At 37.8% G+C, this 140,618-nt stretch overlaps 2 protein-coding genes, 2 long non-coding RNA genes and 1 pseudogene across 6 annotated transcripts in view; 3 read left to right on the top strand and 2 right to left on the bottom strand.

Annotated features, from left to right (window-relative positions):
• The first annotated feature begins 45,707 nt into the window (after positions 1–45,707).
• LOC104428828 lies at positions 45,708–129,335 on the top strand (annotated as a pseudogene).
• On the top strand, positions 68,774–83,469 carry LOC104425612 (RRP12-like protein). Of its 3 annotated transcripts, none has more exons than XR_005547745.1 (16): positions 68,774–69,423; positions 69,665–70,208; positions 71,721–71,969; positions 73,158–73,249; positions 74,309–74,519; positions 75,452–75,633; positions 75,743–75,967; positions 78,106–78,290; positions 78,814–78,907; positions 79,009–79,065; positions 80,495–80,596; positions 80,673–80,786; positions 81,956–82,117; positions 82,194–82,400; positions 82,437–82,543; positions 82,659–82,801. XR_005547745.1 is itself a non-coding variant. In XM_039304871.1 (16 exons), exons 1-16 carry the CDS (start codon positions 68,833–68,835, stop codon positions 82,950–82,952), a joined length of 3,333 nt encoding a protein of 1,110 aa, XP_039160805.1. In that variant the 5' UTR covers positions 68,781–68,832; the 3' UTR covers positions 82,953–83,469. The 3 variants fall into 3 exon arrangements, 2 of the variants coding, with proteins under 2 accessions (XP_039160806.1, XP_039160805.1); XM_039304871.1 differs by having other exon boundaries at positions 68,781–69,423; positions 82,194–82,322; positions 82,442–82,543; positions 82,659–83,469; XM_039304872.1 differs by lacking the exons at positions 78,106–78,290; positions 78,814–78,907 and having other exon boundaries at positions 68,780–69,423; positions 82,194–82,322; positions 82,442–82,543; positions 82,659–83,469.
• Positions 110,702–113,098, bottom strand: LOC120289641. Its single transcript, XR_005547747.1, has 2 exons — positions 112,334–113,098; positions 110,702–111,011 (listed from the first exon to the last, which is right to left on the bottom strand). It is a non-coding gene; the product is annotated as an uncharacterized LOC120289641 (long non-coding RNA).
• LOC120289640 lies at positions 120,174–122,631 on the top strand. The gene is made up of 3 exons (XR_005547746.1): positions 120,174–120,582; positions 121,237–121,299; positions 122,284–122,631. It is a non-coding gene; the product is annotated as an uncharacterized LOC120289640 (long non-coding RNA).
• Positions 129,336–137,650: 8,315 nt separating the features above from the next.
• The window catches only part of LOC120289837, a 5,418-nt gene continuing 2,450 nt past the window's right edge, over positions 137,651–140,618 (bottom strand). The window contains 9 exon segments of the mRNA XM_039305193.1: positions 137,651–137,857; positions 138,519–138,530; positions 138,532–138,559; positions 138,839–139,044; positions 139,912–139,949; positions 140,060–140,141; positions 140,143–140,249; positions 140,388–140,461; positions 140,463–140,618. The exon segment at positions 140,463–140,618 is cut by the window's right edge and continues 57 nt beyond it. Coding sequence (XP_039161127.1) covers positions 137,672–137,857; positions 138,519–138,530; positions 138,532–138,559; positions 138,839–139,044; positions 139,912–139,949; positions 140,060–140,141; positions 140,143–140,249; positions 140,388–140,461; positions 140,463–140,618 — 889 coding nt within the window. The 3' untranslated portion in view covers positions 137,651–137,671.

The raw sequence follows: 140,618 nt of genomic DNA, 5'->3' as shown, positions 1-140,618 counted from the left end.
TCTCTCTCTCTCTCTCTCTCTCTCTCTCTCTCTCTCTCTCTTCACGTGACGTTTTAGCATCCGTCTCTTTCGTCTCAAGAAAGTTGAGTAAAATGTGTGTATCTAATCTAATAATAAATGGGGGTGGGGGCAAATAGCGACGCATTTGACCACAAAATTCCGTCACTATTCTTCATTAATCACAACAAAGCAAAAGATTACTTACCCTACTGACCTTGGCATAAATCAAACTAACATAATATAATTTATGTGTTTTATTAATTTAGTTCCCGTTAAGATGTATCGACACATATATTTTCATTATTGTTGACACCAAAAGATGACCGAATTTTTATTATTATCGACAAGATAGACTAGTCAATGATGTTGGAATAAAAAAGGAAAAAATTAATGGCAACTTTGAAAATTTCAGAACAGGGCACAAGTGAAGACCAAGGGAGAAATTATTCTTAGAATGCTTTGTGGTGGCTATTCTTTTACATCACATCCCTTACACGTCTTACATAATAGCATAACACTAAATTACAATAGAGATGAAGATAAACATGGCACACGAGATCTTCAACACTCCTTTTGTTAACATTAAAGTGAAACTACAAAAGTCAACAAAGCTAAAAGGAAAACACACAAACATTAAATAATAGAAACGGTGCGTGCAAGACAAATCTCTGCAATAGCAACGGCCCACTCCATTTTTCATGGCACGCATAAATGTGCATGCATTAATGGGCCTTCATGGACCCTTCTTTCCTCTTTATTTGATCCATGCAATGAATGAAAGAGGACAAACCAAGCCCACAATTTTTACTGGTCAATTTTTCTTGCGACTCCTCCTCTTCATTTATGTTGTCTCTTTTCTTTTGACTTTCTTATTCGGCTGACAATCTTACATGAAACCCGTGCGCAATCTTCTTCTTCTCACACCAACCAAATCTAGAGTTCAATAACCAACTTACTCAAATCTTCAACAATCATTTTTTATTATTATTCTAACAAATAAGAGTGGGGTTTGTTGAAAATAGAAATCATTGATAAAATAAAACAGTCCACGATTTGAAGGGATCAATAAATTGCCAATGAAGTCATTGACAACACAACTTGAAAATTATCAGCAAAAGAAGATTTGAGAAGTTGATTGACAAAATTATCAACAAGAAGCGATCAACACTAAAACATATCTACTTAGGTATTTTTAGACAAAGAAATGCTTAGAGAATGGTATTGTCGGTTCCTACAAAGTAATGGAGCTCTCCTGACCATACATTTCAAACGTGATATTTTGAGAATTGAAATATCAAATTGACAAAATCAATTGCCAAAAATGACCTTGTTGTAAAGCCACATATATCCCACGTGCTATTGTCTCCTCCATGCTATGTATTCCTCCATACATTTTCTCAGATTATTGCTCCGATCAAAGAAAAGTTTCTCTTCCACTAAACCCTAGCAAGAACAAAGGCACTTAATGAATTTCTAGAATGCAGTCTGTACCAGAGAAGGAGATTGGACGACGGATAGGGAGCGACTGCAAGCTTCGATAGCAAGGGTGAGGGATAACTTTGACACAAAGGCGTTGGCTTCGGCGAGAGTCAGTTGTAGCATCATCTCCGCTGTTGCCACCTCTCCTTCCTCATCGCAACATCCATCGCCACCCAACAGCCTCGCCCTCCCTCCATTTGGACCCAACCCCACCACCATTTCGCCGTCCTCCATATGCACAACGCCTACAGCTGCCATTGCTACCACCACTATTTATCTATGTCAAGTTCCTCTCTTCTGCTTTGCCTCTGTTTTTCATTTGTCCTTAATTCGTTATCATTTAATACTAAGTTTGGAATTGAGTGATCAGAGGGGATTTCATCAATTTGATGAATTGAAAATTTCACAAAATATTTGTTGACATCGTACAAGCTCAAAATTTGTATGGTTAATTTCACAGTAGGGTGATTCTACAACAATGACATTTTTGACAATAAATTTGTCAATTTGATATTCCGATCCCAAAATCTTACACTTTAGGATGTGTGGTGAGGAGGGCTCCGTCGCTTCATGGAAGGGACGAACCGTTCTCTAAGCATAGCCCTATTAGATAATATGACATTTCTTATAATTGCAGATTGGGTCAAGAAGTTATTTGTTTATTAAGGACAACTAACGTCCTTTTCGACCTTTCAATTTTGTTCCGTAACTCCTCTTGTACATTAGGAAGTTTTTTGTTTATTAAGGACAACTAATGCCCTTTTCGCCCTTTTCATTTTGTTCCGCAACTCCTCTTGTACATCAGGAAGTTATTTGTTTATTAAGGACAATTAATGTCCTTTTCGACCTTTCGATTTTTTTCCACAACTCCTCTTATACATCTTCCTAAAGGTCTTGAGGAGACGCTCAGTCTTAGTTTGATCTTTTTGCCTAATACCTAAGCGTGAAAATTTAATTAGGTAAGCAAACAAGGCTTGGAAAGATTTGAACTGAGGACCTCTAGCTCTGATATAACAAGAAAATTTGTAAAACCACTATCAATTGTTTTAAAAGATTAAACTATTAATTGAAGACGTGATTTTATATTTAATTATTGTAACACGTGCAAGCCATAATTGGACTAGAAGAGCAGCAATCGTCATCGCAAAACCCAACTAGCGAATTCCTGTGCATTCAATCTCACCAACTAATTTCAAAGGGACAGCCAAGTTTCATTAAACAAATTTCTGTAAGTTCCATATTGAACAAAAAGAATCTCGACTATTCCCTCATATGAATCTTCGTGGGTGGTGTTGCAAAGGGGCGATTGGCGGTGGCACGGTGGTGGTGGTCAGTGTGATCGGGTGTATGAGCTGAAGAGTAAAGGAAGGGTTTTCTTCCTCTGTATATCCCAGCACAACTCTCAAATTTCAGACTGAGAGATCTCGCGACTTCATGGGCTTCTCCTCTGAAGCGAGATTAAATCCCGCTTTGAGACGAAGGATTGGGTTCTCCACCCAAGATTTTACGTAAAAAAGTAGTTGATGGACGTGATTGAATTATATGGAAAAGTTTTGGGACATATCGATTTCATCCCGCTCTACTCCCTTTTAATAATACTAAGGAAATCCACGTGAAATGCGGTTATTGAAAGATATATTAAGTTTTGAAATTATTATAGCATCATGTTTGTTATCGATTTATCAAATTACTCCAAAAGAGCTTGTCTACGGATCGCCATGTGATGATTACGTGAGTCTTTCACATTAGTTTCAAGGGGCCAAGCTGGACGAGTACGAAGATGGTGGCATTAAATTGACATTGATCAAATCAGAGAAGGGGCATTCTAAGAAGCAAGAAATGCACATGGATGGTCCTCCCCTGGGTAGCCACATTCGTGATTGTAACCTATGCTGAGTTGATTGATGCACCGCGATTGAGTCTTTCAAGATTCAAAAAAAAAAAAATAAAAAAAAAATTAAAAAAGATCGTGGATATAGTTTGCACTAAGCAAGCAGGAACGATAGAATTGGCAAGAACCAAGCAAGCCGAATTACAATCGTGTGGAATAGAATTTTGACTATGGCGGAATTCGACTAATAAGATAACATTGATTTTGATATCATGTGAATGTGAGATCATTACTGACTGTAATAAATATATTTATATATTGAATTCATATTGTAAGATAAAATTAAATTTGGATATATAAGTAAAAATGAGATTAAATTAAAAAAATATCTTTTTTGTTATATTGAATTTATTATATTATAATTTTAAATTTGTTAAATTTACAATTTTTTTATTTAAGAAAAATAACTTTCTTATTATGAATATTAGAAATTCTAATCAATTTAATCCCACCTAGTCCATGAGATAAATTTATCCGCCATATATCCCTCTTATATTTGACTTTATTTTGTTTTGAGCAAGTACCAAATGCATGATATGATAGAATATATCATATCTTAAATTTTATGTTGATCACAACTAAGATTTTGCTCCATGTAACGTTGCATGGACAAGCCCTTGTTAAATTTTGGTCCATGCACATTATTTTATAACTTATTTCATTCACGAACTAAATCTTCCACTACTATTTTAGGACAAGTTTCCTTTTATTCGCTCCAGAAGCTTTGGTCAATCTTCATGCAAGATTTGCATCTAAGTAATGTTGATATCCCATGAAACAAATCTTGTCACCTAATCTCAAAGTGGTGCTATCATTGCATTTTGGGGGGAAAATTACCAAAAAACACTTAAACCCATTACAATTATGTTAGTTCAATCCTATAACTTTCTATTTTTGCCAAATAAATTCTAAATCTTTCGCATTTGTGTCATTTTAATCCATCCGACTAAATTTGGCTTGCTGGCCCTGATGAGGCATGACTCATGTTGACATGGCACAACTAGTGCTAATATAAATAATTTTTAATAAATATTTTAATATTTTCGAAAAAAAGTTATTATTTTTTTTATTATTTTTAACTCTTCCTTCTTCCTCTAGTTGGTAGCTGGACTGAGGTGACGAGGTGACCAGCCAAAGGCAAGGGCTGGTCGGCAAATTGATTGCTTGATATGCACGGGCCCATCAAGCCTAGGCCCATGTCTTTTATAGACAATCTCAGCCCATTTTCATTGATTCCTCTCCTTTAATCTCATGTGAAGTCATGGCAGTGGACTGAAGAAGCAAAAGAAGAGAAAAGAGAAGCTCAACCATGAAGAAGGAAAAGGGGGAAGAGGGAAAAAAGGAAGAATCATGCTTCCGGACATCTTGACTAGCTGAATCAACTACAAATGGTAATGCCTGATAAGTATTTAAGTCGATTATTCATCTAATTGGAGTAACTTTGGAAGTTAGGTACAAATTAGCAAATTATGAACTACGAGGTTTGATCAAACTTGATTTTGAAGTATGGTCTAGGGCATTGTGGAGTGGTGGGGTTTGATGAAAATCTATTTCGAAGTATGGTTTGTTTGGAATGAAATTCTGAAGTTTTGTGTTTGAGTTACGCATGATAGATAATATGCGTAATGGCGAAAGACAAATGTACACCTTAAACAAGCTTCTTCGTAGGGCTTCAAAGTCGACACGTTGATGGATGAACGTGGTCTAGTGAAGTCATTCGTTAGAGTTGTGTATTACTTGATTTTAATTACGTTTTTCAATTAATTGATAGGAATGTGAGTGTGTCGGCTCAAGTAACCACCGTAGGTTGGTTTTAAGCTTTTCCTAGGTGAGTGATACTATTTTTACTTTGAGTTTGTAAACTCATATTTCAAAAATGAAATGGAATAGTTATGTTATGAGTTAAGAACGGGCATCTTTCTTGCATAAATTGGATCGAGCATTTATTACCATTTGCATATTAGATGTGAAAGAGTGATCTTTTGATTATAGTCTAAATTGATTGCCTGCAAATTGGTTTGCAAAATCATTTGGGAAAGACTCCCAAGAAGTTTTTGAATTTAAATATGGTGTATGAACATTTATATACTGATTCTTGAGCTGGTTTATGAAATGGAGTTTCAAACAGCTTGGAAAACATATTGTGATATATAAAATGTGATTTAATAGTGACTAATCAATAGACTTGACCATTGATATTTGAATTGGATGGTGAAAAGTTGTGAGATAATTTTTGGTTTTGATTTGATTTACGGGCGATTTAAGTCGATGGATTATGCTCAGTGTCTTTGTGAACCTATTGAGGGGTGTGTGCGTATGTGCATACTAGTTTAGGATATCATTGTGAATCGAGCCACCAGCTATTAATAGATGAAGACTTAACCAATGGGGGAATCTTGGTCAGCTTGTCATGGGCATTATGCACGACCATTGCTAGATATTTGAACATGACATTAGTCAATGGATTGGACCATTGACGTATGTCTTTATGAAATTGATCAATAGACTAGATCATTAATGTTTGCTTTGTTATTATCTTGAGTAATTTTGTTATGAACATATTATATTAAAGTAAGAAACATCACATTTTGGTCTTAAGGATTTGTTAAATTCTGGTTTTTGGTGAAAATGAGTTATGTTTGTATTTTAAATATATATAGTGATTGTTTGATATGCTAAAAGAAATGTATTACTCAATGGGTCGTGATAGCTCATTCATTTTTCTTATCAAGTTTCTCAAGTTCCTTTTAGTGGCCATTAGAGCGAGAGCCTTATCGTGAGATCTTTTGGAAGCTGGGTATTTTAGACATAGTTGAGGTTGCGTCCTTTACAGAAAAGATAGCCATGTCACTCCCTCATCCCTCTAGGATTTGGGGTGTGACATTACCGCCATTAACGAGGCTTGCCTCACCATCGTTTGGGCAAGCTTGCCCTTGCTAGATGTGAGAAGGGTTCACCTCACTTGCCCTTGGCAAGGCTCGACCTTACCTAGCCATAGGCAACACTCACCCTCCCTAGTAGCCGGTGAGGTTGACCTCACTGTCACTAAATTCAAAATATTGGTGGCAAAATCATGTGGTCTGTATCTTGTGGATGCCTTGTTGGCTATTCAATTGAAATTCTGCATTTAATTCATCCGACGAATAATGCAGAAATTTTAAGAAGTCAAATTGGTTTATCAAAGGGTAGTGTAGTCCCTTTCTCGTGTGTTATTCTTGAAGCTTGGATTCCTCGTGTAAATGTTTGCTTAAAACAAAAGTACACTTCAAGTGCCAAAAGTTGGCACAAAGGGACATTTCAATGCCAAAAGTTACGAAAGTGACACTTACGTAAAAAATTGAAGAGAAATTGATCACTTAAGTGTCACTCCGGTCAAAATATGACCAAAATGTTGATGTGCGCATTTTCCGGCGAAGTAAGTGCAAAACGACACCATTTTGCATGTTGACGTGGCCAAATAATGTAAAAATGATGTCGTTTTGATGTTGATGTGGTAATAAATTAATATGAAAATTAATTTAATTTAATTTAAAACTAAATTTATTTAAAATATTTAAAATACAAATACAACTATTAAAAAATTAAAAATTAAAAAAAAAGGGGTTGGTAGTTGAGGGCTGAGCCTCGGCCGCCGCCTCCCCACCGCTGCTGGGAATGGTCGGTGATGGAGGGGGAGGGTCGACTTGAGGTCGTCAAGCTTTGGCTAGAGGTCGGCGACCTCAACCAATCGGCGACAGGGTCGGCAGCCCTCGCTTAGCTAGGCCAAGGGCTGTCGCTCGGCGGGGTCGTCGCCTCTGCAAGGGGTAGCCCTTGGCCCGACCAGGCGAGGACCGCCGACCCTCGCCAAATCGGGGTAAGGGCTTGCGGGCCCTCACCGCCGGTCGGCCAAGGTCGCCCCCCTAGCCAAGGCCCGGCAAACCCTAGTCAACCCTCCCCTCCGTCGCTAGCCCTTCCTATCAACAACGGGGAGGCGACGGTAGCGACTAAAGGTCGAGCCCTCAACCGCCTCCCCCCCCCCTTTTTAATTTTTTTAATTTTTAAATGTTTTAAATAAATTTAATTTAATTAATTTTTATATTATTTTTTTACCATGTCAATACCAAAACGACGTCATTTTGCACTTGCTTTGCCGGAAAATTGCCACATCAGCATTTTGGCCGGATTGGCACTTAAGTGATCCATTTTGCTACGATTTTGGCATTTAAGTGTTAATTTCATAACTTTTGGTACTTAAGTGTCCCTTTGTGCCAACTTTTGGCACTCCGGGGTCCACACGTCTTTAATAAGAAGTTTTACATGCACTACACAGATGAACACTTACCTTACATGTGTTGCGAACATCTAAGAATTTTATTTGCTTGCAGGACTTCCTCTTAGAAGATCAGGAAAACATACTTATGTATCATACGAAAATAGTTGAACCTAACCTATAATTTTCCTTTCTACTTGTTGTTCTTAACAATGGCTTATTACTAGACAATCGCAATTGTCAGGACTGTATTTTTATTCAAGCAATATTGTTATGATTCTAAATAACGTGCTCTCATATAGTGGATTATCTTTTTGGTTCATCGCTTCAAACTACAAGTGGAGCTGTTTTTGCATTGTCCGAACTAGTTTACAAGGATACAAATATTTGCCTATCAATTCCTGATCTTATTCCTCCAGTTCTTTCTCTACTACAAAGCAAAGTGGTGGAAGTGATAAAAGTGAGTATAGCATTACCTAAATAGATTCTTGCCCCAATCGGCATGGCTTAAGAGTTACTCCGTGCACATTTTGCAAGCTCTTTCAGGTTTTGTAAAAGTAGTAGGGCCCATTTGTTAACTTGCCAAACAATGATAATTTCTATTCTTTTGTTCCCGAGAGTATATTTGGAACACAAATGCGTTTGGTAAATTTATTTTTCTCGGGAACAAATTTCTATTTTTTTGTTCCTCGAAGTAGATTTGGAACAGAATCGAGAAGTAGAAAAAAGTTGACTCTTTATTCCTAGGAACAATTCTAAAATCAAGTCAACCTATTTTTCCTTTTTTCTCTTCTTTTTTCTTGTTCTTCAAGTGCCGCCGCCACCCCCCGTCATCCATCGCCCACCGCCACAACGAGCTCGCCTAGCCACCGTCAAGGCCAAGCCTCGTTGGTGGCCAGGCGGGCCTCACCTAGGCCTCCCTCGGCCACCGGCGAGCCTCGTCTAGTCGGGAGACTCAGCCTAGCCATGGCTGGGCAAGGTTTGACCTCGCCTAGATCTGGCGAGGCCGAGCTCGTTGAGCCGCCAGTGGGGCTCGACCTCTCGGGCCACCGCGAGGTCGGTGTCGCCCAGCCAAGGCGAGGCTAACCTAGGCGACGCCGACCTCGCGGTGGCTCGGTGAGGTCGAGCCCCACCGACCGCTAGGCGAGCTTGGCCTCAACGAGGGCTAGAGACGCTCCGATGAGGTCACCGGCCCTCGTCTAGCCGGTTGCCGGTCATCCCAAGGCCGGCAACCAACGGATGTTGAAGAAGAAGAATAGAAATAAAAGAAAAGAAGAAGAAAAAAATAAAAAAAAAATATAAAAAAATTATTTGGATTAGAAATTTTTAGAACAAGATCTTGAATGCAATTCTATTCCTGGAATTAATTAGACAGTTATCAAATGGCTTAAAATGCTTAGAAATTGTTCCCGAGACGGAAGCGTTACCAAACGTGTCACGCCCCGAACCCCGGGCATGCGCACATCCCTTGGCAGTCAATCAAATTGTGACATTCCTAGGACGTGTCATCGACCCTTTCTTTTTATTTTTCAATAAACAAATACAAGGATAGTGAAAACAAGGAACAATTTCCTTACCAACCGTTGACCTTAGAAATTACAAATAAGACACCTTAAACTTCACTAGCGATAAGGGTAGCTAAAGGTGTCGCATCTTGCGCCTACTACATCCACACTCGCCTTCACGCTATAAAAAGTTGGCACATGCAAAACTTACCTCTTCTCAGGAAACAAATTAAACAAACAAGCCTTTCAACAACCATTCATCGGGCCAATAAACAAATACAAGGATAGTGAAAACAAGGAACAATTTACCTTTTCTCAACCAACATGTTAGACCTTAGGAAGTCTATTAATTACAAGCCTTTCAACAACCCTCAGGGACTAGGGCCACCTTAAACTTCACTAGGGATAGGGCCAGCTAAAGGTGTCGCATCTCGCGCCCACTACATCCACACTCAATAGATCTTCACGCTACGACCTTGAAAAAAGTTGGCCCACGATGGGGTGAGATAAAATCTCAACGAGTCAAAACCCTAAACCCTGATTAGGATGCAAATTCACCCAAAGGCAACCTAAACAAGCACCACACAAAACTTACCTTTTCTCAACGCATTCCTACATGTTAGCTCATCACATATATCGTATGCATATAGCAAACGTATTTCATAGCTGGAACACATCAATTCATCTTTCAAACAATCACACGAGTCCCGATTATAAGGCCAAACCGTTGTGGCACGTCCCATCTATGCCATATAATTTTGTCTCATAATCAGGCATGGCTATCTCAATCATTCATGCGTGTCATAGTTATTTACGACTCATCGACCACGGCCAACTCAACAGTCGGCGGTCATTCAGCATAACCAGGCATCGTCCCTAATGTGGACATCAAGCCATATTGAGGAGGAGGTGCGAGGGACCCATTGTCTATTTCGACCGGTTTGATCACTTGAGCGCGGGCCAAGCAATTTAGGCAAGTTGTTGGCATCATGGTTCGTGATTTTTGGCATGAAGATGACCTTGGATCAAACCTTGAAGGACCTTGGAAATCTTGGCGTAAGTTTTGGCGTGGAGATGACCTTGGATCAAATCTTGAAGAATCTTGGAAATCTTAGTGCAATCTGATTATCTAATCACCAAATATTTGACAAAGTAAAAAAAAAATTATCTTCTTATTTAAATATTTTCTAGAATATTACGCATTAAATTTCTAGGGCTGATTTTAGGGTTTGTGTGGCAACTAGAAGGCCTATATTAAGGACTGACCGACTTTCTTTGGGAGATAGATATATTTTATTTTTTAGGAAAAGAATTGAGAGGTTCTCTTCTACTATTCTTTTGAGGACTTGACCTTATCAAGATTCTCTTGTGGTAGTCGATTCGACTTATCGAGCAAGAGAGCGAATTCTTTCGCTCGTGGCGTCTATAACTTTGGTTGGTTGACACACGTTCGTCAACAAGTCACATTCATACTGAGGTTGCCAATCACAGGTTTGATTGGAGGTCGAGATTTGCAATTTGCACCATCCGGGCCTTCATAGAACGATCTTTCTACAACGATTCACATCAATCCCGCTCCGTCGAGCATGGCAACGTCTACATCATTCCATAAAGAAGCATCGGCCCAGCCTCCACTGCGACCGCATTCGTTGACTTGGGGCATCCGAACTTAATAGGCATCATCCTATGTGAACGCATCAGGACACGTTCCGATAGTGACCACACGCACATCCATACTTGGCCAAGAACACCATGCTTTGCACTCAAATACTTCCATTTCAAATAATGGAGTTGGCCAATTTTCTTTGTACTAAAAATCATCCCTGGTCACGCATTTAAATTGAACCATAAATATGGTATGCTTCCATTTCAAAATTCCACGATTTTATGTAATACATAAAATATTTTTGGCGTCAAAATCGACACCCGGTATTTTTTCTATTTAAATACCATAAAATCAATTTTTGCAATAATAATCCAAAACGATAACCAAGCACTCAATTGCACTTAAAGGAAATCAATTTCAAATATAAATTCAACCACGAGAATTAGCATAAAATTTCACGAGATGGCTAATCCGTCACTAATTATGCTAATTGTGATTAATTAAATAAATCGCGAGTAATTAAACTGAACTAATTAACTAACCTAACCATGCAGGCACATCATCAATCAAGTCAACTTTTACCTTCCATCATATAGCCAAAATACCAAAATCCCATTTTAAAAATAAACTTAGTAACTCTTTTTTTTTTTTTTTTGTTCAAACTTTCCAAAATAAATTCGTACGGGATCACTTATTTGAAATTAACCCGCCAAACTTTGCATACATCTAGTATAAAACCTCCTCATTTTATTGAGCACATAAAACTCGGCATCCAAACCCGACACCATATTTCTTTTCTAATTTCTTTTCCAACCATCCTCTTTTGAAAACAAACTTTAGTAACCCCTTTTTTTTTTTTTTTGGTTTGTTCAAAATGTTTAGAAATAAATTCGTAGGTGCTCACGTACTCAAAATTAATCAGTCAAACTTTGCACGCACCTAATTTAAAGCCTCATTGTTTCATTGAGCAAATAAGTTTTGGTGTCCGGACCCGATATCTTATTTACTTTCTATTTAATACTCCACAAGGTCACTTTTTGCAATAATAATAAACCACCATCATAGAACAACCATTTGCATGTTATCACTCATAAGTCTTAAGCATGCCAAAAGTCAACCACATCACCAAATATGCATTGTCCAACAAGCACAACATCAAGAACAACCACAAAACCACTACCGGTCCTAACCGGCAAAAATCGGGCCACTCGCGCATTTCCAAGTTTAATTCCAGAAACATAACCAAAAAAGCTCAGAAAATTCTCAAATTTGAATATGTTATAAAAAACACTTAAATTAAAATTTTTTATGAAGACACCATGACCCAGAGCTTTCTGGACTAAGAGCAGTAAATCGCTCGAACCGTTACAAAAACTGTGTTCGTGTCCAGAAATTCTGTTTTCTAAAATCAGTTTAGTTCGAGGTCCAAAACTTATCCTTTTGATCTTAAATTTTAATATGTTAAATTAAAAGATGTGATGAACAACTTTTATCAAGAAAATATTTCAAAAATAGAATAAAAATCCTTTGAACACCAAAAGGTCACTGTTTCCAGAACAATCCGAGATTCTATTTTGCAAATATCAAAGCTGAAATCTCATTCTTTTAAATCCCTAAAATCTTAAGTAAAATATATGTCATAACTGAAGATGTTTAAAACATTTTTCAAGAAGGAAGTAACCCCAAAATCACATCACATGTTTCCCCACAAAAATAGTAAACAGCGAGTATCCAGTAAACCGAATATGAAATTAAGCTAATCCACTTAACACTAATCTAACTAAGCTAATTAAGATTAATCTAACCCCCTAAGAGTAATTAACAACCTAATCATGGATTAGAGAGTTAACTCACCGGAATTCAACGGCAACGGGCTCACATCGACGGCAACGCGATGGCGACGAGAACCTGAGTATACCGTGTCTCCAACGGAGGCTCAACCGAGGCTGAAATCAGCCCTGCAAGTCTTGGCCAAGGCTGATCGGTTCTGCTGGGGTTGCTGATCACAAGGGGGCTGAACGAGCTAGTGTTGGCATGGCTGTGAGGTCGTGACGGGGTGGTGCCATTGGTGGTGAAGGTGCTGGACGTTGGACGCTGGTGGGTTGCGGCTGGTGGTGGTGTGGCTTGGCGTGGAGGTTGCTGGGCTGTGTGATGAAGAAGACGTGAGGTGGGGCTGCTGCAGGATGGAGTAGATCCTGGTGTGAGTGTGTTGGCGTGAGGAGGATGGACTAATGAAGTGGTGCTGATGTGGGTTGGTGCGGGAGATGGGATGAGTGATGCTAGTATTGGACGGTGCAGCGGTGAAAAGAAAAAAAATGGAGATGGTGGGCTGAATGAGAGAATAGAAGAGATGAGGGAGAAAGAAGAAGGAGAAGTGAACGGCGGAGCGGGGGTTGTAAACGTGAGAAGAAATGGGAGAGAGAGAGGAAGCCAAGAAAGTCAAGGAAAATATCCAACGTAATCATCACTTAAGCCCCAAAAGTCCTTGCCCTTAAAGTCTTTGGCCCAACCAATCCCAAATTTAAGCTCTAATTTCCCAAAATAAACCCTCTTGGCAGCCAAATGAGCTCTCCCAACAGCCCATACGAATTTCTAATTCTTTTCCAGTTTGTCCAAAATCAATTTTTCTGCAAAATTCCGAACTCGACAAAATTTCTCCAAAAGATGAGATGACATCCTATAAATGAATCGTGACAAGCTCGAACATCTGATTCCCGAAACCGAATTCAATTTCGTGATTAAAATCGATCGAACGCAATTTTAGTACAACCTAGCCTATCGAGTAACTTTTAGGGATTTTAGCACGTTCGACCCGTGGTTGATAATTTTTTATCCACGTTTGTACATCTCCGACTTGTAGACAACCCTTGGTTGTCGTAAAAATTACAAGGTTTCAATTACATGTCCCAAGTGCACTATTGATAGAAAATCAGGTCAGTGCCATTTGATGCGAGTTTCGCAATAATGCGGAATCACCCACAATCCAATTATGTGTTTCCGTCGAATCGGCCTATATCCAATCACTAATCGATTATAACGGTGTCGTATTGACCCTTGCCAATTATTACGGTCAAGTGATTGATTTCCGATTGAATTCTCCAGTCTGTCGCGTTTATATCCCTTAACGATCTTGCCTAATAGATTAGTTAACTCAAGAATGATCAGTTTCGAGTAAAATGACCATAGACGCATCGATGAAATGCCCATTTCATATATTCGAGACAGGGTCGAATTTCAGGATATCACAAAACACACCCTTAACGTCTTGCTTACAAAATGAAGATCTTTAAAGTTTACTTGTGGACACTGTTGATGGAGTTATTTCATGGTCATCCTGGTAGACAAAAAACCAGCGATTCTAATCATGCATTGAAAAACAAAATTCAAGCATCAATTAGATTCATTTCAGGTTGCGTTCATCGAAAATCCAAGAAAATTTGATGACAATCACAAGCACACTCTACTAACCCAATCCCATCACGTACTAATGACGTATTTCCAAATGAGAGGGTTTGTATTAAACCTTGTGTTGCCCTTACAAAACAATCGATCTTCATAAACTGTCCCCATAAGGCGGTTTCTAGATGGGCAAATGTTGTGACGAGAAGGTACAAATGAGGAAAACCGTAAGTGAAATAACCATCACTTGAAAGAGAAAAGTGAGTCAATGTTAAAGGATACATTTTTAATTTAAAAACTATATCCCTAAAAATGTGGGATCACATTATAGATAGGCATCAGTTCAGATCAAAGGCATGTGATATTTTACTGGGAAGTTGCTAAGATGTTTTGTGATAATTCCATGCACGCATCCTTCAAAGGGCCTCTTTTTGGCAAGCTCGTAAGAATGCCCAATATTGCTGTACATACAGGTCACACTCTTGAGATAATAACTAAGAAGTGTGGTTTTGCCTCTGTTCAGCCTGTTACCCCAGAAAAGTACAAGGGTTTTCTTAAGACAATTGTGGACGTAGTAGATTCCCTTTTCACTATAAGACATGAGAATGAATTCAACTCTTGAATGTATTTCCTACAGAAAGAAAATCCAGCAGCGCAAGATTTCTGGAGGTTGGAATACTGATTTGTGAAATGATCACAAGTTTGACCTTTCAGAATCGGTGAAACAAAACCTCAAATGAAGGTGGCATAGAAAAGAATGAAGCTTCTGCAAGTCAGAAAGATATCAGGGGACGAGGACCTTAAAGGAGATAGAAGAACAAAGACGGTTCCCCCCACTCAAGAGAATATGAAACTTTTCTTGCTGCTGATGGCAGATTAGAAGGGTCTAAAAAGGATGGCGGTTCAGCTGCACGGAAATTTTCTAAGATTCAATCCAATGAATCTGGAAAGAAAAGGAAGAGGACTTTTCACCGACTTAGAAGCGAGGAAAAGAGAAAGACGGAACTAAAAGGTAGTGTGAACATGGAAACCTCAATGAGAAATCATAAAGCATCCGGAGCATGCAATGGCAATAACGCTGCGTGGAAAAAACAGAAGAAATAAGTAGGGTGGACGAAAATACTAGTTTTTTTGCGAAGCATCTTAAAGTTATGAAGATATTGTTTCTCCTGGGCACATCAAAAGCTGTGCATTCGACGACAAGTGCACTTTCTTGGCTAGCACATATTTGGCCCTTTTGGTTTTGGGGGAAAACAAAGATCTGAATCTTTCACCTGGGTTTGCTTCACAGCCAAGGATTACATTTGGAGGTCATGAGTATGATAAGCTCATTGTTCGAATTTTTGGTGCGCCATAAGGGGACATAGAGGCTGTTCAAAGACAGTGTGCGCTTACCTGCCATTTTTTCTTGTACATGAGTGCAAGCTATATCTGACTCCTGTACAGCCCTTGAATTGCTTAATCTATGTTCTCAATTTATTTGGAAGTTGTAACTCATCGCTTGACATATGTTTTGAGAGAGAGAGAGAGAGAGAGAGACAGAAGCACTAAATGGTTGCAATATCTCCAAATTTTATACTTTGTAAGAGGTTTATAGTCTACATTAATTACAAGGAGAAAAGGTGGACCTTTGGCCAAGAATTAGATCTAGATTTGCCACATTACATATACCAAAATCAAATTTGTCGTTACATTAAACAGAAAGGGTGAACTATATTTGGAACTTGTGACAACTAGGACATATGCATCATTTACATAACCTTGGTGCATTAGCTACTGATAAAGTAGCTATATTCTGGAAACATCATGGATGGTGGCTACTATTTGGTGCAAGAATCATCAGTCAAGACAACTTCCTGAATAATACTTATGATGACAATTGTAACCGAGACAACCGTGACGATATTCTCTTCTTGTACCTAAGCACTAAGAAGATTAGTAGTTTGTAAAAAAACAATTGAAACAAAAGCACAATTACATCCCACCACTTGGAATTATCCAGTGATATGCCGAAAGTTGTTTTGAGGATTATCTCGCCTTTCAGTTTTGGCTCTCCAGGCTCTGCAGAATCAAACTCAAGACCGGTTGTGGCATACTTGTATTGACCCTGCTCATGAGATATTTGTGAGCACTTGTAGTCACTAATCTAAAACATGTTTGTATTGTTGACTGCCATGGCTAGTGGTAGAACTATTTCTGAGAAGCCCTGTTTATCTGAAGCTCTAGTTTGAGTAAAGAGAGAGTGAAACATACGGTGAAGCCTGGTGGTGTTCTGATCAATCTAGGAAAGTGACTGATAGCATAATCTTCGTAGTGTTACATTATTACATTAGTTACATCATCTCTAGCATATTGAAGAGCAGGCCAACAATCTAAAGGGAGAAAGGAATGGCAGAACTGTCAGTTATTCAATCCATTTATTCACAGCCAAATAAAAGGCATCTTACTTAATTTCTGTTGATTTGAGATTTCTTTCTCATAAATGTACCGCAAATGGAAGATGAGAATTTTAACTTCAATGAGTTTAAATATGCAGTACCAAGCAATAGCGCATTCTCCAGGTGGAGTTTTACTAGTCAGACAGCATTTTTTAAACTGAAGAGGAGTATTTTCCAAATCATGGCTTTATGTATATTATATGCTGATAATTTTTCAAGTTTGATTTCAGAAAAATAGTGAATCATTATGTACTAACTACCTTAACTGCCCATTTGGCAAAGGTGATGTAGGACATGGGGTACCGCTAAAAGAACTTTGGAAGATTACGGAGAAGTCTAAAGATCTGTGATGCCATCATCATTAGAACTTGAATCCACAGAAATTAGCTATGAATGACAATGTACTTTATAAGAATTCACCACCAAGAAAAGGAGTGAAGAGAGGAAATTCGCAAGCACAAACACTGTCTCACCATAATGTCCATTGAGTCTCTCAGCATAAAATAGCAGATTTAGACAAGAAAAGGATTTCATACACTGATGAGATTTCTTCTCTGTAATGTAATAAATTTATATTCCTGCTGTGATGATGAGATCGATCCCATATTAGCAATCTTGATGAGATTAATCCCATATTAATAATCTTAAGCAGCCCCTGCAAAAGCTCTCAATTGATTTAGCTTTAATCTCTCTATCTGATTGTGCAATACTCACATTCCTCTCTAAATATGAGTTGGAGGAGGCCATCGACTAAAAGTTCATTAGTGAGATTTATGTTATTAACACCGTATTAGGCTTCGACACGCAATTTCACAGCTATCATGGTCGAGCTTGTTTGGCCCGCAGAGGAAACTTAGTTCCAATCGTATTATCAAATCATTTTAATATCACCTCAAGTATGAAGATACTGCTGATATATAATAGAGGAAAATCAATCAGCCTCAGCACTTTGCTATACCTTCAGTTCTTCAACGAAGAAAGGGACACCACCACAAGACAAACATATCATGAATCCGTAGGTGAATGAAACAGACTTTCCACTGTTTATAATCACCCCATTGTTGTGTCTAATGTCCAAATATTGAGTTCCGGTACTAATTGATGATAAAACGTAGAACATGATTCTCAACCAGGAGTATCCAATGTCCCTATATATGTTGATGAAGGTTCGATGAGTCAAAACCCTAAGCTGCTTCCACTTGCTGGAGTTAGTATTCTTATTCAATTGGTAGACCTGATTATCCTTCAGTTTTCAATGGAAGAGATTCAGTTTTGGAAAACTTCAATCCTGGAAAATTCTACCTCAATATGGATGTAACTCCATTAGTTTCAAAATTCTTAGTGGGAAAGACGAGAAAAATGACTGCATAAGAATTTCGTTGAGTTTTGATTTTTAAATTAAAGATAAGGGTATTTTAGATCATGCGCCATTTGTTTTAGGGTTTTTTGAATGAACACTATAGAAATAATGTGTTTAATAACACAACTCCAACCATAGCCTCCATATTATTTCCTTTTCTTCTTCTTTTTTTACCTTATCTTCTTGTAAGATCTTTAGATCTTGCGGCTCATCAAGTAGTCTTCTGAGCTTTTGGATTATATTCTTGTGCTCTTTGTTGAAGATAGTAAAACTCCTCTCTCTCCATGGTTTTTCCCGTTTTATGTTTCCCACGTAAATCTTGCGTCTCCTATGATTTTGATTTTCCTTTTATCCTTTGCTACTTGTGCTTCGATTGGTGCATCTTTCAGTGTTTTCCCGCAACAAATTAGTATAAAAGCGAAGGATTTTGGTCTTCTTGTTTGAGAAGGCGTCTATCAAGTTCAAAGTGGCACCCTTCAATGGCCAAAACAATTTTGAGCTATGGAGGATCAAGATGAAAGCTTTATTGCGTTGGGAAGGTTCAGTTAGAGCCTTGGACTGGAATTATCCTAACAATATGACTATAGCTGAGATCAAGGAGATGGAAGAGAGGGCACATAGCGCCATCCAATTGTCGTTGTCTGATAATGTGCTTCATGAAGTCGTGGATGAAGAAACAATTTCAGGATTGTGGAATAAGCTTGAGAGCCTCTACATAAAGAAATCTCTCATATCAAAATTATTCTTGAAACGGCGTCTTTACATGCTAATGATGCAAGAAGGTTCTCTTATCCAAGAACATTTAAATGAATTTAATAAGATCTTTATGGATATGAAAAATTTAGATTTGAAATTAGATGATGAAGATCAAGCTCTAATTGTATTATGCTCACTACCCAACTTTTATGAAATTTTTGTGAATTCTACACTATATAGAAGGGTATCTATAACTCTTGGGAATGTGAAAGCCTTGTTGAATTCCACGAAGATGCGTACAAAATTGAATGTGAGTAGTTGTCATGCCCCCTTTACTCGGAGGTCAAGCTACTGGTTATTTTGTGACATCCTCGGTTTCGTCACCATCCCAAATTCATTTGTCTCAACAAAAACGCCATCATGCCCCTTTTACTTGGAGGTCGAGCTATGGGTTATTTTGTGATATCCTAGGCTTTGACACCATTCCGAATTCATTTGTCTATTATTTATGCTTATGCGGAAAATGTGAACATACAATCCCTGACACAAATATCATGGGAACGTAAGATACAAACATTACTAACACACTTTATACCTTACATAAGTAGTGACGATTACAAGCCTATTCCTTGGTCCCACACATCTTACAAACTTCAAAACTCTATTTCACATACACCAAAAGAGAGTTTGGGGTATCCCTATCTCCGCTATGGCGGTTACTAGCCAAAATTGGGAACTCTTGTTCTACTACTTGGGCCAATACACATGAGCTTAGTTCAAGTCTTTGGACCAATCATCGTCATCATCAAGATTCGGGTTCGGGTTGTCAAACCCTCGAAGAGGCCCTCTCCACATGTCCTCGTACAACCTAAACCAAGCTTCAAAATGCATCGAAACAAGTTCGTCCAATCGCTTTTCTATCCACACGATGGATGACACTTTACGATATGTAATATTGGTCTTTACATCTACTATGTTCGATGTGGTGATATAAGTCTTTACAGGATAGCCAAAATACATAGTGGCCATATTTCTAAGTACCTGTAAAAGAAACGGGGGTGAGTACTTGGAATGCCCAGTAAGTATAGCCTCTAACCTTCGACTAGAACATTGCTTCATTATCAACACAATTCAAAACATCCTCAAGCAAACCGTGTCGAAGGCAAATCAATTGCAAGGATGCAACCATGGTTCTTGCACATGTAATTGGCAACTCTCGCAACCATTCATGAACATGATGCGTGCCATGAGCTTATGCACTTCTAGTCTTTCTTTCTTGCTCATGCATGCCATGCTTATTAAGCTTTCTCTTATGCCCGGGACTCAAACCCAAGTCTTCCCGGAGTCGTCTTGGGACTCAAACCTAATTCAATTCGAGCTTTTATCCAGGCTTCTAATTTTTGTCGACTTTAGGGACTCAAACCCAGTTAATATGCTCGGGGCTTGAACCAAAGTCTCTTGATAGTATTTGGGACTTGAACCTAGTTCTTGCCAAGATTTTGGGGACTCTAACTGCGTTCTTATCTTTTCTCATCTCGCTTGAGCACTAATCCCCTTTTGAGGGCGTACTCAAGCCTTATGCACATGTCATGAATTATGCATTTTGTGTTCAAATATAATGCACATGTCGTGAAATCATGAATTTACTCATCAACAACTTCACAAACGAGCCTAAGCCCAAGGCACAGCTTGAGTAACAAGTATAAAGGAACCCTACACCATTCCAAGACGTGAACTTGGTACATCTCAATACCAAATCACATCTTATGGCTATGGGCAAACCTCGACTTGTACCGAACAAAAGAGATGAACCGCAACTTCGTTCCGATCACGCAAGAAATCTCAAGTATATGAACAAAGTTATAGAATACATCAACACATATAAACATCAATTGACCTACCCTCAACTTGTTTGAGAGAGAGTTTCCTAGGGTCGAAGACGTCACGAATGTTAATAGAGTAAGGAAGAAACTACACTTGCCTAGATAAACCTCGAACTAAGACACAAACTACAAAGGGAGGGCGGCTTGCTTGAAGGCCGAAGAAGAGAGAGAGGCGGAGGAGGAGGAGGAAGGAGAAAGTGGATGGCAATGATGGGAAATGAGGAGAAGTCCTCCTATTTATACTCCTTGGTGCCATCATTACTGGGCCAAATGGTCCATTCTAAATTTTTAAATGGCGGTCCTTGGGTGGCAAGCCTATTTGTCCAATGATTGCACCTAAAGATGAGTTGGTACGGCTAAAAAGGTCTCGCTTGGCAATCTAGCTTATAGACATCATCAATGATGGCCCGTTTTTCACCCTTTCATCGAACCACTTGTACCCCACATTTTTGGGCATTTGATGAAGTTTGAAGATGATGGCACCAAAGTTGCTAACTCGGCATCTAGATTCCTTAGGTCATTAATGAGGGATTCGGTTATCGCATTATGATTAGGCCACGTGTGTGCCATCCTTTTCTTGACCGTCAAAGATATTTTTGACCTCATCATGGCTTTTGAAAATTCAAAGAACACTTCATCCCCTTCATTTAATGAGGGTGTTCTAGAGCATTCTTTAGTTTGTCTTTTTCTTCCCCAAAAAGGCAGTCCGGAGAAATCCATTGTCTAAGTTGGTTTTGGGGTTAGAAAATGGATCATTATATACACCTCAAAAAACTGAATCACATGCACCCGAGGTTCGGCCATTGTGCCCCACGCTCGCCCAAACCGTTCCCCTAGATGGCCGATCAGCCTAGAGGGTTGGCCCATTGGTCAGCACCTTGGCCGACCCTATGGTCAGCACGGTTACGTTTGTCAAGATCCAAGACTAGCCCTCGAGCCAATCCATGGGCCTATCACTAAGCTTGTTGCAACCAATTCCTTTATTTTTGGTCTTTGGTCCTTTGGTCGGTTTAAGGCCAATCCTAAGGCTATTCATGGCCTAGCATTAAGCCAAGGTACTCATGGACCTTAGAATTAGTGATTGAATAGTCGGGTCTATCCCGGGGCTTCTTTCAAATTGACACCCGATCCATCTTTATGGTTCATGACCAGTGCATTAGTGATCCACAATTGGACATCACCAATTCAAGATTCCTTTCCGATCAATAAGAATTAAATAGGGAATGATGCATTTTTGGTTGGAAGATGATCACATTTGATTGAGTTGGATCATTCGTGTATTGGTGCATAGTCAGGCGGAATCACCCGTAGCTGGGCACTATGACTGGTCGGATCAACCAATGACCATCCATCAATCTAAAATTATCACATGATCATGATCCAAAAGTCATCTTATGAGCTAGTGATCCAATCCCACTAGTCTGGTCGATAGACAACTCACGGCCGACACCTCGGCCAATTCGTGACCGGTCGGTTAGTCGGACCATGATCGATCATTGATTCCTTACCGATTGAACCGACCGATCCCATGGCTAATGGCCCATGGTCAATCCATTCCGGACCTTATGGCCGATCCTCACAGGTCAAAATTGAGGATGTTATAGTAGTAGTGTTGATAAAGCTAATGACTTAGTTGTCAAGGAAAAGTCAAATCATCATGATAGACATAGTAATAGTAAAGGGTGTTCAAAGTCTAGATTATGCAAAGATAAGAGTAAGGTGAAAAGTTACTATCGTCACATATTTCGACACTATAAAAGTAAGTGTCAAGTGCTCAAAGCTATGGGGGAAGAAGTCAATGGAGAGTTCTGATTTAGCTAGTCTAGTGAAAAATAACAAATAAGCTAATGTAGACAATGTTCTTACTATTTTGTCTTCAGATTATCATGTCGACGCCAAATGGATTTTGGATTCAACATGTTCATACCACATGTGTCCATACAGAGTATGGTTCCACACATATGAGGAAGTCAGTGGTAGTTTAGTTTTGATAGGCAAAAATGCAGTTTGCAAGATTGTATAGTGCATATTAAATGTTATGACAATGTAATAAGAACTTTGACAAACAGTAGGTACATCTCAAATTTGAAGAAAAACATTATTGCAATAAGCAATTTAGATTTCATTAGGTGCATGTATGTAGGTGAATGTGGAGTTTTGAAAATTTCAAAGGCTCCGTGATTGTGATGAGAGGCAACATAAAGAAAAATCTTCACATTTTATAGGGAAGTACCATTGTGGGTTCTTTAAATATGTCATCCTCTTCAGATTTTGAAAAATTAATGTCGTGACATATGCGGTTAAGCCACTGAGCAAAAGAGAAATTACTATATTGAGCAAATATGGTTTATTTTGTTAGGATCATACGGTCTCACATGACTTTTGCAAACTTTATGTTTTTGAGAAGCAACACGGACTTAGTTTCAATACTAGCGTGCACTTAACGAAGGGCACGGTTGACTATATTCACTCCCATTTGTGGAACCAGCACAAGTAATATCTAAAGGTGGTGCAGTTTATCTTCTGACATTTATCGATTATTTTTCTTGGAAAGTTTGGGTTTATTTCTTAAGCATAAAAATAACATTTTTGATACATTCAATAAGTGGGAGCTATTGATAGAAAATCAAATTGGGAAAAAGATAAGGCATCTTAGAATGGACAATGTCTTGAGTTTTTTGGAGGTGATTTCAACACATGCTGTGAAGACTTGGGGATTATTCAATATTGAACAGTCAGGTACACAACCTCAACAAAATGAGGTAACGGAGTGCATGAATCGGATATTTTTAGAAAGAGCTAAGTGTATACTCTCTAATGTTAGACTTTGGAAAGATTTTCGAGCTGAAGCTGTGAACACAACATATTATTTGGTGAATCGTTCTTATTCAATCACAATTGAATGTAAGATTCCTTATGACATATGATCAAGTAACCCTTCTCATTATTTTTATTTAAAAAATTTTGATGTCTCACTTATTATCATGTAAAAGAGGGTAGGCTTGGACCTAGGGCCAAGAATTGTATTTTCGTCATTTATATAAACGGAGTTAAAGGATATAGATTATGGTGTTATGTCCCTCAGTCATCAAAGTTTATAATTAGTAGAGATGTTACCTTTGATGAAAATTCCATACTTGAAAAGAGGAAAGTTGTTACTGAATCTACAACCTATGGGTATCTAGAAGGAGAATGTTGGAAAAGAGGTGGAGTTTCATGTTGAGCATTCTTGGAAAACATTTGAAGATGTTCCTATTCAGTTAGAAAGTGACAAGGAGAAACAAGACTCAAATTCTATCAAAGACAAAGTATAAGAAATTGAACAACCTTAGAGTTTGGTTATAGGGAGGGCTAAATGACAACATGAAGATCCGGGATTGAAGATGAAAGAGGGAATTCTGGGAGTGATGATGAGAGATTCAAGGCACATTTGGTAGTGGAGGATTTTTAGTCAGAAGAAGGGGATTGACTTTAATGAAGTGTTCTCTCTAGTTGTAAAACATAGTTCTATTCGTGTGTTACCCGCATTAGGAGCCCTTTATGAATCTAAAACTTAAGCAACTTGATGTCAAGAACGCTTTTCTACATGACGAGCTTGAGGAGACAATCTATAAGTCTTAACCCAAGGGATTCATTGTTGAGGGTAAATAATATTACGTTCATAGATTGTAAGTTCATATGCCTTTACATGTTTAGGTTGCCTCTTAGGCGAATTAGCTTCCTAATCAAGGTTTAGGAGTTGACTCATTAAGATTTATATCTCACCCCGTTGTTGTTAAATATTTTCAGGCCTGTAGTATGGAGAACCGCCACGAGCGATTTGGGGTCTTGATAAATCAAGACGTGGACATGCTTGGTGTCACTTTTAGTTGGCCTCATCAATAGTGAAGTTTAAGTTAACCCTAACCCTACGGGTTTTTAAGATGGTCGGTAGGAAGTGATCATAAAAAAGCTTGTAATTATTAAACTTCACAAAGTTAACAGTTTATAAATGAAAGTGCTATTTTGGGAATGTTGGTTGTGTTTTTACTATCCCTGTTGTTTGTTGTTTGATTGGGTGTTGTTTATATTAAGTGCTTCCGCATGTGTTTAACCAAAAGATAAAAGAATAGGTTGGCGACACGTTATGAGAAGTTGCATTTTAATCGACCATTGTGGGATGTTCACGCGCTCAAAGTTCGGGGGTTGACGGTAAATGATGAAATTACATGCTTAGAATTCATCATTTAAAGTTAACTTGGAATTTTCAAAGCTCTCCTAAACTTGTGGGTCCAATATAATTGCGTTGGTTGACAATATTAAAATAACCCTCCATGACTCGACATTAATTTGATTAAACATGCATAGAAGATGATGTTTTGCCTAAGTCTCATGCACGACCTTACCCATGGAACCATTAGTATTTGGTCTGAGTCTAAACTTTTGTTTTATGTGCCGTGATTTTTCTGCAGCTGGTGTCTAGATTTATAACATGGAACGGAAATAAAAGAGGCCATGTTAGGCCAAAGCAAATCAAAGTACAAAACCCTCACGCTTTGAATCCAAATTCGATCAAATCTATTTCAAATAATTCCATGTTGAATGGGTGAAACACTTGTCAACATCAATAGAGACTTAGATATGCTAATTTACAAGCACCTATTAATGAATGGGATAGACTATGCTACCAAATATTTCAATTTCCACGATTGTACAATTCAATTGTTGTCCTAAAAAATGCTAAGATTTTATTATTTCGTCTATCTAAATTGGATTCCAACTTGACATATATGATATTTTTGTTTTGTAACCACTTTAATTGGACAATTTTTTTCCATTATTTATATTTAACATATATGATACCACCAACAGCGTGCAAATAATATTGGGTCTAGGTCCGAAGATTTGAACTAAACCAATTTGTAGGGCTTGAAGGGTATTTCATTGGCCTCCACATTATTGGGTCTCCACAGCCATAACCCCGCATGAGGTAATGAAGTTTCTAAGAATAATGGAATTTGGACTCCACCATCGATAAATTGTATAATAACTTAAATCTGAGATATGCTCATAGCAAAATTGTTACGACCTATCCTTAAATGGACTACTAAGAATTTGACTAATGGATTGTTAAGTTCAAATCTAGCTCGAACTCTCTCAAGCTCATACTAATTTGCAACTTGTGTTTTGAGTTTTTAACATATAAATCACGACACCAATCAATTTAAGGTGGATCGATTAGATCCCAAGTAAAGTACTGGGAGGATTACTTACTTTGAACTAGATAATCTAAAATCGGAAAATTAGTTACACTAATTAGCCAACTAATGCCATTTTGGTACTTATTCTTGTTCAATCACCAAATAAAGTATTCATGCAATATTCATGAGTCCAAGAAATGTATTCTTAACTAGCTAAGGAAATAGATTATAAAAAATGCACAATCGAAATAATGGAAATATGCAAATAACAATCCAATAGAGCACATCCTATTTATCAAGGATTTTCACATATTTAAAGAGACAACTACTCAAAAATAATTATTAAGCTTTATCCTAACTTAAAATATATATAAAAAAATCGATTTTTTTAAAAATTTTAAATTTAAAAATAATTAAATAATAATAATTTTTTTATTCCTAAGATGCATATTTGGGTAGGGCCTTAGAAGCTGGTCAGGATGTGGACTACCATGGTCCTTCGGGTCAGGCTCTAAATAAAAGCCTAAAGAAAGGGATGGGCTCAATAAATGAAGCGCAATTCGGCCACAACTAGGACAAATTCCAAGCCCACTCAACCAAATTAAACCCAAACTCAACAAACCGAACTAAGCCCACCATTATCAATGCCGAATCACACTCAAACTCTCCACATTAAAACAAGCCAAGATTCCTCAAACCTAAAGCGACTAGGGAACGCTCATGGACTTACTGACAATGGTAACCCGGTCTAGCGAGCCTAAATCAGGCCATAAAATCATAACGGCGAGGGAAAAAAAAGGGGCCGTCGGTGGTGCTCCCTAACCGGCTCAAGGGTGGTGAATGAGGGTGAGCTCGATAGATCGGACAATGTCCGGTCGCCTCATGCGCCCCCAAGCCAAATCCTTGGGAACTCGACGAAACACACCCGAAAGAAGAACAAACAAGATTCAAACCAAGACCTACTGTGGCTTCAGCTCGGGAAAAAGGCTGACATCGGTAAGTTGTCGGCCGGGTTTCGAGTGTGTCTATCACTGGAGGACACTCGCTCGATTTCTCACCGTGGACCTTTTTTCCTCTCTTTTCTCTCTCTTTGTTTGTTTTTTTCCTTATATCCTAAACCTCTTCGAACTCCCCAACCATCGTACAAAGGCCTCCTTTTATAGGCTCTCGACCTATGGAAAAGTCCAATCAGCGGAGACCCTTCACCCTCTAGTCTCTCGCACGCTAGCCAGTCCTTAGGCTACCCTAGCAGTCCCTTCTCCTCATTTGTGCTCTAGCAATGACCTGTGCTCTATTGTGTAATTTAGTGGATTTTTTTTCTTTTTGGTTTAGAGGCTAAAAAATAATCCGTAATTTTTTATATAACTTAACTTTCAGTCAACAACCAAAATTTTGTCGACCGCCAAAATTAGAGCAATGAAAAAGACTATTGTCATTGGAAGAACAATATGAAAAAAAGGGATTGTATAAACCGATAATATGAAAAAGGTTATTACGCAAGAAGAGATGGACAAAAGCTTGACAACTCAATTCTAGATGGGTATCCCTACAATCAAAGAAGACATGGGTTATAAAGCATGGACACGTTGCTCGTGCTTCCGTGTCGTGTCCGACACGTGTCGGAGCATGTCGGACACGTCAATATGCTCGGACACGGTTGGACATGCGATCAACACATGTCGAATTTTTCCGACACGTGGTCAACTTTTGCCCGACACGTTTAGACATGCGTGTCCGGCAGATGATGGAGGGTGAAAGTGACAATGAGGGAGCAGAGACAAGGCTGCAAGTGACGACGAGAAACGGCCAAAGAAAGAGCATAGATTGAGGCGAGGGCCATCACTATGATGCCGCGATGGATTTGACGAGGTTTGTTGACACCTAAAATTTTGGCGACCTGCTTAGTCATTTATCGCATTAAAAAATCAAGAATTAATTTTAACCCTTAAAAAATTAATTAAATTGTATAGCATATAATTCTAGGTGCATTTATTTTGTATTTGCATTGGACTGATGACTAGGTTAGAATTGGTAATTCTGAGTTTTAAATTGCTAGGTCGGACTAAGCCCACAACGAGAGCAAATTAGCACAAGCCCGTATTATAGACTCATTTTTGCGAGATTTCAAATTTGAGAAATCCTATTGCGATTTTGAAAAAATCAATAGGGAATATTCTTTTTTTTACAAAGCAAATCTAGAAGAGATGTGAATAATAAAAAGTAATATTGCATGTGAAAAAGAAATTTTCACGGATATGGATTTGAAAATGAAATTGAAACCTTTATCGTTGGTATATAAAAACGTTGTTCTCGTTGGGATTGACAGGCCACGCATTGAATGCACGACTGGACGTAGGGGGCCTTCTTCTCGGTTTTTCCAGGTCGAAATTCAACAAAAAAAGAAGAAAAAAAAAGCAAAAGTCAGCACAGTGAAAGTACAGTGCAGCAGAGAGAGAGAGGGTCGTGTGAGTGTGACTGGGCAGCAGAGGAGAGAGAGAGAGAGAGGAAAAAAGAAGAAAATAAAAGAAAAAGGCTCCTGTTCATCGTCTTTTTCGAGTCTTCCCTTGCCGTTCCGCCTGCCGGCCTTCGCTATGCCGGTCGCCGCCGCCGCTGCTGCCTTGACACTCCTCGGGCTTCGGCCGACACTGCAGTGCCCTCAGCCCCGCCGCTTACCCTCCTGTGACGCTGCTGCGGCTCCCGCTTCCCGCAACCCTGCAGCAGTGCGAGCCCTCGCGACACCAGTAGCCGCCAGCCCAGTCGTCCGCGACTCCCCCTGCCGGCGCCGCGTCTCCGAACGACCCACTGCACCAGCAACGACGCCCCTGCTTTGCATCTGCTCCGACACCCAGTAGCCCTCGCCGGTCACTGCTGATCCGCCCGAGCGACGCCTCTGCTCTGTTCGCGATCTGCCCAGCCCCTCACCGACGCTTGCTGAAGCCGCGCCAGCCGCGACACCAGCAGCCTGTCGAAGCCGCTGCCGTATCGATCCGCATTGACCCGACGCCTCCGCGTCACTGTTCCCTTCCACCTCGGCGACGCTGTTGCTGTCCCTGCTTTGTCTGTGTTTGCAGGCCTCCGCCCGTGCCGCTCCGACCAGCGACCCGAGCCCTCCGCCCGAGCGTCGCTGCTGTTCCCCCGACCGACGCCGCTGCAGCACTCCGCGTCCGACGTCCCCTGCTCGCTGCTGGTCCTCTTCACCGGAGTTCACACGACCACGACCGGCGACCGACGGTGACGCACCACGAAGCTGCCAAGTCGTGGGTGAAAAAGCAAGAAAAGGAAAGAAGAAAATCACATTAGGTAGTTTTCTATTTATTTTATTTTACTTGTTCTTTTTAGTATAATTATTCCTTAACGTAATATTGAGATTGTCCAACATGAAATTGCCTCTGAAATTTAGGATTGACAGTCAGATTTTGCGTCTAAAATCCGACTCGCAATCGCTTGCAAAGTCGACAATCTAATCTCACACTCAAGATTCAATTCGCAATTTATTTAAAAATTGGCCAACCTAGATATCGATCCTATCTTATTTGATTTGCCGTCAAGTTGGTTGAGTCAATTTTATTTTTGTAAAAAGAAAAATCCAAAAAAATATTTGAAGTAGATTAGGTTGGTTTTAGAATATCTCTTGTTATCTTGCATATTTAGAATATGGATTTTATTTCAAATTTGTTAAAAAATAAAAATGCATTCATTTAGGATATTAGTTTTAAATTTGAATTGCACGTTTAATTATTTGGTAATTTTTAATTTCGAATTTCATAAAAGAAAAAGAAAAAAATTAGAATTATGGCATTCTTTGCACGCCATTTAATGATAGTTGCTATGTTCATTTAATTAGAAAATTACCCGTCATTAAGATTAAGTCATTTTGGTTAATTTAGATTGCATATCCAGTTATCGCATTTTCATTAAGAAAACACAAAAAAAAAAAAATTATTTTACTCATTTATATAGTTTAGACTATACTACCATGTCATATCATTTCATGTTGAATTAGTAGTATGCATTGCATTATTCTCATTAATTAAGTGGAAACAAGAAAAATAAATTACGTATTAATTAGAAACCATATATAGGGTTGTTGATGTGAATTATGATCTAACAACGCAAATGCTTTCATTGCCCTGAGGTTAGTTTTTGCAATCTATTAGTTGCTTTTTATCTAGATGTTAAATTGATGGTTTGCGTATAGAGAGATAAGTTCAAAATCAATTCAAACTATTTGCCAAACATTTTTTAAAAAAATAAAAGAGAAAAGTATCGAAAATGCGTTAATGAAAGTTAGCGTAACCAAGTCCCCGAACTCACAATCTCTGGTTCGCAGAAATAAAGTAAATTTCCGATTACTTTACTTGGGTTTCTAATTGATCCACCAAAAAATAGATTAGTGGCAACTCCTGATTAAAAAATATTTTGCATGCTAATAATTTGAATTTAAGTTGCGAATTGATATGAGTTTTGGAGAGCCTGAACTAAGTTCAGGCTTAGTAATCTATTAGCTTTAAAAAAAAAAAAATTCATTAGCCAAATTCTAAGTTGTTCACCCGATTCATTAGCCAAATCCTAAATGGTTCACCCGAAAGTTTGGTCGCGACAAGGCTGTAGTTGTGAGGGAGAAAGGGCCGAAGGAGAGAGCAAGAGGAGAGGAAGGCGGTCGTGTGGTGAGGAGGAGAGGAGAAGAATCAAGAGAAAGAGGAGAGAGGGGGTCGTGTGGCAAGCAGCAAGGAAGGAGAAAGATCAAGAGGAGGAGAAGGAAGGGTCGTGTGGCTAGCGGCGAGGAGGAGGAGGTAAAGCTAGGGTTTTTGATAGGAAACTCAAAAGTAATTAAAAGGGGACTCTGATGGCCATGACGTTTTTTGGGGGAGGAGAAGTGACAAGACAGCCTGTCTATCAGTGGTGGAGAGGGAAAGAAAAATAAAGTGGACGGGCGTCCATTAGTGGTGGGGAGGAAAAAAAATAAAGTGGGGGAAATGAACGACGTGGGGAGGGAAAAAAATAAAGCTGGGGGAAATGGACGAAGGTGGGGAAGTAAAAGAAAAATAAATTTGGGGGATGGACGAGGGAAAGAAATTTTTTTAATTGGAAAAATAAATAAATAAGATTAAAAAATAATTTCGAAAAATAAAAATACTGAATTTGAATTAGATTAATTAAAAATAAAAATATTTATTTAATATATAACGTGTTCAATTAAAATTACTATTTGTAAAAATTACGTGTCGACGTGTCGTGTCACGTGTCGACGCTACTTAGAAAATAGGGTCCTCTCTCTCACTCTCACACATCACTCTCGCATTGAGACACACAAAAGCAAAAAGTATTTGTCCGTTCTCTCTTTTTCATGAAGAGCACTCACTCCCTCTCTTTCGTGAAAACCACTCTACTCTCTCTCTCTCTCTCTCGACTTGGGGTCATCTCTCTCTCACTCTCACACATCACTCTCACATCGACATACAAAAGCAAAGTCTTTGTCCATTCTCTCTCTCTCTCTCTCTCTCTCTGTGGATTGAAGGTAAATCTATGGTCCAAGAAAGTTATTATACAAGAAAAGTTGAACCAAAACTGACTCAATTCTTGATGAATATTTGTACGTTCAAAGAAGACTTGATGTTGTCAAATATATAAGAGCAAAAAGTGTTTATCCACTCTCCCTTTTTTCGTACATAAATGCATGAAGTTAGATCGCTCACTTAACAATTATCTCTCTCTTACTCCCTCGCTTAGCAAAGTTTTGTTTTCACAAACTCCAATTAAAGAATAGGATCTCTCTCTCTCTCTCTCTCTCTCTCTCTGTGCGTTGAGCTTGAGACTGAAATGACAACGATTCTCTTCTTGGCTCGATATCTCTTCTCTATGCTCGTCCTTCTTAGCATCACTAACTTAGCTAGTGCCGCCACTCTTCTGCCCCAAGAGGAAGGTAAAAAAAAAAAACCCATTGATCTTTTATTGCTTTCATCGTATTGTTCCTTTACCTTTTGGGCTCCAACGTACACCAAGTTTTTTTTCTTTTTTTGGGTGCTTCTTTTTCATACATATGTTCAACCTCAAGCACATGCGAATCTGACATTCTTTGTGCTTGTTTTGCATGATACATTGCTGTTTCTTTTGACTTATCAGCTCTTTTCTCTTTCAGTGGATGTGTTGAAAGAAATAGCAAAGATCTTAGGGAAATTGGATTGGGATTTCGACGCAAATCCATGCGGTGTGGAGGGCAGATGGGGTGACAACAAAGACTATCATACAACTACCAATGCCATCACCTGCGTGAATTTCACCGACGCCCATAACAACACCATTTCCCACGTCCACAGCATGTCTCTTTCTCCCTCAATTTCATGAATTATACCATCGTGGATTCCTCGCTAGACTTTAATATTTATCATGCAATTACACACCAATCTTTTCTCTTTATAGAGTCGACTGGCTACCGAATTGAATCTCTTTGCACAATATTAGTATTTCATAAAAAATCAATAAAAACATTAGCCGATTTTTTGGTGGAAATGTAGCAACAATATGTAATCACTTATCATATTAAAATTACTCATGAAGTAATTATGAGCATAATATTAATTGTTCACGGTATGATTATACAAATTTTTATAAGTTTAATCAATACAATCACATATTATATGCTTAGCATTTAATTATATAAATCATATTTTTAGTGATTAATGGGAATGTCAAACTCAAAGATCATGGTTAAATATCAAAGTGATGAGAGTTATATTCCCTCTAACTTTAATAGTAAGGGTAGTTTTAGAATTTTAATGCTTTTCTCTCCTTATTACATATGTTATTCATACTAATGCATGGTAGGATTGTATTTTGAGTGATTCATGCTTTTCATATTAGCTATATATTCATTTACTTTAAACAAAACATTCTTTTTTTAGGCAATTTTTGAAGATTTTTTTCATTTAGGATCCGTTCTTTTTGTGGAAAATATCATGTTTCCTAAAAACATTTTTCTGGAAGTCATTTTCCAAAAAAAGAAAAAAAAAAAAAGGAAAAAATTAAAAACTCAATTTTAAAAAAAAAAAAAAAAGAAGAAGAAAGCATAACTTACACTCATGATGAATAACCTTTTACCAAAAAAAAAATGAAAGCATAAAAATAAAACGAAAATGTATTGGTAAAAAAAAGCAAGATGGAAGAAGTTATGGAAAATGTTTTCTACTTCTCAAAAGTGGAAAACGTTTTCCTCACTTTCTAAAGGTGTTTTTCCTAATGATGAAAAGTATTTTCTTTGACTAGTTCATCTTCTGTGAAACGAATACCGGAAAATCCAGAAAATATTTTTCCGGAAGTCATTTTCCGCGAAACGAATGGACCTTGAGAATCGATTGAGATTTATGTATACATATCAATAGATGTAATAAAGCCATTTTGTAACATCATTTTGATGCCTAGTTTTTAAGTAAAGCTAGAACAAAGCCTTCGTGTCGTTGCGAAAACAGAATTCTTTAGGGGCAATCTCTTGCCGGCACCCTTCCGCCTCGATTGTTTAGATTGCCTTGGATCCGGCACTTGTAAGCACTCTCTTTCTCCATTTCCCGTTTCTCCATTTTCGATCTTCTTCTTCTTCATCCTCTCTCTCTATAAACAGTGATGTCACCCGCAACTACCTGAATGGCACAATTCCTAAAGAATGGGGCTTACCCCTGTATGCCTCTCTCTCTCTCTCTCTCTCTCTCTCTCTCTCTCTCTCTCTCTCACGAAGTTCTATTGTTTGATTGGGGGAAACAATTTTGAGCTTGGTTTTCTCTCTAATAAGGTGCTCTCTCTCATCTCTCTCTCTCTCTCTCTTAAGGCTATGTGTTATTGTGCTCTCTCTCTCTCTAAATTAAATTCTATATGTAAAATGTTACAAGACTTTGGCCATGTGGAATTTAAAATTTAAATTCTAAAAGAAAGTATAAAAAGGAAAATTTTAATTTTATTTAGGTTTGGGCTTTGGCTTTGGAGGCTCCCACGAATCTCTCTAAGAAAAGAAGGCTGCTGTGTTGTGACTCTCTCACGAGTTTATGTTCTATTGTTTGATTGGGGGAAACAATTTTGAGCTATGGAGGATCAAGATGAACGCGTTATTGCATTGGGAAGGTCCGATTTTGGCTTCAATTTCTTCATGAAAGTTGTAGCTAACATCTTTTACTACAACATACTAAAATTTCGTGGAAAATGATGGAGATTTGAGGGGTTAAAGTCTCATCTTACGGAGCCTTGGACTAGAATTATCCTAACAATATGACTATAGCCGAGATCAAAAGGAGATGGAAGAGTCTTGGCTAGGGCACATAGCACCATCCAATTGTTGGGCATGTATCTTTCATGAAATCATTGTCCAATAAGGTGCTTATTTTTGAAAGTGGTATTGGCTGGAATTTTGTATGGATGGGATGATGATGAAAGTCGAATTGAGATGCATGGATGAAGAAACGTTTCATTATATTGTGTGCCATGATGAGTTGAGAACTAAATTGGTGGCCATGGATAATGATGAATTGTGGAATAATAATTCCGGAAGCCCTCGGAGGTTTGCTGGGATGAGAGCCTCTCATGAAGAAATCTCTGATGATGACATAACAAAATTATTCTTGAAATAGCGTGATGATGACTTTGACACGCAATGACATGTAGATGATGTCATGATGATGAAGACAAGAAGGTGCTCTTATCCAATAACATTTAGATGAATTTAATAAGATCATTATGGATAGGAAAAATTTAGATTTGAAATTAGATGATGAAGATCAAGCTCTAATTGTATTATGCTCACTACCATATGATTTAAGTAAATAAAAAGTGTACGGCTTTTACTTATGAAATTTTTTGTGAATTCTTTAGTTAACTATATGGAGAAGGGAATCCATAACTCTTGGGAATGTGAAAGCCTTGAAACATTGATAGATGCAAGAAGGTTCTCTTATCCAATAACATTTAGATGAATTTAATAAGATCATTATGGATATGAAAATTTTTGATTTGAAATTAGATGATGAAGATCAAGCTCTAATTGTATTATGCTCACTACCCAGCTCATATGAAATTTCTGTGAATTCTTTACTATATAGAAGGGAATCCATAACTCTTAGGAATGTGAAAGCCTTGTTGAATTCCATGGAGATGCGTACAAAACTGAATGTGAGTAGTTGTCACGCCCCATTTACTCGGAGGTTGAGCTACTAGTTATTTTGTGACATCCTAGGCTTTGTCACCGTCTCGAATTCCTTTGTCTCAGCAAAAACACTGTCATGCCCCCTTTACTTGGAGGTCAAGCTACGGGTTATTTTGTGACATTCCAAGCTTTGTCGCCGTTCCGATTGTCACTTATTTATGCGAATGTGGAAAACGTGAACATACAATCCCTAACACAAATATCATGGGAACGTGAGATTCAAACATCACTAACACACTTTATACATTACATAAGTAGTGACGATTACAAGCCTATTCCCTGGCCCCACACATTTTACAAACTTCAAAGCTCTATTTCACATACACCAAAAGAGAGCTTGGGGTATCCATATCTCCGCTATGGCAGTTACTAACCAAAATTGAGAACCCTTGTTCTACTACTTGGGCCGGTACACATAAGCTTAGTTCCTGTCTTCGGACGGATCATCGTTATTATCAAGATTCGGGTTTGGGTTGTCAAACCCTTGAAGAGGCCCTATCCACATGTCCTTGTACCACCTAAACCAAGCTTCAAAATGCGTCGAAACAAGTTCGTCCAATACCTTTTCTATCTACACAATGGATGATACTTTACAATAAGTAATATTGGTCTCTACATCTACTATGTCCAACGTGGTGATATAAGTCTTTACAAGACAACCAAAATATATAGTGGTCATAATTCTAAGTACCTATAAAAGAAACAGGGGTGAGTACTTGGAATACTGTATAGCCTCTAACCTTCAACTAGAACATCACTTTATTATCAACACAATTCAAAACATCTCATGCGTGTCGAAGATCAATTGCAACGATGCAACCATGGTTGTCTTGCACATGTAAATGGCAACTCTGGCAACCATTCATGAACGTGATGCGTGCCATGAGCTTATGCACATCTAGTCTTTCTTTCTTGCTCATGCATGCCATGCTTATTAAGTTTTCTCTTATGCTCGGGACTCGAACCTAATTCAATTCGAGCTTTTATCCATGCTTTTAATTTTTGCTGGCTTTTGGGACTTAAACCCAGTTAATATGCTTGGGACTCAAACCCAAGTTTCTTACTAGTCTTTGGGACTCAAACCTAGTTCTTGCTAGGATTTCAGGGACTCGAACCACGTTCTTATCTTTTCTCATCTTGCTCGAGCACTAATCCCCTTTTGAGGGCGTACTCAAGCCCTATTCACGTGTCATGAATTATGCATTTTGTGCTCAAATATAATGCACGTGCCATGAAATCATGAATTTCCTTGTCAACAACTTCACAAATGAGCCTAAGCCCAAGGCCTCGCTCAAGTAACAAGTATAAAGGAACCTTGCACCAATCCAAGACGTGAACTCGGTATGCCTCAATACCGAATCACATCTTATGGCTATGGGTGAACCTTGACTTATACCGAACAAAAGCGATGAACCATGACTTCATTCCAGTCACACAAGAAAACTCAAGTATATGAACAAAATTATGTAATACATCAACACATATAAACATCAATCAACCTACCCCTGGCCTGTTCGAGAGAGAATTTCCTAGGGTCGAAGATGTCACGAATGTTACTAGAGGAAGGAAGAAACTACACTTACCTAGATAAACCTCAAACTAAGACACAAACTACAAAGGGAGGGCGGCTTGCTTGAAGGCCGAAGAAGAGAGAGAGAGAGGCGTGAGGAGGAGGAGGAAGGAGAAAGTGGATGGCAAGGGTGAGAAATGAGGAGAAGTCCTCCTATTTATATTCCTTGGTGCCATCATTACCGGGCCAAATGGTCCATTCTAAATTTTTCAAGTGGCAGTCCTTGGGTGGCAAGCCTACTTGTCCAATGATTACGCCTAAAGAATGAGTTGGTACGGCTAAAAAGGTCTCGCTTGGCAATCTAGCCTATAGACGTTATCAACGATGGCCTGCTTTTCACCCTTTCATTGGACTACTTGTACCCTGCATTTATGGGCATTTAATGAAGTTTGAAGATGATGGCACCAAAGTTGCTAACTCGGCATCTAGATTCCTTAGGTCATTAATGAGGGATTCGGTTATCGCTTTCCGATTAGGCCACGTGTATGCCATCCTTTTCTTGACCGTTAAAGATATTTTTGACCTCATCATGGCTTTTGAAAATTCAAAAGACACTTCATCCCCTTCATTTAATGAGGGTGTTCTAGAGCATTCTTTAGTTTGTCTTTTTCTTCCTCAAGAAGGCGGTATGGAGAAGTCCATCATCGAAGTTGGTTCCGAGGCCCGAAAATGGATCATTAGGTACACCTCGAAAAACCGAATCACATGCACCTGAGGTTCAGCTACTATGCCTCACGCTCGCCCAAACCATTCCCCTAGATGGTCGATCGTTCTAGGGGGTCAGCCCAATGGTTGGCACCTTGGCCGGCCCTGTGGTCAGCACGGTTGCATCCATCCAGATCAAAGACTAGCCCTCGGGCCAAATCCATGGACCTATCATTAAGCCTATCGCAACCAATTCCTTTATTTTCGGTCTTTGGTCCTTCAGTCGGTTCAAGATCAATCCTAAGGCTATCCATGGCCTAGCACTAAGTCAAGATACTCATGGATCTTAAAATTAGTGACGTCCGAGTCTATCCCAAAGCTCATTTCAAATTGACACTCGATCCATCTGTATGGTTTATGGCCGGTGCATTACTAATTTACAATCGGACATCACCAATTCAAGATTCCTTTTTCGATCACTAAGAATTAAATAGGGAATGATGCATTTTTGGTTGGAAGACGATTGCATTTGATCGAGTTGGATCGTCTGTGTATTGGTGCATAGCCGGGCGGAATCAAGCAAGGCCGAGCACTATGACCGGTCGGATCAACCCATGACTATCCACCAATCTTAAATCATATCATGATCAATCCTCGTGATCCAAAAGTCATCTTATGAGCCGGTAATCCGATCCCACCGGTCTAGTCAGTAGACAATTCACGGCAAACATCTCGGCCAGTTCGTGACCAATTGGTCAGTCGGACCGTGACCGGTCGGTCAATCGAACCATGACCGATCCTTGATTCCTTACCAATTGAACCGAATGATCCCATGGCTAATGGCCCATGATCAACCCATTCAAGACCTTATGGCTGATTCTCACGGGGTCGAAATTGAGGGTGTTACAATAGTAGTGGTGATAAAGCTGATGACTTGGTTGTCAAGGAAAAGTCAAATCATCGTGATAGACATAGTAATAGTAAAGGGTGTTCGAAGTCTAGATTATGCAAAGATAAGAGTAAGGTGAAATGTTACTATTGTCACATATTCGGACACTATAAAAGTAAGTGTCAAGTGCTCAAAGCTAAGGGGGAAGAAGTCGATGGAGAGTTCTAATTTAGCTAGTCTAGTGAAAAATAACAAATAAGCTAATGTTGACAATGTTCTTACTATTTTGTCTTCAGGTTATCATGTTGATGACAAATGGATTTTGGATTCAACATGTTCATACCACATGTGTATTATAGAGAATGGTTCCATACATATGAGAAAGTCAATGGTAGTTCAGTTTTGATAGGCAAAAATGCAGTTTGCAAGATTGTACAGTGCATATTAAATGTTATGATAATGTAATAAGAACTTTGACAAACATTAGGTACATTTCAGATTTGAAGAAAAACCTTATTGCATTAAGCTGTTTAGATATCATTAGGTGCATGTACGTAGGTGGATGTAGAGTTTTGAAAATTTCAAAGGCCCATTGATTGTGATGAGAGGTAACATAAAGAAAAATCTTCACGTTCTGTAGGTAAGTACCATTGTGGGTTCTTTAAATATGTCATCCTCTTCAGATTTTGAAAAATTAATGTTGTGACATATGCTGTTAAGCCACTGAGCAAAAGAGAAATTATATCTTAAGCGAATATGGTTTATTTTGTCAAGATCATACGGTCTCACTTGACTTTTGCAAACATTATGTTTTCGAGAAGCAATGCAAACTTAGTTTCAATACTGGCGTGCACTCAACGAAGGGCACTGTTGATTATATTCACTTCGATTTGTGGGACCAGTACAAGTAATATCTAAAGGTGGTGCAGTTTATCTTCTGACATTTATTGATTATTTTTCTTGGAAAGTCTGGGTTTATTTCTTGAAGGGTAAAAGTAACATTTTTCATACATTCAATAAGTGGAAGCTATTGATAGAAATCAAATTGGGAAAAAAGATAAGGCATCTTAGAATGGACAATGTCTTGAGTTTTTCGGAGGTGATTTCAACAAGTGCTGTGAAGACTTAAGGATTATTCAATATCGAACAGTCGGGTACACAACCTCAACAGAATGAGGTGATGGAGCACATGACTCAGATATTTTTAGAAAGAGCTAAGTGTATACTCTCTAATGTTAGACCTTGGAAAGATTTCCAAGCTGAAGTCGTGGACACGTCATATTATTTGGTGAATCGTTCTTCTTCAATCACAATTGAATGTAAGATTCCTAATGACATATCATCAAGTAACCCTTCTCATTATTCTGATTTAAAAAAAAAAAATTGATGTCTTGCTTATTATCATGTAAAAGAGGGTAGGCTTGGACCTAAGGCCAATAATTGTATTTTCATCGTTTATATAGATGGAGTTAAAGGATATAGGTTGTGGTGTTCTGTCCTTCAGTAATCAAAGTTTATAATTAGTAGAGATGTTACTTTTGATGAAAATTCCATACTTGAAAAGGGGAAAGTTGTTATTAAATCTACAGCCTATGGGTATCTAGAAGGAGAATGTTAGAAAAGAGGTGGAGTTTCGTGTTGAGCATTCTTGGAGAACATTTGAAGATGTTCCTATTCAGTTAGAAAGTGACAAGGAGAAACAAGACTCAAATTCTATCAAAGATGAAGTAGAAGAAATTGAACAACCTTAGAGTTTGGTTGCAAGGAGGGCTAAATGACAACATGAAGCTTTGGGATTGAAGATGAAAGAGAGAATTCTAGGAGTGACGATGAGAGATTCAAGACACATTTGGTAGCAAAGGATTTTTAGTAAGAAGAAGGGGATTGACTTTAATGAAGTGTTCTCTCTAGTTGTAAAACATAGTTCTATTCGTGTGTTACTTGCATTAGTAGCCCTTTATGAATCTAGAACTTAAGCAACTTGATGTCAAGAACGCTTTTCTGCATGACGAGCTTGAGAAGACAATCTATAAGTCTCAACCCAAGGGATTTTTCATTGAGGGTAAATAAGATTACGCTCATAGATTGTAAGTTCGTATACCTTTGCGTGTTTAGGTTGCCTCTAAGGCAAATTAGCTTCCTAATCGAGGTTTAGGAGCTGTCTCGCTAAGATTTATATCTCACCCCGTTATTGTTAAATATTTTCAAGCCTGTAGTATGAAGAACCGTCACGTGCAATTTGGGGTCACGATGAATCAAGACGTGGACATGCCTGGTTTCATTTTTAGTCGGTCTCATCATTATGGAAGTTTAAGTTAACCCTAACCTATGGGTTTTTTAGTTGTGTTTTTACTATCCCTATGGTTTGTTGTTTGATTGGGTTGCATTTTAATCGACCCGATTGTGGGATGTTTGCATTTTAATCGACTTGATGTTTGCGGGGTTGACAGACAAATGACGAAATTACATGCTTAGAATTCATCATTTAAAGTTAACTTGGAATTTTCAAAGCTCTCCTAAACTTGCGGGTCCAATATAATTGCGTTGGTTGACAATATTAAAATAACCCTCCATGACTCGACATTAATCTGATTAAACATGCATAGAAGATGAAGTTTTGCCTAAGTCTCGTGCACGACCTCACCCATGGAACCATTAGTATTTGGTTTGAGTCTAAACTTTTGTTTTATGTGCCACGATTTTTCTGCAATTGGTGTCTAGATTTATAACATGGAACGGAGATAAAAGAGGCCATGTTAGGCCAAAGCAAGTCAAAGTACAAAAACCTCACGCTCCGAATCCAAATTCGATCAAATCTATTTTGAATAATTCCATGTTGAATGGGTGAAACACTTGTCAACATCAACAAAGACTTAGATATGCTAATTTACAAGCACCTATTAATGAATGGGATAGACTATGCTGCCAAATATTTTAGTTTTCACGATCGTACAATTCAATTGTTGTCCTAAAAAATCCTAAGATATTATTATTCCGTCTATCTAAATTAGAATTCCAACTTGACATATATGATATTTTTGTTTTGTAACCACTTTAATAGGACAATTTTTTTCCATTATTTATATTTAACATATATGATACCACCAACAACGTGCAAATAATATTGGGTCTAGGTCCGAAGATTTGAACTTAACCGATTTGTAGGGCTTGAAGGGTATTTCATTGGCCTCCACATTATTGGGTCTCCACAACCATAACCCTGAATGAGCTAATGAAGTTTCTAAGAATAATGGAATTTGGACTCCACCATCGATAAATTGTATAATAACCTAAATCTGAGATATGGTCATAGCAAAATTGTTGCGACCTATCCTCGGATGGACCGCTGAGAATTTGGCTAATGGATTGTTAAGTTCAAATCTAGCTCGAACTCTCTCAAGCTTATACTAATTCGCAACTTATGTTTTGAGTTTTTAACATACAAATCACGACATTAATCAATTTAAGGTGGATCGATTAGATCCCAAGTAAAGTATTGGGAGGATTACTTACTTTGAACCAGATAATCTAAAGTCGGAAACTTAATTACACTAATTAACCAACTAATGCCCTTTTGATACTTATTCTTGTTCAATCACCAAATAAAGTATTCATGCAGCATTCATGAGTCCAAGAAATGTATTCTTAACTAGGCTAAGGAAATAGATTATAAAAAATGCACAATCGAAATAATGGAAATATGCAAATAACAATCTGATAAAGCACAATCTATTTATCAAGGATTTTCACATATTTTAAGAGACAACTACTCAAAAACTAATTATTAAGCTTTATCCTAACTTAAAATATAAAAAAAAAAAAAAAATCGGAAATTTTTTTTAATTTTTAATTTTAAAAATATTTTAAATAATAATTTTTTTTTTATTCCGAAGATGCATATTTGGGTAGGGCCTTAGAGCCCGATTAGGATGTGGACTACCGTGGGCCTTTGGGTCAGGCTCTGAATAAAAGCCTAAAGAAAGGGATGGGCTCAACAATTGAAGCGCAATTCGGCCACAACTAGGACAAATTCCAAGCCCACTCAACCAAATTAAACCCAAACTCAACAAGCCGAACTAAGCCCACTATTATCAATGCCGAATCACACTCAAACTCTCCACATTAAAACAAGCCCAAATTCCTCAAACCTAAAGCGATTAGGGAACGCTCATGGACTTACTGACAATGGTAGCACAGTCCGGTGAGCCCGAATTAGGCCACGAAATCAGAACGACGAGGGACAAAAAAGGGGCTGTCGGTGGTGCTCCCTAATGGGCTCGGGGGTGGCAAATGAGGGTGAGCTCAATATATCGGATAATGTCCGGTCGCCTCGCGCGCCCCCGAGCCAAAATCCTCGGGAACTCGACGTGACACACCCGAAAGAAGAACAAACAAGATTCGAACCAAGACCTACCGTGGCTTCAGCTCGGGAAGAAGGCTGACATCAGTAGGTTGTCGGCCGGGTTTCAAGTGTGTTTATCGCGGAGGACACTCGCTCGATTTCTCACCACGAACCTTCTTTCCTCTCTTCTCTCTCTCTCTCTCTCTCTCTCTCTCTCTCTTTTCTCTTTTTTTTCCTTCTGTCCTAAACCTCTTCGAACTCCTCAATAAGCATCCAAAGGCCTCCTTTTATATGCTCTCGACCTGCGGAAGAGTCCAATCGGTGGAGACCCTTCACCCTCTAGTCTCTCACGCGCTGGCCAGTCCTTAGGCTACCCTAGCGAGTCCCTTCTCCTCCTCCGTGCTCTGGCGTTGACTTGTGCTCTGCTGTGTAATTTAATGGATTTTTTTTTAGAGGCTAAAAATTAATCCATAATTTTCAATATAACTTAACTTTAAGTCGACAACCAAAATTTTGGTGTCGACCGCCAAAATTAGAGCAATGAAAAAGACTATTGTCATTGGAAGAACAATATGAAAAGAGGGATTGGATAAACCAACAATATGAAAAAGGTTATTACTCAAGAAGAGATGGACAAAAGCTTAACAACTCAATTCTAGATGGATATCCCTACAATCAAGGAAGACTTGGGGTCGTCTCTCTCTCACTCTCACACGTCACTCTCACATCCACACATACAAAAGCAAAGAGTCTTTGTCCTTCTCTTTTTTGTGAAGACCACTCACTTAACAATCGCATCTCTCTCTCTCCCTACAAGCAAGGAAGACTTGGGGTCGTCTCTCTCTCACTCTCACACATCACTCTCACATCCACACATACAAAAGCAAAGAGTCTTTATCCGTTCTCTCTTTTTCGTGAAGACCACTCACTTAACAATCGCATCTCTCTCTCTCCCTACAGGCAAGGAAGACTTGGGGTCGTCTCTCTCTCACTCTCACACATCACTTGTGGTCCAAGACATACAAGAAAAGATTCTTTGTCCGTTCAAAGACCACTCACTCAATCTGGATAAATATTCATATCTCTTTGTCTGTTCTCTCTTTTTCGTGAAGACCAAATATACAAAAGCAAAAAGTAAGTTATTATGCAAGAAAAGTTGAACCAAAACTCACTCAACTCTGGATGAATATTCATATGTTCGAGGAAGACTTGAGGTCATCAAATATACAAAAGCAAAAAGTAAGTTATTATGCAAGAAAAGTTGAACCAAAACTCACTCAATTCTGGATGAATATTCATATGTTCGAGGAAGACTTGAGGTCGTCAAATATACAAAAGCAAAAAGTCTTTATCAACTCTCCCTTTTTCGTACATAAATGCATGAAGTTAGATCGCTCACTTAACAATTATCTCTCTCTTGCTCCCTCGCTTAGCCAAGTTTTGTTTTCACAGACTCCGATTAAAGAACGGGAGATCTCTCTCTCTCTCTCTCTCTCTTGAGCTCAAGACTGAAATGATGACGATTCTCTTCTCGGCTCGATATCTCTTCTCTATGCTCATCCTTCTCAGCATCACTACCTTAGCTACCGCCGCCACTCTTCTGCCCCAAGACGAAGGTGAAAAAAAAAAACCCATCGATCTTTTATTGCTTTCATCGTATTGTTCCTTTACCTTTTGGGCTCCAACGTACACCAAGTTTTTTTTTTTTTTTTTTTGGTGCTTGTTTTTCATACATATATTCAACCTCAAGCACACGTGAATCTGACATTCTTTGTGCTTGTTTTGCATGATACATTGCTGTTCCTTTTGACTTATCGGCTCTTTTCTCTTTCAGTGGATGCGTTGAAAGAAATAGCAAAGATGTTAGGGAAATCGGATTGGGATTTCGACGCAGATCCATGCGGTGTGGAGGGTGGATGGGGAGACAACAAAACTTATTATACAACTACCAACTCTGTCACCTGCCAGAATTCCACCGACGCCCACAACAACACCATTTCCCACGTTAGCAGAATGTCTCTTTCTCCCTCAATTTCATGAATTATACCATCGTGGATTCCTCGCTAGACTTTAATATTAATCATGCAATTGCACACCAATCTTTTCTCTTTATAGAGTTGACTGGCTGCCCAACTAAATCTCTTTGCACCATATTAGTATTTCATAAAAAAAAAAAAAACATTAGCCGATTTTTTGGTCGAAATGTAGCAACAATACGTAATCACTTATCATATTAAAATTACTCATGAAGTAATTATGAGCATAATATTAATTGTTCATGGTATGATTATACAAATTTTTATAAGTTTAATCAATACAATCACATATTATATGCTTAGCATTTAATTATATAAATTATATTTTTAGTGATTAATGGGAATGTCAAACTCAAAGATCATGATTAAATATCAAAGTGATGAGAGTTATATTCCCTCTAACTTTAATCGTAAGGGTAGTTTCAGAATTTTAATGCTATTCTCTCCTTATTACATATGTTATTCATACTAATGCATGGTAGGGCTGTATTTTGAGTGATGCGTGCTTTTCACATTAGCTATATATTCATTTGCTTTAAACAAAACCTTCTTTTTTTAGGCAATTTTTGAAGAATTTTTTCATTTAGAATCAATTGAGATTTATGTATACATATCAATAGATGTAATAAAGCCATTTTGTAACATCATTTTGATGCCTAGTTTTCAAGTAAAGCTAGAATAAAGCCTTCGTGTCGTTGCGAAAACAGAGTTCTTCAGAAGCAATCTCTTGCCGGCACCCTTCCGCCTCGACTGTTCAGATTGCCTTTCCTCAAGGAATTGTAAGCACTCTCTTTCTCCATTTCCCCTTTCTCCATTTTCGATCTTCTTCTTCTTCATCCTCTCTCTCTATAAACAGTGATGTCTCCCGCAACTACCTGAACGGCACAATTCCTAAAGAATGGGGCTCCTCTACGAACTTGAATTTGATGTATGCTCTCTCTCTCTCTCTCTCTCTCTCTCTCTCTCTCTCTCTCTCTCTCTCTCACGAGTGTATGTTCTATTGTTTGATTGGGGGAAACGCGATGATGTGGGTGCAGTTCTGTAGTCGGAAACCGATTGACTGGTCCAATCCCGAAGGAGTTGGGGAACATATCCTCACTTCAGCGATTGTGAGTGACCACTCATCCCGACGCTCGCCTTTGGCCTCTTCGCTGTTTTAAATTTGATTGATGTTTCGAGATTTTAACTTTCATATTCCGCTCAGATTCGTCGAAAGCAATTGGCTTTCTGGACCTCTTCCTCCAGAGCTCGGGAACTTGTCCGGGTTAACTTTATTGTGAGTCTCTTGATGCAAATTTCTGTGTTAGGCATCGAGTTTTTATTCACTGATGATTTTGTATCTGGCGAGGGAATTTTATCCATTAGCGTGATCTGTTGAGAGATACAGCATTCAGGTTCTATTAACCAATGCGTTGTCATGGGTTTTTCTTGTTTCAGGAGGCTTACGTCAAATAATTTCACGGGGGAGCTGCCTCAAACATTTGTTAACTTAACAGAATTATATGACCTGTTAGTTTCCAGTATCCACAAACTCAGCTAATATTTAGCCATTTCTATTCTTTCTCCTTCATATGAATCATGTTGTTTAATGCACTGTAGGCGACTTGGTGATAATCAGTTCACAGGAAAGATACCCGATTTTATTCAGAACTTGACAAATCTCAGAACACTGTAAGGCTTAATGCTTCTTCCCCTTTTAAGTCGGTCTCTATAGATATACCCCCAAGACAATTCCATCTATGAATTGTATCATCAGGGTTATTCAAGGAAGTGGATTGCAAGGGCCGATTCCCTCTGGGATCGCACTTTTGGAGCAATTGAAAGACTTGTCAGTATGGAATTTTGGCATTTCGATCTGATCTCTCTTTCTTTAAGATGTTATCAATCAAATAAAGCTCCTATTTGATTTTGATATGCAGGAGAATAAGTGACCTCGATGGACCCGAGTCTCGTGTTCCACAACTTAACAGTACAAATATTGAAACACTGTGAGATCGATGCTCCTTCACAGATAGTTTACTTTATGCAAAAGAGCCAAATCGTCTTAGCAATGTGACAATATCGGTGTTATTTTCTTATAGGATTCTGAGGAGCTGCAATCTCATGGGAGAGCTACCTGGTTATCTAGCAAATATGACAAGTCTAAATATATTGTGAGTAGAAAGCGGCTTTTCCCTTTGGCTATTCCAAGCAGAATAAATAATTTTACCCTTAAGGAGTGAAATTTCTACTAGTTTTTGGTTGACTATTGGTTGCAGTTAAAGAACCCATTTAAGATGGCTTGAAGGTCCCTTACTGACTTCAATGGTGTTTTGATATTTTCTATTGATATTGCTGAATTGTGAATGATGTGGCATTTAAACTCTTGGTGATTGTGGCCTCTGCTGTAGAATATACAGTTTCGCACAAAAGTATATGGACTTTTTCTCTCTGTGAGAATTTGTGGAACTATTGTCAACTGTTCTAAAAACTCAAGCTATTAGATGAAAGCGTGGTTTGTTATTTAAATATTCTAACACTCTTTGTTTTCACTTTTCCAGCAAGAATTCTTACCTTGGTTGTGGTTTCCCATTTCGTCTAATTTACTTTTGCTTTGATATGTTATCTTAACTTCTTAAGAGCATTAATGCAAAATGGAGGCTTCTAGTGGTTGATTGTCTGGAAACTTTCCTTCCGGTGGTTTACATTCTCGAATCTCAGCCCTACAATATCTAGCTGGAGTTTTATGCTTGACTGTTGTACACTTGTCAGACATAACATTCATAGTTCAAACGAGAGCATGGCTTCAAATGCATCTCTATACAAGTCAATTCTTCTTGTTCATGTGGTCATCTCTGTAAGATTTAATAAACGCTACTTTTAACAGCAACATTTTGCCATTCTGTCATGGCTTTGTTTGTTTCACGAAAAACATTTTCCTGATTTTCCAGCGTTTGGTTTGTTTAGGAAAATGAGTTAATGGAAAATGTTTTCCGAGTCAATGAAAGATCTATGTTTAAATTTAGGAAATGATTTCCTCTTTTGAAAAAGTCGGAAAACATTTTCCAAACTATGAGGTGGTATCGGTGCTTGGACCCACAACTCTTTACTTGGACACAGGAACCCCAACGCCTGGTTCTTGGTCCTCGGTGTTCAGGACTAGGTCTTCAGTGGCTGGGCCTAGTCCATCGAGGCTGGGCCCGAAGCCCTGGTGCCTAGGCCCAATGCCCCATTACCTGACCCCAAGTACATAAAAGCAGTGCTTGGGTCTTTGACACTCAAGCTCTAGTCCCCAGCACTTAGGTTGAGTCCGTGAAGGCCATGTGTGCAGGTCCTTGGTGCTCAAGTTTGGATCCTTAGTTAATGAAATGTTTGTTCTTATAAAAATATTTTTTTATCCCGTGGCCCATCGCCATAGCTGACAACCAGCCGAGGAAGAAGTTAAAAGAAAAGGATTAAAAAATAAATTAAAAAATTCGAATTTTTTGGCAATTTTTTCCTAGAAAATCAAATTAAATTTTCCATACTAAACGATGGAAAATATTTTCCAGGTATTTTTAGGATTTCAATCAAGCACCGGAATATTTTCATTTTCCTAAAAAAATAACTTCATGGAAAACATTTTCTAAAAACGTTACATTTTCCACGAAACAAATGGAGCTTTAATTTTTTGTTTTTCTGACATTCTTGAATGACCAAATTTCTGTGGTTCTGCTGCAGGCTTATCACATACTCTATTCCCTAACCTGTTTTTTGAAATCCTCATTTTGTTCTTTATTTTTTTATTCACTGAAGCTGATATTTCCTTTTCTAAGCACCCTAGTATTGAGTCGGCATCCCTTTATTCATAAATAATATATTGTGAAGGAGATGTTTTCAACAAATTATGATTAGCTTTAGTTTCGGTCCTATTAGATTAGTGAAATCTCCCAATCTGAACTATAATATGGTGCATTCCTCGGGATGCACTCAATTTAGTGCCCAAATAGCTTTTCTAGTTATATAAATTGAAATTTCCATTTTGTAAATTTGATTTACAGCAGTTTTGTATACTTATAGCATGTGACCAACTTGAAACTTGGATTTAGGCAATGAATGCCTCTGGAGATGAATGTCTAGTAGAAAGCTTAGGCACTAGACAGTTGACCTGTATGTCTAAACATCTGAACTGGACTTTGTATGTTCATTGATGTTGTCTGTGTTTGTACAATCGTCTGAAGTATGCTCAAAGAGTGTCCTGAGGGAGTCAGTTAAAAGTATCTTCTCAATATATATTCACATAAACTTGCTTTGCAGAGACCTCAGCTTCAACAAACTGAGTGGCAAAATCCCTAGATCCTACAGCAGCCTGGAAAAAGTAGAATATATGTAAGTACTTCGATGCTGAACTTAGGCTTCTTTTCGTATTTTGTAGAAGAATCTAAAGTCTCAAGTTTTCTAGTGGTCAAGCTACAGGCAACTTTTACCATAAAGTAGTTGAGCTATCAATAGAACTTAGACCATGATAACATATTCATTTTTTAACTCTCAAAGTCCTCAGGTCGTGAATGCTTATTACTTCACCATCCAAATTTTGTAATGAATTGAGTTAAGAATTTATGATTATTGTCAAGTAATTATTTTGGTGGGACTTTAGTCATGGAGCAGGCGTAGATCGTTGATATTCTGTTGCTTAAAGAGCAGCCCTTTTGATCATTTCTTCGCCTGATTCACAAGTTTCAAAAAGTTACTTGTTTACGCTGGAAGAGTTAAATGGATCAGTGATACTTTAGCATTTGACAGTTGTATGTTTCTGTACTCAATGCATGTCTTGTGTGCCTATTTTATGATGTATAGGAGATTAAATATAGCAAAAGTCCTTAGGCTCTCTACTTGGTTCTTTCCACAACAATGGCTCTAGAAGTTTGGTGAGTGCAGCTCTTAAGTGCTATTTAGAAGGTCTGTGGAGGACCTTGGTATCTTAACCCTAGTTTTGAGAATGATGAGAAACTATAGTCCTAAGCTTCTTGGACTGTTTAACATTGGTTTTCATCTTTCTGCCCAACGATTGAAGCTTGACAATGGCACATCTTCCTTAATTATTTATTTTATGTCTTAGAAGGACAAAAACATCATCACGAGGAAATAGTTGATAAGCTAATTTGGAGGTACCCTTCACTAGTCCAGCTTTGTGTACTACTGTTATGGTAATCTTTCTCCAGGCGCTCCAAGTTTTGCAGGGATCAGGGTTTTCCTCTGTCATTGATTTCCTTAATCTTTCATCTCTAGCTGAAAGCTCTATATTGTTATCATGACTTAAACTGATTTTTCTCTAAACCACTAATAAACAAATGCTAATAATCTGCTAAATAATGCGTTTTTGAGGTATAAGTCTTAAATAATTTTCAGTTAGAGTGTATAAAGTACATGAGGAGCTGACTCATTCAAATAATCTTGTTTAGGTATCTAACTGGAAACCAGTTGACTGGAGCAGTCCCTGATTGGATCCTGGTGCAAAAGGAAAAATGTGTAAGCTTCACTGCCTGAAGAAAATATCTTGTTTAATCATGAATTTGCTTCTAGCTTTATCTGGCTAATCTTGCTCTGTACCAAGCAATTATGCATTCACATCTTGCATCTTTATGGTTAGTAGCCTTTGGAGATAAATGGAAACATCATAAGTACCTTTCTCCTCGTTGGGATCTGTTAATTGGATGGATGTATGTAACAAAAGAGGCTGAACTGTATGATATGCATGAAAGAATATAAAGTGGATTTTCTTGGAAGTGCCTAGTTAGCTCCATTTTCCCCTATACAAAAAGCCATTCCCAGCTGTAGATCATTTTCAGACCTATTGGAATGATTAAAGTTATGTTTGGAAAATTTTTAGCTCCTATTAATCCTCTTTGAAAGTTTGTCTAACGTATCACCTGCAGTATATGATTAGTTGCTTGGGCCATTTCTTGCTGATAACAATGTTTTTATGGGTTTGTGTATTTGAGAAACTCTACAACCAAAATGAGTGTACTTAGGAGAAGTTGATATTATCTTATGGGTGTAGGAATGAAGCTCTTGAGGTAGTTTAAACAGATAAATGTGGTCTGGATAATTTCTTATTACAAGATGTGACATAGTAGTAGGCGGAATCACAGTTTTATTAAAAGCCTTTTTGCCTTAGACATCATGATTGTGGTACTGTTACTGAGTAAAAATGTTTTTATACACTATAAATAGTTTTTAAAGTCTCCGTTTACTTCAGTTAGTCTTTCTCCTTTTCATATTCTAAGATAAGATATTTTCAGTAGGAATAAAATATCAATTTCATCATCTTGTGATGTTTTCGCCTTTCATCTTGCCTTACCTGTCCATTTTTTGCAACTTATCTGCATTTTTGTACATACTAATCATTTGATGGAATTATTGAAAAAAAAAAAAAAATCATTTGATGGAATGACTTTCAGTGTATTCTTCAAATTGATGAGATTTTGGAAATGGTTGACTGTTTCTCTGTGTAGTGATTTATCATACAACAACTTCACTGCTGGAGGCTCAGAATGTCAAGAAGGATCTGTGTATGTCCTACTTCCTTCAGTCAGTCCAGGGCTCCCCCCAAATGTGCACTTATTGAGTAACTTATATCCTGTTTGTGTATAATATTTCCATTTCTCTGCTGAATGTTGATTTTGTCTTTTCTCTACAGCAACTTGTTCGCAAGCTCCGAGGTTGAGAATGCGTATGTTTGCGATTAACTTTTCAACGAGAGACTTGGATTTCCAAGGACCCGCATTTTTATTGTTTATGTACTTAGCATCGAACTTCATTAAGAATGATGATGATTATAACAGTAAAATCTTTGCTGACTTGCTCAGAACCTCATGTTCTGCCACAAGTGGACTTGTCTCATGTTTGCAGAGTCAACGTTGTGCAAAAAGTAAGTTAATATGCTGCAGAGTCATTGTTGTATAAAAAGTAAATTGACGTGCTGTATATCCTATGAAATTTTGTGGGACCACAGCTAACTGTTCTAAATGTTTAAACTATTAGATGAAGTGTGGGCATATTTAATTAGGGAGGCAAATGAGGCTTCGAAAGGTTTGAACTCATGAAATCCGTCTCTGATACCATATGAAATTTTATAAGATCACAGCCAACTGTTTTAAAAGCTTAAACTGTTAGATGACTGCGTGATTTTATATTTAAATTATTCTGACATATCCTATCATTATCATCAGATTCTAATATTGCATCTTACTCTCTGTGTAATTTCTCATCAAATTTATCTCCTTGTCAACTCTCCTCTTGGCTATTGTGTCGATCTTTGATGGTTGATGCATAATTACCCTAATAATTTCAAAAGCTACCTGCATGAAATAATGGGTTGCTCATAACTTGGGAGTTTCTATGTAATTTTCCAATGAGTGAATGCTAGCTTATTTAGTGTGTCTGGAAAGTCCACTCCATATTAACAAATAGAAGAAACTGAATTTTCTCTGTGGCTGCTTCTTTACTCCATCCAGCTCGGTATAACCTCTTCATAAATTGCGGTGGGAGCAAAGCAAAAGTAAGGGGCACCACATACGAAGATGACTCACAGGAGGCTACACCTTCAAGTTTCTTCAGGAGTGATTACTGGGCCTACAGTAGCACTAGTTACTTCGCCAGTGACTATATCGCTAAAGTTAACTATAAAGTTAAAAACACATCCACACTGTCCACGAATAATGCCCAACTTTACATGGTAGCACGACGTTCTGCCATCTCTCTAACTTATTACGGTTTTTGTCTGATGGATGGGCCCTACAATGTAACCCTTCATTTTGCGGAGATAATGTTCACAGGCAACAAAAGTTATAAAAGCCTTGGAAGGAGAGCTTTTAATATTTATATACAGGTAAACTCGGAGCATTATGGAGTGCTGGTTCTAATATATAAAGCACATAAAGCGTTCAATATGTTATGGTTGGGAAGTTTATCCAAATATCTCGTACTTGCAAATCATGATTTTTTCACAATTTGTACATTCTATGGAGACTAAAGTTTTACCTTGTTCAGTGTGGAGAAACTCAACTTGAATCAGATGAAATATTATTTCAGGGGAAATTGGTGTGGAAAGATTTCAACATTGAGATTGAAGCAGGTGGAGTTGGAAAGGAGGTCATGAGAAATTTTGCTGCCATTGTGACCAAGGGCACTCTGGAGATACGCTTCTATTGGGCTGGGAAAGGAACCACTGCTATACCTGACGGAGGAGTCTATGGTCCTCTTATATCTGCTATCTCCGTCTACCCTGGTACGCAGATGGATGCTTCCATGTTTCACTTGGTGCTTCTCTGTTGAGAAAGTTACTCTTATTCATGTTGAAAGGAATACCTATATTTTTTCTTGCACCAGAAGTCATCAATAGGCTATTCAGTTACTTGGTTTGGTTGCAAATGCCTACTGTTGGATTCAGGCCATTGGCATATGTCACTATAGATCAAGTCAATTACGCACAATAGCTGACCAGGGTCTATTATTATTCTCTTAGAGTTGAAAATTGGTTATAGGTTGCTTTGTGTTCTTTCTATCTGAGCGTGTTTTCTCTATGTATCTTTAATCCTTCCATTTGACTACGAATTGATAGCCTTGTTCACTTTTCCGCTATGGATTACGACCACTGTGCCTGTATAATACAGTACAGCCTTGAGAATGAAGAGTAGAATTTTTTTTGTTTTTGTTTTTCTTTTTCCCTTTGTATTTTGTATTACATGTTCCATAGATGATATCTTCCCATGCTCATTTATCTGATAGTTTCTGTGGAGTACTCTGGGCGGTTTTATGTCCTCTTAATTCTCAATTATTGTGTTCTCCATCAATTTCTTTGTGTTCAACGAGAAGCTACAGATATTTTTCTGCATTTACGTCTACCCCATTTAACTGAACAGTTTTGGTTAAATATTTGTTTGTTCTTTCTTCATTGCAGGCTTTGATCCCCCGGCCAGCATATCTGCTGGCACAGTGGCTGGGATTCTGGCTGCTATAGTTTTTGTAGTTTTCCTTATCCTGGTTATCCTTTGGTGGAGAGGATGCCTTGGACGTAAAGATAAAATGGCACAAGGTAGTTGCTTACCTGGAATCTCCGCTATTTAGTCCACGTGTATTTGTCAAGAAATATGAGAATGTTATGCACTCTGAATACATTTTCCCCCTTCCGTATTCTGGTGGAGAGGGAGGATAGTCACATTGCTTCATTTATATTTCAGCTAAATTGCACAGTTGTCCTGTCAAACTGTTGGCACATGATACTTCTTCTTCTTCTTCTTCTTCTTTCCTGGTTGGGGAACTTTCCTGTGTGATTCGACGGAAAAGTGACAATGGATCATTAATGCTCCATCTAGATTTACAGTTCCCATAAAACTGTTGATGCATGACATTTGTGCATTCCATAGGGAATTTGATTCGATGCAAAAAGCCAAAGATTATTATTAGGCGATATACAGCTAAAGTGTCATAGAACCATTTGGTTTGCTTAACGAACTAAATTTTTATTTAGAAATCCGAAAAATGAAGGAATAGATAGTTATAGGGAGAGACGGTAGATTGTTTCTCAGATGTGTGTGTGTGTGTATACACACAAAGTCTACTTTTCAAGACACCAAAAATAGCTGCCAGAACTTCACGTGCATGAGAAATTAAAACATACAAACCATACCCTACGTTTCCAAGGGGTTCTCTGTATGATTTTATTTTCCTTCACTATTAAATACCCTGGGGACAATCTCATTTTACTTTTCAAAAATACATACTGCCAACTGATGCCAGACTTTCCTAGAAAATAATTTTCAAGATGCTAAGCTATTCTTTACTGAACTTGCTCAGACCAAAACGTCACAAAAAGGTTTTCTGGAATATTGAGAAGGAATTGATACGTCTTTGTTAGATAGTGGATTACATACTTTAACTGTTGACTTTTCCAAATTCATAGAAGTTCCAAAACGTGTTGCAGATTTGAAGGGTCTAGCGTTGCAAATTGGTTTATTTACCTTGCGACAGATTAAAGCTGCCACAAACAATTTTGACACTGCCAATAAGATAGGAGAAGGTGGTTTTGGTTCTGTATACAAGGTATGCTGGAAAATTGGCTAACCAAATTCCCCAATTCCCAAGAGAGAAGATATGTAGAAAGCAGCATTCAATGTAACTCAATTTTCACAACATAGATCTGATGCCAAAGTTGAATTGCAGGGTTTTCTGTCAGATGGCACCACTATAGCAGTGAAGCAGCTTTCATCCAAATCACAACAAGGAAATAATGAGTTCCTGACTGAGATTGGGACGATTTCTGCTCTTCAGCATCCACATCTTGTGAAACTCTATGGATGCTGCATTGAAGGAAATCAACTTTTGCTGGTTTACGAGTACATGGAAAATAACAGTCTTGCTCGCGCTTTATTTGGTAATTTGATATCACATTGTGCTTCATTGACTTCAGTTAATGACATGGCAGTAAAGCAGCTTTGATGTCTTCTGATACAATTGAAGGTCCTGAAGAATTTCAGTTAAAGTTGGATTGGTGGACAAGACACAAGATATGCGTGGGTATTGCCAGGGGATTGGCATATCTTCATGAAGAGTCAAGGCTGAAGATTGTGCATAGAGACATTAAGGCTACTAATGTTTTACTGGATAAGGATCTCAACCCTAAAATATCAGATTTTGGTTTAGCAAAGCTTGATGAGGAGGACAAAACACATATTAGCACCAAGATTGCTGGAACTTAGTAAGTTTCTTGCTTTTTGTTCCTGTTAACCTAAGTAGGAGCCAGTGACAACATAAAAGCATGGAATAGAAACATATATTCTGATTTAAGAAAAGTGAGTTGAATGGAGCTTTGTGGTGGATTCACATCATCCCAAAGCATGGTGCTCAACAAATTCAGCTTAACCACAAAGCTTTATGACTGTCCCACCACTCTTTACATTAATTAGGAAAAAAATGTAAATTGTGTCATACTCTACCATTAAGTAATGATACTCTGATATTGACTTATGTAATTGTTAATTTGAATATAACTTAGGATTATAGCAAATTCATCCATGTTTCTATTGTATGCACATGGAAAAACATAGATAAGCATGTTCACATATTTTAGATGTTTGCATTAATGCGTGTGAAAAGTCAACTTGTTTTTGAAAGGAATGTGATTAATTAGGGAAAAGATAAAATTGTAAGTTCATTCTACTAACTCTAACGTTCATTCAACAAAAAGAACTATAAATGTAACTATAGACATTTCCAAAACAAGTCAAATGATGTCCCCATCATCGTGGCTAAAATTCGTAAACTTGTTACAGGGCGAGCTTCACATTACAAAAACTTTAGGCCTTCCCAAATAAATGTAATATTGGGTACTATATGGAGATTCCCTCACTCCATTTTTGCACGTTCTTAGATATCTTTGTAATGCTGGGAAATGCCCTTAAGCTCATGTACGTCATCTTATAAATGATACTTATATTTCAAACCAAAAAAAAATTTATAAAGAACAACAATGATCTTTTTTTTTTCCTGAAATATTCTCGGTAAATGATATTAGAATATATTAGGATGCATTTGTTTTTTTCCTCTACTCTTTAGACCATAGCATCACATTTAGGAATGACTCTTTCTTTTGAATTTTAGGAATATTAAGTATGTGCTATTTAAGGCAGTTACCTTGTTGCAAACACAAGCTCTTTTCTTGTTGTGCAGTGGATATATGGCACCGGAGTACGCAATGCATGGTTACCTCACTGACAAAGCCGACATCTATAGTTTTGGCATTGTTGCCTTAGAAGTTGTTAATGGCCGGAGCAACACTAGCTCCCAAAGAACTGAGGAATGCTTTAATCTACTCGATTGGGTAATCAACTCTATCATTTCAATTATGATCATATCCGTATTTAAATCCTCACATGCACTTTCAATGGTTGCAAAGGAGTTTCACAGTTAACAGCTATTGAAACTTGCTTAACAAATTGTCATGCTGTTAAGTGCAATTTGTTATTTCAAATTAATCCGATTCTTCTTATCATGTTGGTCTACTCTGAATTTTCATGTAGATTCTTTTTTTTTTTTTTTTTTTTTTTTGGAATGAAGAAAATTCTATTCCTTGAAATTTGGGGAAGTTGACCCCATAATTTAGGGTGGATCTCGAAAGTTCAGTTTTAGTCTTTATGTTTTTATGCTTGACATTCATACTCCCTGTAGTTTCATTAGCGCCAAACAAGTCCTTCGACTACTATTGAATTTTGGCAATTACTGTTAAATTAAAAAGTTTTCAAGACCATGTCTTGACCAGAATATCCATATACTTTCGATTGAGGTATAACTTTTTTCACATTCATATAATTGACTCCTTAAGTTAGATTTTGTTTTGCTTTGAGTGAGCAATCATTAGAGCAAACAATCATTATTAGTCCTTGTTAAATCTGATTGTCGCCTGAGTTGCATAATCAAGAACATTGAAAGACGAGTCTGCCGTTTCATGTAATGACACTGACAAATAATTTGTGCTGATAAAACTTGACAATAGCTGGCGATTTTAAAGCGGTGTAGGTGATTTCTTGGCAACCGGTTAACCATTAGTAAGTGATGTTGTAGTCTAGTATCTTTTATTTAAAATCGGTAAAAAAAATCATGTTGGATCTGTATTGACTCATTCGATTCTTTTTATCCATTTATACCCTAGAACTAGCAGGTGCTTATCAACTGCATTTGCCGCGTAATTATCAAGGGAGATAATATACTTCTTCCTGTTTCAGTATTTAGAGCATATTTTGCAACTGATCAATACCTGAAGCTTGAAAGGGAAATACCTTCACTTTACATTTCTGTATCTAGGCACACTTTCTGAAGGAGGGAGAGAATTTGATAGAACTAGTTGATCCGAGGCTTGGTTCTCACTTTAACAAAGAGGAGGCGCTGGCATTGATAAAGGTAGCTTTGATGTGTACTAATGTGACTCCAGCACTCAGGCCGCCAATGTCATCTGTGGTTAGCATGCTTGAAGGCAAGGTTGCTGTTCCAGTGCTGGACTCTGCGGGCGCTATCATGACTCAGGAGAAAATTGAGGCCATGAGGAAGCATTTTAGAGGTGATGAACATCAGGCAGTTGGTGAGAATATCAGCAAGAGTATGTCTATTGAAGGGCCATGAACTGGAACCGCTTTGTCTGCATCTGGTAATGATCTCTATCCGGTACTTCTGGATACTGATTACTGGCACAAGAGAGAGTAAGAAATGGTTTGTTGTGTTCTAAGTAAATTATTTTTGAAAGAACTAGGGCTTCATTGGGTAATCCTTGCAGCAGAACCCTTAAATGTTGCTTCGAAGTTTCTCTTTCATTCACATTTGGAACTGAAGGTATAGGTAATATAAACAAAACAATGAGTGTTATGCAGTGCAGTAATTGGGTATTGTGAACTAATTAGTGGGGAAAGCCTAAAGACAATGGCTTGTGGTTTGGTGTTTGTATTCGTGCTATCTCTTTCCATTTTGTTATTCAAAGAGAGACAATGTTGCAACTTTTTCCTCTTCACACAATAACGATGTGTTGGCCACTGCAAGGGAGGGAATCTATTATGGAAGCTTTTCATTTGTTTGAATGGCGAGATGTGCGAAGTGGCACCTTCTTGCTCTGGATGTGTTTTGTTCATGAGCTCGGCCTGTTATATGTTGCTACTCAAGAATTTCTCTTAGCAGATGCCAATTTTTTGTCTTTAGTGTGGATGATGGTCGGCCAATTTCATCTTTCCCATCTTTGAGAAATGATGAAAGAGAAACTTGTATGTCTACCCGCAAAATTTCTCTGGAGAAACTTGCATGTCTAGTCACTGTTTCTTGCAAATGTTGGATTACTACCTCATCATACCTCATCAGTGGACTACTTCCATTCCATCAATGGTTCTATATTATGAGTCAATGCCCAAAACGACCTTAGGTTAATGTCAAAAGAATCAAACAAGTTGAAACCGAAACCGAAAGCTTAATGGGTTCGTCTGCTCCGCCTGAGATCTGAGAGGTGGGGGCCGAGTGAATATTGATGAAGTTGACACTTAACATCCCACAACGAAAATTGAAGTGTCCACTTCAAAGGTGGGTGATTCGCTGCCGCTATTACAATTACAACCCAGCAAAGCAAAACAGCAGATCTGCTGCAACTTCGTAAATCCTGATTTCTAAACCGGCAGACTTCCACTAAAATTGGAAACCAAATCTTGTATCCTAAGGGCCTGTTTGTTAAAATCTGTTTCTGTCCCAACAACTATTTTTGTTCTTTTGTTCTGGGGAACGAAAAAGAATAAAACTTGTTTAAAAATTTTTGTTCTCAAGAACAAAAAAATTTCCCCGATAAAATTTGGAAAAAAAAAAGTAGAAAAATAGTTTTTATTCCGTAAAACAATTTCTAGAATATATTTTTCTCTCTGTTTTTTTTTTTTCTTCTTCTTCCTTTTGGCCAGTCGCTGGCCTTGGCCATGGCCGGCATCGGCGACTGATTAGATGAGGGCCGGCGACCTCGCCGGAGCGTTGCTGGCCCCCGGAGATGCCGAGCCATGGTGAGGCTCGTTGACCCGAGTCTCGCCATGGCTGGGCAAGGCATGGAGGCTCGGCTCGCGAGCCACCGGCGAGGCTCGACCTCGCCTGATGCTAAGCCTAGGCGAGGTCGAGCCTCGTGATGCTTGCGAGGCCACCGACAAGGCTTGGCCTCGCCTAAATCTGGCGAGTCTAAGCCTCGCGGGGGCTAGGCGAGCCTCCGGCGAGCTCGCCAGCCCTCGCCTTGGCCTCGACAAGGCTTAAAAGAAACTTATATAATTTTACCTCGCCCCCAGCTAGTCGGCGACCGGCCACAAAAGAGGAAGAAGGAGAGAGAAGAAAAAAATAAAAAAAAAAAGAAAAAAAAAAGGAAAAATATAATACAAATATTAAAAATTAAAAGAAACAACAAAATTATACAATTTTACTAAACGCATTTCTTCCCAGAATATAAATTTTGTGCAGTTACCAAGTGCGTTCTTATATTAAAATTGTTCCCGGAAATAGAAACAAAAAAAATTCATTTCTGATAAAAAATTGTTCCAAAAAAAGCATTACCAAACGCGCCCTAAGTAACTAATTGAAAAAGAACAAAAAAGAAGGGGTGCTTTAAGTGGAATCCGACAAGTACCTGTATCTCGTGGACCATTACTTCTAGTAGTTACTCTTTTTACTTTATTATCGAATTAATAAATAGAATCTGACAGTTCAATGTCATGCCATTCCTCATCTCTCTCTCTCTCTCAACTCTGCAATAAAAATTTAGTAAAAATGGTTCGTTTTATGCAATGCAAGGGACTGAATTTTGGGAACTAAGTGAAGTCGATACCGAGTTGACATTGACCGTTGGTTAGCTTTTGCAACTTGGTTGGGTCAGAGAATGCAAATCGGACCGCGTTCAATGAGCGGGCCATCACTATAAGGTAAGATGATTTATTTTTCCATTTGGCTATATTTCTTAAATCACTTAGGTTTAGGTTTGATTTATGACTATAGATGTAATCGTTAGTGAAAATTTATTTAAATAGTGATATTTGGAAAGGTTTTTATTGTCAATTTTATAACTATCATCAGTTTAATAATTGCGTGTCACTATGAAAAAAATGAACTTAAATTTTAATTTAAGATAAAATAGGTGGCAAGCTATAGAGGTAATTTTTCCATGACTCAAGAAAGGGGTAGGCTTTCAAATGAATACTAACGATCAATATCGCTATGGAAAAGCATTGAATGGTTTAGACTTTTTAATAGGACATTGGAAGGTTTAGAGATTGGAAAGGAGTTAATGTCAAGAAATTGACAAAGCATAAAAATGATTTTTTTCAAAATAAGTGGCGGATCTCATCTATTCACATTGTCTTTTAATCCGTGCTCCTCTCATTAGGTGATGGCATGTGCATTTAAGATCAAAATAAAGTTAGAAAATATCAAGATCAAAAACATGTAAATCGAATTGGAAAACAAAGGAATAGAGAATTTAAATACGTGTGGGTCATGGGTTTCCATGATTAGACTTAAGGGAGAACATGGGTCTCAAAATTTAAGATGGGTCATAGTATACGTTTCGACTCATATTATTTATATGCCAAAAATCATATTCTATCTACCTAATATGATAATTTTCCCGCATTTGACGCATTCACCGGTTGAATGGAGATCTTCAACCCAGCCCGCACTTACTCTCATTGGTGTCCGAATCGACTCTCAGCTGCATTAACGCATGTACTGATATGTTCGCAATGCAATGTGTAAAGACTTTCATGGAAACATGATGTAGATCTGAAAGATTGACATTTCTTTTGAACACGATAAAACATCCACGTGGAAAGTTTTCTATCACAAAAAGAAAAGAGGGACATCGAAAATTTAAAGAAGCTCTTTAGCATAAATTATGCGTTCTAGATTATGAACGCAAAAGCAAATTGCCAAATCATGGAGGTCGGGTCCTTAGTGTTGGCAGGAACGAATAATTGTCTCCGGAGACTCCCATAGTCAATGCATGCATGCGTGTTTCTCATCGTAGAAATTGTCCCCTCGTTGCATGGTTGATTGGGCAGTCCTTGTCGAGTTCAAAAATCACCGTGCCAACAGTAATAAAAAGGTGCAATTAAAAGGTTTTCGACCAAAAAAACAGTAATTAAAAGGTCAAAAATCGAATCACCTTTAGGGAAGCGACGTCATAGTGTAGTCTACTAATAACGTTTCAGGCGGCTAGGCAAGTAAACTGACTAGGTTCTACTTTTGAGGAGTTGATTTTTTTCATCCAAGTTGAGAATCATAATGACTGAAAGATGTAATATTCTGTAGAACATCAAATAAAGACAACACGACCCACCAAAAAAATAAATAAAGAATACATGAGCTTATTTATAGGCTTTATATAACAACTATCTAAAGTAACAAATCAAGATCAATCAAAGGAAATATACATAACCATATAATAATATATAGAATCATATAATATTTTAAATGTATCTCTAATGGTCCAGTTGACTAATTAGGGCTTGAGAAATCTCTTATCTTTAATTAGAAGCTCAAAAGGAGAGGTGATTGAGATTTGACTATTTTCTTATTTGTCTAATTAAGAGATTTACTCCAACCCCGTTAGAAGTATAAAACTGTAATAAAGTAATGGCAGATAAAAATGGTTACAAATTGATGACGGTCGAAAATCGTTAAAAAAATAATAGCTTTCGAAATTTCAAGACTATTGAAACATACAACAGAAAATTGTTCCAATCTACATGGTTTCTTGTAGTCAAGGAAGATTTCAAGGTAAGTGATGAGATTCCGTGCTTAGAATCCATTACTTAAAGTTAACCTGGAATTTTCAAAGCTCTGAAACTTGCGTGTTGAATATAACTGCGTTGATTGACAGTATTAAAACAACCCTCAACGACTCGACATTAATCTGATTAGACATGCATAGAAGATTATGTTTTGCTTAGGTCTTGTGCATGACGTGGTCCGTGGAACCATTATTATTTGGTCTAAGTCAACTTTTGTTTTACGTGCCTTGATTTTTCTGTGGTTGGTGTCCACGTTTATAACATGGAACGGAGATAAAAGAGGCATGTTAGGCCAAAGCAAAGTCAAAGTACAAAATTTCAGTCAAAACCCCTTGGCAACTAGGGAACTCGCTACGATTCCATAACTCGTCCCACTATAATTGGAAAACTTTCAACCTCTTTCGAGCCAATGTGATGACTATTTAAACAGTTAAAAGTTTCTTTCAATATTTATGCACATAATTGGACTTTTTAAAAAAAAAATTACAAGCACTTGAAACCTTTCATTTGCCACAATAGTTCTCATATAATCTTTTTATAATTTTTTAAATATTTGAGTTTAAAAATTATTGGACTTCTCTAGAAGCCAAAAACAAAGACAGTCATGTGTGTTTGTATATATATAATTTTTGTGGTAGTGTTAATTGTTGTGTGGACAAGTCTATGAGCAGCTCAAGAAAGATGGAAAATTTATTTTTAAAAAAAAATCATAAATCTATAGCACCACTGTTAATTTAATCATAAACTTTTCAACTTTATCAATTGAGTCCTAAATATTTTCAAATTTTGCCAATTAAATTCATTGGCTAATTTTGATAGGAAATTGTTGATATGAATATTAGTCGTGCCCACTGGCCATCCTACGTGTGACATAGTTGGTGCTCACATAGATAATTTTTGCAATTTAAAAAAATCCACATTTTTTAATTTTTAATTTTCTTTTCTTTCATTTTCTTTTTCCTTCTTCCTCTGCTAGTAACCATGGCCGACTAGAGGCGAGGGCCGGATGGATTATGTTGGCAATTGTCAAAAAATTTAGGATTGAATAGGTATAATTGAAAATTTTACGACTTAATTGATACAAATACAATCGATATAGAACTTGCTTTGGTAATTTTATCTAAAAAAGAGCGTTGTATAGTTTTTTTTTTTTATCAGTCTTACATTACTCTTATTCTAACTTTCACTCTCGACTTGGGCGTGGGATTAATCTATCCCATCGAAACCCCCCATCTCCCCTTCTATAATTCCATGGTTACATGTTAGCTTGACTTGGTGAAACACTTGTCAACATCGATAGAGACTTAGATATGCTAATGTACAAGCACCCATTAATGAACGGGATAGACCATGATGCCAAATATTTCAGTTTCCACGGTTGTACAATTCAATTATTGTCCTGAAAAGTCTTAAGATATTATTATTCTGTCCATTGACATTAGATCCCAAACTCGACATATATGATATATATATATATATTTGTAACAACTTTAATAGGATAACTTTTTCCATTATTTATGTTCAACATATATGATACCACCAATGGCGCGCAAACTATATCAAGTCAGGACCAGAGAATTGGACTTAACCAATTTGTAGGACTTGCAGGTATTTCATTGGCCTCCACATTATCGTCTTGGTGGCCAAACTATTTTTAAAAAGAAAGTAATTTGTTACAATTGAAGTCAAAAGAAAGAGGGGAAAAAAGATTTGTCCCAAAAAAAAATGAATCTAATTATTTTTTGGACAACTTCATGAGCTGCTGAAGTTTCTAAGAATCATGGAATTTGGACTCCGCCTTCAATAAACTGTATAATAATCTAAATCTGAGACGTGGTCATAGCAAACTTAGAGCAACGGAAAAGACTATTGTCACTAGAAGAAAAAAATTAGGTAAGAAGAGTTGGACAAAAGCTTTACTACTTCATTCTAAATGGAATATCCCTACATTCGAGGAAGACATGAGATTGTCTCCCTCTCTATCTCTCACTTTTAGATTTTTCTCTCACTCTTTCATTCTTGCTCTCACATGAAGAGTTGGACAAAAGCTTTACTTCCATTCTAGATGATTTTTTCTCCTTTTTTTTTTTTTTTTTTTTTTTGCTTTATTTTTTGGGTTTTTGGATCCAGGCAGACAAGAGTTGCCGGCCAACTCTTGCTAGCCACAAGGCGAGGTTGCAATAAATAAATAAATAAAATATTCAAAATATTATTATAAAAAATATTATTAAAAAAGTACCACGTCAGCATCGGCTATTCATGTTAGTAATTTCTGGTCAAAATTGGCCGGATGGTTTAATTGGCAAAAAATGAAAAGGTTTATAGCTGAATTGGTAAGAAGTAAAAATGTTTAGAACTCAATTTACAAATTAAAAGATCTATGACTAAATTGATAAAAGTGTAATAAATTTAGAATTTTTTGGACAATTTTCCCATGCAAAAGCAAATTGCCAATCATGGAGATCGGATTCTTAGTGTTGGTAGGAACGTATAATTGTCTCCGGAGACTCCCATAGTCAATGCATGCATGCACGTTTCTTGTCTTAGGTCCCCTCGTTGCATGGTTGATTGGGCAGTCCTTGTCGAGTTCAAAAATCACCGTGCCAACAGTAATAAAAAAAGGTGCAATTAAAAGGTCATCTTTAAGGAAGCAACGTCATGGCGTAGTCTGCTGTTGACACCTAAATTTTGGCGACCCGGTCATCCATTTATTGCATAGAAAATTAGGGATTAATTTTTAACCCCTAAAAAATAGAATTAAAATTGCATAGCATATAATTTTAGTTGCATTTATCTATTTGTTTATCACTTTTGCATTTGATCGGCGGTGGATGAGCTACAATTTTACAAGTTGGCAATTCGATATATTTTGGAAAAGATTTATATTATTCTTCCAATATTCGGTGAATCTTTCATATATTCGGTGAGGACAAGCTTAGGAAGGAGATATTGTGAGCTCATCTTTGCAAAGTTCGGAATCTAGGAAAAGTCTATTACAATCTTGAATTTTTGGCAATACTCGATCAATTTGTGGGCCAGTATTTGGGTTAAAGAAATAAAATCAATGGAGAATATTCATCATGCATGGCCCTATGTGGAAAGATACAAGCATATGGAAATTCGGAAGATCAGCATGAGAAGGGAATGTTGGGCACGTTCTACACTATGGGCACATGGATTTGCAAAAAAAGATATATCCCTGCAAAGAAGGCATTCGGTCAATGAGGAAGAGGAAAGGAAATAGAATATATTTCAAAGCATGCACAGAAGGAAACAAAATATGCATTCTTTCCTCGATGGTTTACACCCTTTCACTATAAATGGACCCGTTACAGGACAAAAAAGGGGCATTCTTGATACGAGAGAGACAGAGACACGTGAGAGAGGAAAGAGCGCGAGTCTTCTTGGCCAAGACCCATGCCAACACTTCTGCCGCGGTGCTTTCATCGTCTGCGATACATTGTCAACGAGCTGCCACCCTGTTGAGTTATTACTCGACCGCTTGATGATGCCACCGCAGCCCCTTCATCGATGACGTCACTGCAACTCCGCCCCTCGTAGTTGCTGTTCCGACTATTACCCGAACGCCGCCATCGCTGCTGCCCACATCCGTGAACCGAGCTGGTTGTTTCCTGGCCACGACCTCGTTGCTACCACAACGCCAGTAGCCACTGCTCATGTCACCCATCCCAATGAGCCCGATCCTTGGGTTTGTTTCGTCGCGCCTAGACGATTTGCACCAATACTTGCGTTGCCAACGAATTCCAGTGAGGTGATTGAGCTCGGTCAAAATTCAGCAAGCATCCGAGTCACTAAGATCTGGGCAAGAGAAGGGCATACGTTCTTTCAATAAAGGAGGACGTATACATTGAAAGGAGGGAGGATTTCGCACGCTTATTTTATTGAAATTTGGAGCATCTCCCCATTGTGGTTCTCTAGGTCTCTCGGGTAAGCCTTGCTATTGCTACAACAACAAAAGTTATCGTTTTGCAAATTGCTTCTCGAGGTTTACGCGCATATCGTTGAATCGAGCAATCATCAAGGAGCCACACGCAAAGCCCCCTGGCGAGTAGCCATCCTGTGAGCCTCGCTGAGCACCACCACATTGCGTCGCGAGTAGCCGTTTGAGGATCGGAATTCGGAAGCCAATATTTGAATTAGGTGAAAATTTTATCTACTTTGATTTCTGAAAATTCCGTTTCCTTATTTGAAATATTCATCAATGCACATGATTGAAATTCCCGATATGCTATAATATCCATAATCTCGAGTAGCCTTATAAATTGGGAAATCTTTCTAATTTCACAATGTGACAGTCCGATTTCACGCTCAAAATATGACTCGCAATCGCACGAAAAAATCGCTAATCTGATCTCACGCTCAAGATTTTGTTAAAATTGGCCAATCCGATCTCATGTGCGAAATACGATTAATCAATTTATTTGGTGGATATCAATCATATCTTGTCTGATTTGCCGTCATATTGTTTGAATCGATTTTATTTCCGTAAAAGAAAAACCCATATATATATATATATATATATATATATATTTGAGTTAGATTAGGTTCATGTTAGAATATTGCTTGTTTTAGGATAATTAGCATATTTAGATTAGGCATTTTATTTATTCCGAATTTTTGAAATAAAAACACCAAAAACATTAATTGAGGATGTTAGATTTTCTTTTCATTAATTGCATGTTCAATTATTAGGCAATTTTAATTTCCAATACTACAAAAAAAGGAAAAGAAGAAATAAAAAATATCATGCGTGTGTAACTTAGAATTAGGTCATCATTTGAGTGTGTGACATATTAGGATAATTACATTGTCATTAGATCATGACGTGACATATAGATCGCATGATACGTTGCATGTTACATGTCATTTTAGTTAGGCATTTTGGCGTAACATTGCATAGCATTTCATGTAGACTAAATTTCATTTAAATAAGAGAAAATCCTAAAATTCTAGAGATTAATTGGTTGATATGTTTATTAAAGTGTTATTTTGTCCTATCTTTGTTACTAGTCGCCCAAGTTGGGTATGAGTGACCTATATCCTCTAGTTTAAGGGGAGTGTTACATTACTTGAGTGGTGTTGGTTTTATTTTCTAGGTTTTATTTCTTTTTACATACATAAGGGCATCATGGTAATGTATAATTTATATCCAATGTAAATATATTGCAATAGATATATGGTTTCAGTAACACAGAAATGAAGCACCCCTTGTTGGCTTTTAGGATTCGTTTCTTCCTCTTCTTCTCTCTATTTTTTCCTCCATTTCTTCCTCTCTTTTTACTTAGGGTGCGTTTGGTAAACGTTTCTGTTTAAAAATTGTTTAAGGAACACAAATAAAAAAAAAGTGTTTCTATTCCAGGAACAATTTTTTAACAAAAAAACGCGTTTATAAATCTGTTCAAATATAAAAAGAATAGAAACACGTTTGGTAAGTTTGTATAATATTTTTATTTCTTTTAATTTTTAATATTTTTATTTTTATTTTCTATTTTCTTTCTTATTTTTCTTATTTAATTTTCCTTTTTTTCTTTTTTCTTTTTCTTTTTTTTATTCTTTTGGCCGGCGGCCTCGCCCCTAGCCACGGCGAGGCTCGCCGGCCCCCGGCGACGCCGGCATCGCCGCCGTTGGGCGAGCTCGGCCTCGCCGGACTGGGCGAGATTGAGCTCGCCCGGCCCGAGCGCGAGGTCGGCCTCGCCGCGCGGGCCGATGGTGACCCAGAGCCACACCGTCGTCTCCCTCCACTGCATCGGCGACCGCCCCTCCGCCTCACGCCCGATCGATGCATCTGCAGGTCTCGAGCCTTCGTTCGCCACCGCCGCATCAAATCTCACCGCTCCGTGACCCACGACTTCGAGATCCGCTCGATCGTCGACCCCGCGCCGGCCACGACTCAACCGGCCGTCCTCGCCGCTCGAGACCCCACGGCCCCGAGCCTCGCACCGTAGCCACCCCCGCCCTTACTATAGGTTCTCTAATCAACTTTGCGAGAGAATATAAAGTTTCCTATCCTTTTCTATCCTTTCTTGCATATCATTAAAAAGGAAAGGTGATTGATTCCTAGGTTGGGCTGATTCCATTTTAGCATTGGAAACTAGACCAATTCCTAGGTTAGACCGGTTCGGTTTAGGGTTTCGGCAATTTCCTTTTCTTTACTCTTTAAAAGAAGAGGATAGTTATATATATATAAAGAACATATCGTCCAAGCAATTTGATTCCTGTATGGATCAGGGTTTGATTATTCCTATTCCAAAAATTTGGAATTGAGAATAACCAAAACTAGCCGATCCGGTACGGTCCCATGCATACTCCTATTAAAAAGCCATGCTTTGTTTCCTCCAAAAAGAATCTTGTGATGTCATTTCTTATCACAATAATAAGCCATCTTCATATGTTCATTTTACTAGTTTGTTTTTCATATCACTAGAATTCCTTTCGAGAATACTTTAGCATACCTAGGATGAAATTGAAAACGGAAAACTTCCCCTTGAAATCTTAACACCTTTTAATTATAAAAAAAAAGAAAATAATAATGATTGAAAGGAAAAGATCATAAGTACAACTTTTGCTCCATAAATTTGATTTACCCCCAAATTACATCTATTGTGATTAAATACCTTCAACTTTTTTTTATGTCATCGAAAACCCTAAATTTGTCCACTTTACAACACAAATACCTCAATTTTTTTTTTGTATCATGAAAAAATTCCAAATTTTTACATGTGTAACATATGTATATATGTTTTTTTTTTTTATTTCAGTTTCATCCATAATATATTTGTTATATTAAAATATAATTTCGGGGTTTTTTGTGACATAAGAAAAAGTTGAGGTATATATGTCATGAAAAAATGAATTTAGAATCTTTAGTGATACAAAAAAGATTCGGAATATTTGGGTTACAATGTGCATAATTTGAGATTTTTTGTGAGATTAACCCTTTGTATTTTCTTGAAAGTTGAGTTACATGATAGGAATTAGGGACAAGGCAAACCTAATCAATGTAATCAAAAAATGTTCTTTGCGAAGCAATATAGATCAAATGCAAGAAAATAACGACCCCCTGAGTTTTAGTTATCGTAAAAATATGAAAAAACATGGATTAAGCATCAAAGGCGAATTTCTTACCCCGAAACATTCCACAGCCGGGAGAAGCCACCGCATGGCGGCGATCGAAGCATCCGCCGCCGCCATGAAGCCACAGAAGCACAGACAACGGAAACAGGAAGAGCGACCCTCGTTGCTTCAACAGGATCAACAGATGGAGCACGACCACGCCGACGAACCGCTGCGAGACGGCGCCGACGTCTGCCAACAGCTCATGGACCGCTACGCCAAATCCTCCGCCCCTCAGCACCGCCACCTCCTCGCCACCGCCGCCGCCATGCGCGCCATCCTCGACGCCGAGTCCCTCCCCCTCACGCCCGCCTCTTACTTCGGCGCCGCCATGTCCGCCGTCGAGACCACGTCCTCGTTGCAGGCCCTGGACTCCACGGAGGTCGCGGCGCTCATGTCGTTCCTCGTGATCGTCCTGCCCGCGGTGCCGCCGCAGGGGATCGCGCCCGCGAGGGCGAGGGAGGCGGCGGAGGTGTTGGCGGAGGTGAGGGAGGAGGAGAAGCTGGCCGTGTCCAGCGTGAGGTCCGCGGTGAAGTGTTTGGGGGTTTTGCTTGGGTTTTGCGACTTGGAGGATTGGGATTCGGTGAAATTCGGGTTGAAGACGCTTTTGAAGTTCTCCCTGGCCAAGCGTCCTAAGGTATATTGTCGCAAATCATGCATTGCTGTATCCAGTTCTGCTCTTTTAAGCTCTTTGGGATTTTTTTTTTTTTTTTGTTAGACTTTGCGACATGTAATTGTCACCTTTTTTAGGTCAGTATTCTTCCCCTTATGGCCTTGTTGATCGTAATTGGGCTTTGAAAGGTGGAAATGTGTTCCTATTCTTTTGCATATCGTAAGAAATGAGTAGCAATTGAAGATATGTTTTGTTGTTTTCTCAGGTTCGGCGATGTGCACAAGAATGTCTTGAAAAGGTTTTTAAATGCTTTAAGTCCTCTAGTGTTGTTAGGAAAGCAAGCAAGCTGGTACTGTCTTCTTTTGAAAGTTGCATTTCTTCAGCAGATTGGTCAAGGACTACAAGTCCTGAGGATGGATCTACAGATGATAAACTGTTGAAATCCGAGAATATAGGATTCTTACATATGCTTAATGTGCTGGTATCTGTTTGTCCGTATCTGTCTGCCAAAGTAAGCATTCAGATTCTTTCAGAATTAGACAAGCTTATGAGTCTCGGGTTCTCAGCGCTTACAACACTGATTCTTAAAATCATCGAGGCATTATTGGAAACTCTAGCAGTGGGAGATACTGTTCAAGAGATAGAAAATGTCATCACTTCTCTTGCTTCTTATGTTTCTTCAAAAGAGAACTCGGTGGACACTGTCATGACTGCTGCAAACTTGTTAAGAGTTGCTCTGAATAAATTCCACACTGGAGGATCAAGCTTGTGGATTAAGAACCTTCCTGTAGTTTGGGAGTCTCTAGCAGGTATGCTTCTTAACTTTCTTGGGGCAGGAGGTGCTTCGACTGCTTTGTTTTGGTAGTTTCTTAGCTAATTTTGCGATCTTGGTTCTACAATCATGTCATGTTTTCCCATACTTCTCTACATTTCAAATCAGCCCAAAATGCTCCTACTCTTTGCCTTACATGGTGAGTTTGGAAAAGAATGGAATAAGGGACAATTCAAATATCTTAATCTTCTCTTGATTCTGTTTTTGCTGATTTTAATAAGTAGGGTTCATGCTCTAATCATTTCTTGAATTACTATTCCTGTCGTTATTTTGAGCAGATTTCTCAATTAAAAGACTTTTTTTTTTTCGTGAAAATTACTGTCCTGTATCCTATGGTGGATTCCTTTGTTGGTGAGAATTTCCTTGTCACATTTTGTGTTAACTTCAACAGGTGCCTTTAGTAACTTTTCGATTCCTAGGACCAATTTATGTTTAGAAATAGTTTTTTCCATTTCTATTCCCGAGAACAAAGAAATAGATTTCTTTTACTTATTGATTCTGTTCCAAATCTATTCCCTGGCCACTTTTCTATTCCTAATAGAAAAATTAATTGACGTTATCAAATGGATTTCTATCCTGTTTCTGCTCCAGGGAGCAAAAGAATAGAAAAATATAAAAATAGGATGGTAATTAAACAGGCCCTAAATTTCCAACATTGGCGGTATCAATCTTTATCATTGATTGACTTTGTCGATTGCAGCTTTACCTTTTGTGGTGTAAAGTGGTGCGTGGAAGGAGGTGCATCATTTTTAAATTGTGTATCTTGCTTGTCACTATACTCTACAAAGTTATTCAAATGTCATTGATGTTTTGGAATTATGACAACACACTTGGAAGAATTGTAAAGGGCAGTAGTTAATGGCCATGATGCAAATTGAAGTTCGATGGTTGAACAGACAATGCAGCAAAGTCAAACCATCTGTATGTTAATCAAAAGATGTTCTCCCTTTAGTTTAATCTATGGCACCTTGTTCATTGATTAACTTTCCTAAATATAGTCAAACCTAAATCGCATATATATATATTTTTTACTTTTTGTTTTCTCTGCTGTCAACATTTTTCATAATTTTGCTCTTGTTATTTTTTAAATCATTACTGCAATCTTTTTTGTCTTGGTGGAATGGAGGAGTTATGATAGAAACAAAATCTTATGTATGGTGTTACGAAGGAGTTATGATAGAAAAAATAGTGGCTCAAATGGGTATCATCCCTCTTACAAGAAATTTCATGCAACTGCAGTACATCAAAGAGTCTAGACATCAATTTTGAGATGGTGGAAGTATGGGATTATCCCTTGACTGATAAACAAATGAACCTCTACCACTCGGGAGCCTAGGTCGATGTACTTGGAAGCTTACTTTCAAGGACTCTACTTTTATCTTTTGTTAATTTTAGTTACTGGAAATGAGATTGTGGATGGTTCACTTGATCTTTTGATATTGTTAATCCCGGTGTTTGCTTTCTGATGCACTTGGTTATACTAATTTAGGACTTCTTGTTGGTGAGGCTGATGCTGCATCGCAGGCCTCGAGTATTTTGAAGGACTTGATTAATGAACAAGTAAATGAAGAGACTTTCCATATGGAGAGCCAACCAAGTGATGACGTAAGTGAGGAGAGTCTGGAAACAATTGCAATAAGGAGAATATGTATTGCTTTGGAAAGTGCCCTCAGTGCCCATGGCGAAACTCCAAATCAGCATGCACTTTCCGTAATCTCTCTTTTGTACCTCAAACTTGGTATGCATACATCTTGATTTCTTGTATGCTATAGAAGATCTTCATTTCTTGCCATTCGTCAATTGCAAATACATGTATTAACCCTTTGCTTTGTCATGAAATAACTCAAGCTCAATATATTTAATGTTCTTTGTTTCTTGTGATTTGTATGATTGGCATGATTAAGTTCTACCAGACATTGATCAAGGACTACTATATGTCCATTTCTGAATTCGATTATGAAAGAAATGGCTTATACTTGCGTCTGAACCCATATTAATTCTCTATGTTTCTCCATCTTGACTTCTTGGCAACTACTTTCTGCAGTTCTTACTTTCAATTTTATTTGTTGTGGGCTTGCTGATAATGTTCAACATTGTAGAGGCTTACGAGCTCTGCTGTGGCTGTATTTTTGGTTTGTTTTTCAACGACTAAATAAGCTGGAAGGCATTCTTCCTCTTTCATTAGGACTTCATATTTATTTCACATTAACAGAAAAGAAATGTCAAACTTTAGCAAAGAAATATATATTAGTGCCATACCTTGCTATAAATTACGCAGAACTGGACTTCTACTTGAATTGAGTTTTGACCTTTGCATGAGGTTTACAGTTTCAACTTCTCAAAAGTACTTTGTCTTGCATGTTGGAAGTCAAACAGGATATGATCAGCAATTTTGATGATTTTTCACTGTAAAAGTTCTAAAGTCCTGGGTGTTGCTATTTGATCTTCATAAGGTGTCAGTTTGAACTTGACTTTAGTGATTAAGCTGCAATTTTTTTTTGGGAGAGTTTTCCTGTACAGACATGTTACAAATTATTTAAAGTTTAGACTTAGAATGTCCTGAATCATGAGTACTGGATTTACTGTGGATTTTGCCCATTTCTTTCATCAGTCTGTTCTTTTGAACTAGCTAGGTGTACATACCTCCTTCATTTTCCTATTCCTTGAAAAAGAAGATTGTTTTCTCTTGGAAGTTCATTTGAATTATGGAATGGCATTTTTTTTTTTTTTTAATGCCACATTGGTTGTGGGTAACAGTGTTTTTCTCTGTTAGTATAGAATGACGTGTGAGATTGTTCAGGATTTATTTCACATGCACTATTCTTAAAGTGTATAAAGACTATTTTTTCTCATTTGATTATCTTTGTTAATATGACCACAAACTGATTTCCACAGTCCTCTCCTCTCATCTCTAAATGTTGTGTAGGAAAAACTTCTTACATCTATATGAGGAGTATCCTGCTCAAACTTGTTCACTTAATGACCTCAGCTGAAAGGGGCCCATCTATCACAGGCCATGTACGTATTTGTATGCTTCAGAAATTTATTGGCATGAGAAATGTCATTGGTGTGAAAGCTGTTATTTCTGTAGGATCATCTTTAGCTTCTTTTTAAGTTCGTGCAGTGTGCAAGTTTGCGTTACAGTATTCTTGTCATATTCTGGTAAAGAGCATCTGAAAATGTCCATTATCATCTGTAGTTAAGAGTGTGATGGCCCAATTTGCCTCTGGTTCAGCTCTCTACATGGCATGTCAGTGCAGTGGTGTTCCTTCTGTCATTAAAATTGCTGCTGAAATTATGAGTATGTTATGAATGGATAAGGTTCTTGAATAAAGTCACTGTATTGCTCTTTGAAGCAACAAAAGTACTTAATTATGTGATGTTGTTTTCATTCATAGCGAGGCTGGTTACTCATGGAAGAAGGCAATATGTTTTGTCCTTGTTTTTTGTCAATGTTCTTATGGAAGTGGAAATGCGACTTGAAAACATGCATGTCGATGTAGATGCATTTATTGTCATTATCGATGAATTGAGCTTTTTTTTTGGTTCTTGATATCTTTTGGTACTTGGGTTTGCACCTCCTTGCTGCCTTGTTATTGATTTAATTTCATGTATAAAGGAAAAAGAGAATGATGTAAAGGGAATTGATTTGTCTTGATCTCGAAATTGATTTTCAAGAGAATGATGTAAAGGCTATTACTTGATCTTGCTCTCCAAAATTTGATTTTTCAAGTCATCTTTGCTTCATATGTTTATCCTGTTGAAGTGTGCAAAGAAGAAGATGGGGTTCATAGCAAACTCCAAATCGGCTTGTCGTCATGAATTTTGTTAGAGTTAGATTGAATTGTTGATTGGAGCATTAACAGCAGGTTATTTTTTTACTTACATATAAGGATTAACAAAAGCTTCTTTTACTAAATTGGGTAGATGACAAGTTAACAGAGCTTTGAGCATAGTACTTTGCCATTATCTGATGAAACAAATAATTGACTGTCTAGCTTTATAAAACAATACTTGTGTAGTTTGAAGATTGTTTGAATGGTAACTCATCAATGTTTAATTTACTGTGATTCACAGCTTCAGAGATGTATTGGTTCTGCTGTAATTGCTATGGGCCCAGAAAAGATGCTTTCTGTTGTGCCTATTTCACTGCATCCTGACAATTTTAGTTCTAGTAATGTTTGGTTGGTGCCCATTCTAAGAGATTATGTGGTTGGTTCATCACTTGAGTATTACATGGATTATATTGTGCCCCTCGCAAAATCTTTCAAGCGTGCTAGTTCTGGAGGTATGTCATCATTCTACATGACTTTTGTTTCCGTGATTTTCATTTTTCAGATATCATATTTGACGTCATAATAAGTGTGGAGATCCTTGGCTGTTTGGCACAGATTCACCACTGGTTGTGCATAACTTATGAGTTATCAATTAAAAGCAACCTAGAATCTCCATCTTTAAATCCGTATTCAGATTCAAATCAGTTTAAGCAGGGTAAAAGTCCTGCTTTTTGCAAAGGCACCACTAAATGTTCTTTGACAGGAGACACATTTTATAAGGAATAAGTGCACAAAGTTCCGTGCGTTTAACCAAAACTCAATACAAAAACTTTTTTGTCCATCATAAACTCCTCGCAATAGATCATCATCACGTGAGATCATTTTTGCATGTTCACAAGCTATGCTAGAAGGAGCTTTAGTCTTCAATAAGAGTCTCCATAGACTTATCAAGCTGGGTAATTCAACCTGCTTGTAAGCTGTGCTGAAAGCTTGTCTGAAACATTATAACAGAACTGTCAACTTCTTGATTTTTTTTTTTATTATTATATATGTTGATCCCATTTGATAGGTACCATCCCAAAGCGTTGACCTCTCCTTACTTGGCTTATGATACCCATTGAATTATGCATATAAATATTTTCTTATCGCAATTGTTCATCTCAAGGTATGTTTTTTTGCATTCTGTAGATATTTGATAGGAGGGACAGGTCTGGGGAGCAAAATATTGTTGTTTATGCAATTTTATTCTTCATCTGCCTCTGTGACATTAACTTTTCCTTCCTTGATGCATATTTTTTAGTGTGAGCTTTGGTTGAATGCCGATTGTTCATGTATGTAGTGGAGTCCTTAATCAGCATTACTTGATTTGAGTTTTGTTCAGTTCATCATTAACATTTTAGTGACATCGGGGATTTGATTGTGCTTCTGTTTATCTTTTCTCCAGTTAAGAAATCAGTACTTGGTAAGGAGCTGCTGGGTCATGCTCATGACCTTTGGAAACTGTTACCAGCCTTTTGCCGGGGTTCAAGTGATACAGACAAACAGTTTAGACGTTTGGCAGTATTATTGACTGATTTTCTTAAAAAATATTCTTTTATGCATGAAAGTGTGGCTCTTGCTTTAAAGGTGATCTTCTTGCCACATTGGTGACATTTGGCTCACACTTGTTCTTTAGCTGGGAAGAGGTTGTTATACCATTTTCATATCTCCTGATAGTACTGTTCTAATTCTGCAGATCCTTGTGAATCAGAATACAAGTGTACTCAGCTCTAGAGTAGTTAAAGATTTAGACACCTGTAATGTGCAAGCATCCGGATTAGAATTGCAAACTCTACCGATTTACTCAAAGAAAACTGCAAGCAGAAATATCAAGGCTTTAAGTTCATGCTCTACTGAGTTGCTTCAACTTTTATTGGACTTATTTGTCGATTCCATTCCTGCGACAAGGTCATACTTGAAGGTTCTCCCTCAATCACTAAAGTCTTTTTTGGCTCTATACTAAATTTCTTACTAGTTATTGCACAATTGTTTTCTCCTCTCCCCTTTCATATTCATAATTTTCCACTTACTTTGGTTGTCTGAACTTTTTCTCCAATTTTTTAGGCATATGCCTCATCTCAAAGATGCTAATAGGACTCATGTGCACTATAAGATAATAATAGGATACTAATACTCTATGATAATCCAAGCTCCATCTCCCTCCTCAGTCCTGTCCAGATTGAAAATAGTATAACTAGTAGGAGCTCTTTCTGTCAATGTTAATTGCTGGAAGAAGTAGAGAGGAATTCGAAGGTTTCTGTTTAGTATGAGGCAGTTGACATGCTAAATTTGATTGTTGGGTTGGTCAGATTCAGACCTGCCTAATCTCCTTCCTAGTGAGGCCGCATCATTCTTATAAGTGCTGCAGAAAGTATTGTGGAGACAGTTCACGTAGATGGGGTTGGCTACATGGACATATATTAGGTCATTATGTGCTATTTGATATCCTATGGAAGCTTAAAACATTTTGGGATTCTAGCTAGAAGTTTCTGTCGTGTTTTTAGACCTCCCTCCAGCCCTTTTGACTTGTAAATTTTCCTTAAGTACAATTAATACTTCTGATTGCATCATTCAAGGCACTTTTTGAATTGCACGCACTAGTGGTTGCCATTGGGAGGAGCAGGCCAGGAATTTTGTTCCCATTCCCTGCCCTATGGGAAAAATATTGTTCCATCCCTGCTTTGCATGAGAGAATAGTTCCCAAGTGTGCCCCACCAGACAACAGCAGCTTTTAAAAAATCAGAAAATTAAGAGAAAAACCTTCACTGTCGGAATAGTTATATACTTTTGACTCCCTAGAATGAAGTGTGAATTCAAGATGCAGTGATCCTAAAATTATACAACTTACTTGGAATCCTCTACTCGGCATGATTGTCTTTCCTTTTCTCATGCCATTGACAATATCGAATCTTCAGATGAAAAATTATGTATATGGAGAAAAGCATTAGGTGGAGAATCGGCTGAGTAGGTTTGAAATAATGCAACATTCCATGACTGTTGAAAGTAAGTTTGGTTGGTATAAAGAGGTTAATGCAACTTTTTTTGGCATGATAAATTAGGGTGATTCTATAGGACATGTGGTCCTGTCACTTCAGGAAGCTATAGTTGAACTGATTTGAGAAAATATAATTTTGACTATCAATTTAAGATTCAACTTGAACTTTTTCATGTCCTTTTCTTTTAAATTTGTAAAATATTATAAGCAAGTTGAAATTTGTGTTAACATGCACAAAAACAAGTTCATATCATTAAAATTTGGATTAGATAATATTATTTTACTTGATTAGTTATTTTTCTATATTTGTTGGTTGTAATTTTATATTTTATATTTTAATGTAAAATGGTGAAGGAAAATAATGGTATTGCTTTTATGTTAGATAAGTTTTGTGGCGCCGGATCTTGTGTAGATTTACCAAAAAACATATGTTAGAAGCATGATAGCCATGCATAAGCTAGAATTTTTATGGTTTTTTATTATATTCTTACTGACAACAAATTATTCTTTAGAAATGGACCAAAAAAAAAAAAAAAAAAAAAAAGGTCAAAGTTATGTGAGGTTGGGTTGGCATTGAAACAATGGATTGCGTACTTGTTATTAGAAAACCTCAAAGGAAAAGTTAAAAAGAATTAAAGCTATGAGAAGTGAAGTGGCATCAATGTTGTGTACCAAGTGTCTACCCTCCCTGAACTCACCATGGAACACCAAAATACTTTGAAGTACTAGATTCGGTCAGATAGATTAGGTTGGTCATTGTGGAAGGGATCGTCATGCATGTGAGTTATAGAACTTTGTGGATGCTTTGTTAATTGGATCAAACTTCTGGGCGCTATAAAGAGTTCAATAATTTTGCAAATGAATTTTTCGAAAGAGAGGATTGAGTCCTGTGGATTGCATTGAATTAGCAAAAGGAAGCTGTATTGAGTAGCCGTCTTAAAGAACTTTAACTCTGAGATATATATTCAGTCAATGCTCACGGATTACCTTTTACTTTTCCCATTGCTTAGTAATTGACATACATAATATGAGTTAGATTATCATGCTCAGTTTTGATTTCTCAGGATCCTATTGGTTGCTTAGCTTCTATCACGGATTCTTCTGCAACCAGAGAAATTTTTGTGTCATTTCTCAAAAGATTTGGCATTCTAAATAAGAGAGATGAGTTCGAGAGGGGAAGAGATGAAATGGATGCATCAACGGACAAAGAACCAGGAAATGAGCATGCCATTGATGTAAATGCTAAAAGGTAATGGAGAGAGAATGCTTGTGGATAGAATTGTTAGCAAGCTATATTAATGATTAAAATGAAAGATTCATATATGTTCACATACGCATATACACTTGACTGCTGATGATACACTTGATAAAGGGGGAGTCCTTTAGGTCACATTTGACAATTCATTGTAACAGATGTCTGATTATCGACAGACCAACTCTATTTGTGAGCATCCAGAACTTTTTTCTACTGTTAGCAATGCCAGAGATTACTAGGTTGCGTCCGTATGCATAGATTCTATATTCTGCTAGCAGAATTTTGAGCTACCATGTTATGGAAATTGGGCACTGCTGTTTCCTCTTCTTGATGACATTTTGTCATCTGTCATGTTCTATGCAAGTACAGTAACATCATGAGGATGCATCCAATAATAAATCCGCTCCTGTCATGTTCTATGCAAGTACGAAGAAAAGAAAGAACACCCTCACACCCCTTCATACAGAGTGATGAATCCACTCCCGTTATAGTACTAAGAGAATGCAGTTTCACCCAGGTGCTTGTTACTGGAGATATCCTCGTTTCTTATGGAAGGAGCACAGAAGGATCTCATTGATTTGGTGTTTAGCTTTGTTAAAGACACTTTTCAGGTGTGCATTGACTTTAAGAATAGTAGCTTTGTTTTCTTGATTTAATGGATGAGTTTAGTGATTTCTATAGCCTAAATCATTCATGAATTTTCTTCCACAAGGAAAGCAATGACCATGGCCATGCTGAAGCCTATAATGCTTTGAGCAAAATTTTGGAGGTATGTTTGTGTGGTATCTCCATTCAAGATATATTCTTACTGGAAGTGATTGCTTTTCTGTCAGTTCTATTATGCAGGTGCATCCCTAGTTTTGTTCATCTCAATATTCGCAGTTGATTGATTTACTAATTGGCCTAAGGACTCCATCTGATATTGCAACTCTGAGAAGCCGCTTTGCCTGTTTCCATGTTCTGATAGTTCATGCATTAAAGGTCAGAATGTTTCTTGTGGCAATGCAGTACTTGTTTTCTTTTGTATGTTTGGTGTCTACTATTCTTGTGAAAAAAGTGCAGAATTTTATGTCCTTCATTTTTAGTGTATATATCACGTTTTGACGTAAATAGAAGCCATTTCTTGTTCTTTTCGTAAACTGAATATGAGCTATGTCCTGGGCTGGTTGTCTTGGAATAAGAGTGCAATGAGCCTTTAAGAAATGTCTTAATCCTGTGTTGTGAAAACAGCTCAAGATTAGTCCCACTGAAAAGCAAAGTATACAACATTTATTCAAGAAGAAATTGCATTTCTTCTTCATAATAAATTTCTCCTCGTGTTTCATTGTTTTATATTCTTGATGTGCTAGAACAGTTATTTTAGCAGTTCTTTGAGTTTGGCTTTTGTTCTATTTCTGTTGCCTAGATTGTATGCTGCAGGTGAGCAGCTATATCACAATCCTTAAATTAAATACTATTCCATTTTTTGTTCTGGCCCCACAATATATTCGCATGGCCTCCTACTTGGGCAATTCCCTCCATCTCGAAGGAATTTCTTAAAATGTTTCATGGATCTCCTTCAGTTGAAGTTTGCCTTTGGAAATTTGACATTAAGACTTGATCTAAGAGCAGGCCTTTCCCTTCCTAGAGGAAATTCGAATTTCACCCTCACAGCAGGTGTAACGTCTGTATAATGTGCCTGTATTTGTGAATATGAAGACTCTTGAACTTTTTTCACTTTTCCAAACTCCTAAATGTATGGATGGCTAACAGCTTCTTGTACAGAGCTAAGCATGGAGTATTTCATCACCCTTTTGTTTTTTATTGAACTTTGTGGAAATTAAAAAAATTAAAACTGATTATATAAGTGGTATTTTGCTTAAAGAACCTAACAGATCAGTTTTCGCCAATCTCACAATTTTTTAAATTTCTAATAACCTGATCCTACTATCATCATTCACCCATCTTCCCTTAATTCGTTAAAATAATATTGAATGTCATGAATGGCTTTTCCGCTTTTAAGGCCAAAAACTTCTTTTTTCTTTTGGGTCTGTGTCTCAACATGGAAGGAATCATATATGTACTTCTTGCAAACGGATTCTTAAGTTTTTGGTTATGGTGTATTTGCAATTGTAGCTCAAAATTAAGTAATATAAGCACCTCTATTGTTGATGTCATATGCTGTTCTATTTGACATGTCAAGTTGATTCTTCATGCAGATAAACTCTGTGGAGGAGCAGCAGGAGGAGGAGGAGGAGGAGGAGAAAGAAGATTCAAAAGCTTTTTTCATCCTCAATGAGATTATACTTGTCTTAAAGGATGTAAGAACCTCCTTTACAGTGTGGGGGTGATGATCTACTTTCAGCACTAATCACTGTTGTGACATGAAATTTGCAGGCTAAGGAGGAATCTAGGAAGGAAGCTTATGATGTTCTCATCAACATAAGTTCCAGCTTGAGAAGCATTTCGCCTGTTAGTTCAGTTGCACCTTGTCAGAAACTGATTAACATGGTACGGTATTCCTCATTATGGGACATATTTGTGTAGCTTTGGTGGAAATTACTGCTTATATTTTAAGACATGTTTGATACTACATACATTCTAGAACATCAGGAACATGCAAGGAAAACAAAAATAGAACTTTAAAAGAATGGGTACATGAGGCATAGGCAGTTGAAAGTAACAACAATGGAAGAGGTTGAAGCAGATCCTTCTATCTTGTCTGACGTACGTATTTTACAATGGTAGATCCTATGTAAGTTGTCATCTGGAGGGGCTTTCGTGTTGTAAATAATTGGTTTCTGCTCTGCCTCACGTAACATCCATAGATGGGGGAAAAGTTGAAGGAGAATGTAGTTTATTTAAATTCCTCTTCTTTGGCCATGTTGTTGTTCCTGCAAAATTGGGAAACAGTGGACTGAAGTCCTCATGGTCTTGTGTATACTGCTTCCTGGTATTGGTTAAAATCTTTATAAGTATGTGCATTGTATTTGAAGATTGTAAGCCTGGTATGGCTACGAATTGATTCAGAGGCCTTAAAACATATTTCTCTTCTAAAAGAATAAAGCTAATTTCATGGCTGCAGTATGGTTGAGTCACGGCATATTCCTTCATTTATTCATGTCTAGCTGCTTCTGCCAAGGGATTAGGCTTTGCAGTTGCAGCCAGAGGAGAAGATGATTAATGCCCTCTAACCAGTAGAAAAACGAAGAACCGAAATACAAGTGGCAAAATTTAAAATCATGTGGTCTGTATCTTGTGGATGCCTTGTTGGCCCCTAAGCCTATTCAATCGAAATTTTGCATTTGTTTCATCCGATGAAAAATTGAGAAATTTTAAGAAGCCAAATTGGTTAATCAAGGGGTAGTGGAGTCCCTTTCTCATGTGTTATTATTAAAGCTTGGGTTCCTCGTGTAAATGGTTGCCCAAAGAAGTTTTATATGCACTGCACAGATGAACACTTTAAGTGTCTTGTGAACATCGGGGAATTTTATTTGCTTACAGGACTTTCTGTCAGATGATCGGGAGAGCATACTTATGTAGAAATTGTCTAACCTAATCTGCAATTTTCCTTTCTGCTTGTAGTTCTTAACAGTGATTTATTACTGGACAATTGCAATTCTCGGGATTGTAATTTTATTCAAGTAATAGTGTTTTGATTCTAAATAACGTGCTTTCAGATAGTGGGCTATCTTTCTGGTTCATCACCTCAAATTACAAGTGGAGCTGTTTCTGCATTGTCCGTACTAGTTTACAAGGATACAGATATCTGTCTATCAATTCCTGATCTTATTCCTTCTGTTCTTTCTCTGCTACAAAGCAAAGCGGTGGAAGTGATAAAAGTGAGTATACCATTACCAAAGTAGATTCTTGCCCCAATTGGCATGGCTTGAGAGTTACTTCGTACACATTTTGCAGGCTGTTCTAGGTTTTGTGAAAGTAGTAGTGTCTTGCTTACGAAATGAAGACCTTCAGAGTTTACTTTCAGACATTGTTGATGGTGTTATTTCATGGTCATCTGTCTCCAGGCATCACTTCAGATCAAAGGCATGTGAAATTTACTGGGAGTTTGCTGAGTTTTTTTGTGATAATTCCATGCACACATCCTTCCAAGGGCCTCTTTTTTGCTATCTTGTAATGAATGTCCATTATCACTGTATATGCAGGTCACAGTCATTCTTGAGATAATGACTAGGAAGTGTGGTTTTGCTGCTGTTCAGCTTGTTACCCCAGAAAAGTACAAGGGTTTTCTTAAGACAGTTATGGAGGTAATGAATTCAACAACGCTTGGATGTGTATCCTACAGAAATATTATTTAGCAGTGCATGATTTCTGGAGGTCGTAATATTGTTTTGTAAAATGATCGCATGTTTGACCTTTTAGAATCGGCGAAACAAAACCTCAAATGAAGGCAGGATAGAGAACAAGGAAGCTTCCGCAAATCAGAAAGATGTCAGGGGACGAGGATACAAAAGGAGATTGAAGAACAAAGATGGCTCCCCCCACTCAGGAGAATATGAAACTTCTCTTACTGCTGATGGCAGATTAGAAGGTTCTAAAAAGAATGGTGATTTGGCTGCAGGGAAATTTTCTAAGATTCAATCCAACAATCTGGAAAGAAAAGGAAGAGGACCTTTCACAAACTTAAAAGCGGGGAAAAGAGAAAGATGGAACTAAAAGGTAGCATGAGCATGGAAACCTCAATGAGAAATCATAAAGCATCCAGAGCACGCAATGGCAATAATGCTGTGCGGAAAAAACAGAAGAAATAAGTAGGAAGGATGAGGATACCGGTTTTTCTTGCAAAGCATCTTAAAGTTATGATGATTTTGTTTATCCTGGGCGCCTCAAAAGTTGGGCATTCGAGGACAAGTACACTTTCTTGGCTTTTACATATTTGGCCCTTTCGGTTTTGGGGGAAAAGAGAGATCTGAATATTCCACCTGGGTCTGCTTCACAGCCATGGATTAGATTTGGAGGTCATGGGTATGATAAGCTCGGTGTCCAAATGTTTGGTGCGCCAAAAGGGGACAGAGAGGCTGTTCAAAGACAGTTTACACTTTACCTCCCATTTTTTTTTTTTATCTTTTTGTAAATGAGTGCAAGCTATATCTGACTCTTGTACAACCCTTGAATTGCTTAATCTTTATTTTCAATATAAGTTGTAACTCATTGCGTGACATATGTTTTGCTTGTAATCAATGTACTTTATTATCCACTACACCGAATCTTGCAGTAGCTTGTAAGAGAGAGAGAGAGAGAGAGAGAGGGGGCACTAAATGGGCCGTCTGTCCAATGCCGTATGTCCAAATTTTGTGCTTTGTAAGAGGTTTATAATCTACATTAATTACAAAGAGGAAGTGGTGGACCTCAGGCCGAGAATTAGGTCTAAATTTTGTCACGTTACGTATACCAATATCAAATTAGTCATAACATTGAAGTGAAAAAGGTGAATTGCATTTAGAACTTGCGACAACTGGAGACATATGCATCATTTACATAACCATGGTGCATTAGTTGCCGATAAAGTAAGTATGTTCTGGAAACATAAGGGATGCTAGCTGCTATTTGGCACCAAAATCATTTGTCAAGACACCCTGAGTAACACTTGTGACGACAACCATAACTGGGGGGCTATTCTCTTCTTGTACCTAAGCACTAACAAGAGCAGTACTTTGTAAACAAACAGTTGAAACAGAAGCACAGCTACATCCCACCACTTGGAATGATCCAGTGATATGCCAAAAGTTGTTTTGAGGATCATCTCGCCTTTCAGTTTGGTTCTCCTGGCTCTGCTGAATCAAACTCAAGACCGGTCATGACATTCTTGTATTGACCCTGCAAGGCATGTGAATGATTTGTATGAGTGACTTGTAATTCATGAGATATTTGGGAGAACTCGAAGTCACTGATCCAAATCATATGCTTGTATTGTTGACTGCCATGGCTAGTCGCAGAACTACTTCTGAGAAGCCTTGATTATCTGAAGCTCTAGCTTGAGTAAAGAGACGGAGTGAAACATGTGGTGAAGCCTGGTGGTGTTTTGATCAATCTATGAAAGAGACTGATAACAGAATTTTCATAGTATTACATTATTACATTGGTTAACCTAACCTCTAGCATATGGAAGAGTGGGTCAACAATCCGAAAAGGAAGAAGGGAGTGGCGGGATTGTCTGACCATTCAACCCATTTCTTCACATCAAAATAAAAGGCATCTTACTTAATTTCTGTTGTTTTGAGATTTCCTTCTCATAAATGTACCTCAGGCGGAAGATGAGAATTTTAACTTCAATGAGTTTAAATATGCAATGCAAGCAGTAGCGCATGCTCCTGGTTTTGTTTTACTAGGCAGACGATATTATTGAAACTGAAGATAAATGTCTTCCATGTCATGGCTCTATGCATAACTATGTTGATAAATTTTCAAGCTTGATTTCGGAAAAATAGCTAATCACTATATACTAACTACCTCAACTGCCCACTTGGCAAAACTGATGTAGGACATGGGGTACCGCCAAAAGAACTTGGGAAGATCAGCAAGAAGTCTAAAGATCTGTGATGCCATCATCATTAGAACCTGAATCCACAAAAATTAGCTATGAACGACAACGTAATTTATAAGGATTACAGGAAGGGAAGTTTAAGAGAGAAAATTTGCTTACGTTGACACTAATTCCAGTTACTACAGCCATCGAGGCGTTGGGGACAAATGAGTTCACAACCATCATGCAACTCTCAATAATGGTGGTGCAGCAGAAGAAGTTAATGCAGAAATAACCATAGTGAGAGAATCCTGGATGAAGCTTCACCATGTAGAATATCGTTGTTCCTGAAAGCAGAGAATTCACCACTGAGAAAGGGAGCGAAGAAAGGAAATTTGCAAGCACAAACAGGGTCTCGCCATAATGCCCATTGAGTCTCTCAGCATAAAATACCTGAGATAGACAAGAAAAGGATGTCATACGCTGCCGAGATTTCTCCTTTTTTATGTAATTAATGTATATTCTTGCTTTGATGATGAGATCGATCCCATATGAATAATCTTAAGCATCCCTTGAAAAAACTTAGTTGATTTAGCTTTAATCTCTCCAATTGATTGTGCAATACTCACATTCCTCTGTGACTATGAGTTGGAGTAGGCCATCAACTAAAAGTTCTTTAGTTAGATTTGTGTTATTTACAGCGTCTTAGGCTTCAACATGCAACTTCACACCTATCATGGTGGAGCTTGTCTGTCCTGCAGAGGAAACTTAGTTCTAGTCCTAGCAACAAATCATTCTAATATCACCTCAAGTATGAAGATACTGCTGATATATAATAGCTGAAAATCGATCAGCCTTGATGCTTTGCTATACCTTCAGTTCTTCATTGAAGAAAGGGACACCACCACAAGACAAACATACCATGAGGCCGAAGAGGAATGAAACAAACTTTCCTCTGTTGATAATTGCCCCATTGTCGTATCCGATGTCAAAATATAGAGTTCCAGCACTTATTGATGATAAAATGTAGAGCATGATCCTCAACCAGGAGTATCCAATGTCCCTATACATGTTGATGAAGGACCGATGAGTCAAAACCCTGAGCTGCTTCCACTTGCTGGAATTAGTATTCTTATTCAACTGGCAGACCTGATAATCCTTCAGCATTCAACAGAAGAGATTCAGTTTTGAAAACATCAGTTCTGGAAAATGCTACTTCAATATAGATGTAACTCCATTAGTTTCAAAAATCACAGTTGGAGACATTGTTCATTAACTATGGTAAGCAGGAAAGACAGGAAAAATGACTGCATAAGCATTATCTTGATTTTTATTTCTTCTGAGTTGGAGTGCTTACAGTAGCTGCAATTTCTTGCATTTTTTTCCTAACTTTGCATGAATACTTTGAGGATTTGTAACTTTGGATGAGTGTGGCTTTAATCTCTGCTGTTTTCATGTTCATTGAAAAACCAGATGATGCTGGAGTTTGCTGCAAGATAAAATAGCAAGCCCTGATAATTATATTCGGAAGTCACTTTACATATCACAAGAACTGATGCAGAGTATAGAAGTGCTCGATTTAAAACTCAACATAGTTTCTATGAGAAAGCAATAGTAGCAGTTACAGAATCGAAGTCCAAGCTAATGCACCGCAGAAAGTGATCAGCGGGATTTCTCCTCCTCGGACAAGCAAATCCAGCATCTGCAAAGAACTGCACCAGGACTTAAAATTACATTATCTTGCTTCTGCACAGCCAAAATGTCTGAGTAAGAATGAAGTGTTGACTCTTTATTACCTCAATGGCCATTTTGGCTTCTCCTAGAAACACAGTTTCTCCACTCGACAGAAGGAGTAAATCATCAAAAAGATCGAAAACTTCACTGCTGGGCTGGTGGATTGAGCAAATAACTATTCTTTCTTCATCTGCAATATTTCTTAGAGCTCTTGCCACGAAAAAAGCCGACGCACTGTCTAAGCCTGTGGTAGGCTCATCAAGGAGCAAGATCAGCGGGTCTGTCACCATTTCAAGACTGATGCTGAGTCTTTTCTGTTCTCCACTGCTTATGCCCCTCAAGTGCCAGTTACCAATCTTGTTCTCTGCGCAGTCTCCAAGTCCCATCTCCTTTATGTTTGCTTCTACCACCTCGTCGATCTCGGCTTTTGTCATTTCGGAAGAAAGCCTCAGATGAGCTGTGTAAGCTATTGTCTCTTTGACAGTGAGAGTACCCAAGAAAAGATTTTCTTGGGTCACATAGGACTGAAAAAATGCCAAAATGAGAAGATTTAAGTAGGGGTGAGTAGTCCCGATTCCACTTGAAATCTAGAACCTACCCATTAAAATAGGTTCCCCATTTTTTTAAACATAAAACTCGTCTTGTATACCGTGGAACCTGTAACTTGTCTTGTCATAGGTTCTAAGATTGGTTTTATGGTCTAACATGTTCTTTTTCGTTTCTTTTTTTTTTTTTTTTCTTTTGGCAGTTTTAGTGAAGCAAAATGATAGTGAATGCAAAAGCAAAAATGACAGTTTTTCATTTGTCAATAGAAATAATCTATAAAAGATGAACGTTAAAATAAAATAAACAATAAAAAGTTCAAAACACATAACATGAAACCTAAGTTATTGAATTTTAGTCATCAATCATCCACATCCCTCACACGTAATGAAAGTCATTGCCTCACATCCTTCCACCTCCATTGACATGTTATATTCAATTTCACACATACACATCAATAATAGAATATAAGTAGAAGGTGTTATAATTAAACCAAGCGAGAAATTAAAATCTAGATTATCGACATACATGTTAACATGTGATAACATAAGCTTTGGCCAATATCTAGTGAAGATCATGACCAAACTAATCACCATATTTACGGTCTTATAGAGCAAAAGGTCCATGGATTCCAATTTTGTTTTAATGGGCACAACAAAAGTACCTTGAATATATTGAATGCCATGTGAAATTTTGTGATAGTATGATACTCGCCATTGCATATTCCCACTAGATAATGCTATGTAGGGTAATTTATTCAGTCTATGAACAACATAGAATGATATGAATTACAACAAGACACAATTGTTATATGTTTGTTTTCAGGAAATGAAACTAGAATAGATCTAATGGTCTTGGAAAATTAGTGCAATATTTGACATTATTGCCGCTTTATCCAGCTGCTAATATTTGAAAACCTTTTATGTTAAGTCTCGGTCTAATTCCTTTATTAGAACTTTATAAGTGACTATTAGTAGAGAATTATAACTCTTCCTAGGAGTAACCCTTATTTCAACTACTGACGACCTCATGCACATTGATTGTTATTGATTGCAAGAAAAATTAATATAAACCCCTCTATAAGCACATCTAAGTTCTTATCAGCAAAAAGTAAAAGCCTCTCTTTAGGGTTTTCTCATTCCCCTAGTTATCAGAGATGATGTGCAAAGAAATATATGCTTGACGGCACATTTCAGAATCTGAGTCTAACTCAGCATACGGAGACTAGGAATCGAGTCTCATTCAACTGCATTCAATTCGATGGAGGAAATCAAGGGGAGAAAGCAAATCCAAAAGAAAAGGAAAAGAATCGTGATCATCTCAAAAGGCAACAAATTGAGGGGGAGCTTTGATCAATTATGGAAAAATCTTTTTGATTGATCGTGATCTTATTATGGATGGAAGGAAAGGTAATTGTGTCAGAATTTATTCTACAAAATCCGGTTAGTGCATCTCTTATTACCTTTTGTCATCAAATAAATCTCATATTGATATTATCATTTTATTATGACAAAAATGGTACGTGGAATTTTATGATGCATCCGTGATTTTTATTGGATATTTGCTGATATAATTGAAGTGAGCTATATTGCATATCTTTAATATTCGAGCAAAAGCTGATTTTTGGAAATTGTGATTCATGCAAGATATTTGTTATCTTTGATTCTCAAGTCCCAGTTCCCTCGGCAGCCATTGATTCCTAAAAAATGGAACTGGACTAGGGTGCATTGGAACCTAGAACCGAATCAGTGATTGGTCTAGTTCTCTAATTCCCAATTCAATCCTAAAATTATTCTCACATCTAAATGCAAGCATGGGACCCCGATTGAAATATCAATCGTTAGATAGAAATTTATTTGTCAATTTACAAGCTCAAATTTTAGAAAGGAGAAACATGGCCCAACCAGCCAAATTTTTTGACTCTTTTTTTTTTTTTGCCAAATTTTGATTATAAGAATATCGTCCAGTCATACACATAAACCACTAGATTGAATTAGAGGAAGTTGAAAATATGATTTAATCTTTTGAAGGCTAAAGGAATGCTTCATGAAACAAAATTGACAGAAGAGTGGCCTAGTGATGCGCCATTTTAGAGGTCACTGGTCAGAGTAGTATGCCAAACCGAAACTATTGCCAGGATTGAGCTGATGGAAGCAATCTTGTTTTTCCAATGATGATCTAAGAATTACTGGACTAAAGTTTCCTTTTAGTTAATCGAATGAATAGTTGGGGTTTTGTGGGAAACAAAAACTCTTTTGGGATAGATATGTCATGGAATACCACTTTGAAATTTTTAATGATAGTAATCCTGAAAATAAAGAGAATTATCTTCCGCAAGAGTCAAGATACTCGTCTCATAATCTATTTTACTTTGTTATATTAAATCTGCCCCAACAAATAATTTATAGCAAAAGCTAACTTTATGCCTAAGGACTTTGATATGCTTACCAGATCATTGTGGTTTAGGAACCCCTTCTTCCTCCCACTTAGGGAAATATTTCCCTCTTTTCTGACGTCAGAAGAAATCCGACCTGCTAAAAAGCAAAACATAGTAAGTAGTCAACTAAAGTGGCTACTAACTGGTTGAAACACGTATTTCTTGGTGTATACGTACTTATGTAGTAAATGTAATTATGCACCTAAAATATGGAATGCGTAAGCCATAATTGTCTCTATCTACACTATTCTTGTCCCATATCAACTACAAGCAACCAAATAATCCCTTTAAATTGAAGTTGTCTTGTCAAGCCTAGGGATAAAGTGGACGGGTCGACCCCGGATTCAGGAAAGTCTCTGGGCCATGATCCGTAAGGCGCTTTCATAAAGCGCGACTCCTTTTAAAGTGCATCAACTTTACCTTGAATCTCAATGTTGACTCAATTTCTTCTCTCGTAGAAAAATATTGAGAAATAATGGCTTTGGATCAAAGCCTTGATCCATATATTTTATCTCATAAAAAGACATTAACTTCAAATTGTGGCCTAATTTTAGTCCAAATTTTTTCAGTCCCATAATGAAATACCAATTTCATTTGGCACCCACATCTGACCCTCATTAAGATTCTGCCAAGTACACATGGAATGGTGGGTCGAATCTTGGACAACGTCATTGGATAAAAACTACTGGATTGGGGTACCATTGATTTGTGGTTTTCTTATGAAATAAAAAAATTGGGCCATAATAAGAACATGACAAAAAAAAAAGGTTAATTCTCTAGAAAACCCCCAATTATCATGGCCCAAACTTCTTTTATATTAAAAAAAAAAAAAAAATTTCACCGTAGTCCAAATTTGCCCCCACGTTCAAAACAAGTAACTATTTTCTTTGAAATTTTCAATACTAAAGCTAGTTAGAGGTTTACAATCGGAACTCACGTCTTCTTAAACACCCTCACCTTCATACGGAATGACAAGAACCTCCAATATTGATGACATGAGAAAAAAACTAGTGGCGATTTTGGGATGTGAAGTTGATTTGAAACTAAAGTGAAAGTTAGAAATTTTTTAAGTTCGAGGCAAAATTAGGATGTAAATATAAAGTTGGAGATTTTTTAGGGAGTGGTGATTTTTAAGAGGATTAGATCATGAAAAAAAGTCCCAACTTTCTTATTCATCATTACAGCCACCTTGCTTGTCTTGACCTTCAAGAATCTCTCGATTTGATGAATTGGCACTCCTTTCACGGACATACGACTCAAATAGTAAATAAAGTAGTTGATGCTTCATACATGTGCCTAGTCTTTGATTTTTTTTTTTTTTTTTTGTCTGTATTACTTTACTTCTACTCTAACTCTCACTCTTAGATTTTTGTCTTACATCTTTGCAGAGGTGTGAGAGTTAAAACCCGAACTTGAAGCTAAATTATCCTCACCTCAACCCACCTGAGAAGGTGGGGATACGAACTCCCCACCTCCCCTTCCCATGTGGGAAGAGTGGCCAATGGTTGCGTTTGTCTTTGACTTGATTGTAGGTTTTTCAATAGTTTGAACATTAACATAAATCACAAACATCTTACAAATTAACAAAACATGTCCCTTACAAAGGGCATACAACTAATTAAAATTTTAAATTATGACCACTATTAAATCAATACTCAAAAACCTTTTTTGTCACCAAAACCCTCAAGCTTACATGGGTGTAACAAAAATACGCTATGTTATCATAGCATGATATCATTAATGTGGTCTTGCTGATCAAATCAAGAGTTTCTTTTCTTTTTTAAAACCATGGTGAACAAGTCAGAGTTATTCTATGTCCTCTGCTAGTGGAATCCGAATCCCACTTTCAGTGCACCATATATGGAAACTCCCAAGTGATATTGATATTAGTTACCGGAAATTTAAGAGTTGTATCTTCTTAATTTTTTTTCATTAGCTAATTTTATTCTCTTCTTCTAATGACATGATTTCAATTATATATTATAATTCAAGAAAGAAAAAGAATAACATCAATATAAATGAGAGACAAAATCGTTGTAGAGTATGTTTGCGCCTCAATGTCAAAGGATTTTGATATCAAGCCAGATGAAATGATATAACTATGAACTAGTTACACTTAAATACTATTCATCTTTTAATTTTTTTTATAAGAATTTTATTATGCTATTAGAATTTATATCAAGTGAATTTATTAGTTACAAAAATAATTATATCATCACTATTTTACTTCTATAAGCCGTATTTTTTTTTTTTTAATGTAATTCTATTTCTAATCTTTAAATAAAGTGAGTTTAACTATACATAATAGATATCGAAAGAGAATAGCATCAATATACATGGGAGACCCAATTCATATGAGAATAAACAGTTTGCTGCACTTTCGTTTCTACACTACTAGATCTGGCAATGGAAAGGGGTAATCATCGTAGCCTCTTGCAATTTTTTCGATGCTATTAATGATTTTGGTGACTATATTAAGTTGCTATATTTTCCATATATGGGCAATGCTTGTTGTCTTGATCTTTCGGTAACAGTATCGGTATCACTAGGAGTTTCGTACGTAGAGCTTCGAAGGTGGAATTCGGATTTCACCGGCGGTGGACTTTTTAATAACTCAAATAAAAATGCAATACAACAAGGCCAAGTAAATGGATATATTGTTGCCAGAAAATGTTCCGAAATGAGGAGGTTGGCAGAGAGAAGCGGAGAAACCTGCCAATGAGTCGAGGAAAGTGGATTTTCCGGAGCCGGAAGGACCCATGACGGCCAAGATCCGACCCATCTGAGCGTACCCGCTGAGCTGGTTTAGCAGTTTCCTCTTGGAACCAGCGGGGACCGACACCGTCAAGTCGTTCCACACCAGGTAGGACGCGGACGATTGCCCGTTGATGCAGTTGCTCTCTTTCTCTGCAAAGTCATTATTTATCACATCCTTCCTCGCCTCCATCATTTTCATCTCTCGCTCTCTCTCTCTCTCTCTCTCGGTGGTCTCGTTTTCTAGCTCCCAGCCAAGTACAACTGCGAGTGCTGGTCAGTGTGGATTATAATGGATCTGTAGTGCAAGTGGGAAAGGCCTATGAGGATGGATACCAATTATATAGGAATGGGAGGGGGCCTGAGATATGACATGCTTATGTGGTGCCGGATGGTGACACATTGAGATGAGTTGGCCGTTGGGTGTTTCAATTGAACGCTGGTTTGATCCCTCTCTCCCACTCCATGGCCTTTCCTTTTCAAGGGTTTTTGTCATTTTGATGCAGGGCTTCATAAGTACATTTGAATCTCTTGGATCTTGACGGGGTTGTTTGCGTATACCAAGTTTGATTTCCATTTGAAGATGTAATGATAAGAAAAGTAAAAGAAGCATCGATAACCTAGCTATTTTTAACCTTCAGCCCACGGAGCGACCCAAGCGCGATCAAGAGGCTGCAAGAACTTACTCCTTAGACTCGTCCAACATGATCAATTCAACTGCACATGCCTGGAGAGACCTAATCCATCTGAGGCGCCATACTTCAGAAAGAGGAGGAGAAGAAGAAGACATATTTTCACATATTTACTTCATTATGATCGATTTGTTGATCATTTTGTTTTATTTTGCTGGTTTGACGAACATTTGCCTGCACACACTCGGTACTCGATCACGCAAACACGTACACTGGTGGCTTTTCACTGAGAAAGAACAAAGAAAACGGTTTGTGTCAGCTTGGCTTCGTTCTCTGCAGTCTCCGACGTGGGTATGGCGATTGCTCGTAACCCCTGCATGTTTATTTACGGGCACTGTGGCAGCTGACTTTTAGTCTTGGATCTCTGTAACCTCTCTCTCTCTCTTCACGTGATGTTTTAGCATCAGTCTCTTTCGCCTCAAGAAAGTTGAGTAAAATGTGTTTATCTAATCTAATAATAAAAGGGGAGGTGGGGGCAGATAGCGACGCAATTGATCACAAAATTCCGTCACTGTTCTTCATTAATCACAACAGAGCAAAAGATTACTTACCCTACTGACATTGACATAAATCAAACTAACATAATATAATTTCTGTGTTTTACTAATTTAGTTCCCGTTAAGATGTATCAACACATATATTTTCATTATTGTTGACACCAAAAGATGACCAAATTTTTATTATTATCGACAAGATAGACTAGTCAATGATGTTGGAATAAAAAAGGAAAAAATTAATGGCAACTTTGAAAATTTCGGAACAAGGCACAAATGAAGACCGAAGGGAGAAGTTGTTCTTAGAATGCTTTGTGGTGGCTACTCTTTTACAACACACCCCTTACACGTCTTACATAATAGCAGAACACTAAATTACAATAGAGATGAAGATAAACATAGCACACACGAAATCTTCAACACTCCTTCTGTTAACATTAAAGTGAAACTACAAAAGTCAACAAAGCTAAAAGGAAAACACACAAACATTAAATAATAGCAACGGTGCCTGCAAGACAAATCTCTGCAATAGCAACGGCCCCTCCATTTTTCATGGCATGCATACATGTGCATGCATTAATGGGCCTTCATGGACCCTTCTTTCCTCTTTATTTGATCCATGCAATGAATGAAAGAGGACAAACGAAGCCCACAATTTTTACTGGCCAATTTTTCTTGCGACTCCTCCCTCTCTTCATTTATGTTGTCCCTTTTCTTTTGACTTTCTTATTCGGCTGACAATCTTACATGAAAGCCGTGCGCAATCTTCTTCTTCTTCTTCTCACACCAAATCTAGAGTTCAATAACCAACTTACTCAAATCTTCAACAATCATTTTTATATTATTCTAACATATAAGAGTGGGGTTTGTTGAAAATAGAAATCATTGATAAAACAAAACAGTCCACGATTTGAAGGGATCGATAAATTGCCAATGAAGTCATTGACAACACAACTTGAAAATTATCAGCAAAAGAAGATTTGAGAAGTTGATTGACAAAATTATCAACAAGAAGCGATCAACACTAAAACGTATCTACTTAGGTATTTTTAGACAAAGAAATGCTTAGAGAATGGTATTGTCAATTCCTACAAAGTAATGGAGCTCTCCCAACCATACATTTCAAGCGTGAGATTTTGGGAATCGGAATATCAAATTGACAAAATCAATTGCCAAAAATGGCCTTGTTGTAAAGCCACATATATCCCACATGCTATTGTCTCCTCCATGCTATGTATTCCTCCATACATTTTCTCAGATTATTGCTCCGATCAAAGAAAAGTTTCTCTTCCACTGAACCCTAGCGAGAACGAAGGCACTTAATGAATTTCCAGAATGCAGTCTGTACCAGAGAAGGAGATTGGACGACGGATAGGGAGCGACCGCAAGCTTCGATAGCGAGGGTGAGGGATAACTCTGACACAAAGGCGTTGGCTTCGGCGAGAGTCGGTTGTAGCATCGTCTCCGCTGTCGCCACCTCTCCTTCCTCATCGCAACATCCATCGCCACCCAACAGCCTCGCCCTCCCTCCATTTGAACCCAGCCCCACCACCATTTCGCCGTCCTCCATATGCACGGCGCCTACAGCTACCATTGCCAGCACCACTATTTATCTACGTCCAATTCCTCTCTTTTGCTTTGCCTCTGTTTTTCATTTGTCTTTAATTTGTTATCATTTAATACTAAGTTTGGAATTGAGTGATCAGAGGGGATTTCATCAATTTGATGAATTGAAAATTTCACAAAATATTAGTTGACATCATACAAGCTCAAAATTTGTATGGTCAATTTTACAGTAGGGCAATTCTACAGCAATGACATTTTTGACAATAAATTTGTCAATTTGATATTCCGATCCCAAAATCTTACACTTTAGGATGTGTGGTGAGGAGGGCTCCGTCACTTCATGGAAAGTGATAGTACCGTTTTCTAAGCATAGTCCTATTAGATAATATGACATTTCTTATAACTGCAGATTAGACCATGAAGTTATTTGTTTATTAAGGACAACTAACTCCTTTTTGACCTTTCCATTTTGTTCCATAACTCCTCTTGTACTTTAGGAAGTTATTTGTTTATTAAGGACAACTAATGTCCTTTTCGCCCTTTCAATTTTGTTCACGCAACTCCTCTTGTACATCAGGAAGTTATTTGTTTATTAAGGACAATTAATGTCCTTTTTGACCTTTCGATTTTGTTCCGCAACTCCTCTTGTACATCTTCCTAAAGGTCTTGAGGTGACACTTAGTCTTAGTCTGATCTTTTTGCCTAATATCTAAGCGTGGAAATTTAATTAGGTAAGCAAACAAGGCTTGAAAAATTCAAACAGAGGACCTCTAGCTCTAATATAACGAGAAAATTTGTAAAATCACTATCAATTGTTTTAAAAGCTTAAACTATTAATTGAAGACGTGATTTTATATTTAATTACTCTAACACGTGCAAGCCATAATTGGACTAGAAGAGCAGCAATCATCATCGCAAAACCCAACCAGCGAATTCCTGTGCATTCAATCTCACCAACTAATTTCAAAGGGACAGCCAAGTTTCATTAAACAAATTTCTGTAAGTTCCATATTGAACAAAAAGAATCTCGACTATTCACTCATATGAGTCTTCGTGGGTGGTGGCAAAGGGGCGATTGGCGGTGGCACGGTGGTGGTGGTCAGTGTGATCGGGTGTATGAGCTGAAGAGTAAAGGAAGGGTTTTCTTCCTCTGTATATCCCAGCACAACTCTCAAATTTCAGACTGAGAGATCTCGCGACTTCATGGGCTGCTCCTCCGAACCGATATTAAATCCCGCTTTGAGACAAATTATTGGGTTCTCCACCGAAGATTTTACGTAAAAAAGTAGTTGATGGACGTGATTGAATTTTATGGAAAAGTTTTGGGACATATCGATTTCATCTCGCTCTACTCCCTTTTAATAATATTAAGGAAATCCACGTGAAATGCGGTTATCGAAAGATATATTAAGTTTTGAAATTATTATAGCATCATCTTTGTTATCGATTTATCGAATTACTCCAAAAGAGCTTGTCTACGGATCGCCATGTGATGATTACGTGAGTCTTTCACATTAGTTTCAACGGGCCAAGCTGGACGAGTATGAAGATGGTGGCATTAAATTGACATTGATCAAATCAGAGAAGGGGCATTCTAAGAAGCAGGAAATGCACATGGATGGTCCTCCCCTGGGTAGCCACATTCGTGATTGTAACCTATGCTGAGTTGATTGATGCACCACGATTGAGTCTTTCAAGATTCAAAAAAAAAAAAAAAAAAAAAAGATCATGGATATAGTTTGCACCAAGCAAGCAGGAACGATAGAATTGGCGAGAACCAAGCAAGCCGAATTACAAATGCATGGAATAGAATTTTGACTACGGCGGAATTCAACTAATAAAATAATACTAAATTTTGATATCATGTGAAATTTTGTAAGATCACTACTGACTGTAATAAATATATTTATATATTGAATTTATATTGTAAGATAAAATTAAATTCGGATATATAAGTAAAAATGAGATTAAATTAAAAAATATATTGTTTTTTTTTTTTATATTGAATTTTATCTATTATAATTTTAAATTTGTTAAATTTAAGAAAATTTTTATTTAAGAAAAATAACTTTTTATTATGAATATTAGAAATCCTAATCAATTTAATCCCACCTCGTCTATGAGATAAATTTATCCGCCATATATCCATCTTATATTCGACTTTATTTTGTTTTGAGCAAATACCAAATGTATGATATGATATGATAGAATTTATCATATCTTAAATTTTATGCTAATTGCAGCTAAGATTTTGGTCCATGCAACGTTGCATGGACAAGCCCTTGTTAAATTTTGGTCCATGCACATTATTTTATAACTTATTTCATTCATGAACTAAATCTTCCATCTACATTTTAGGACAAGTTTCCTTTTATTCGCTCCAGAAGCTTTGGTCAATCTTCACGCTTGCCATTAAAATTTCCCACTCCTTCATGCAAGATTTGCATCTACGGAATGTTGATATCCCATGAAACAAATCTCTGTTAACCTAATCTCAAAGTGGTGCTATCATTGCATTTTGGGGGGAAAATTACCAAAAAAACACCTAAACCCATTACAATTATGTCAGTTCAATCCTATAACTTTCTATTTTAGCCAAATGAGTTCTAAATCGTTCGCATATGTGCCATTTTAATCCATCTGACCAAATTTGGCTTGCTGGCCCTGATGAGGCATGATCGATGCTGACAAGGTACAACTAGTGCGACATAAATAATTTTTAATAAATATTTTAATATTTTAAAAAATTATTATTTTTCTTTATTATTTTTAACTCTTCCTTCTTCCTCCGGTTGGTAGACGGACTGAGGCGACCAGCCAGAGGCAAGGGCTGGTCGACAAATTGATTGCTTGAAATACATGAGCCCATCAAGCCTAGGCCCATGTCTTTTATAGACAATCTCAGCCCATTTTCATTAATTTTTCTCCTTTTATCTCATGTGAAGTCATGGCAGTGGACTGAAGAAGCAAAAGAAGAAAAACGAGAAGCTCAACCATGAAGAAGGAAAAGGGGGAAGAAGGGAAAAAAAGGAAGAATTTTCATGCTTCCGGACATCTTGACTAGCCGAATCAACTACAAATGGTAATGCCTAGTACGTATTTAAGTCGATTATTCATCTAATTGGAGTAACTTTGGAAGTTAGGTACAAATTAGCAATTTTTGAACTACGAGGTTTGATTAAACTTGATTTTGAAGTATGGTATAGGGCACTGTGGAGTGGTGGGGTTTGACGAAAATCTATTTCGAAGTATGGTTTGTTTGGAATGAAATTCCGAAGTATTTTTTTACCAAAAAAAAAAATCTGAAGTTTTGTGTTTGAGTTACGCGTGATGGATAATGTGTAATGGCAAAAGACAAACGTACACCATAAACAAGCTTCTTCATAGGGCTTCGAAGTCGACACGTTGATGGATGAACATGGTCTAGTCAAGTCGTTCGTTATATTTGTGTATTACTTGATTTTTAATTACGTTTTTCAATTAATTGATAGGAATGCAAATGTGTCGGCTCAAGTAACCACCATAGGTTGGTTTTTAGCTTTTTCTAGGTGAGTGATACTATTTCTACTTTGAGTTTGTAAACTCATATTTCAAAAATGAAATGGATTAGTTATGTTATGAGTTAAGAACCATCATATTTCTTGCATAAATTGGATCGAGCATTTATTACCATTTGCATATTAAATGTGAAAAGAGTGATCTTTTGATTATAGTCTAAACTGATTGCCTACAAATGGGTTTGCAAAACCTTTTGGGAAAGACTCCCAAGAAGTTTTTGAATTTAAATGTGGTGTATGAAAGTTTATATACTGATTCTTGAACTAGTTTATGAAATGGAGTTTCAAACAGCTTGGAAAACATATTGTGATATATAAAATGTGATTTAATAGTGACTAATCAATAGACTTGACCATTGATATTTAAATTGGATGGTGAAAAGTTGTGAGATGATTTTGGTTTTGGTTTTGGATATCCTGGTGATTTAAGTTGATGGATTATGCTTCGTGTCTTTGTGAACCTATTGAGGGGTGTGTGGATATGTGCATACTAGTTTAGGATATCATTGTGAATCGAGCCATAGGCTATTAATAGATGAAGACTTAACCAATGGGGGAATCTTGGTCACCTTATCATGGGCGTTATGCATGACCATTGCTAGATATTTGAACATGACATTAGTCAATGGACTAGATCATTAGTGTTTGCTTTGTTATTATCTTGAGTAATTTTGTTATGAACATATTATTTTAAAGTAAGAGACATCACATTTTGGTCTTAAGGGTTTGTTAAATTCCGGTTTTTGGTGAAAATGAGTTATTTTTGTATTTTAAATATATATATAGTAATTGTTTGATCTGCCAAAAGAAATGTATTACTCAATGGGTTGTGATAGCTCATTCATTTTTCTTATCAAGTTTCTCAAGTTCCTTAGTTAGTGGCCATTAGAATGAGAGCCTTATTGTGAGATCTTTTGGAAGCTGGATATTTTGGATATAGTTGAGGTTGCGTCCTTTACAGAAAAGACAGCCATGTCACTCGCTCATCCCTCTAGGATTTAGGGTGTGACATTGCCGCCATTGGCGAGGCTTGCCTCACCATTGTTGGGCAAGCTTGCCCTCGCTAGATGTGAGAAGGGTTCACCTCACTTGCCTTTGGCAAGGCTCAACCTAACCTAGCCATAGGCAACACTCACCCTCCCTAGTGGCCGGTGAGGTTGACCTCACCGTCACTAAATTCAAAATACTGGTGGCAAATTCAAAATCATGTGGTCTGTATCTTGTGGATGCCTTGTTGGCTATTCAATTGAAATTCTACACTTTTTTCATCCGACGAATAATGCAGAAATTTTAAGAAGTCGAATTGGTTTATCAAAGGGCAGTGTAGTCCCTTTCTCGTGTGTTATTCTTGAAGCTTGGATTCCTCGTGTAAATGGTTGCCCAAAGAAGTTTTACATGCACTGCACAGATGAACACTCACCTTACGTGTGTTGCGAACATCTGGGAATTGTATTTGCTTGCAGGACTTCCTCTTAGATGATCAGGAGAACATACTTATGTATCATACGGAAATAGTTGAACCTAACCTGTGATTTTCCTTTCCGCTTGTTGTTCTTAACAGTGGCTTATTACTGGACAATCGCAATTGTCAGGATTGTATTTTTATTCAAGCAATATTCTTATGATTCTAAATAAAGTGCTCTCAGATAGTGGATTATCTTTTTGGTTCATCGCTTCAAACTACAAGTGGAGCTGTTTCTGCATTGTCCGAACTAGTTTACAAGGATACAGATATCTGCCTATCAATTCCTGATCTTATTCCTCCAGTTCTTTCTCTGCTACAAAGCAAAGTGGTAGAAGTGATAAAAGTGAGCATAGCATTAGTGAGATTTATGTTATTAACACCATATTAGGCTTTAACACGTAACTTCACAGCTATCATGGTGGAGCTTGTCTGTCCTGCAGAGGAAACTTAGTTCCAATCGTATCAACAAATCATATTAATATCACCTCAAGTATGAAGATACTGCTGATATATAATAGAGGAAAATCGATCAGCCTCAGCACTTTGCTATACCTTCAGTTCTTTAACGAAGAAAGGGACACCACCACAAGACAAACATATCATGAATCCGTAGGTGAATGAAACACACTTTCCTTTGTTGATAATCACCCCATTGTTGTATCTGATGTCAAAATATTGAGTTCCGATACTAATTGATGATAAAACGCAGAACATGATTCTCAACCAGGAGTATCCAATGTCCCTATATATGTTGATGAAGGACCGATGAGTCAAAACCCTGAGCTGCTTCCACTTGCTGGAGTTAGTATTCTTATTCAACTGGCATACCTGATTATCCTTCAGTTTTCAATGGAAGTGATTCAGTTTTGGAAAACTTCAGTCTTGGAAAATTCTACTTCAATATGGATGTAACTCCATTAGTTTCAAAATTCTTAGTGGGAAATACGAGAAAAATGACTGCATAAGAATTTCGTTGAGTTTTGATTTTTAAATTAAAGATAAGGGTATTTTAGATCATGCGTTGTTTGTTTTAGGGTTTTTGAATGAAGACTATAGAAGTAATGTGTTTAATAAAACAACTCCAACCCTAGCCTCCACATTATTTCATTTCCTTTTGTTTTCCTTATCTTCTTGTAAGATCTTTAGATCTTGCGGCTCATCAAGTAGTCTTCTGAGCTTTTGGATTATATTCTTGTGTTCTTTGTTGAAGATAGTGAAACTCCTCTCTCTCCACAGTTTTTCCCGTTTTGTGTTTCCCACGTAAATCTTGCGTCTCCTATGATTTTGATTTTCCTTTCATCCTTTACTACTTGTGCTTTGATTGGTGCATCTTTTAATGTTTTCCCACAACAAATTAGTATAAAAGTGAAGGATTTCAGTCTTCTTGTTCGAGAAGGCATCTAATCAAGTTCAAAGTGGCTCCCTTCGATGGCCAAAACAATTTTGAGCTATGGAGGATTAGGATGAAAGCATTATTGCATTGGGAAGGTTCAGTTAGAGCCTTGGATTGGAATTATCCTGACAATATGACTATAGCTGAGATCAAGGAGATGGAAGAGAGGGTGCATAGCACCATCCAATTGTCGTTGTCTAATAAGGTGCTTCATGAAGTCGCGGATGAAGAAACGGTTTCGAGATTATGGAATAAGCTTGAGAGCCTCTACATAAAGAAATCTCTCATAACAAAATTATTCTTGAAACAATGTCTTTACACGCTAAAGATGCAATCAGGTGCTCTTATCCAAGAACATTTAGATGAATTTAATAAGATCATTATGGATATGAAAAATTTAGATTTGAAATTAGATTATGAAGATCAAGCTCTAACTGTATTATGCTCGCTACCTAGCTCGTATGATTTTTTTGTGAATTCTATACTATATAGAAGGGAATCCATAAATCTTGGGAATATGAAAACCTTGTTGAATTCCACGGAGATGCGTACAAAATTGAATGCAAGTAGTTGTCATGCCCCATTTACTTGGAGGTCGAGCTACTGGTTATTTTGTGACATCCTAGGCTTTGTCACCATCCTGAATTCATTTGTCTCAGCAAAAACTATGACAGTCTGAATTTTCAGATTTCGTTTTTAATTAAATAAATCGGGCCTTTCGTCGACACGCCAATAGTGCTATTCTTTGAGCTAATCACTTATGAGATAACTGGACTATCTGGGGAAGCCGGTAAGGAATTTTAACACAATGGACTTGAGGATTCGACCAAGAATCAACTGCTCAACCGTGTTGATCTGCAAGTGTCATTACGGCACCGTCAGAAATTGATTAGAGACCGGAAATAGGTCGATTTGATAGAGATATGTAATCAAAGTAAGGGTGATTCCACCTGATCGTAAGATACTTGTCAATCGGCACTAGACTTAAGGCTGAAAATTTTGGCATCAATTTGGATGATTTTGTGAGGATTTGTTTCAAGAAAGAATTAGGAGGGGACAAGCAATTAATGGAAGAGATAGCCTTGACTTTCTTCTTCCTTAGCTTCTCAATTTCATTTTTGCCAGCTGCTCAGCCCATCTTACACGCCACTCTCCCTTATCCATTCTCTCTCTCTCCCTTTTCTCGATCGACTTATGCCTTCACCGACCCTCTCCTTTTTCTGCCCTTTTATCTTTCACTTTTCTGCTCCTTCGAATCTCACCCTTCCTCCCTGCGAATTCTGTTGTTCCGTTTTGCTGTCTTCCCCTCACACCAGAAGCCTTCCACTTGGTCACCGCCTGTCACATACGTTAGCCCACCAGCCCTCTGATCAACAAACGAAGCCCCTCCCTTCCCCTTCGTTGACCGCAAGCAGGGATTGAAGCTGCGTCTTGCAGCTGCCGTGAAGTCAGCCACCCGAAGCAGCTATCGTCCACCTCCTCCTTCCACCGAGTGAAGCCTTGTCGACCGCCTTCACCGCCCACGATTCCACCAAAGCTCCTCCTTCTGCACGTGTCTTCAACCCCAGTGAAGCTCGCCCACAACTTGGCCAGGAATCCAGCGAACTCTCCTCCTTCGCATGTCTTCTTCGATCAAGCCGCAGCCCATCTTCAGCATTGGAGTTCAGGCCATGTAAATTTTTCAAGCCCAGCAGTTTCTTTTGTTGTTCGGCCCAGCAGTTGAGCCATTTGAAGCTCGCGAATTTCCCAGCCCATTTGAAGACAGGCCCACTTGAAGTCCAGCCCAAATCCAGAACACATCTCAGCTTGGGCTGAGATTTGTTGGGCTAAGTTTAGGCCTGGTCCAAGCTCCTTTGACGCCACTGCAATCTCAAGTTTCGGCCATCGTCGCGCCACCGTCGCGGTGAACCGGTTTCCGCAATAAACCGGTGAGTTTATGCACTAAACTCTTCTTAGTAGGCTAATAACGTCTAAGGGGTGTTTAGTTTAATTTAATTAGGAATTAGGTGGTTAGTTAGATTAAATTAGTGATTTAATTAGTTAATTGTGCATGTTAGGTGGTTAGATTAAATTAATCAAGGCCTATATAGGATGTGCTATTTATCTAGAAGGGTGAGGGAGTTTTCCGAGTTTGTATTGGTTTTTAATTTAGTGATTATGGCCTAGGTTAGTATTTTTAGAATTTAAATTGATTTATTGAATTAAATTTAGAAATTATTTTATTATTAATTATTTTTTCGGAAATTAGACCATGATAGCCGTGACTGGAATTTCGTGTTGATTGCAATGGTATGGTTAATTTCTGCAATTGGATGTTAAATTGCGTAAATTGAGTGCTGATTGAAAATTTGAGTGTTTAATTCCAGAATTTATGAATTTTCAATATTTATTCAGAAAATCCTAGGTATCAGATTTTAACACCGAAAATGGTTTTATATATATATTATATAAAACAATGGGATTTTAAATGGAAGGATATCACTTTTTCTGGGTTAAGTCGACCGTGTACCCATACACGACTATTTTACCGTGTATTTCCAATACGAAGAAAAAGACCAGGTTCACCATTTTAATTGAGGCATTTGAGTGCAATGCACGATGCCTTGGGCCATAAGTGAGTGATCATGTGTTGGTTAAAAGAACCCATCCCGGTCTGTTAAGCTAGATGGTAACCCCTATATGGGACGCCCCTAGACAACGGGAAGCCGGTCACAGTAGATTCCGGACCCTATGCTCCTTCGGGAAAGCCATCGATGTAATGATGTGCCGTGCTCAATGGGGTGAGACAATGCATGGCAATGCTAAAAGACCGCCGAACAGAGAGTAGGCCGTGCTATATGTCGAGATCAAAACTAGGAACGCATGTTTAATTGAGTTGAATGCATCGGATTATGGGACAAAATTGTGTGGCACAGAATGGGACGTGTCATAACGATTTGGCCCTATAATCAGGACCCCATGCTTATTTGATAATTTCAATATGGCGTTCCAGTTAATTGAGCTTAGTTGTTGCTCATGCTTTCATGCTGGTTGAGATATAAAATGTACTGACCTACAAAGTGGATTTGAGACAAGGTAAGTCCCCTTGGTTGTGTGCTTGTGTGGTTAGAACACCTCTGGGCGTATTTTCCTCATAAACAGGGTTTAGAACATGAACTTGCTGAGACATTGTCTTACTGGTTATTGTATAACCATTTTCAGGGTCATCAAGTGGAGGACCTGGACCTGAGAGGGGGTGATCGGAAGTGTAGATCAGTTAGGACCACTTCTTTCTGAATTGCTAGTCTTTTGTAGTCTTTTGGTCACAGACTTTGTACATGACTCAGTATATTTATAAAGGCATGTTTGTTTGTAAATTTGTTGTCTTGCTTTTTTATCCTGAAATGGTTACTATTAGGGGATTTATTATTCGCTTCCGCATGTGTAATAAAATGAAAAGGGTCAGCGACTAGTTTTGGGAAGTCATAAAATTTTATCAACTAGAGAGGGATGGGCACGTACTCGGAGTTCGAGGCATGACAAAAACACTGTCACACCACCTTTACTCGGAGGTCGAGCTACAGGTTATTTTGCGACATTCCAAGCTTTGTCGCCATTCCGAATTCATTTGTCTCTTATCTATGTGCATGTGGAAAATGTGAGCATACAATCCCTGACACAAATATCATGGGAACATGAGATACAAACATCACTAACACACTTTATACATTACATAAGTAGTGACGATTACAAGCCTGTTCCCTAGCCCCACACATTTTACAAACTTCAAAGCTCTATTTCACATACGCCAAAAGAGAGCTTGGGGTATCCCTATCTTCGCTATGGCGGTTACTAGCCAAAATCGGGAACTATTGTTCTACTACTTGGGCTGGTACACATAAGCTTAGGTCTAGTCTTCGAACATATCATCGTTATTATCAAGATTCGGGTTCGGGTTGTCAAACCCTTCGAAGAGGCCTTATCCACTTGTCCTCGTACCACCTAAACTAAGCTTCAAAATGCGTCGAAACAAGTTCGTCCAATCCCTTTTCCATCCACACAATGGATGATACTTTACGATAAGTAATATTGGTCTCTACATCTACAATGTTTGACGTGGTGATATAAGTCTTTATAGGACAACCAAAATACATAGTGGTCATAATTCTAAGTACCTGTAAAAAAAACAGGGGTGAGTACTTAAAATATTGTATAGCCTCTAACCTTCGACTAGAACATTGCTTTATTATCAACACAATTCAAAACATCTCATGCAAACCATGTTGAAGATCAATTGCAACGATGCAACCATGGTTCTTGCACATGTAAATGGCCACTGTGGCAACCATTCATGAATGTGATGCATGCCATAAGCTTATGCACATCTAGTATTTCTTTCTTGCTCATACATGCCATGCTTATTAAGCTTTCTCTTACGATCATGACTTGAACCTAATTCAATTCGAGCTTTTATTCAGGCTTTTGATTTTTGCCGGCTTCTAGGACTCAAACCCAATTAATATGTGTTGACACCTAAATTTTGACAATTTGGTTTATTTATTTATTACATAGGAAATTAGGGGTTAATTTTATTAATTGCATAGCATGTAGATTTATATTTGCATTTATTTTGTTATTTGCATTTTATCTATTGGACCGGTGGCGGATGAATTCGAATTAGATGGATCAGGCCCATGAAACGAGCAGGTTGGCCCAAGCCCGCGTTTTTTAATAATTAAAAATTATCTCATGGGAATATAATATTTTAAAAATTTTCCGAGATATAAACTTTTTTAGATAGGGCAGATGGTTAAAAAAATATTGCGATTTGGCCTTGAAAGATTTGGATTTAGGAAAAATCTCATCTTAATCTTGAATCCTTATCAGTATGGGATGAATTTTATGAAAAAATATTGCGATATTGCGATTTATCTTTGTGAGATTTGGATTTCGAGAAAATATTTATCATAATCTTAAATTTTTATCAATAGTGATCGGTTGGTGAAAATGTATCGCGGATGTAGATTTGAAGGGGAAATCGAAAGCTTATCTCTTACCTCCTATAAAAGCAACCGTGTACGAGGACGTAAAATGGGGTTTTCTCTCTAGCTCTAGTTCGAAAAAGAACACACAAAAGAAGAAAAAAAGTTCTTTCGTGCGGTGGCTCTTCATTCGTGCCTTTGAAAAGTCAACACAAAAAGTGAGGTTTTGAAAGTGTGCAGAGAGAAAACAGTAGAGAGAGAGAGGACGGACTGAGGGACCAAGTGCGACTGTAGAGAGGAAAAGACATTTACTGTGCTTCTTCTTCGTTGCTGAATTTTCTGCAGATTCGTTTGCGTCCACCCTATTACGCTCCCACCGCCGCTCGACCCCGGCAGCGAAGCCGATTCTACCTCGCGACTCGACGCCACCACCTGATCCCTGCGCCGACGCTGCCCGGAGTCTCTGCCAGACCCGATTCCGCCTCCTGCTCCGCTCCCGTGCGCTCGCGAGTCGCTGTCCACTGCACCCGACGATCGCTCCTGTGACGCCGCGACCCACCTTGACCGCAACCTCCGGCCCACCGAAGCTCTGCCGAGACCGGACTTGAGCCAGATCTGCCCAACGCCGCCCCTGCTCAGCCTGTGCTGACCCGCGACAATCAGGTGCCCCTGTAGCTGCCACCACCTCGCCTTGGCCGCTCGTCAGCCTCGCGTCCCCGACGCCTGTGAAGCTCCGCATCGCACCACCGCGCCGGAGTGCCACCTGATCCGCACCTTCTGCAGCAACCGACGCCGCTCGGATCCGAACCCCCTGCATAGCACCTGCTGTTCGCAATTGGCAGTGACCCGCGAGTCCCCCACGCCGGCCTTCGCCGTTCCGCTTGTTGCCGGAGCTTTTCCGCCACCAGTTTGCCCTCGCCGGAGCTCCGACCGGCAGTGACCACCTGTCCTTGGAGACCTACGAGCAAGCTGTGCTCAAGAAGGCAGAAAAAGAAAACAGAAAAAGAGGAAAAAATCAGATTAGGTAGTTTCTCTTTTATGTTTTTTTTTTATTATTTCTTTAATATTCTGTAGTAGGATTATTCCTAAATATATGATTGATGTTTCAACATGAAAATCCCCTCAAGCAAATTAATAGTCCGATTTTCGCGCCCGAAATCCGACTCGCAATCCTTATAAAAATCGACAATCCAAATCTCAATCAGAGATTTGATTCGCGATTTAAAATTAAATTAGTCCAACCCGATCTCACGCGAGATACGGTTCGCAAATTTTTAGATATCAATATTATCTTCTTGATTTGATATCGTGTGTTTGGATCAATTTTATATTCATAAGAGAAAAAAAAAAAAAAAATTCAAATTAGGATTAAGTATGTTTTAGAATATTCTTAGTCTTAGGGTTAAAATCGCAATCTGATTTCGAATTTTTTAAATAAGAAAATCAAAAAAAAAAATCCGTAAGGACTAGGTTTGTTTTTGTTATCTTGCATATTAGGATTGCAATCTTATTATGAATTTTTTAAATAAAAAATCCAAAAAAAAAGTGCATTCATTTAGGTTATTAGTTTTTTTGAATTGCATGTTAATTAGGTATTAATTTTAATTTCGACATTAAAGAAAAACATAAAAAAAAAAAAAAAAATCATTGTGCATATTAGATTAGAATTGCATGTTTCATTTTAGATCATCTTTTTTAGATAAATGGCATTTTAGATTTAGATAATGTCTTAGTTTAAATTAGGATTTAATATGACTTAATCCCTAGTTTAAATTAGATAGAATCTTAATCTAGCTATAGATCATTTGAAATTTCATAAAATTTGTCTTAGGATAAATTAGTTGCAATTTCTAGGATAGATTGCATTTTTTTAATAAAAATGTCATATGCATATGTCATGTAGAATTAGGGCATTCTTTGCACGTCATTGCATGCTAAGATTGCATATTATAGGTTTAGATAATTTCTCCTAAATAGATTGCATGCTTATTAGGAAAATAAAAATCATGTGCACGTCATATAGAATTAGTTTCATACAATGCATGTCATTTAGTGATTTTTGTTAGGTACAACATTTAATTAGAAATTGCCCGTCATTAGAATTAGGTCATTAGATTAATTTAGATTGCATATTTAAATGTTGCATTTCTTTAATTTCGAATCTCATAGAAAATACAAAAAAATTATTATTTAGAATAAATCATCTCATGCTTAGGATAGACTACATGCTTAGTTATGTCATATTGCTTAGGTCATATAACTAAGTCATGTTGCAATGTCATATCATTTCATGTTAAATTAGTGGCATGCATTGCATATCGCATGATTTTCATTAATTAAGTGAAAACAAAACAAAAATTGCGTGTTAATTAGAAATCATATTTAGACTGCTGATGTGAATTCTAAACTAACAATGCGCAGATGCTTTCGTTGCTTTATAAGGTAAGTCCCGCAATTTATTCATTTGCTTTCTTGAGTGTTAAATTGATGGTTTGCGCACCTGCATGGTCACCTCACATGCTAGAATTTAAAATTAATTCAAGCTGCCTGCAAAAACATTTTTGAAATTAAAAGAATGGTACCGAAAGGGCGTTAGAGAAATCTAACATAACCAAGTCCCCGTACCCATAATCTCTGGTTCGTAGGAATAAAGTAAATCTCCCATTATTTTACTTGGGTTTCTAATCGACCCACCAAAAATAGATTAGTGGCGACTCCTAATTGAAAATCAATTGCATGTTAAGAACTCGAATCTAAGTCGCGAATTGGAATGGGCTTGGGAGAGCCTGAGTTAAGTTTAGGCTTAACAATCCATTAGCCAAACCCTAGGTGGTTCACACCCTGAAAAATTGGTCGCGACAATATGCTCGGGACTCGAACCCAAGTCTCTTGCCAATCTCTAGGGCTTGAACCTAGTTCTTGCCAAGATTTTGGGGACTCGAACCACGTTCTTATCTTTTCTCATCTTGCTCGAGCACTAATCCCCTTTTGAGGGCGTACTCAAGCCTTACGCACGTGTCATGAATTATGCATTTTATGCTCAAATATAATGCACGTGCCATGAAATCATGAATTTCCTCATCAACAACTTCACAAACGAGCCTAAGCCCAAGGCCCCGCTCGAGTAACACGTATAAAGGAACCCTGCACCAATCGAAGACGTGAACTCGGTATGCCTCAACACGGAATCACATCTTATGGCTATGGGTGAACCTCGACTTGTACCGAACAAAAGCGATGAACCATGACTTCGTTGTTCATGCAAGAAAACTCAAGTACATAAACAAAGTTATAGAATACATCAACACATATAAACATCAATCAACCTACCCTCGGCTTGTTCGAGAGAGAGTTTCCTAGGGTCGAAGACGTCACAAATGTTACTAGAGGAAGGAAGAAACAACACTTACCTAGATAAACCTTGAACTAAGACACGAACTACAAAGGGAGGGCAGCTTGCTTGAAGGCTGAAGAAGAGAGAGAGAGGCGTGAGGAGGAGGAGGAAGAAGAAAGTGGATGGCAAGGGTGAGAAATGATGAGAAGTCCTCCTATTTATACTCCTTGGTGCCATCATTACCGGGCCAAATGATCCATTCTAAATTTTTCAAGTGGTGGTCCTTGGGTGGCAAGCCTACTTGTCCAATGATTGCACCTAAAGAATGAGTTGGTACGACTAAATAGGTCTCGCTTGGCAATCTAGCCTATAGTCGTCATCAACGATGGCCCGCTTTTCACCCTTTCATTGGGCCACTTGTACCCCTCATTTATGAGCATTTAATGAAGTTTGAAGATGATGGCACGAAAGTTGCTAACTCCGCATCTAGATTCCTTAGGTCATTAAAAATGGTTATTCAATAACTAGTGAGATGTAAATCTCAGCGAGTTCTTCCCCTAGTCCCCTGATTAGTACACTAACTCAACTCGGGGTATTTCTTCAGAACCATCCCACAAACAAACCAAAGACTAACAATCAACAATCAATAGGCGATTCACATACATCCTTACCTGGTATGCCATACCCTACACGTCATAGCTCAGCATGATACACGCAATGCACATGGCCATTAGATAATGCAGTTCATCAATCACATACGAATCGCGTTATAAGCGATCTCACCTGGCCATTGCCACACAAACGCATTGTCTGGGGTAGAGGCGCGAACGCACCGCCATCCCTTATCCCAACCCAGTATTGTCTTCTTTGGGCCCCACACTAGCGCGGACGAACCGCCATCCCAGTCGGCCACCCCTCAAGGCTTTGTTCTCAATACAACATAAGCATGTGTGAAATGCGTTATCGGTCCATGCATGCGTGCCATAAACAGTGTGCTCAACTCATTCATGACTAGAATTAAAGATGTCATGATTCTCATACGTTCTTGCACATTAGTGCGCCACACAGCACACATCGATCAATCACATGGATCCCAGTCAATGCAACAGATAACAGTCTTCCGATATAACCGAGCATCGTCTCGCACCATCGAGCACGGCAACGTCTACATCTAGACGGCATTTCATATAAGAGCATCAGTCCAGCCTCCCCTGCGACCGGCATCCGTTGACGTAGGGCATTCCCGAATGAGCATCAGCCCAGCATCCACTGCAACCTGCATCCGTTGATGTGGGGTATTCCCGAAGGAGCATCGTCCGATCCTAAAGGCTCGTGACGGCATCTCATATCATTCATGCATTCATTCAATTTCGGCCCAGGATACCGTGCATTGCACTCAAATACCTCAATTAAAATGGTGATCCCGGCATATTTTCTTCATATTAGAAATGCATGGTAAAATAATCGTGTGTGGGGACACGGTCAGATCGAACCAAAAAATTTGTGTCATATCTTAAAAAATCCCACAGTTTGGTATAGTATTTAAAAACACTTTTGGCGTCCAAAACCTGACACCCGATATTTTCTAATTATATACCAACAGTTTCCAATCACCACACAATTGCACAAAACATCACCCAATTCATGTGGATGCCCATGTCTTTACACATCCATTCACTTCATAAAATCAATACACATGAAATTAGATCACTTTTCATTCTCGGGGGTAAACAATGTATGTGAACAGTACTTGTGAACAGTGAAATTCCAGAATTCAATAACTAATAAATTAAATTCGCAAGTCATTAAAAACACTACTTAAAGCAAGCAAAGCATCAAGAACCATCATCAAACTAAAATCAGTTCTAATTTACAGAAACCGGGCCTTCGCGCGTCTCCAAATTTAAATCCAGAAACCTAACCAATCGAGCTCGGAAAATTCCCAAATTTGATTATGTTCTAAAGGACATGTAAACAAACATTTTTTATAAAGACACTGAGATCCATATTTTTCTGTATTCGGCCCAGTAATTCCCTCAATCCAGCACCAAAATTAGGTCCGTTCTTCAGAAAGTCAGTTTTCTGAAATCAGTTTGGTTCGAGGTCTTAAACACATCCGTTTGATTTGAAATTTGAGTATGTTAAACTAAAAAAAGGCGGAAAAAAACTTTTGTGAAGAAAACATTTTGAAATTCGGACCCCAAGAGTTAATAAAAACCCCTAGAATCCTAAAAGGTAACCAGTTCCAGCGAAAATTGCAATTCTGTTCGAAAATGGCGGAGCTAATATCTCTTGCTTCTGAGTCCCAAAAAATCTTGAGAAAAATATATGTTGTAGCTTAGGATATTTAAAAAATTTCTCTCGAAGATTTCGGCTTCAGATTTGCGACTGATTTCAATCTACAAAAATTGCAAACAGCAGACGTCCAAGAACCAGTGCTGACGAACAGCTTCTGTTTTCACCCAAATCATCCTCAACGGAGCAAATATCCCTAATTAGACTAATATTAACCCATTCTAATACTAATCTAACTATTATAGACTATCACTAAGCCATAGTTAAGCTAACATAAACCATCCTTAAGTCTAAATCAACCTCCTAAGCAAGTTTAGGCACTAATCAAAGGATTATGAGCTAAACTCACCCGATGACAATTCCAACGACATGAGCACGACGGTGGTGGCGAGGGTTACGCACGGTTACGTCCAAAGTGTCACGGAGGCACTCAACAAAAGTGGGTCTCGGCGGAGGTGGTTTCTGATTTGGCAAGAACGGCAGGCCAACGGCTCGCGGATGAGTGGTGCGGCTCTTTGGCGGTGGATGGCGGCTTGCAGATAGTGATGGCCCATGGCCATGGCGCAAGATGGTGGCTGGTTTGGGACAGGACAGCAGCACACGGTGCTGTTTTTGGGAGCAAAACAGAAAAGAAACTAAAGAGAAAAGATGAAGAAGAAGAGGGACGTGGGAGTGGGATTGTCAAGAGGAGGAAGGGAGGAAAGTGAGAGAGAAACAATAAAAAAGGGAGGGGAAGTTGCAGGGAAATTGCAGGGAAATTGCAGCAGCAGAGTTAACGTAGGTGAGGGGGTGGAAAAGTAGGAGAGAGAGGGAGATAAAGAAGAAAGAGAGAAGAAAAGATGGTGGCTGGTTTGGGACAGGACAGCAGCACACGGTGCTGTTTTTGGAAAAGAAACTAAAGAGAAAAGGTGAAGAAGAAGAGGGACGTGGGAGTGGGGTTGTCGAGAGGAGGAAGGGAGGAAAGTGAGAGAGAAACAATAAAAAAGGGAGGGGAAGTTGCAGGGAAATTGCAGCAGCAGAGTTAACGTAGGTGAGGGGGTGGAAAAGTAGGAGAGAGAGGGAGATAAAGAAGAAAGAGAGAAGAAAAGAGAGCAGAAGTTACCGTAAGTGGGGGTGGAAGGAGGGGGGAAAGAAAACGTGAGGGAGAGAGAGGAGAGAGAAAAGAAAAGGTAGGAACAAAACTTTCAGCCGAAAGAGGAGGGAGCGTAAAGGAGAGGACAAAGAGGAGAGAGAGGGAAGAAAAATAATAATAATAGTACTATTGTTATCATTTTTCCTTTTCCTTTCAATTTCCGATTTTTCATCCGATAATTTCTTTTTCCGAAATTTCAGGATGCCACAGGATTCGTCGTTGGGGGTAAATAAGATTATGTTCACAAATTGTAAGTTCGTATGCATTTGCGTGTTTAGGTTGCCTCTGAGGCAAATTAGCTTCCTAATCGAGGTTTAGGAGTTGACTTGCTAAGATTTATATCTCACCCTGTTATTGTTAAATATTTTCAGGCCTGTAGTCTGGAGAACTGTCACATGTGATTTGGGGTCTCGATGAATCAAGACATGGACATGACTGGTGTCATTTTTAGTTGGTCTTATCATTAGTGAAGTTTAAGTTAACCTTGACCCTATGGGTTTTTGAGATGGTCAGTAGGAAGCGGTCATAAAAAGGCTTGTGATTATTAAACTTCATAAGGTTAACAGTTTATAAATGGAAGTGCTATTTTGGGAATGTTGGTTGTGTTTTTACTATCCCTATTGCTTGTTGCTTAATTGGGTGTTGTTTATATTAAGTGCTTTTGCATACGTTTTAACCGAAAGATAAAAGAATGAGTTAGTGACTCGTCCTGAGAAGTTGCATTTTAATCGACCATTGTGGGATGTTCGCATGCTCGAAGTTCGGGGGTTGACAATAAATGACGAGATTACATGCTTAGAATTCATCATTTAAAGTTAACTTGGAATTTTCAAAGCTCTCCTAAACTTGCGGGTCCAATATAATTGCATTGGTTGACAATATTCAAATAACACTCCATGACTCGACATTAATCTGATTAAACATGCATAGAAGATGATGTTTTGCCTAAGTCTCGTGCACGACCTCACCCATGGAACCATTAGTATTTGGTCTGAGTCTAAACTTTTGTTTTATGTGCCGCGATTTTTCTGCAATTGGTGTCTAGATTTATAACATGGAACGGAGATAAAAGAGGCCATGTTAGGCCAAATCAAGTCAAAGTACAAAACCCTCACGCTCCAAATCCAAATTCGATCAATTCTATTTCGAATAATTCCATGTTGAATGGGTGAAACACTTGTCAACATCAACAGAGACTTAGATATGCTAATTTACAAGCACCTATTAATGAATGGAATAGACTATGCTACCAAATATTTCAGTTTCCACGACCATACAATTCAATTGTTGTCCTAAAAAATCCTAAGATATTATTATTTCGTCTATCTAAATTAGATTCCAACTCAACATATATGATATTTTTGTTTTGTAACCACTATAATAGGACAATTTTCTTTCCATTATTTATATTTAACATATATGATACCACCAACAGCGTGCAAATAATATTGGGTCTAGGTCCAAAGATTTGAACTTAACCAATTTGTAGGGCTTGAAGGGTTATTTCACTGGCCTCCACATTATTGGGTCTCCACGGCCATAACCCTAAATGAGCTAATAAAGTTTCTAAGAATAATGAAATTTGGACTCCACCATCAATAAATTGTATGATAACCTAAATCTGAGATATGGTCATAGCAAAATTGTTGCGACCTATCCTCAGGTGGACCACTAAGAATTTGGCTAATAGATTATTAAGTTCAAATCTAGCTCGAACTCTCTCAAGCTCATACTAATTCGCAATTTATATTTTGAGTTTTTAACATGCAAATCACGACACTAATCAATTTAAGGTGGATTGATTATATCCTAAGTAAAGTACTAGGAAGATTACTTACTTCGACCCAAATAATAAAAAGTCGAAAACTTAATTACACTAATTAACAACTAATGCCTTTTTGATACTTTTTCTTGTTCAATCACCAAATAAAGTATTCATGAGTCCAAGAAATGTATTCTTAACTAGCTAAGGAAATAGATTATAAAAAACACACAATCAGCAGAGACCCTTCACCCTCCAGTCTCTTGCGCGCTGGCCAATCCTTAGGCTACCCTAGCTGTCCCTTCTCCTCCTCCTCCTCCATGCTCTGGCGTTGACCTATGCTCTGCTGTGTAATTTAATGGATTTTTTTTTTTTTTTTAATTTAGATGCTAAAAATTAATCCATAATTTTTTTTATATAACTTTACTTTAAGTCGACAATCAAAATTTTGTCGACCGCCAAAATTAGAGCAATGAAAAAGACTATTGTCATTGGAAGAACAATATGAAAAGATGGATTGGATAAGCTAATAATATGAAAAAGGTTATTACGCAAGAAGAGATGGACAAAAGCTTGACAGCTCAATTCTAGATGGATATCCCTACAATACATATGTGGTCCAAGAAAGTTATTATGCAATAAAAGTTGAACCAAAAGTCACGCATTCTCTCTCTCTCTCTCTCTCTCTCTCTCTCTCTCTCTCTCTCTCTCTCTCTCTCTCTCTCTCTCTCTCTCTCTCTCTCTCTCTCTCTGGATTGAAGGTACATCTATGGTCAAAGAAAGTTACTATGCAATAAAAGTTAAACCAAAACTCACTCAATTCTGGATGAATATTGATACGTTCGAGGAAGACTTGAGGTCGTCAAATATACAAGAGCAAAAAGTCTTTATCCACTCTCCCTTTTTTACATATATGCATGAAGTTAGATCGCTCACTAAACAATTATCTCTCTCTTGCTCCCTTGCTTAGCCGAGTTTTGTTTTCACAGACTCCGACTAAAGAACGGGAGATCTCTCGCTTTCTCTCTCTCTCTGAGCGCAAGACTGAAATGATGACGATTCTCTTCTTAGCTCGATGTCTCTTCTCTATGCTCGTCCTTCTCAGCATCACTAACTTAGCTGCTGCCACCACTTTGCTGCCCCAAGATGAAGGTGAAAAAAAATAAACCCATCGAACTTTTATTGCTTTCATCGTATTGTTCCTTTGCCTTTTGGGCTCCAACATACACCAAGTTTTTTTTTTTTTTTTGGTGCTTGTTTTTCATACATATATTCAACCTCAAGCACACGCGAATTTGACATTCTTTGTGCTTGTTTTGCATGATACATTGATGTTCCTTTTGACTTATCGGCTCTTTTCTCTTTCAGTGGATGCGTTGAAAGAAATAGCGAAGATGTTAGGGAAATCGGATTGGGATTTCGACGCAGATCCATGCGGTGTGGAGGGTGGATGGGGTGACACCATAGTACTTCACACAATTACCAACTTCGTCGACTGCAAGAATTCCACCGACGCCCACAACAACACCATTTCCCACGTCACCGCCATGTCTCTTTCTCCCTCAATTTCATGAATTATACCATCGTGGATTCCTTGCTAGACTTTAATATTAATCACGCAATTGCACACCAATCTTTTCTCTTTATAAAGTCAACTGGCTACCGAATTGAATCTCTTTGCACCATATTAGTATTTCATTAAAAAAAGAAAAACATCAGCCGATTTTTTTGTCGAAATGTAGCAACAATACATAATCACTTATCATATTAAAATCACTCATGAAGTAATTATGAGCATAATATTAATTGTTCACAGTATGATTATACAAATTTTTATAAGTTTAATCAATACAATCACATATTACATGCTTAGCTTTAATTATGTAAATTATATTTTTAGTGATTAATGGGAATGCCAAACTCAAAGATCATTATTAAATATTAAAGTGATGAGAGTTATATTCCCTCTAACTTTAATCGTAAAGGTAGTTTCAGAATTTTAATGCTATTCTTTCCTTATTACATATGTTATTCATACTAATGCATTGTAGGACTGTACTTTGAGTGACGCGTGCTTTTCACATTAGCTATATATTCATTTGCTTTAAACAAAACCTTCTTTTTTTTAGGCAATTTTTGAAGAATTTTTCATTTAGAATCAATTGAGATTTATGTATACATATCAATAGATGTAATAAAGCCATTTTGTAACATCATTTTGATGCCTAGTTTTTAAGTAAAGCTAGAATAAAGCCTTCGTATCGTTGCAAAAACAGACTTCTTAAGAAGCAATCTCTTGCCGGCACCCTTCCGCCTCGATTGTTCAGATTGCCTTTCCTCGAGACCTTGTGAGCACTCTCTTTCTCCATTTCCCCTTTCTCCATTTTCGATCTTCTTCTTCTTCTTCATCCTCTCTCTCTATAAACAGTGATGTCTCCTACAACTACCTGAACGGCACAATTCCTAAAGAATGGGGCTCCTCTACGAACTTGAGCTACATGTATGCTCTCTCTCTCTCTCTCTCTCTCTCTCTCTCTCTCTATCACGAGTGTATGTTCTGTTGTTTGATTGGGGGAAACGCGATGATGTGGGTGCAGTTCTGTACTCGGAAACCGATTGACTGGTCCAATCCCGAAGGAGTTGGGGAACATATCCACACTTCGGATTCTGTGAGTGACCACTCATCCCGACGCTCGCCTTTGGCCTCTTCGCTGTTTTAAATTTGATTGATGTTTCAAGATTTTAACTTTCATATTCCGCTCAGAATCGTCGAAAGCAATTGGCTTTCTGGACCTCTTCCTCCAGAGCTCGGGAAATTGTCCGGGTTAAATGGATTGTGAGTCTCTTGATGCAAATTTCTGTGTTAGGCATCGAGTTTTTATTCGCTGATGATTTTGTATCTGGCGAGGGAATTTTATCCATTGGAGTGATCTGTTGAGAGATACAGCATTCAGGTTCTATTAACCAATGTGTTGTCATGGGTTTTTCTTGTTTCAGGTGGCTTACGTCAAATAATTTCACAGGGGAGCTGCCTCAAACATTTGTTAACTTCAGGGAATTGGAAGACCTGTTAGTTTCCAGTATCCACAAACTCAGCTAATATTTAGCCATTTCTATTCTTTCTCCTTCATATGAATCATGTTGTTTAATGCACTGTAGGCAACTTGGTGATAATCAGTTCACGGGAAAGATACCCGATTTTATTCAGAACTTGACAAATCTCCAAAAACTGTAAGGCTTAATGCTTCTTCCCCTTTTAAGTCGGTCTCTATAGATACACCCCCAAGACAATTCCATCTATGAATTGTATCATCAGGGTTATTCAAGGAAGTGGATTGCAAGGGCCGATTCCCTCTGGGATCGCACTTTTGGAAGCATTGAAAGACTTGTCAGTATGGAATTTTGGCATTTCGATCTGATCTCTCTTTCTTTAAGATGTTATCAATCAAATAAAGCTCCTATTTGATTTTGATATGCAGGAGAATAAGTGACCTCGATGGACCCAAGTCTCGTGTTCCACAACTTAACACTACAAGTATTGATACACTGTGAGATCGATGCTCCTTCACATATAGTTTACTTTATGCAAAAGAGCCAAATCGTCTTAGCAATGTGACAATATCGGTGTTATTTTCTTATAGGGTTCTGAGGAGCTGCAACCTCACGGGAGAGCTACCTGGTTATCTGGCAAATATGACATATCTAAAAGTATTGTGAGTAGAAAGCGGCTTTTCCCTTTGGCTATTCCAGGCAGAATAAATAATTTTACCCTTAAGGAGTGAAATTTCTACTAGTTTTTGGTTGACTATTGGTTGCAGTTAAAGAACCCATTTAAGATGGCTTGAAGGTCCTTTACTGACTTCAATGGTGTTTTGATATTTTCTGTTGATATTGCTGAATTGTGAATGATGTGGAATTTAAATTCTTGGTGATTGTGGCCTCTGCTGTAGAATATACAGTTTCGCACAAAAGTATATGGACTTTTTCTCTTTGTGAGAATTTGTGGAACTATTGTCAACTATTGTAAAAACTCAAGCTATTAGATGAAAGCGTGGTTTGTTATTTAAATATTCTAACACTTTCTTTGTTTTCACTTTTCCAGCAAGAATTCTTACCTTGGTTGTGGTTTCCCATTTCGTCTAATTTATTTTTGCTTTGATATGTTATCTTAACTTCTTAAGAGCATTAATGCAAAATGGAGGCTTCTAGTGGTTGATTGTCTGGAAACTTTCCTTCCGGTGGTTTACATTCTCGAATCTCAGCCCTACAATATCTAGCTGGAGTTTTATGCTTGACTGTTGTACACTTGTCAGACATAACATTCATAGTTCAAACGAGAGCATGGCTTCAAATGCATCTCTATACAAGTCAATTCTTCTTGTTCATGTGGTCATCTCTGTAAGATTTAATAAATGCTACTTTTAACAGCAACATTTTGCCATTCTGTCATGGCTTTGTTTGTTTCGCGAAAAACATTTTCCTGATTTTCCAGCATTTGGTTTGTTTAGGAAAATGAGTTAATGGAAAATGTTTTCCGAGTCAATGAAAGATCTATGTTTAAATTTAGGAAATGATTTCCTCTTTTGAAAAAGTGGGAAAACATTTTCCAAATTATGAGTTGGTATTGGTGCTTGGACCCGCAACTCTTTGCTTGGACATGGGAACCCCAACGCCTGGTTCTTGGTCCTCAGCGTTCAGGACTAGGTCTTCAGCGCCTGGGCCTAGTCCATCGAGGCTGGGCCCGAAGCCCTGGTGCCCAAGCCCAATGCCCTAATACCTGACCCCGAGTACATAAAAGCAGTGCTTGGGTCCTTGACACTCAAGCTCTAGTCCCCAGCACTTAGGTTGAGTCCGCGAAGGCCGTGTGCAGGTCCTTGGTGCTCAAGTTTGGATCCTTAGTTAATGAAATGTTTGTTCCTCTTTTCTAAATTTGATTTACAGCAGTTTTGTATACTTATAGCATGTGACCAACTTGAAACTAGGCAATGAATGCCTCTGGAGATGAATGTCTAGTAGAAAGCTTAGGCACTAGACAGTTGACCTGTATGTCTAAACATCTGAACTGGACTTTGTATGTTCATTGATGTTGTCTGTGTTTGTACAATCGTCTGAAGTATGCTCAAAGAGTGTCCTGAGGGAGTCAGTTAAAAGTATCTTCTCATTATATATTCACATAAACTTGCTTTGCAGAGACCTCAGCTTCAACAAACTGAGTGGCAAAATCCCTAGATCCTACAGCAGCCTGGAAAATGTAGAATATATGTAAGTACTTTGATTGCTGAACTTAGGCTTCTTTTCGTATCTTGTAGAAGAATCTAAAGTCTCAAGTTTTCTAGTGGTCAAGCTACAGGCAACTTTTACCATAAAGTAGTTGAGCCATCAATAGAACTTAGACCATGAGCCATCAATAGAACTTAGACCATGATAACATATTCATTTTTTAACTCTCAAAGTCCTCAGGTCGTGAATGCTTATTACTTCACCATCCAAATTTTGTAATGAATTGAGTTAAGAATTTATGATTATTGTCAAGTAATTATTTTGGTGGGACTTTAGTCATGGAGCAGGCGTAGATCGTTGATATTCTGTTGCTTAAAGAGCAGCCCTTTTGATCATTTCTTCGCCTGATTCACAAGTTTCAAAAAGTTACTTGTTTACGCTGGAAGAGTTAAATGGATCAGTGATACTTTAGCATTTGACAGTTGTATGTTATGTACTCAATGCATGTCTTGTGTGCCTATTTTATGATGTATAGGAGATTAAATATAGCAAAAGTCCTTAGGCTCTCTACTTGGTTCTTTCCACAACAATGGCTCTAGAAGTTTGGTGAGTGCAGCTCTTAAGTGCTATTTGGAAGGTCTGTGGAGGACCTTGGTATCTTAACCCTAGTTTTGAGAATGATGAGAAACTATAGTCCTAAGCTTCTTGACTGTTTAACATTGGTTTTCATCTTTCTGCCCAATGATTGAAGCTTGACAATGGCACGTCTTCCTTAATTATTTATTTTATGTCTTAGAAGGACAAAAACATTATCACGAGGAAATAGTTGATAAGCTAATTTGGAGGTACCCTTCACTAGTCCAGCTTTGTGTACTACTGTTATGGTAATCTTTCTCCAGGCACTCCAAGTTTTGCAGGGATCAGGGTTTTCCTCTGTCATTGATTTCCTTAATCTTTCATCTCTAGCTGAAAGCTCTATATTGTTATCATGACTTAAACTGATTTTTTTCTACACCACAAGTACAAAAATGCTAATAATCTGCTAAATAATGCATTTTTGAGGTATAAGTCTTAAATAATTTCAGTTAGAGTGTATAAAGTACATGAGGAGCTGACTCATTCAAATAATCTTGTTTAGGTATCTAACTGGAAACCAGTTGACTGGAGCAGTCCCTGATTGGATGGTGCAAGTTAAAAATGTGTAAGCTTCGCTGCCTGAAGAAAATATCTTGTTTAATCATGAATTTGCTTCTAGCTTTATCTGGCTAATCTTGCTCTGTACCAAGCAATTATGCATTCACATCTTGCATCTTTATGGTTAGTAGCCTTTGGAGATAAATGGAAACATCATAAGTACCTTTCTCCTCGTTGGGATCTGTTAATTGGATGGATGTATGCATCAAAAGAGGCTGAACTGTATAATATGCATGAAAGAATATAAAGTGGATTTTCTTGGAAGTGCCTAGTTAGCTCCATTTTCCCCTATACAAAAAGCCATTCTCAGCTGTAGATCATTTTCAGACCTATTGGAATGATTAAAATTATGTTTGGAAAATTTTTAGCTCCTATTAATCCTCTTTGAAAGTTTGTCTAACGTATCACCTGCAGTATATGATTAGTTGCTTGGGCCATTTCTTGCTGATAACAATGTTTTTATGGGTTTGTGTATTTGAGAAACTCTACAACCAAAATGAGTGTACTTAGGAGAAGTTGATATTATCTTATGGGTGTAGGAATGAAGCTCTTGTGAGGTAGTTTAAACAGATAAATGTGGTCTGGATAATTTCTTATTAGAAGACGCGACGTAGTAGTAGGTGGAATCACAGTTCTATTAAAGCCTCTTTGCCTTAGACATCATGACTGTGGTACTGTTACTGAGTAAAAATGTTTTTATACACTATAAATAGTTTTAAAGTCTCCGTTTACTTCAGTTAGTCTTTCTCCTTTTCATATTCTAAGATAAGATATTTTCAGTAGGAATAAAATATCAATTTCATCATCTTGTGATGTTTTTGCCTTTCATCTTGCCTTACCTGTCCATTTTTTGCAACTTGTCTGCATTTTTGTACATACTAATCATTTGATGGAATTATTGAAAAAAAAAAAAATCATTTGATGGAATGACTTTCAGTGTATTCTTCAAATTGATGAGATTTTGGAAATGGTTGACTGTTTCTCTGTGTAGTGATTTATCATACAACAACTTCACTGCTGGAGGCTCAGACTGTTATATAGGATCTGTGTATGTCCGATTTCCTTCAGTCAGTCCAGGGCTCCCCCCAAATGTGCACTTATTGAGTAACTTATATCCTGTTTGTGTATAATATTTCCATTTCTCTGCTGAATATTGATTTTGTCTTTTCTCTACAGCAAATTGTTCACGAGCTCCGAGGTTGAGAATGTGTATGTTTGCGATTAACTTTTCAACGAGAGAATTGGATTTCTAAGGACCCGCATTTTTATTGATTATGTACTTAGCATTGAACTTCATTAAGAATGATGATGATTATAACAGTAAAATCTTTGCTGACTTGCTCAGAACCTCATATTCTGCCACAAGTGGACTTGTCTCATGTTTGCAGAGTCAACGTTGTGCAAAAAGTAAGTTAATATGCTGCAGAGTCATTGTTGTATAAAATGTAAATTGATGTGCTGTATATCCTATGAAATTTTGTGGGACTGCAGCTAATTGTTCTAAAAGTTTAAGCTATTAGATGAAGTGTGGACATATTTAATTAGGCAGGCAAATTAGGCTTTGAAAGATTTGAACTCATGAAATCCAGCTCTGATAACATATGAGATTTTATAGGATCACAGCCAGTTGTTTTAAAAGCTTAAATTGTTAGAAGAATGCGTGATTTTATTTTTAAATTATTCTAACATATCCTATCATTATCATCAGATTCTAATATTGCATCTTACTCTCTGTGTAATTTCTCATCAAATTTATCTCCTTGTCAACTCTCCTCTTGGCTATTGTGTCAATCTTTGATGGTTGATGCATAATTACCCTAATAATTTCAAAAGCTACCTGCATGAAATAATGGGTTGCTCATAACTTGGGAGTTTCTATGTAATATTCCAATGAGTGAATGCTAGCTTATTTGGTGTGTCTGGAAAGTCCACTCCATATTAACAAATAGAAGAAACTGAATTTTCTCTGTGGCTGCTTCTTTACTCCATCCAGGTCGGTATAACCTCTTCATAAATTGCGGTGGGAGCAAAGCAGAAGTAAGGGGCACCACATACGAAGATGACTCAGAGGAGGCTACACCTTCAAGTTTCTTCAAGAGTGATTACTGGGCCTACAGTAGCACTAGTTACTTCAACGATTACAATGTCGCTGCAGTTAGCTATAAAGTTAAAAACACATCCACACTGTCCATGAATAATGCCCAACTTTACATGGAAGCACGACGTTCTGCCATCTCTCTAACTTATTACGGTTTTTGTCTGATGGATGGGCCCTACAATGTAACCCTTCATTTTGCGGAGATAATGTTCACAGGCAACAAAAGTTATAAAAGCCTTGGAAGGAGAGCTTTTAATATTTATATACAGGTAAACTTGGAGCATTATGGAGTGCTAGTTCTAATATATAAAGCACATAAAGCGTTCAATACGTTATGGTTGGGAAGTTTATCCAAATATCTCGTACTTGCAAATCATGATTTTTTCACAATTTGTACATTCTATGGAGACTAAAAGTTTTACCTTGTTCAGTGTGGAGAAACTCAACTTGAATCAGATGAAATATTATTTCAGGGGAAATTGGTGTGGAAAGATTTCAACATTGAGATTGAAGCAGGTGGAGTTGGAAAGGAGGTCATGAAAATTTTTACTGCCATTGTGACCAAGGGCACTCTGGAGATACGCTTCTATTGGGCTGGGAAAGGAATCACTGCTATACCTGACGGAGGAGTCTATGGTCCTCTTATATCTGCTATCTCTGTCTACCCTGGTACGCAGATGGATGCTTCCATGTTTCACTTGGTGCTTCTCTGTTGAGAAAGTTACTCATATTCATGTTGAAAAGAATACCCATATTTTTCTTGCACCAGAAGTCATCAATAGGCTATTTAGTTACTTGGCTTGGTTACAAATGCCTACTGTTGGATTCAGGCCATTGGCATATGTCACTATAGATCAAGTCAATTACGCATAATAGCTGACCAGGGTCTATTATTATTCTCTTAGAGTTGAAAATTGGTTATAGGTTGCTTTGTGTTCTTTCTATCTGAGCGTGTTTTCTCTATGTATCTTTAATCCTTCCATTCGACTATGAAATGATAGCCTTGTTCACTTTTCCGCTATGGATTACGACCACTGTGCCTGTATCATACAGTACAGCCTTGAGAATGAAGAGTAGATTTTTTTTTTTTTTTTTTTTTTTTTTTTCTTTTTCCCTTGGTATTTTGTATTACATGTTCCATAGATGATATCTTCCGGTGCTCATTTATCTGATAGTTTCTGTGGAGTACTCTAGGCGGTTTTATGTCCTCTTGATTCTCAATTATTGTGTTCTCCATCAATTTCTTTCTGTGTTCAACAAGAAGCTACATATATTTTTCTGCATTTACATCTACCCCATTTAACTGAACAGTTTTGGTTAAATGTTTGTTTGTTCTTTCTTCATCGCAGGCTTTGATCCCCCGGCCAGCAGATCTGCTGGCACAGTGGCTGGGATTCTGGCTGCTTTAGTTTTTGTAGTTTTCCTTATCCTGGTTTTCCGCCTTTTCCTGGTGGTATCCTTTGGTGGAGAGGATGCCTTGGACGTAAAGATAAAATGGCACAAGGTAGTTGCTTACCTGGAATCTCCGCTATTTAGTCCACGTGTATTTGTCAAGAAATATGAGAATGTTATGCACTCTGAATACATTTTCCCCCTTCCGTATTCTGGTGGAGAGGGAGGATAGTCACATTGCTTCATTTATATTTCAGCTAAATTGCACAGTTGTCCTGTCAAACTGTTGGCACATGACACTTCTTCTTCTTCTTACTTTCCTGGTGGGGGAAAGTGTAACAACAATGCATCATTAATGCTCCATCTAGATTTACAGTTCCCGTAAAACTGTTGATGCATGACATTTGTGCATTCCATAGGGAATTTGATTCAACACAAAAAGCCAAAGATTATTATTAGGCGATATACAGCTAAAGTGTCATAGAACCATTTGGTTTGCTTAACGAACTAAATTTTTATTTAGAAATCCGAAAACTGAAGGAATAGATAGTTATAGGGAGAGATGGTAGATTGTTTCTCAGATGTGTGTGTGTGTGCGTATACACAAAATCTATAAGACACCAAAAATAGCTGCCGGAACTTTTGTATGAGAAATTAAAACATACAAACCATACCCTACGTTTGCAAGGGGGTTCTCTGTATGATTTTTATTTTCCTTCACTATTAAATACCCTGGGGACAATCTCATTTTACTTTTCAAAAATACATACTGCCAACTGATGCCAGACTTTCCTAGAAAATAATTTTCAAGATGCTAAGCTATTCTGTACTGAACTTGCTCAAACCAAAACGTCACAAAAGGTTTTCTGGAATATTGAGAAGGAATTGATACGTCTTTGTTAGATAGTGGATTACATACTTTAACTGTTGACTTTTCCAAATTCATAGAAGTTCCAAAATGTGTTGCAGATTTGAAGGGTCTAGCATTGCAAATTGGTTTATTTACCTTGCGACAGATTAAAGCTGCCACAAACAATTTTGACGCTGCCAATAAGATAGGAGAAGGTGGTTTTGGTTCTGTATACAAGGTATGCTGGAAAATTGGCTAACCAAATTCCCCAATTCCCAAGAGAGAAGATATGTAGAAAGCAGCATTCAATGTAACTCAATTTTCACAACATAGATCTGATGCCAAAGTTGAATTGCAGGGTTTTCTGTCAGATGGCACCACTATAGCAGTGAAGCAGCTTTCATCCAAATCACAACAAGGAAATAATGAGTTCCTGACTGAGATTGGGATGATTTCTGCTCTTCAGCATCCACATCTTGTGAAACTCTATGGATGCTGCATTGAAGGAAATCAACTTTTGCTGGTTTATGAGTACATGGAAAATAACAGTCTTGCTCGCGCTTTATTTGGTAATTTGATATCACATTGTGCTTCATTGACTTCAGTTAATGACATGGCAGTAAAGCAGCTTTGATGTCTTCTGATACAATTGAAGGTCCTGAAGAATTTCAGTTAAAGTTGGATTGGTGGACAAGACACAAGATATGCGTGGGTATTGCCAGGGGATTGGCATATCTTCATGAAGAGTCAAGGCTGAAGATTGTGCATAGAGACATTAAGGCTACTAATGTTTTACTGGATAAGGATCTCAACCCTAAAATATCAGATTTTGGTTTAGCAAAGCTTGATGAGGAGGACAAAACACATATTAGCACCAAGATTGCTGGAACTTAGTAAGTTTCTTGCTTTTTGTTCCTTTTAACCTAAGTAGGAGCCAGTGACAACATAAAAGCATGGGATAGAAACATATATTCTGATTTAAGAAAAGTGAGTTGAATGGAGCTTTGTGGTGGATTCACATCAATCCCAAAGCATGGTGCTCAACAAATTCGGCTTAACCACAAAGCTTTATGACCGTCCCACCACTCTTTACATTAATTAGGAAAAAAATGTAAATTGTGTCATACTCTACCATTAAGTAATGATACTCTGATATTGACTTATGTAATTGTTAATTTGAATATAACTTAGTATTATAGCAAATTCGCCCATGTTTCTATTGTATGCACATGGAAAAACATAGATAAGCATGTTCACATGTTTTAGATGTTTGCATTAATGCATGTGAAAAGTCAGCTTGTTTTTGAAAGGAATGTGATTAATCAGGGAAAAGATAAAATTGTAAGTTCATTCTACTAACTCTAACGTTCATTCAACGAAAAGAACTATAAACGTAACTATAGACATTTCCAAAACAAGTCAAATGATGTCCCCATCATCGTGGCTAAAATTCAGGGCGAGCTTCACATTACAAAAACTTTGGACCTTCTTAAATAAATGTAATATTGGGTACCATATGGAGATTCCCTCACTCCATTTTTGCACGTTCTTAGATATCTTTGTAATGCTGGGAAATGCCCTTAAGCTCATGTACGTCATCTTATAAATGATACTTTTATTTCAAACCAAAAAAAAAGTTTATAAAGAACAACAATGATCTTCTTTTTTTTTCCTGAAATATTCTTGGTAAATGATATTAGAATATATTTGGATGCATTTGTTTTTTTCCTCTACTCTTTAGACCATAGCATCACATTTAGGAATGACTCTTTCTTTTGAATTTTAGGAATATTAAGTATGTGCTATTTAAGGCAGTTACCTTGTTGCAAACACAAGCTCTTTTCTTGTTGTGCAGTGGATATATGGCACCAGAGTACGCAATGCATGGTTACCTCACTGACAAAGCCGACATCTGTAGTTTTGGCGTTGTTGCCTTAGAAGTTGTTAATGGCCGGAGCAACACTAGCTCCCAAAGAACTGAGGAATGCTTTAATCTACTCGATTGGGTAATCAACTCTATCATTTCAATTATGATGATATCTGTATTTAAATCCTCACATGCACTTTCAATGGTTGCAAAGGAGTTTCACAGTTAACAGCTATTGAAACTTGCTTAACAAATTGTCATGCTGTTAAGTGCAATTTGTTATTTCAAATTAATCCGATTCTTCTTATCATGTTGGTCTACTCTGAATTTTCATGTAGATTTTTTTTTTTTTTTTTTGGAATGAAGAAAATTCTATTCCTTGAAATTTGGGGAAGTTGACCCCATAATTTAGGGTGGATCTCGAAAGTTCAGTTTTAGTCTTTATGTTTTTATGCTTGATATTCATACTCCCTGTAGTTTCATTAGCGCCAAACAAGTCCTTCGACTACTATTAAATTTTGGCAATTACTGTTAAATTAAAAAGTTTCAAGACCATGTCTTGACCAGAATATCCATATACTTTCGATTGAGTTATAACTTTTTTCACATTCATATAATTGACTCTGTAAGTAAGATTTTGTTTTTCTTTGAGTGAGCAATCATTAGAGCAAACAATCATTATTAGTCCTTGTCAAATCTGATTGTCGCCTGAGTTGCATAATCAAGAACATTGAAAGACGAGTCTGCCGTTTCATGTAATGACACTGACAAATAATTTGTGCTGATAAAACTCAACAATAGCTGGCGATTTTAAAGTGGTGTGGGTGATTTCTTGGCAACCGGTTAACCATTAGTAAGTGATGTTTTAGTCTAGTATCTTTTATTTAAAATCAGTAAAAAATCATGTTGGATCTGTATTGACTCATTCGATTCTTTTTATCCATTTATACCCTAAACTAGCAGGTGCTTATCAACTGCATTTGCCACGTAATTATCAAGGGAGATAATATACTTCTTCCTGTTTCAGTATTTAGAGCATATTTTGCAACTGATCAATACCTGAAGCTTGAAAGGGAAATACCTTCACTTTACATTTCTGTATCTAGGCACACTTTCTGAAGGAGGGAGAGAATTTGATAGAACTAGTTGATCCGAGGCTTGGTTCTCACTTTGACAAAGAGGAGGTGCTGGCATTGATAAAGGTGGCTTTGATGTGTACTAATATGACTCCAGCACTCAGGCCGCCAATGTCATCTGTGGTTAGCATGCTTGAAGGCAAGGTTGCTGTTCCAGTGCTGGACACTGCGGACGCTATCATGACTGAGGAGAAAATTGAGGCCATGAGGAAGCATTTTAGAGGTGACGAACATCAGGCAGTTGGTGAGAATATCACCAAGAGTATGTCTACTGAAGGGCCATGAACTGGAACCGCTTTGCCTGCATTTGGTAATGATCTCTAGCCAGTACTTCTGGATACTGATTACTGGCACAAGAGAGAGTAAGAAATGTTTTGTTGTGTTCTAAGTAAATTAGTTCTTGAAAGAACTAGGGCTTCACTGGGTAATCCTTGCAGCAGAACTCTTAAATGTTGCTTTGAAGTTTCTCTTTCGCTCACATTTGGAACTGAAGGTATAGGTAATATAAACAAAACAACGAGTGTTATGCAATGCAGTAATTGGGTATTGTGAACTAATTAGTGGGGAAAGCCTAAAGACAATGGCTTGTGGTTTGGTGTTTGTATTCGTGCTGTCTCTTTCCATTTTGTTATTCAAAGAGAGACGATGTTGCAACTTTTTCCTCTTCACACAATAATGATGTGGATGGTCGCCACTGCAAGGGAGGGAATCTATTACGGAAGCTTTTCATTTGTTTGAATGGCGAGATGTGCGAAGTGGCACCTTCTTGCTCTGGATGTGTTTTGTTCACGAGCTCGACCTGTTATATGTTGCTACTCTTAAGAATTTCTCTTAGCAGATGCCAATTTTTTGTCTTTAGTGTGTATGATGGTCGGCCAATTTCATCTTTCCTATCTTTGAGAAATGATGAAAGAGAAACTTGTATGTCTACCGGCAAAAAATGATCTGGAGAAACTTGCATGTCCAGTCACTGTTCTTGCAAATGTTGAATTACTACCTCATCATACCTCATCAGACTACTTCCATTCCATCAATGGTTCTATATTATGAGTCAATACCCAAAATGACCTTAGGTTAATGTCAAAAGAATCAAATAAGTTGAAACCGAAATCGAAAGCTTAATGGGTTCGTTTGCTCCGCCTGAGATCTGAGAGGTGGGGGCCGAGTGAATATTGACGAAGTTGACACTTAACATCCCACAACGAAAATTGAAGTGTCCACATCAAAGGTGGGTGATTAGCTGCTGCTATTACAACTACAACCCAGCAAAGCAAAACAGCAGATCTGTTGCAACTTCGTAAATCCTGATTTCTAAACCGGCAGACCTCCACCGAAATTGGAAACCAAATCCTGTATCCTAAGTAACTAACGGAAAAGGAACAAAAAAGAAGGGGTGCTTTAAGTGGAATCCGACAAGTACCTATATCTCGGTGGACCATTAATTCTAGTAGTTACTTTTACTTTCTTATCGAATTAATAAATATAATTTGACAGTTCAATGTCATGCCATTCCTTATCTCTCTCTCTCTCAACTCTGCAATAAATATTTAGTAAAAATGGCTCGTTTTTATGCAATGCAAGGGATTGAATTTTGGGAACTAAGTGAGGTCGATACCGAGTTGACATTGACTGTTGGTTAGCTTTTGCAACTTAGGTGGGTCAGAGAATGCAAGTCGGACCGCGTTCAATGAGCGGGCCATCACTATAAGGTAAGATGATTTATTTTTCCATCTATCTATATTTCTTAAATCACTTAGGTTTAGGTTTGATTTATGACTATAGATGTAATCGTTAGTGAATATTTATTTAAATAGTGATATTTGGAAAAGGTTTTTTTTGTCAAATTATAACTATCATCAGTTTAATAATTGTGTGTCACTATGAAAAAAATGAACTTAAATTTTAGTTTAAGATAAAATAGGTGGCAAGCTATAGAGATAATTTTTCCATGACTCAAGAAAGGGTTGGCTTTCAAATGAATACTAACGACCGATATCGCAGCTATGGAAAGCATTGAATGGTTTAGACTTTTTTATAGGACATTGGAAGGTTTAGAGATTGGAAAGGAGTTAATGTCAAGAAATTGACAAAGCATAAAAATGGTTTTTTTTTTTTCAAAATAAGTGGCGGATCTCATCTATTCACATTGTCTTTTAATCCGTGCTCCTCTCATTAGATGATGGCATGTGCATTTAAGATCAAAATAAAGTTAGAAAATATCAAGATCAGAAACATGTAAATCGAATTGGAAAACAAATGAATAGAGAATTTAAATACGTGTGGGTCATGGGTTTCCATGATGAGACTTAAGGGAGAACATGTATCTCAAAATTTAAGATGCGTCATAGTATACATTTCGACTCATATTATTTATATGCTGAAAATCATATTCTATCTACCTAATATGATAATTTTCCATTTGATGCATTTTGCCCGGTTGAATGGAGATCTTCAACCCAGCTCGCACTTACTCTCATTGGCGTCCGAATCAACTCTCAGCTGCATTAATGCATGTACTAATACGTTTCACGGTGCAATGTGTAAAGACTTTCATGGAAACATGATGTAGATGTGAAGGATTGACATTTCTTTTGACACGATAAAACATCCGCGTGGAAAGTTTTCTATCACAAAAAAAGAAAAGAGGGACATCGAAAATTCAAAGAAGCTCATTAGCATAAATTCTGCGTTCTAGATTATGAACACAAAAACAAATTGCCAAATCATGGAGGTTAGATCCTCAGTGTCTGCAAGAATGAATAATTTTCTCCAAGGACTCCCATAGTCAATGCATGTGTGTGTTTTCTCGTCGAAGAAATTGTCCCCTCGTTGCATGGTTGATTGGGTAGTCCCTGTCGAGTTCAAAAAATCACCCTGCCAACAGTAATAAAAGGTGCAATTAAAAAGGTTTTCGACCAGAAAACAGTAATTAAAAAAGGTCAAAAATTGAATCACCTTTGGGGAAACCACGTCATAGTGTAGTCTACTAATAATGTTTCAGGTGGCTAGGCAAGTAAACTAACTAGGTTCTACTTTTGAGGAGTTCGATTTTTTTTCATCAAAGTTGAGAATCATAATGACTGAAAGATGTAATATTCTGTACAACATCAAATAAATAATACACAAGCTTATTTATAGGCTTTATATAATGACTATCTAAAATAACAAATCAAGGCCAATCAAAGCAAATATACATAACCATATAATAATAGATAGAATCATAGAATATTTTAAATATATCTCTAATAGTCCAGTTGACTAATTAGGGGCTTGAGAAATCTCTTATCTTTAATTAGAAGCTCGAAAGGAGAGGTGATTGAGATTTGACTATTTTCTTATTTGTCTAATTGAGAGATTTACTCCAACTCCGTTAAGTATAAAACTGTAATAAACTAATGGCAGATAAAAGCGGTTACAAATTGATGACGGTGATAAATCGTTAAAAAATAATAGCTTTCAAATTTCAAGACTATTGAAACATACAACGGAAAATTGTTCCAATCTACATGGTTTCTTGTAGTCAAGGAAGACTTCAAGGTAAGTGACGCGATTCCATGCTTAGGATCCATTAGTTAAAGTTAACCTGGAATTTTCAAAGCTTTGAAACTTGCATGTTGAATATAACTGTGTTGATTGACGGTATTAAAACAACCCTCAACGACTCGACATTAATCTGATTAGACATGCATAGAAGATTATGTTTTGCTTAGGTCTTGTGCATGATGTGGTCTGTGGAACCATTATTATTTGGTCTAAGTCTAAACTTTTGTTTTACATGCCTTGATTTTTCTGTGGTTGGTGTCCACGTTTATAACATGGAATGGAGATAAAAGAGGTCATGTTAGGCCAAAGCAAAGTCAAAGTACAAAAAACCCTCCTCGCTACGACTCCATGATTTGTCCTGTAATTGGAAAATTTCAGCCTCTTTCGACGATGACTATCTAAACAGTTAAAAGTTTCTTTAAATATTTACACACATAATTTGGACTCTAAAAAAAAATAAAAATTATAAGCACTCGAAACCTTTCATTGCCACAATAGGTCTCATATAATATTTTTATAATTTTTCAAATATTTGAGTTTAAAAATTATTGGACTTCTCTAGAAGCCAAAAACAAAGACAGTCATGCGTGTTTGTATATATATTAATTTTTCTGGTAGTAATTAATTGTTGAAGTATGTGGACCAAGTTAAGAGAACCTCAAGAAAGATGGGAAATTTTTTTTTTTTAAATCATAAATCTATTGCGTTAGTGCCAATTCAATCATAAACTTTTCAACTATATCAATTGAGTTCTAAATATTTTCAAATTTTGCCAATTAAGTTCACTAGCCAATTTTTGATAGGAAATTTTGATATGGATACTAGTCATACCCACTAGCCATCTTACGTGGCACCCAGTTGGCGCCCACATAGATAATTTTTCCAATTTAAAAAATCCACAATTTTTAATTTTTAATTTTAATTTTCTTTTCTTTCATTTTCTTTTTCCTTCTTCCTCTGCCGATAACCATGGCCGACTAGAGGCGTGGGGCCGGATGGATTATGTCGGCAATTTTCAAAAAGTTTAGGACTGAATTAGTATAATTGAAAAAATTACGACTTAATTGATACAATTACAATCAGTTTAGAACTTGCTATTGGTAATTTTATCTAAAAAAGAGCGTTGTATAGTTGACTTGGATTAATCTATATCGAATATGTCACGCTCCTCGAGTGCACGCCCATCCCTCACCGGTCGATTAATTTGCAACGTCCCAAGACGCATCACCGACCCTTTCATTTTAATGCCCATGCGGAAGCATATATAAAATCCTCAGACAATAAAACAATAGGATAGAAAAGAGTAGGACCACAGCTCATAACCAAAACAAGCCTTTTATTAAACAAACAGTTTTATACACAAAACCAAGTCATTTACAAAATTATCGGCTTAACAAAAGGGAAATGTCCTATGACCCTCTAGTCGACAAATTCGCCGATTCTTCAATCTCCACTTTTTCAGACTCGGGCTTCCGGTCCTCCACCAACACCATCTAAGGACACGAAAATGGTTATACTGATAACCAATGAGACAATATCTCAGCAAGTTTAGCCCCCTAAGACTCGATTAGAAAGGAAATACGTCATAAGGGCTACCTAAGCACAACCACGAATTGGAGGTCTTACCATGGCCTTAGTTTCCTTCATGCAAGTTAATACAGTTCAAATAACTATTCAATCACCTCACCCAATTAGATTGAATCATTGATCAATCGACTCGAGTCAATTCTATGTCAACAAGACCCTTCCCGAGTCATTTCAGTCAATATTATCTATAAAGTCCAACCATCTTGCGGACAGCTTACTCTAAGCTGAAAGATAGATAGTAGCTTTAGCCTCAAGGCTAATAAATAGTATACTGTTCATTCTCTAAGATGACCTATCGAGTTATCGAGCTGATAAAATATACTGTCCTTTCTCCAAGATGATATATAGAGTCATCAAGCTAATAAAATATACCGTCCTTTCTCCAAGATGACATATAGAGTTATCGAGCTGATATAAAATATTATTCCTTCTCCAAGATGACATATCGAGTCACCGAGCATATAATAGTATAACGTTCTTTTCAAGATGACATATAGAGTGCTCAGTCGTTATATCATATCGTTCTTTCTCCAAAATGACATATATAGAGTCATCGAGCTGGTATTGTGTACCATTCTTTCCTCAAGACGATATATAGAGTTATCGAGCCGGTATTGTATACTATTCCACCGTACAATCAATTTACCATTTTTATCATACCCGATAAAAATACGTGTATACACGGCGGCCTTAGCCAAAATACAAGGTTTTCGCCGAACCTCCCACTATTTTCAGCAGTCCCAAAATAGATTTTGCGCTATAGACCGGCTTGACCGGTAATTTTCAATTTATAACCACAATTATCAATTTTTTGGGATAATTACCCACAATCACTAATCACGTTCAATTTGCACAATCAGGTACTCAATTAAATAAACAGATAGCACCACTACAATCAAGATCGAAAAATCGTCACCAAACTGGTATCCGTGTAATTCCGGAAATAAATAAATAATTAAATAATGATGGAAAATATTAAATAAAATGCCAATAAATCCAACTTAGGCTCGTAATGCCTAATTGACGCCTCTAAATGGACCCGGAAAATTTCCGAATCACTCTAGATAAATACTAAAGCTCGTCTAGGCCCTAATTGCACTATCTATCCTAACATGCATCGGCAAATCATTAAATTTCACTAATCTAATCTAACTAACCACCTAACCATACCTTTAACTAATCTAATCAATCCCTAAGCATGAGTAACCTACTAAGCAAGGATTAAGTAAGTTAAACTCACTGATTTGCAATCCGATCGGCTCAAATTGTCGTGACGCAACAAATGGCTCACTTCTCTCCAAATTAGGCCTAACTTTCGGGGTCAAGAAATCGACCTTAAAACGGGCCAAGACTCTTGCTAGAAACTCACTTCCTCAACTTTTGTTTGGTGTTGGTTGGAGGCTGATTTGGTGGCGGAATGGTGAGGCAAGAGCCCGGCGGACCGAGAGGTCTTAGCGGCTCGGATGGGCGGTGGCGTGGCTCATGGCGACGGCAAAAAGGGACTCCAACAAGTGGCCCACGGTGTTCTAATGAGCTGCTGCACGCACGGCTAGGGTGAGACGGCGAGGCTAGAGGCGCGAGCAGCGACGGGCTAGCGCGGTGGCATGTGTGCTGGCAACGGGCGGCATTCCGGCTTGTGGTGTGCAACGGCGAGGCCTCGGCGGCTTCTTCTAGCTTGGCTGAGAGTTCTCACGGCACAAATGAGGGGAGAAAGGAGCTAGTTGCCGATCTTGGAGAGGAGAGAGAGATAAGAGGGGACAAGGGGTCCACTTTGCCAAATTTTCTTTCAATTGTCCCATTGACCAACCTCTACCACTAGTTGCCTTCCTCTAGGCTGGAAATCAGCTTCGCCAATGCTCATATTACAACCCTTGAGAAGGTCCAAAAGCCATAGGAAAGGGGGAGCTACGAATTTTATGCATTTTCCCTCTAATTTGACACTCAAAGCTTCTCAAATCAATTCAATTTGACTCTCATAAATTCCGTTGTCCAGTCCTCAATCAAATTAGTATTTTTCCTCACCAATACAACCCACTTGCTTCTCAATTTTGTGATAAAAATGGTCTCGACTTTTTCGAACAAAAATGACTCCGTCCTCGACTTTTTTCCCAAAAGTCTTGGTTTGCAAAAAAATCTTTTGAGATTGAGTCGACACTCCTAGAATTAATTGTGACATGACAGAACTTTCAATTTCTCAAATCAGACTCAAATTCGCGGTTAATTTCAATCCGACCCGATTTTAGCATGACCTGGGATACTGGGTTTCAAACTTTTTGATGCAAATGACCAGTGGTCGATTTTCTTGAGCCACAATGAACCCACTTGACACATTGGCGACTCTCGCCTGTCGTGAAAATCTTGATGATTCAAATATGGACACAAGGTACCGTAACGATAGAAAAATCAATTTAGTGCCTAGTTGACTAGAATTTTTCATTTAGCCAGAGTAATCCACATTTAGCCACACATTTCAATCAAACTGACCTATCTCTCGATCCCTAATCAATTTTTAACTGTGTCATAATGTCCTCAAAAAGATAAGCACGGTCGAGAAACCGATTCTTGATCGAATTCTCAAATCTATTGTGTTAAAATTGCAATCTTTCCCCAAATAGTCTAGTTATCTCAAGAGCGACGGGCCTTTCGAGAACATTTCTATAGGCGCGACAATGAAATGTCCGATATATTCATAGAAAATGTTGAAAAATCTGGATGTCACAAAATAATTCCATATTGAATTGGTGAAACACCATCAACATTGATAGAGACTTAGATATGCTAATGTACAAGCACCCATTAATGAACGAGATAGACCATGGTGCCAAATATTTCAGTTTCCATGGCTATACAATTCAATTATTGTCCATAAAAGTCTTAAGATATTATTATTCTGTCCATTGCCATTAGATCCCAAACTCGACATAGATGATATATATATTTTTTGTAACAACTTTAATAGGATAACTTTTTTCCTTTATTTATGTTCAACATATATGATACCACCAATGGCGTGCAAAACTATATCAAGTCGGGGCCGGAGAATTGACTTCACCAATTTGTAGGACTTGGTAAGGTATTTCATTAGCCTCCACATAACCGGGTTCTGTGGCCGTGGGCCTTGACTATTTTTAAAAAGAACAGTAATTTGTCACGATTGAAGTCAAAAGAAAGAGGGGAAAAAGATTTGTCCCAAAAAAGTGAATCTAATTATTTTTTCAGACAACTTCATGAGCTGCTGAAGTTTCTAAGAATCGTGAATTTGACTCTGCCTTCAATAAACTGTATAATAATCTAATTTTGAGATGTGGTCATAGCAAACTTAGAGCAATAGAAAAGACTATCATCACTAGAAGAAAAAATTAGGTAAGAAGAATTGGACAAAAGATTTACAACTTTATTCTAAATGGAATATCCCTACATTCGAGGAAGACATGAGGTTGTCTCTTTCTCTATCTCTCATTTCAGACATCACTCTGTCTCACTCACTCTCACTCTCGCTCTCATGAAGAGTTGGACAAAAGCTTTACTACTCCATTCTAGATGATTTTTTCTCTTTTTTATTATTTTATTTTTATTTTTTGCTTTATTTTGGGAACATGCAACGAATAAAGGGTAAGGATCGATATGTAATTGCTAGGCTAACATCGACATCAATCTTAACAAATACATACATGCTTGAAAGCCATCATCCAGATAGACGGCTTAGCAAAAGGTCTCTCTGCCAGAGATGAAGCACATTAGTATACTTAGCTATACCGCTATACACATGTGAGAGATCTACAAAAATCAAAAAAGGTGAGAACAAATAAAGGTAAACACTCGCAAGGTCATGCGAAGTCCACTGACTAATCTTGTTACTATTCTCTTTGGCAGAGGTAGCTACAGATACAACGGAGTACAACATCATCATAATAGTGACGCGCTCATTGGATTAGCAAAGAAATGCTCACGGCAGATGAACTTCGATTTTCTGAAATGGTCACCAAGAAGAGACCTCATGACACGAGGAGGCTCAGAGCCCAGAGTTTGATTCATCTTCCTGACAATGAGGTGTTTATCCAGAACCATCAGCTCTAACAATTTTCTACAGCTCTGCAGAAAGGTTTCCAAGAATTACTTCTGTACAAACGAGAAAATAACTGCTATAAAAACAATGTTGCCCAATCTCAACATGGCAAAAGGGTGCACCAGACGTTTCTCAAATCAGGCAGATGCCTTTCAAAGGACATGAGCTACAGAGAAAATCTCGCCAATTAAGAAATGAAACATGCATTTGATCACCCAACTTCTACTTGTATCACGTCAACAGTTTTGACACTAGTCAACCCAACCACAGCCCACAAAAGAGTGCCAAGGAGATGCACTAACAGTCTATCCAGATGACAACATAAACAAAGAATAATAGCCAAACCTTCATTTACAAGGGTCAACCATAGTCTCACAGACCATTGACTGCAAAAAATTGCATCCATGCATGCAAATAACCCACAAATACTGAAGCAGCATTCTTAATTACATGTTTTGCAAATTTGTCATATGAGAATCTCCTTCCATCAAAATATGACAATTAGTTGGAAATGGCAATCTCTTTTTACCAACTCCTGATTATACTTTTAGAATTTATTCTCAAAATTTGAGGGGGCCAACTATCATCTCAAACTCCATATGTTATATTCTTTTTCCATAGGGGTTCAGACAGATAAGGTACCTCCACATTTATTGTGGGCTAATTTGAATGTTTATAAGTGCATACCTGAGGGTTTAGAAACATCCAATCGGCCAATTATCTCATCCCTGCCAGATTGGAGGAGACAAAGTTAGAACCAAGAATCTCAACAACAAACTTCAAATGACAGTCCCCTCACAAGCTGTCAACTAAACTTCAAGCCAAAAACAAACGTCTCACAAGAACTACAAGGGTAAAAAAAAAATGACGTAGTGAACTAATTAAGTCGGTGGCTTCACTCTCCTTGCAAAAAGACTTATATGGCAACAGCTAACATTAAAAGCATAACTAAAAATGAGCTGAAGTTACAATGGATGGAAGGAGTTGCCATAACACAAATGGCAGACTGAAGTAAAAAAGAAGTGCAGTAACTAAGGCAAGGTTTGGTAAAGGAGGAAAAGAACTCCAAGAAAGCTCGTACCTCCAATATCCCAGGATTAAACATCACAATACCGAGGGACGCGCGGACAAGTGCCCTGTATACAAGTCTGTTGACAGTTCCATCTCCATTAATCCAAGGCAATATGGGCACATAACCTGCCAGGTGGTGGAGCTATCAATCTCAAGTGTGCCTCTTGGCAGATTGACTTCTCCCTCCATAGGCTCTTCAGCACATGTACCATTTGAACTGTGCAGATACGTCTACTTTCTTCAGGAAGATTAAGGATGGTAATTTTATGCATTTGATCAATATTTGTGATTGTTTCTCTCTCAGAATTATCACTCAAACAGATCATCATTCTTGGGAGGACAAAGGTGATCTTCTTCAATCCTCATTAATGACTCCATTGACGCATAGTTCTTTTTCGGTCTTGACGAACCAGTGATTGACGTCAAGAAATATTTGAACGACGATACAGAGTTCAACAACACGTAACAGAGTCAAAAGAATTGACCTGTTCAACAGCATTAGAGTATCAGAAGTACATAGTTTGAAATACACCAACATTGTGACAGGGCAAACACCAGGTTCATTTCTTACGCTGCAGCTTTTATTCCTAATTTAAGGTTCTTCTGGTCTAGTAGAGAAATATTCCTAAACTAAAGTATTTATTGCATAAATAAATTTGCAACCAGCTCTTTACAAACCAATAAGATCCCATGTGATTGTTCGCTTATGAAATGAATATCCATGTGCAGCCAAAATATAACTTGGCAAATCGGTGAAATTCAGCTTTGGTCTACTTTACTACCATTGTCAGGCAACTATTATCAGACAAGACACTAGAAGGAGATGCCAAGGAAGAGATACAAAAAGGAAAGATCAATAATTTCAGCCAAATTGCTGCTCACACAAAGGAAAGATCACTAATTCCCAGCCACATTGCTGCTGAAAAAACAGCGTAAAGAAACTCTTGAAAGGGAATGCACAGTTCCAGATTTGCTTTAAAACAGTATACCTTAATGCTGTTTAAACAACGTGCAGCACTTCAATAAGAAGTTCTGGCGTAGTTAGCCCTGGGAGGAGGAACACAAAACGATGTAAAACAATAGGAGATTATAAACAAATTTCATCAAATAGTGTTTTATGGATAATTATCTAGATGAGAACAAGAAAACCAACATACCAGGCATATCTACGACATCTGAAATTTCTCTCATGCTCAGTCCTTGATCACCAGCTATATGAATTGCACCATACAAAAACTCTGAAGACATTAGGATCAATGACACTTCCCTGTTCGAGAACAGTATGGGAAAAATTAACTTCGTTTGCATATCTTGTCATAGAATCCCAGATTGTTCCATTAGCAAGCCCTGAATGTTAATAGTGTTGGCAGAAGTGACGATTTCCTTCACACAATCAGAACTAGATGAATTGCTCTCTGTCTGAAGCAACATAGAGCATGTAGTATCATTGTTTTGGATACTCTGATGTCCAGCACGAAGTTCTGCATCCTTTGAACAGCTCCAGAGAGCTAGCCATTAATATTGTAGCACGTTGTACAGATACCATAATGCCAGGAAATCTTTTCCCTACGCGAAACTACCTCACATTCTGATGTAGACTTAAGTTTCTTATATTTACTGCCACCGTAAGATTCATTATCATCAGCTCTACGTTTCAAACAAGACTCTTCAGCTTCTCCAATACCTTCCTGGCAAAGACGGGGAGAAAAAATTTCA

Source organism: Eucalyptus grandis, chromosome 11, assembly GCF_016545825.1.
Source record: "Eucalyptus grandis isolate ANBG69807.140 chromosome 11, ASM1654582v1, whole genome shotgun sequence".
In the NCBI taxonomy this organism is placed as follows: Eukaryota; Viridiplantae; Streptophyta; class Magnoliopsida; order Myrtales; family Myrtaceae; genus Eucalyptus; species Eucalyptus grandis.
Note: the sequence above shows the minus strand (reverse complement) of the source record. Positions and strands in the feature narration are given on the sequence as shown.

What these genes read in the sequence shown, in the direction of transcription:
- LOC104425612 (XM_039304871.1), top strand. Translation starts at nt 68,833, where the DNA reads ATGGCGGCGATCGAAGCATCCGCCGCCGCCATGAAGCCACAGAAGCAC. An exon ending in ATTGATGTAAATGCTAAAAG is followed by an intron (nt 78,291 to 78,813) that starts GTAATGGAGAGA and finishes AGTTTCACCCAG; the next exon opens with GTGCTTGTTACTGGAGATAT. An exon ending in TTATACTTGTCTTAAAGGAT is followed by an intron (nt 80,597 to 80,672) that starts GTAAGAACCTCC and finishes TGAAATTTGCAG; the next exon opens with GCTAAGGAGGAATCTAGGAA.